The sequence below is a fragment of the Phalacrocorax carbo genome, chromosome 16 (genome assembly GCF_963921805.1).
Source record: "Phalacrocorax carbo chromosome 16, bPhaCar2.1, whole genome shotgun sequence".
NCBI lineage: Eukaryota > Metazoa > Chordata > Aves > Suliformes > Phalacrocoracidae > Phalacrocorax > Phalacrocorax carbo.
In genome coordinates this window covers 7,195,853-7,340,031 of record NC_087528.1, presented here as the reverse complement: position 1 = coordinate 7,340,031, position 144,179 = coordinate 7,195,853, and the positions used below count along the sequence as shown (strand labels likewise).

Genomic DNA, 144,179 nt, shown 5'->3' with positions numbered 1-144,179 from the left:
TCTGTTGTGGTTATGGGCCTTACATAGGATACAAAAGCATGGTAGAGGAAGGACCTTTGGATCATCCCATATTTCAGGTGATTACCTCAACTTCAAGGCTGTTCCTAGCTCCCTGCTTTGCTCCCTACCCTCTCCTTTTGCAGGCACGCACCTCTTCTGAAGCCTTAACTTCCTTTTCTTGCAGACAAGCTGCTTTGTCGAAGTCTGAGAAAGTTTCATAGCAGAATAAAAACGTTTCCTGGGCAAACCTGATAATATAAGAAAAGCAAAACCCGTTTGCTTTTTGGTGCAGGCACCCTCTGTACTTGAGTACCAGACAATCCAGGATTGGGTGCAGCTGAGGTGAAGGGAAGCATTTATCTGCATCACTGGTTCATTTTTGTAGATTCCTTCTGCAGTGGTTGAAAAGGTTGAAAGCAGAGATTCCTTCCTTCATGTCAGGTCCCAAATCAGTGGGGAAAACACTCAAGCTCAGAGACAGAAAGGTCAGGCCCAGCATTTCACAACAGGTTCTGGCTGAAACAAAACCAAGACATCCTCACCTTGGCCATGTCCATCTTCCCACTTGGAGCCGGACTTTTCTTCTTTTTTTAGCTACAGTGTGAACTCTCCTGGGGCGGGATGGTGGGGTATTTTGAATCGTAGCTGTTGCTGTGCTGCCTAAAATGAACAGTACAAGAATAGCCTGCTCCCCAAAATATAAGTGGTCTTTGAGTTCCAAGTCTTATAAAAGCTCTTTTGCCTGTGGAGCACATGCCAGATGGAAAGTGCCCCTCTGATTTCCTCCAAACACGCATGCAGCTGTTACTGCTTCCCCCTTTTTTTCCTAATGAAATTTTTAGACCTCACCTGTTGACACATGCATTATAGGGTTGGGGTTTTTTTGTGTGTGCGTGGTTTTTTTTTTTCTCCCTTGTTCTCCTAAAGGAAAATGACTTGATGTTTTGGAGAAATGATACAGGGCAGAAGCTGTGAAAATACCTTTGACATACTTTTAAGGGTGGGAAATTTCAGATACCGGCAAGCCTTTGTGCCCACAATACAGTGCCTGGCTGGAAAGAGTCTTTGTTTATAGCTTGTTTTATTTTGTGAGACAGAAGCTGGAAACTGCCCAGGTCTTAGGGGGAATACCAAGCATTGAGCTTGGACAGAAATAGATCTGCAGCTTAGGACACACTGAAACAAATGGAAGACAAAGTGATGACCCAGATCCAAGTTATTAAGGGTAAATACATATTGACAAGATTGAGGATTAGGTAGAAGGTACTTACACAGTGAAGGAACTACACCTCGTACACTGAGTAAAGTTTACGCTGCAATCTGGGGCTTTCTCAGAGTAGCTGATTCTTCATTAAAAAGAAGATAAGCAGCTCAAAGGAGAGAAAACCTGCTTCTCTCTCCCAGCACCTGCTGTATTGTGAATGCAACGTGAGCAGTGCACCGAAACATCACGGTAAATCTGGCAGGAAGGTGTCTGTGCTGCTCCGGTGCGACAGCCAGGATTGTCCCACGTCAGGATCGGGCTCATGGCAATGTCATAGCTACATATGCCTCCTCCCTTGCAGGAGTCTTCATTACTCAGTTCACCTTGAAGTGCCCCTTTCACTGTGACGCCCAGCCCCGTCTGCTCATAGGCTTAACAGACCCTTCAGCATCTGGTGATGATGCTATTAGGAATGACCCAGGAAAGAGGGAAAATAGAGGTTCCTAAAATAGGGGTTGAAGGACGACAAAAGATTTGCATTACCATTTTAAGAACACGAGCCCTATGTGAACGTGGTAACAGAAAAAAACAGGGTTAGGAAGCGGGTGGAAAGTTATTCTCAAAGGAGAAGATAATTGTAGCTGAGCTAATCTTTCACATCTCTTAGCTGGCTGGTATCTCTAGCTGAATGCAAAGACTGAGCATTTAGCAAATAATATTACTTACTTTAGCTGCTGGTTGATGCTCATCATTTTCTTTTAATGGGTTGTACAGACCCTCTAGTAATATCAGACGTGTGATACAGCATGCACTGAGCATGTGCTCTGCTCCCCTGTTGCACCTGGACTATTAGGTGTGCTTTTATTAGGATATCGGCACAGCTTGCTATCATGGCACGTGACAGTCATGACTCATAAAGCAGATGTCAACAAAAACCCGATTCCTGCAACTGTTAAATAAAGTATCGTTTCCTTGCAGAAAGCCATATTGGGGAATATTTTTGAGGGGACACTGAACATATATTATTTGCTTAGGTAAAGCCTAGTCATTTGGAAATGGTGTCAGATAAGAGCTAGGAAACCTCAACTCTTTCTCAGCTGGATTAGCTGACAATATCCTAGGTCAAGAAGCACGCTGGTTTAGAGAAAGCTTCATGGCATTGTTAGGGCTATATTTAAAACTGTTTAAATGCTTAAGGATGCAGATAGATCCTTAGGTGCTCCTGAAAACCCCAACAGGCATCCCTGGGAGAGGTGTACAGGTATCTCAGTGTTTTGTTTGCCTGGTGGGTCTGGGGAAAAGGAAAGAATTAGGAAAACTCTTCACCTTGTGTCCTGCTACCCTGATTTTGTTCCAGTGTCCAGCAACACAGGAAGACCAAAGATTATTCATTCTGGAGCAGAAACAGACCATTTGACCCAAAGTGAAAAAAATCTTTCAGACTGAAGCGTTGTTTTATTTATGTTGTAGTATTTTTTTATGGAGAGATTTAGTTTTAGTAATATTGAAACAAAACTTGAAATTTTACTGGAGTGAAAAGTTGCCTAGAGTAGAGATGAATTTCAAACATATTTTGTTGCGGTACTCTCTGCTTTTTCCCTGTCAATATTTTCCATCAGCATTTAAACTTCCTTTACAAAATCTGAGGTCTTATCCCACCAGTTTCTCCCACATGCTCCTCAGTACATTAGATCTTAGTTTTAAGTTCTCATTGCTGTTTTCGTGATACTGACCTATTGTTATTCTGCAGACCAACAGGCCTCTAGAAAAAGGGGGCCGAGGTCCTCAAGATGATTTTCCAAAAATGGATTTGTAGCAAAATGACCCCACCTGACTTACTTTGCTGAGATGAATTCACAGATAACACTGCTTCTCCAAACTCTTTTTTCCTTAGTTAGTATTCGCTTGCATTTTCTCTTTATTCATCAAACATCCTTCAGAATTTGGCCTATGACTTTTAAGGTCTTCATGCTTTAAATTGCTGGATAGATATAGCCTGGGGGCATCTGGCACCTGAAATTTGATTTATTAGCTGTCCCCCAAAGGTTCGCCTCCATTTGCAAGTAGCTCTGTGCCCGGAGATGAAGTGTTCTGGAGCTTGCAACACTACGGGACACGGAGCTATTTTCATACCCACAAACAGAGGGTATTTTCACAGAAGAGTGGGCAGGAAGTTATTGTTGCAGCTTACCTTGAATAGACAAAGGGGAAATCACCAGCAATCCCAGTGCAAGCTCCTGCTCCTCCAACATCCAACGATCGCAGGAGCTTCTGGGGCTTAAAACAAACACGTAGGTCCGCTCTATTGTTCCTTAGCTTTCTATAGCCCTTGCTTGTTTAAAAAATGATTTGGAAAGCCTGCTAGCACAGAGCCAGGCTTTGTGTTCTTCTTTGTGTGTGTATTTCAAACTTGACTCCATTCAAGTCGTGAGGATTTAAAAAAAAAATAAAAATCCATCATTTTCTGGCTTGGGGGGGCGGGGTTATTGTTGTTGTTGTTTCAGTTTATAGTCAGCTTCCTGTATTTACTTTTCAGCCTGCTCTCGTGGTGTGCTGACTTCTGGTGTTTACTGGTTTTAACAGCTGCAAACCTCCAGGTCTCAAACCTGCAAACCAGGAAGGTCTTACCAGCTCTTCCTGCACATTTCGGAAGGGCACCCTCACGCCCCCTTCCGCCGCGGAGCTGCGAGGGGGGGAAGCATGCAAAACAGGTTAGAAACCCCCTGCTCCCCCTTTCCCTGCTGGTGTTGATTAAGTCCGTAAAAGTATATTGCAAATAGTGGGTTCACCAGCTTCCTGGAAAAAGACTCAAAGTCCTTTCAGACAGCCAACTGCCACGGACAGGTGAAACTAGAGATGTTCTGATAGAGTGAGAGAGTCAGGTTTATTGTATACAACATCTGCTTGATAACTGCCTGATGAGTTCAATGCTGAAGCATATTCTGCTAAAGTGAATTGTAAAGGGCTATCCCAAGCACTGGCACATCCCAGACATCCTTCTGATACAGCCTGCAGATAGCAGAATCTGCCTAACGTGAACTCATTCATGTGAAGGGGCTTTTAGACGCACTTTTCCTTTCCTTCTGTAAAAACGAAGCTGATGTCATAGTGTCTTTCATGAGCACATTGGCAGATACGTGCGGGCGACCTCGCTCTGACAAGCACGAAAGGCAAGACAGATTTCCCCTGCGAGACAGCATTCCCAAGTGCCACCAGGAGCCCTGAGCAGAGGCAGGTGCGGTGTACGCACAGCCCGACACCTTCCCGCGTCCAGCTGCAGCACTCCTCACGTGCAACTTACTCCTTGATCAGGACTGCGAGGTGGGTGCCGATGCTACCGCATGTTTAAAGCTGGACCCAAAAGGCATTTGTTTCCTGTGCTGCTCTGGATGAGCAGTAGTTTTGCCAGCCTGGGTTATTTAAAGGATGTAAAGCAACTCTGACTCCTATTACAAAATCAGGAAAAAAATAAAAAAGAGCAGTTTGCATTGTCTCTGCTTGGATGCCTCTTTCGCTGGGGAAGCAGCACCACCTACCACCTACTCCCACCCTCCAGCTGACAGCCAGGGGGGTTATTAACTTGCTTGGCAAAGCTGGGGGCTGATATTACCATACTTGGCTCACATCCTCCTGGTAGCACTTTTTTTACAGTTAAAGTTATTCTTTCTGAAACGTAAGCAAACTCCTTTAGCATTTTTGAAAGAGGTGACCAAACACAGGGGATAAGATTTTCAGAAAAAAAAACAAACCTAAAATCTAGACTAGATTTATATTTCCATCATTTAAAATGATGTCAGCATAGGCAAAGGGATAACCTACTCCCCTTCACTTGAACCAGTGTAAGAATGTTTTTACCAGTAGAGCTTGTTCCAGTTTACAAAAGCAAAATAAGAGATATTGCTAACTATAAAGGATTTTTATTGGCTTTTCTGGGGCTGGGGGGATAAGCCATGCTCGTGCCCTGCAGGATCATGCTCACAAAGCGCTAAAGCTTAAGAGGCCTGAGGCAATAGGGCACCATAAGTTACTGAAATGTCATTAGGTGCCAACAAAAGTTTCATTTTCCTAATTTCCTTGTATTTACCAAAGGGTGTGAATAACCAGCAAAAGCAGTGTTAAAGCGCCGCGTCTCTAGAAGACATGAGAGATGAGTGTCATCAAACAAAACCAGGAAAGAAAGAGAGGAAGGGCAGCATTGCAAAGGACAGGAAGGTGGATATTAAAAACAAGGAAAGCGTAAGAAGGATGGACACATCAGACTGAAATAGCACGTGTGAGAAAACTCTCCCAGCAGCAGCTACGTACTGTCTTACAATAAAAGATGGGGGCAGGAGGAAGGGGGGGAGTGGAAAACCAGCATGAGACCCTTCGTTTAGTCCCCATGCAGAACCAGCTCGGAAGGAAAAAAATTGAATCTTTTTGCTATAAAATCCTGAAATTCAAAGTTGTTTTGCAGCAGAACTGAGACAGAAAAGGGGCAGAGAGAAAGTTATTCTAAGAAATCATGGTTTGTTATCTCCTACGCCCGCAGGTATTCTGGGGTCTGAAGATTCTGTGCCTCAGAGGCTTTTCTTCTTTTGCTGCTGACAGCAAGGAATTTAGAAAATACACAAGATGCCACATTAGTTAAGGTTTTGTTTTATCTTTTTGGCTGTGTTTTTGTTTCTTTTTTAACTGTTTTATCAAAAGGGGCAGGGGAGGGGAATCAGGTGACTCAAATGCTTGCCTTTGGTTTCTTATCAGAATTGCATAATTAAGCTATATCCTTATTACTAAAACATTTCAGGGCTGGACCCTATGTGTTCTGGGCAGTTATGCTTTGCAAAGAATTAAACTGCTGATTTTGCAGGATGAAATTAAAATGCTAACTGCAGCGCAAGTATGAAGATGTGAGAGAGAGATTTCGATTTTTCTGAGTAGAAGTCAAAATGTAAATAGCTCTATAGAAATTCTCTGAAGTGTGTAAATATACCCATTGAAAGATTTCTCTTTCCCTTTGAGATCTAGGTTTGGATTAATTTTAAGGTTTATCAGGGCAATGGCGTTCAGATTCTTTCTCCTTTTTAATTGCTTTGATTACTATTTTTTTAATCATTCACTCATAAATCGACCGATCTGGGACCATTATACATTGTACTTTGGCTCAGGACCATAGAAAACAATGGCTTAAATCCCATACATGCTTTGGCACCCACTCAATAACTAGTACATTCATTTATGCTAAATTTACTTCTGTTTTCAATATTTCCAGTGTGCCCTAACCCTTTTGACCTACAATCTGCTGTAAATCCCGTTTACTACTCACTGACACGTGACTTTATAAATCATGCACAGGGCACTGAGATGATCCTATAACTGAACCCGGTATTTAGACTACAATTGAAAGGTCATAATTCTGGGCATGTTTAAAAGGCAGAGCTTGCAATAGCAGTTAGCACAAGATTCAATCTTTGACCTTAAAAGCAAAAGGAAACCAAGGTTCCTGCACACACACCACACCCCCACACCCCCCATTTTGTTTAAAATAGTGCATTCAGCAGACAGATGAAGCAATTTGAATTATTCATTCCTCAGAACCCACATCTTGGAAATATCTGGCACCAGCAAATGCTGCAATGCTCTGACACTCAGAGGAGCCCGCGGGTGTATAGATTCAGCTGCTCCCTGAATCCTTTCCCAGGGGAGGGAGAGGCTCCACACATTTTCATACCATATTTTGTTCACTGGAAACCTCAGATATTTTGCTACAACTGGAGCAGAACTGCAAATCTGAGGCACTCTATCCATGAGGCGAGGTCTCCTTGCAACTGCAACCATGGAGCTGCTCATCAAAGTGTCTTAGAGATTTGGGGTAAAATAGGCGAGTTCAGCTTCCCATTAGAATCAATGGAAAGGTCCTTGTTAGCTGCCTCGTATCCATTCACACGTCAAAGCCTATCCTAAAGATTATTCCTATTACCTTATTGGATAGGACTCATTTTGCTGTCTGTCCATAAGGCAGCTAACGGTAGTCAGGTCAGGGGTAAATTCGAAGTGCCTGTTTTTCTTTGTGGACTCTAAAAGGAGACTAGGAGAAGACTCAGGTGAAGATATTTCACATGCAGATGCCTACAGTTAGGGAAGATGAGCCCACCTTTTACATCTGAGGCACATCCAGTAATGTCAAGTGAATACTGCTATTGATCGGTGCTCAGCACCCTTCTATAGGCTTTCGCTGTGTGGACTTAGTCCTAGGGACTTCAGCTGGTGCTGGATCTGACCACAGCAAGCCAGTTGCTTGATTTTTGCAGGTCTGAACTTGCGATTTCATCCAGTCTGTGTTTTCTCTGCTCATCTGGTGGCTTAACCCATCACTCGCAACTCGCTGAGAGAGGTTGGTCACTTGCAGAAACTGGTTTGTTATCAGTGCAGGAATATGACATTTTGTATGTGTGTGTGAAAAACTGTTCTAGAGAAACCTCATCTGTGAGCAGAAAGAGTGTGCAATTCTGTGAGTAAAAAATATTGGCGCTGCTCTTCCCATCAACCACTTAGCAAGGCTGTTATTTACCGCTTGCCTTGCCTAGTACCCAATAAAAATTTGACTTTCTTTTCATGCCCGCAGTTTTGGCAGCACTTACATCCACTCACCAGGGGAAGTAGGCTACAGTGTTGTAGGTAAATAAAAAGGGAACCCAATCCGGTTGCAAAAATAATGGCTATAAAAACAAAACAAAAATACAAACCTCTAAAAATTCAGAGCTTTTCTCTTGGCAACTTTTGAAATAACAGACTACTGCTCATAACGTTGCATAACATTAGAGAACATTACTCACTACCAAGTGATGTAATGTGACATCTGGTATTTGGAAACTTCAACTATACACTAACTATATGTTGCCTTGACTTGTTAAAGTAGTTGCAAGATACTCTGTGCATGGAAAGCACGTGTGGCAACGCAGCCAATGCACGGCTCTCATGAGGACTGTATACCTTCTGCTGGCACAGGCTTTTGTCATCTTTTCTTGCCTGATTTCATCCAATTTCCAGTTACAGTCGTCATGCAGATGCATCTCTGCCAAAAGCCACAGCCGTTAGAGGCGAACGGCAGCACGTCAGATGATCAGTGCAGGGCATAGCCCTAGGGTGGAGGCTTCTGACACGCACTCCTATCAGCAGGCAATCCTTTTCATGGATGGGAATTGCAGCATGTAGAAATAATTCATGTATTCTTCATCTACATTACCAGTTTTATGGATAGAAACACTATTATAAGGCATATCGTAAAGTTTTGACAAATGCTTTACACGGTGTCCCCACCGGGCAGTGCCTGGCCATGTATCTTTCCCCGATTGTTCATCCTAAAGGATACAATGACCATGTTGACACTAGGCCATACAATTTAATTACTTTTTAATTTAATTATAATTTAAGAGCTACCTTCAAGTCCAGAGACACTCTCCTTCTGCAAACCTGCAAGTTTAGCATCCAGTCTACAGGCTGCTCACGAGACAGACCTGTGTACAGAAGCTGGGGTCAAAGAAAAGATATAATGGAAATATAGCTGGGACTTTCCAAAGTGTTCACACTAGGCTAAGCATTCCCACTGAAAGCACTAGAACAGCAATGAAACCTGAGCTGGCTTTGCAGAAATAGGAGATGTGTGTTCTTGCAGCACTCGCTCCCTGCCCCGCTGCCCCAGTCTGCACCATCCCTCCCGCTCCTCCATCGCTTTGACTGATTCCCCCTATGAAACATGAGCCGAGGATCTCCCATCTTCTATTTTTATTCCAGATCTGGATCACTCTGAGTTTCCAGAAGGCTTTAAGTCCCAGGCTGTGTTACAAATACCTTTCGCACTCTCTTCTCACCTCTCCCCTCCCACTCAAATAATTTTTATCATCTCTCTTGCTTAGAGAGAGAGATATATCCTGTTTCTGCATTGACCCCCGAGCGAGCGCAGCTGGCCCAGCTCCTCCAGGGCCTGCGGTACGGTGTGAATTGCTGAGGGTCCAGCTGACCGCTGCAGACCTTTTACCTCTGCTTGTGTTTGTTGGTTTGTCACTCCGGCACTGCTGGTAACACCCTGCTAACAACTGCACAGCATGAACTTAGGAAAACTCTGCCTTTAATGTTTTGCCTGTCCTTCACCTGTCTCCTTAAAGACTGGGAGGAAGAGGAAAAGAAAAGCCAGGAAGAAAAATTCCTGTTAAAATTCACTTACACCCTTCTGCTTGTTTAACAAAGCACCTGCTGAAAGGCACAAACCCAGACACAACCTGCTTCCATTCAGCCAAAACCAGGTACTGTGGGACAAAGTTTTAGGAGAATAAGGCTGGCATTAGTGCAGGTTTAAAAGGCTCCTCCCCACGTGCCTGAATTTCACCTGGTATTAGCGTGATAGTTTTAGTGGTATATCTGAAGGGAACGTGGCCCAAATGTAGGGTGACAAAGTTGTCCTTGTTGCCCTTTCCTATTGGCAACAGCTGTTACCAAAAATCCTGAGGCCGTGGCATTTCATAACATGCCATTGAATTTAGCGACCGTCAGATCGTAACTTTCACCAGTTTCTTGAAGCATTCAAAGCTTGCATGGTTTTATTTGTTTCTAATATTTCCGTATTCATTCCTTCTCTCTGTTGGATAGCGCCTGGCAGCTCCAGAAAGATAATTTGCAAACGTGACAAAAAAGCCATGTATGTTCACACATGCTTTAATATAAAACCAATAATAAATTATTTCAGGTTATAAGGGACTCCTTTTTTTTCTCAGAAAGTAATTACTTGAAAATAAAAAGTATCTTAGTAGTATCTGTGTCAAGAGACATGTCAACAAACCGGGTCCTTTCTTTCATCAACAGATTATGGCACGGTTTAACATGCTCTTTAATAGATGTTAATTAATATGGAGGCTTTGTGTTTTCATTAGTTATAAATAGCTTAAGTGGGTGGTAGGCAACTGGTTCCTCCTTGCCACATAACTGTTATGTTTAAACTGCTGCACAGTCAGTATCGAGTGTATGATTCATAGGAAGCACCACAGTGAAGACTTGTAATAGGGTAGATAAAAAACAAACAAGCAAACTACTGAGAGCTAAAATGCCTAGCAGGTCACCTGCTTTATTTCCCCCACTGACAGTGCTGGATCGTTCCCTGTGATATTGCCGCCTGGAAATTACTGCCTAATATACTTCATTAAAAAGAAACATTTCCAGGGATCAATCCAAGTGTTTATCTTAAATACTTACTGCAGAAGTTTAAAAAAAAAAAAAAAAAACCCCAGTGGAAAGTTCATAGCACTGCACATCAGGATACTGCAAAGGGCAGCGAGCTCTGAGATGCACCCGTTTGCCATGTCTTTCCCCTCCGTTTTTTTTAATATTATATTTTATTTGAAATAGTTCATTTTGATTACGAGCTTTCTCTGAACATCCATCTCTATATAATCCACCTCCATGGGATTGTAGAAGCAGTTTACAATTGGAGATAACAGTGCCATCCAGTTCAGGGTTTTTCCTAGGGTAAATCCATATGGATTTAAATTGGAATTGATTTCATGCTTACAGGGTGGGTTTTTTCTGCCCCTTCCATCTAGATCTAAGGCTGTGTATAATTCGTTCTTGATCTCTGACTCACCTGTAAAGGAAAAGAGAATGAGGCCAGCACTCTTGCAGGAAAAGGGTACTGAATTTTCTTTGCTTAATTTGCACTACTAAATACACAGAATATTCAGATTATTTACTACCCATCTATTATTTCTAATGAAAATGGAGGATAAAGAGGCTGCTTTATCTGCAGGATGCAAACTGATAAAAAAGAAGAAAGTATTATTGCAAATACCTGTTTGTGTCCTCGAGATGCGGCCACTGTAATTAATGGGAAATGTTTTGTTAATGAAGGCATTTTGAAGAAAAGAAACCCAACGTCTTAAAACTCTGTTCTGTTTTCCCTGTTCTAATAAGAATGAACTGTCCAGCACATTGCACTTCACGCCCATCCTATTCGCCACGGGTGTGCACACACACATTGCTGCTCCTGTGTAGGAGCGCCGAGTTCTCACGGCAGTGATGTGTACCTGCTCGCAGCCGCAAGCAGCACCAAGGAGCGGTTAACTGCAAGTGAGGCAGAATCACGGGGTCCACCACCTCCAGGCAGCTCCCAGATAGCTGAAACTGTGCCAGCAAAAATGCTGGGACCGGAGTTATGCGAAAAATTAATCCATGCAGTCACACTTAGTCGGAGGGGGAAGGTACGGCAGGTGAGAGAGAAGGAAAGCTTTCATTGGCAGCTGTTGAACCTACAATTATTCTTAAAGTCACCATCTGGGGGCAAGGGAGGGTGAACTTTAGCACTTTGCCTAAAGAAATCCAAGAAAAAAATGTTCCCAGGCCGCCCCCTTGAACTGCCAGATCAGCTCCCCAGAGGTGTTTACACGCTTTGTGGAGGCTTGTGAGGGCTGGACACCCTGAGCCTCCTCGTGCGGTGAAGTGTAGAGGTCAGCGGAGGAGAAGGGTGCAGTGCATGGAGCATGAGGCGGGAGTTATAAGAAAGGAGCTTGGAAACAAAGAGGGGAAGCAGAAATCCAGAGCTCTGACAGTCACTTGGACTGAGGCTGGGAAGTCATACATAATCCTTTCGAAGACTAGCCTTCCAAAGAAGCCATTGTTTGAGTCCTGGCATGATTTGTGCCTGTACTTGAAATGAAAGAGTTTCTCTAATCATTTGAGGTCATGGGACTGTGATTTAATTACTGTGAATTCCACTGCTAAACAGTATTGAAGTACCAAGGGGGAGAAGATAGCACAGCTGACAGCGTGCTGTCTTAAACCTCTCTGTGTCCATACGTACCTGCGTTCTTGCAAAGAGTTTGAGAAGATTTTTCTTCCTCAAAACACAGGTTCATACTGAGACAGTCACTGAAAGTGGAAACCAAACCAGCTCTTTGGGAAAACATTTTTAAGGAATGCTGCCAACTAGTATCTACTGGCCCTTGCTTAGTAGGTGATTTTTTTTGACATGCACTAAAAGGGTGTTTTAATTAACATTTAAAAAAAAAAAAAAAACAAACCAGAGGAAAGAATGATTTTTCATCTTTTAGAAGGTCGAAAGGTGTTCAGATATCATAGAAATGGATATAGTGTGAGAGCCTAAAGAGACAGAGAGGCATGTCAAAACACTTAGATACCGTATCCCCTTAGAGTAGCTATTTTCTTTCTGTTATCGTGTTAAATAGAGGTATCATAGAAATTAATCTCCTGTTCAGACATGCTCAAAAGATAAGGCAGAGGTGGTGGCAGGTACTTCTTGTTCAAAGTGTCTTTGCTACTTCTGGCCAAAGTAACAGGGGTGCTTAAAACACATAGTTGTATGATTATTTTGTAATGTGTTACCCTGTGGCAGCCAGCCCTGCAAATGGATGTCATCACTTTTTATGAAGACGTGGCACTCACGAGCGTGAAAGGTTAATGAGATTGTTCTTCAGCCAGGCACAGTGCAGGGCATCTCTCGTCTTCTCTCTTGCAAGTGATAAAAGGAGAAAGCTTGCAATGGGAAAACCTTTTAAACTCCAGCTCGTGTACTTCTCCGTAGCAGAGTCCATCAGTCATGCTGAACTTCACTGGGAGCTCCCTAATGTACTTCACTTGAACTTTTAAACTGCTCGAGTCAGCTTTTGTTCAAGCTGGGACCCCCAGATCAAACTGGTTTTATATGAAAGAGGTTGGTTTACCACAGGGAATGTCATGAGTTTTACTGAACTTTCTTCAGAGCCAGCCTGCACATAAAGAAATAGCCAGTTTTACTGTGCACAAAAAAAAAGCCTTACAACAAATTCTGAGTGTGCCTGCGCCGATGTAACCCGGACACGTGTGCTCCCATTTGTGGGGTGGACAGGCACCGCCCAGCCAAACAGCTCAACACAAAACAGGAAAAATATGTAAAAAGTAAAAATTCCTCTCATCCTGTTCCAGTAATCAAAAAGGCATAGTAAAGCTCTCCCAGATATGAAAACTAAAATTGATTTATTATATTCAAGCTTGCCTTGGGTGCAAGGTGGTAATAATAACAAGGTAATGCTAATAAGTGCGCATTTTTCTTTTAAGTGGTTGTGGGAGATGCTCTAAGCTGAACGATGAGCCTGTGTAAGTAAAAATTGATCCCAGCTCCCAAACTCTAACAAAGAACCTGCACACCTACAGGAAAGAATTTTTATAAAGCTGAATATATGACAAGAGACTTTCAACGGCTCGAATGCTCTTATAAGTGCTGAAAATAGATAATTTTCCAAATATATTTCCCCATCCAAGGCAGTGCATCTGTTTAAACAGCTTGCAAATAAAATGTTAAGTTTGCAGGTACCTATGACCGAAGGCGATTCAAAGGTTAGGAGACAAGAATAGCTGGGCTGTAATCCTACAGATGCCTGGTGGCTTCACCTGTGGAGCTACTTACATTTCTCCAGGGGAACATTTTAAACCTGTCCTTCCTATCCTAGCTGATCCTTTCCTATCTCCTTTTCCACCTCATATCAGCACCAGTAGCCATTTCAGCCGTGCCAGTTAAGCTGCCCAAAACAGATCTGAGAAATGATCCAGGAGAAGGAGGAGAGCAAGTCTCAGGCTGCGAGCGTGGATCTCACAGGATATATTCAGATCCAGCTGAATCGAAAGAACTGTATGGGGACTAATTCTGAACAGGTGGCAACAAATGAGGCTGGAAACCTCTCAAAATGCCATCAGAATAATAATGTGCCCTGGTTGGGCCGTCAGAATATAAATTATTCTCACCTCTGGAGTGCCTTGTGGGGTTAGTATGTAATATATTCAGGTTTTCCAAGTAGTCAGAGCCTAGGGAAGGAAGGGAGCTGTAGAAGTACAAAATATCAGCATTACAATAAATTGCAGAGGGGAAGCACACTGTCATTTCCATGTAAAAACAAATTGGAACTGTATGCTGACTGCCTGGTGGGTGGCGAGAGCAGCATTGATGCTGTGATCTACAGCCTCCTGGAAAATAAATATCTGCATGATTAGACTTCACGTTTCTCCACAGCGCTGAACAATTAGGCAGGGTGGAGGCTGGTTTCAAACAGGCATAAATCTTTCTTCCCTCTGCTTGAATCTCACGCTGATAGGAATAAGTTTTCTTACCGGCCTCTGATGGTAAGAAACAAGGATCTAGATAAAGTTGTTTATTCCAGTCAGGTATTGGCATGATGTGAGAAAGCGCACTGGGAGACCAGATGTTCAGAAGTTGGCCACTGCCAGCATTCGCTCAGGAGCAGGAAAAATGGTTTTCCCTCCTTTTCCCTGGCCTCGCTTTGCCTGTTGTTATTTCCTATGAGGACCTCGACTTTTTCCTTCATAAGTTGGTGAACATATCAGAGCAAAGCATGGTTTCTCCTCTTCTGCACCGTCTGTTTCCAGAGCAGTTTTTGAACACTATCAACACACAAATGATAAATATTCCTCGGGATTCAGGAAAGCATTCAACTGAATATAATGAATAGGATATAAGCACAGGCTTAGTAATCTGTTTGGCCACACCAGTAACCACCAATCTCATGTAGGACAGTGTTGACAGCTCAGCTATTAGGTAACTTGTATCTTCTATATATCAGAAAAACCACCTGGCACTTGCAATCCCCTGGACACCAGTTTAGCAGGAACGGGCAATTAAGTTTCTTTAAGTCCCTATGGGTGGTTTGAGCGTAGTTGGCAGCCTGGGTCGGTGGAAACTTGCTTGCAGCTAGCTAGTCTCTCCCCAGGTGCACCAAATTCATCTCCTTCATCATGGGGAGATTCACTCACAAAACAGGAGGACAACATTTGTAGGTGACTTTGTTCTTCTGGGGTTTGTCTGGAGGGTTTTTTCCCAATTAACAATATTTCAGTAGAAGCTAGACAGGGGAGAAAACCACAATACAAAAATGTTCTTTGATCTTGATCAAATGTTTACTCTATTAAATAAGTAGTTTTTAAAAAAATGAGCAGAGCTGTGCAGTCTCATCTGTCTGCAAAGTGTTTGTAGTCTACAAGCACAATAGGAGATAATCAAATGTCTACATAATCTTCCCTTTTAACCTTTCGATAAGGAAGTTTTTCCAGCCCGACTGTGCCTGAAGCAATTAATAACGGCGCATCTCAGCAGATAGGATACCTTCTGAGGGCAGCCCATTGTACGCGGCATAAAAAATATTAGAAAGCACTTCATTAACCAATCTGAAATGAAAGCATTCAATCTTAATCCTGTCATCAGGGTTGCCTAATTAAAGGAATGAGCAGATTTATGAAGCTGCTATTTTTAACAAAGCCCCGGCACATTCAGTGCCTTGGCCTCTCGGCGCGGCGGAAGTGATGTCAGTGGTTGCCTGAGCGAACATGAATTATGTTTACAATATCCCAGGAGAACTTTTGTATTTTTCAACTCCCACAGAAAACTATCATATTTAGCTTCAAATAGAAAACCTCAGGCAGGGCTCCAAGTGATTTACACAAGCTGAAGCTGCAGCTTTATTTTTCTTTCATATTTCATCTTACAATATCTTTTCCTGATTTTTCTGTTGCCAAAAAATCCCCATCTTTTGCAAGTCCAGTTTAAGGCAGTGGGATACATTTTCTTCCTGAACAGAGTGGAACAAATTTTAGGGGTTCCTATAAAGCCATCAGACACATAACCTACATTTGCTGTGGGGTCAGCGGTGACAGCATTTGGTCAAATGGGATTAGGAACGTGACAGTGTGTGTGCTGGGACACCCGTAAGCATATAGAAAGTGAATTTAGATAACAACAGATGGGAAATCTGCAGAGAGAGCAGTCCCTTCTTGGCCCCTTGGCACTGCTGGCACCGTCTCTGCCTCTCCCACCTCTTAGAGCCACCGCACTTTTTGAGAAGCTTCCTTGTAAACAACCTGTTTGTACAATGAGGGATCTCCAGGAGCATCTGCGAAACAGCCCTAGCCCCTTCCTTCCACCCTCTGTTTGAAATTGCCACCTTTAGTGATGCTTTTGGGGGAGAAGTGGCGGAGGGAAAGGTTCAAGTTTCAAAATGCTGCTGTCCTCCAACGAGTGATAGGAACAGTCTCGATTTCAAAGGGCAAAGAAAACCCCCTGAAAAATCAGACAAGAAAAACAAACAAACAAAAAGACCCCAAGGAAAGAAACCATTAATACAATTTACAGAGAACAAAAATTCAAGCCCAAAGTACTTTCAGTGTTTTGTTCTTAACATGTATTGATGAAAACCTTTTAGCATTATCCCTATATTTAGCATCGCAATAAATGTTCTGCATCCCCACACTGCATTCACTGCTCATTTAAAAGCCTAATAGCTTAATTTATGACAGGTTTTCTTTCTAATGCCACTGTTTTCATTCTCATGAATTATAGATCCAGCTTTATATACAGTGTTGGTATCAGACAAAAACTAATAACTTCTCTTTATGAAGAGAAATTAAGGTAGGAAACTGCACTGTGACAAAGGACAAACTTATTGATTAGGGGGAGGGGAAAAAAAGTCCTTTCTGGACTACTTCTGGTCTTGGCTGGCAACAAGTCCTGAAACTCTGTCAGACTCTGCCTTACTCATACTGGAGGAAAGGAACCACTGACTTCAGCAGGAATTTGATTTCTCTCTTACAGCAGACCAAAGAGCAGGATAAACGAGCAGCTATCACAGTACTTAGTGAGCCAAATCCCCATTCTCTTGTCTCGCGGGGGTGACCCCTCACTGGACTGTAATTTGTCATGAACTCTCCCAAACTAAATACTCCTTTGCAAATTCTGACCTGGACACTATCCACACCCGTGTTTCAACATGTTTTACTACTATTGACCAGCATTTCACTGCTGTATCTGGACTCCTCCTTCCAGGGGACCCTATTAGCAAGAAGTAACATTCCTTTTCTTGAATTCCTTCCCTCCTACAACAGTGTATGTTGCTGGAAGTGGGCAGATTTTTACACATTGTAAACTAATGCAACAGGAGTCTCGCACCCAAAATACAGAGGAAGAATAAACTAAATTAATTTTTGCTCTTAAGTTTGGAGGGGAAACATGCTGCCAATTATCTAAATGTCTTTACTTGTCTTATGTCTCTGTGCTTCCATGGGACATTTCACTTAAAAATGAAATCTGTGAATGGCATGCGTTTCTTGCTTTGCTATATACATTTGTACCCTCTTGTTTTCTCCTTTTACGCAGGGAATCTTGCCAAATGGTGCCTTTTCTCTTCCATATCCCCTACCTCCATATCCTTCTTTTCACATTAGCTGACAGTCTGTTATGTCCATATCCTGGCAATTTCTTTTACAAGATCTTCATTCCAGAAGGAAGGAATGCAAAGGCCAGATAGTCAAACATACCTTTGCAAATACTTTAAGCTCCTTTTCCTCTTGTCAAACCATCCTAAAATAAATGTATTTCACACCTAAAGTTCAATAAACTTTTACAAGGCAACGCTTTAATGAAAAAGTATAAATCACAGTGGAGATAAGAATGCAAACAATAAAGGTGTATGTACAATTGAACTGCAGGGGTGTGAAGGTCTGGAAGATGTGACCAAGATACTGTTTTCTAATTGTTTCCTCACACAAAAACCAGCATCTTCGTCAAACCCTGAGCAACTCACAGGAATATAGTTTGTCCCAGTGCTTGCTTCTGACGTGAGTAACTTTGCCATACTGACCTCCTGCCTAAATCCACTCAACATGGGCTGGAAAGTTTTATATTTTTTCTTGCTATTTAGTTCTGCCCATTAGGGGAGCAGAATTACCCCCACTGAATGACAAAAAATACAATGAAGAGAGAAAAAAAGGAGGAAGTGAATGCAGCTTTGAAAACCAAAATATATATATAAAAAAAAAAGCAGCAAATTAATGCTCAAGAGCATAGTTTTGTGTTGAAACTCATAAAATCCAGGAGGCCAACGGCAGACTTCTGTCCAGGAGCTATCGCGGAATACGGGCGCACACATGCAGAGCCTTAGAGACAGAGCCAGTGCCGGGGAGGGTGGGTTGAAGAAGCCGTCTGGAATAAATATGCAGGTTCCTACAAGTCAAGGAACTCGGGGAACACGGCAATGCCGTCGCTGCTCCCAGTCCCTGGTTTGTTCTGGAGGGCAGCAGTAGCAGTCCCAGAATAAACAAATCAATCTTACCGAGAGTTTTCCATGAGACTCCGTCATCCAACGTTGCTGAATATTGGTTTACACCAGCCCATACTGTGTCTGTGGAAAGAGTAAATTGATGAGGAATGGAGTGAATTTGATACTGAATATCCCTTTTTTGTTAGCGCTGTATAGAGCTGCATAGCATCCAAACAGCTACACCACATCTCCGAGCAAGATTCCTCAAATTACTTTATGTGGATCAATGTGGTTAGTTATTTCTTTCTCAGTAGCAAATATTGTGAGGTTGTTCCTGTTTCAGTGGCAAATTGCATTTGTCAAGTAAGCGTTATCTTCTGAAGAGCGGTGGGTGATTTATCTTTACAAGGAACGTGCTGCGACTTGCACAGGCATTTCAGTGTTACTGGGACGCCAGGTGAGCTACCTGCAGGAGCTGACGGAGAGGTCTGGAGCTGCTGCAGTTCATTTCTCTCCAACACACGCTGATGATACTGACATGCTGCTATTAGTTTTGTGGGACATTGGACAGTGGCAAATATTGACCAATTCCTGATGCTTAAAATGGAATTTTTCAGAGGTGGAAATGCCCACAGGCTTTCGCCGGTTCCTTATAAGTGAAGAAGAAAGCTAAAAACTGTATTTCTGGAAGAGGCAGAAGCATTTGGTCTATCCAGAACCTTTTCATGGAAACTGAAGATGTGCTCGAAGGCAGCCCCTGCGGCTCGATGGAGGCAGCTGTTGAAATGACAGTCCCTTCCCCAGCTGGCTGGGAAAGCCACCTCGACAAGCACAGCGCTCGCCCCTCGGCTGCCTCCCCAGGGGCCTCAGCTGGGCCCATGGCACCTTCTCAGCTTGGACCCAGCTGCGTCCACCCACCAGCCCTGTCCGAGGAGCTGCTTGTCACTAGTTTGGCAGCATGTGCCTACAGGAGACAATGAATGGCTAGAGAACAAATAAACTGACAATGTCGGAGATATTATTGGATGAGGAAACTGATACTTGAGATGAGCTAAATTTAATTACGATTGTTTAAAATTCTTTCTATGTCTTTTCTATATTTCCTCCTCTGGTTCTCCATCACCACCCGTGTTCCTAGGGCTTTCAAATTGCCACACTGGGATGAGCTTGGCAGCAGAAGCTGCCTGGGAATCGCCAATGCTGGAAGCCCTCAGATCCCCAGAAGCCCATCATGAATCCAGGCATGGTTCCATTGGAAACCAGCCTTTGATTCACCCAAAGCCTGACATAGCCAAGATACATCAGATGAAACAATTTTGGGTTCTGCGGAAAAAGAATGACTTCCAAAAATATTCAAACCAGCTCTAACCACTACATCTTCAACAGTGATGAGCTGATACCTCTTAATCAACCCCAAGAATAGCTAGATTAGATATTTTGCTCCATTTTGAACAAATTATATTATCCTGAAACAAATACTTGAGGGCAGTTAAATTAGTCTTTACAAATGTATAAACTAATTCGGGTTAATTCTCAGTTAATTAGCTCAGAAAATTAGGCGCAGGCATTTCGCAAGAAATGCATCCAACAAAATCAGGAAGACAAGACACTTCTGATATTTTTAAGGTAAAAGAATAACAAAACTAAGTAGGCTATTAAAGAACTTCTAGATTAATTTTGCTCATCATCCAAAGAATGGCAAGATGAAAGAGATACAAAGTCCCCCATTTCTCCTGGAAAACAAAATCTTAATGATTATTTACTGTCCTTGGGGCTGGAGCTCTCAGTAATATCAGCTGTAGTAAGCACTGATGTATGTGTGACTGACTGTTTTGGGGGAGTAAAAGAAAGACAGAGTGAAGGAGATTTTCAGGATTATTTTGGAAAAAGAAAATTACTCTCCAAACTCCAGTTTGACAGGAACTTCCATGGGTTTGGAGATGATTGTCTTGAAACCTGTCCTCTCTTAAGGAAACAATAACATGTTAATTACACTCTTGGTCCAGCTTTCTCTACCTCTTTTCATATGGAAGCAATGGGCATGTCCATTCTGAAGGTCACACCAAAGTGCCCCAGAGCAAGGTAAGCTCCTTCACCACTGGCACATGTCTACATCATCAAAAGGAGGCATCCTGTCCTGCACCCACTGCTCTTGGGAAGTGCATCATCTGGGAGACCACGGGCTTCACCCAGATAAGTGGCATTAAAATCCAGCTGCTGCAGGGAACGGTGGTACTGGTTCAGTAGATGGCACTACCCCCTCTGAGTCAGTGCCAACACTCGTGTGAAGTTAGGGAGCTTTGTGCTGTAGCATCTGGCATCCTTCAGCTGTCACATTAACGAGGTTCTCCTTACTTATGAAATAGCACATCATTAAAGATCCCATGGCATGTTTCGCAAGACTATACTCAGCAATATTGGTGCACTGAGCAAACTTCATTACCTTCTGCCTCCCGAAATCTCTGTTTCCATTAGAGGAGGTTATTTCCTTCTTGTCAGATGTGACTGGTAGTTGTCTTTAATAGATTCAACCTTCCACACTACAAGCTGTCTGCATTTCAGTGGGAGGGTGTAGCTGAAATTGTATGTTTTTGTGGAATAATTGGATGGTTTTCAGGAGGGCAGTGTATCAATGTCAATCAGTTTTACTATGTTTCTCAAGCTGCTTTGTACATGATACATGAACCTTGGTTCACTTGCGTTGGATGGAAATTCATGGGTGGTGATAAGAGCAGAGACCTCATTAGCAGGAACTGAGCACAAAGATCTGAGCTAGTTGCAGTGTCATTATGTTATAACTGTGTGAATTATCCGTGAAAGACTCAAATCAGTCCTAAAGTATGTTTGGAGACATCTCCCCAGGAGGCAAAAGCGGCAAGGTCAAGGTAAATGGTTAGATTAGGAGAGGTAGTATACTCCCTGTATATATGTGCAGGGAGAATAAACTCAAACTGGAACAGAGAAGACGTACTATAACAGCAGGATTACTCTTATAAAATTACATTAAAGACATACACCTATTTATCCTTGAAATGATGGCTCTGAAGTAAGAACTGCATAAATACAGCTGGAGATAAGAAAACTAACTGCTTAAGTGAAAGGAAACATTAGGAGAAGAACAAATGACATTAAAATGATGATGGGTGTAATTAGGCTGGATATCAGATAACTTCCAGTAACCTGAGCAGGAAAAGTCTGGAACAACCTTCCACTGGAAGCACTGGGAGCAAAGAGACTAATAGTTTTTAAGAGGGAACTTAATCAGCTTATAAAATGGTTTATATGATGTAGCTGCAGAATACAAACCCTCTTTCAACCTGTTTTTGTGGTCGTACTCCAACAAATAACTAAGATTAGCTTCCTAAGTACATTACCACACCGCTCATGCCCTCTTGCTATGTCTCCATCTGCTTATTGCTGGAACCTGTGATTTCGTCTGGCGCGTGTGGTATGCTTTGTGCTGCGTGGTACCTCTAATCCCGTTTCTCTTTGAATCACACTTGACGCTGGTTTGTGTAATGCACTACTGATGTGGAAAAGAATGAATGCACATCTTACACAAAAGCAAAGGAAGACTCCTGTTTCAGGAATGCGCTGGCAGTAATCCACCAAACAAAGATTTAACTTAAAACCACAAGAATGGACATAAATGGTGAATGGTTGTCCTCCTGAAAGAGCCCAGGAATGCCACCGGGCCTCCAGTCGGTGCTCACCCCAGACAATGCCCGCTCCCCAGCTCAGCGACATGTGTGAATCTACACAAGGCACCAGCCTCTGCTCTAAACGGACAACTTGTGTGAAGCACAGGTCTTTACTCCCCACCTTTCCAGCCCCGCAAAAGCCTCTCAGTCCCCACACTGATATGTATTACTGCCTCCGGTGCAATGGTTGGTGATAACTGGCATATGGGTGGGCAGGCGTTTGCTTCTCTGAATATTGACACGAGATTGATGAGTGAACGGACATATCGATATCTCTGCGCCGGCCTGTTCTAGGGGGTCCTCCCCCACTTTTGAGCGTGTCTCAAGGGTATCACACAGGGCTGACATCCCCAGCTAAATTCTGTTGTTCAAAATAGTGACATTCCCAATGTTTTATGAAACCTATTGTTAAAAAAAACACTTAGGTTGCCTATTTTCAAGTTTATGGAAATAGTGAAGGTAAATTTAATGTTAGGTTCAGCCTGAGAGAAGATGTGACAAGTCAGAAAATAAAACTAAGTGTCTGTGTCCTCTGTATCGCACAGCCTGAAGCGTCCCACTTCCAGCAGTATTTCCTGCTGTTTTTCCAGAAGGCACTGGTGATTTTTTAAAATTTGTTTTCTTAAAACATTCATAATAATTCGTTCCGCTTCAGATGCAGGAAGGATGATGTTTCAACTCCTGCTAAAATTCAGCCAGCGGAGCAGCGGTGAAAGCATTTATCCTCTATATTCCCGTCTGTGGGTAGGCTTTTTTTTTGGATCCACAGAGACTAAACTCGACGTTGCTTTTTGTTTTTACTGTGGGAACTCATAGGCCATGAATCAATGGAACTACAGTCTAACTTTATGATCTCCTGGGGAGTATGAAATGCTTTTGTCTCTGCGATCAACCCCCTTTTCTTTGTCAGCAAAGCAGTCTAATTGCTGGAGACTGTATCGTGTTCAAACAGTGCTGTGCAGGATGCAAATGGGCAGTGCGGTAGCGGTGGGAATATAACCCCACCTGCAAACAGATCTCATCGTGGACTACACATAAATTGAATCGTCAAAAAATGAGCATTTTTACAGGGAATAAGATCCAAATATTAAGTGGTTAATAGGAAAACATGCTCACATTTGTTTGGATTTGGGTTAGTATAGATTTTGTAACTCCAATTGAATGATGTTGACCATATGGCAAATTACTGTTGTTTCTAGGGTGCTTAAACAGTGTGATCAGTTCAAAGAAACTTTGCGGCACACCTCACCGAGCAATCACCAGTGCTGGTGCAGCTGGAGGGAAAGGACGTGGCAAAGCGAGAACAGAAACTTGGGAAATGAGTTCCTGGCTTTATCCACCATTATGAAGTGTTTTGTGAAGTGTCGCTTAAGTTATCCGTGCCTTTGTTTTCTCCACTTTAAAAGCAGGCTTATAACATTGACCTCACACTGTATGAACTAATTCTTACTGATAAAATACTTTGCAGTATTCTGTTGATGGGCACTGGAGGAGTGCCCAGGGATGATACCTGCTGTTGTGGCTCCTCTGGTGTGTTTGGAACTGAATAAGGACAACTTCATTTCAGGTGTCTGCCTCTAGCAAGTGAATCTTGAGCAACATTCTTGACATGAATCAGGAAAGAAAAGTAATCTGTTGGTCATGGGAGGTACCCTGTCTTAGACTTTTTCTTAGTGTGAACTGTCTGAGATTTAACTTTAACTTTTCCCAGAGCACAAAGAGGAAAACCCTTGCTAAGAGTGAGATGCCCCTGGAAATTTTCAGATGTGTGACATATTGTGTTTGGAATGTGGTTCTTAGTCCTACAGCACCGCTTCTTTCACCATAGCCTCGTGGAGCCCCAGAGCCAGAGATAAACAGGAATATTAACTCAGAAGCAGGGATTCATTATTGGCAGCTATGAGCGTGACGACTAATTCAAAATTATTTTAGTGGTGTTAGTTAATGTTTCAAACGCATCAAGATTTGAAATCAAATAAATCAAATCATCATAGATTAAAGAATTCAGACAGCATTTTGGACACAGCCAGGCAGGCATCCATAGCCTTTTCCCCCCAAGTTTCTCTCTAGTAGTAACAGGCTTTGGGGGCAGCTCGGGGGAACGGACCACTAGTGTATCTCCTAGCCTGAGAGCCCTCAGTACTTTTCACGTCTCAAAGACCAGGCTCTTCTATCGCCCACATCAATGGAGTACCTTGGCAAAACTAAGCTTTCATACAGTTTTCTTCATTTTTAAATCTCTTTGATCTGACACCGCCCTTGTAAGGTTGCTTGGAGGCAGATGATTAGCTTGGTGCCAACCCTGCGTCTGGCACTGAGTTCTATATAAAATACTACCTCTGCCCATTAAGATCTCAATTAAAGCTCTGGCCCTGCAGGATGCAGGGTGCCCTGGGAGATTCCCATTTTCTTTCTATTCCTTCAGCTAAAATGTTGGAAAAAACCATAACATTTCTTAAGCTGAGGGCCCCCAAAAGTTTATCTAAAAGCACATTAAAAAATTAGTTTTATTAAGCATGAAGGTTGCAAATGATGAAGCCATGAGAAAATGTAACAAACTTGCCTTACACTTCCAAGATAAATTGATATCAGATCTGATGGAAAGTTTTTAAATATTCCCCAGGTTTTATGTCATTCTCAGTATCCTGACTGAAATCTCCAACATCTGTGTAATTATGCGTACGAATATGAGTTTAATCTGCATTAAGAAAAACAAAAAGCCTAGCTCAGAGTGGATGCAAAGTACAGAGGTAGGAAGCATTATATGATTCTCTCTAGTTTTTTCTACTGTGCTTTCTGTCTGCTTTCTGTAGGGGAATCCATTCAAATGACCTAAATCTGACCAGTGTCGATTGTAACCCCTTTCACAATCGTGAGGAATTTCCACTTGGAGATGTTGCTGGCTCCAGGCAACGACAATCCATGACCCATATAGAGGATGTGCCAATGGTCAGCTTCTGTATGTACCGCTCCCAGCCTCTGCTCTGGCTGGGCACGAGGACCAGATCTCTGTTTTTATCTTTTGGTTCTTACACAGCTGTTGGAGGGGAACTCACCCAACCGCTGTAAGTGACTCAGGAAATATATTGCAAATCTGTTCCATTCTGGCCATGCTCCAGTGCGAAACACGGCTGTATTGGCCAGCAGCAACGGGTGGAAATCCACACAGGGACATTCTTCACATTCTGGGGCACGTGCTGCTTACTGGAAAAAAAAAAACAACAACCAAAACCAAAAACTTTCCACTGCAAACAGCCACTGAAAGGCTTTCCCTCTCTGACTGTCCCGGAGCCACCAGAACTAGTGTTGGGGATATTGTGGTGCCAGGTGCCAGCCCCTGTGACTAGCAGAAGGACAAGCCCACTCTCAGAAAGGAGAAGTTGGTTTGCTCTTGCCCAGCTTGAATATGTCGTTGGAGAAGCTTTGCAAATACTTACAAAAAAGCAGTCAGGTTGTGTTCATACCCCTAAACTGTTCCCTGTAAGGTCAGACCAGTGCCTTGTCCCAGAGGGAGCCCATAGCAGGCATCAGCACGAGAGCGTGGGACAGGTCGATGCGCTCATTGCCATCCTTTCTCTGCACACTCCCCAGCCCCCAACATTTAACAGATCCAGTGCTTGCCAGAGCCGCTGGTAATATAGTTTTATTTTTAAATATTAATAAACGCAGAGCTGCTTATCCACAGGTAGTGAAGAGGAGGATGTGAGCAGCACAGGGTGATTGTAATACGTGACTTGATAGCAGAGGAAAACATGGCTGAAAGGCTGCTCAGGAAGAGCTTTGTGTTTTAATTGCTGAAGAGAGCTTTAATTGCCGTTTTCAACCTCTTGCAGAGAAGGCAGAGCCAGACTCTACTCAGAGGAGCACCATAAAGGACAAGCAGCAGCACAGACAGGTTGCGGCAAGGGAAATTCTAGATACAAGGGAAAAAAATTCACCATGACATTGAACAGGTGCCTAGAGAGGATGTGAAATCCCTACCCATAAAAATATTCAAAACTCAATTATACGAGGCCCTGAGCAACACGGTCTAGCTTTGAAGTTCACTCTGCTTTGAGCAAGGGGTTCCTTCCAAGCAGAATTACGCTTTGACCTTATGAGCCCACACCCTTGATCTCTGAGTTTACAAAGCTATAATCTTGCTATATTCAAAACCATTTTCCCTAACTCTAGAGATAGCCTTGGTGTGTGCTGTCTGCATTCTCAAAAAGACCATTTTCTTTTGCATCAGTCTGTGCATCCTGAATGAATGCACTGCCCACCTTATTCTTACATGCTATTAATCTCCTCTGTAGTTTTACTCTCTGCCACCCTGATGTAATTTAATAATCGTTTTGTTGTTAGTTGCCTGTCACCAGCACATCTGTCACCAATACTTCCCTAGAATTCCCACTGCACTTGTATAATTTGTAGTTCTCTAGTCCCGTTGCTGTACCTCTCTCACCTGTGTGTTAACTATACATGTATTATATACCACGTTTCTTTTATCCTCCGTGTGTACCTACAGATGCAGAAAATGTTCTCAAAGCACCTTTTTCTTTTTAATCAGTGAAAACAGAGAGACATGGTCAAATTCCCTAGCATGAGTACAAATTCGTTCACTATTTTTTAGGAGATGGTCAGAGTTTGTCACAGTGAAAACATTTTTAATCAGCAACTTTTGGCGACCTGTTTTAAAAGTTTCAGGCAGTAATCTTTTCTGTTCTCTCTTGGCCTAAATAGCTAAACAAATATTTGCATGTCTGAGTGTCATCAGCTTCTCCGAGTCTCCTTTATCACACTACAACCAATCGGTGCCAAACTGCGAATGTATACTGAAGAACTGTTGATGTTGCAACTGAAGTTGTTGGCTCACCGGTCCTATATGGAACTTGGGAAGCAGTCAGGACGAGACTGAGCAGCACGTGTTGCTTCAGCAGCCAGAAGCGGTGGCAGGCACAGCAGCCGTGTTGGGAAAAACCGCGCAAAACGCTGCTGAGCTGCGAGTGCAAACCTGCCCAACCCCACGCAGGTCCTGAAGGCTCGTGGGGCTCCTTCCGAGCTCCTGATGTCGCCCACGATTGTCTTTTGGTTCAAATCAGGGGCAGAAGGAGTCAACACTTTGAATGATCAGTTTGAAAATTGGGCTGCTGGCGGGAGCTATAAACAAATGCACATGACTCCCAAAACCCATGCATGCCACCAGTCCGCTGAGTTCAAACCCAGACGATGAGTTCACGCCAGAAAGACTATCCCCCCACCACCTCCTTCTCGTGGGCTCCTTGCAGCAGCAGCCTAACCAGTTTGGCGAGAAGCAATGACATTTCTCATATTTTCACCCACTGCTGGCATAAAAGCCAAAGTAAAACCATTTTAACTTCATCCCAATCTTACGCCCCATTTGCAGCTTTGCTAGCACTTCCAGAATCCCTGTGTGCTAGAGGAGTGCTACGATTTCTGCTCCACAGATGAAGAATAGAGACACGAAGGGACAGATTTTCAGAAATTCTCAGCATGCACTGAAGGGACCAAAAGAGGACAACTCTTAGATAGGCAGCCAGCTTTCTTCTTCTTCTTTTTTTTTTTTTTCTTCTTCTTTTTAATGCTGAGCACTCAGCAGTTCTCGGCAGCCGCATCTTTCAGATGCTTAAGTGGGCCTTGGACTTTTATTTTAAGAAAAAAAAGCTGGCTGTTAAATGACTTGCCCAAGCTCACACAGGGTGTCTGTGGCAGAGCCAGCAATCGAACCCAGATCTCCTAAGTCTCAGGCCAGCCTTAACCACAAGACCATTCTTCCTCTCACAAAGATGATCCCCATCCCATAGGAAAAATATTCTAACAGGATTTTAAAAAAAAAATCCTATAAAAATACTTAAACCTGAACAAATATGTAATAATTGCTATTCAGAATCCATGCAGGGTCTAATTAAATCCATATTCCGTAACCTTAATTTAAAACAATCCCAATATTATTTTTAGGTTTTGGATGTGGATTTATTGCTTCTATCAGCAGCATGTTTGGCACCCGATACCATACAAAACTCTGTGTATTTCATCAAAGTGCTGGCAAGAACCTTTATTTTCTGGACAGCTGCTGTAGCCTCGCAGCAAAGGAGAACTAGCAGCTTCATTTCCCCTACATGGTGGTTCAGATTAAAAAACATCCCTGTTGCTTATGCTTATGTTACTGTACCATTAGAAAACAGGGTGGTTGTGTTACTGATAATGTAAGCAAGTCCTTTCTGATTTGTACTCCAAGCCACAGTTTGGGATTAAGCTTTAATTCCGGAGATACGAGTTATATAATAAAGCAGAATACGACTCCCCAAGCGATGCACTTGCTGACCTTCCCGTCCAGCAAGCAGAGGGCTGCGGCGCTGCGCTCAGAAATCCGACCCGAGCAAATTCTTTCATCTCCTTAGGCCTAATTTCATTTTGCCTCTTGATTTCTAATGTGACGTGTGCGTGATGTGCAAGAGTTTGCAGAAGCCCCAGAAGTTGAGTCAAGCTGTAGGTGTTGTTTTCACATGTGAAAGAGACAGTAAATGATGTTCTCTTCATAGTAATTGAAATAAAGGCACGTGGCAACACATATCTTCTGATTTTTTCTCTTTTTATTCATTGTTTCATGCTTCTGTAATTCCAGGATCGGTTAGAGGAACTAACCACAATAATACCGTTTTTTACAAGATTTCTAACTTAATTTTGGTCAGGGACAAGAAACTCAAATATTTCTGGTAAACTAGAACAATGCTGCCTCTGCGAACTGAACTTGAAGGCTGTGCCCTGAAGAATTGCAAAGCATCTCTATTTGTCCTTGTTTCTCAAAACCTTTCATCTTTGTTTATAGAAAAGGGTTAAAAGAAACAGCAGAAAAAAGCGAAGACTTCAAAATTAGTCAGGCCAACCGCAAAGCCAGGACATTTCTCACACTCTTACCCTGCATCTTGGTACCTGCTAGACTAGTGTCTCCTTTTTCATTACCCCACGAACAACGAACACTCCACTTCAACCCTCAGTCACTGCCTTGGCCCTGAGCCTTCAGAGCAGATGTGGCGGACGCCACTACAAAAATAGCAAGTAAAGAGCAATGGCAAAGACCAGGCTGGACAGGAAGAGAAGGGGAGCCCTGAGCTTGCCATGGAACTGTCAGACAACCCTGGTAAAGGCGATCCCTCTTTTGGGTTCACTCTGCGTCCTTCAGACGCGGGACTGTGCATGCAAACCCTCTGAACTCGCTTTGCTGTTGCTGTTAAACGACAACGGTCAGTGCTTAACTTGCCGTACCTCCTTCTGGCAGCTTCAAAGTTTGCCTCTGAGCGTTGCAACTTCGTGTACTTCACAGGCTCAGGAATACAATCTGGGACAGCAAACCCGTTTGCTGCTGGATTAATGCAATGCACAAAAGACATGTCCTGCCTCTTCTGCAGATTTTTCCTGCTATGCCAGTGGTGCGCTGTGACCCCGAAGAGAGGATGCGCCTGGGAGAGCCGCAATGGTAAAAACCCTCTGATTCGATACCGCTTGCGTTCAGGTCAGCGGCAGCCCACGTTGGACCCTGACTCCAAACTGGCACTTAGGCAGATGAACGAGGTTAGACCTGTGCTTTCAGGGTGCTCCAAAACTGAACTGACACAAGTACATACTCCTGAAATTGGGCACGAAGTGTGGTTTGGGCTTTGCCAGTGAGTTGTAGTCATATGGAGAAAGAGAGCACTGTAAAAACAGGAGCCGTTGTCTGTCATTACCTCTTTATCTTGCTATGATATATATGTCCAGCCCTGCTTCACTTTGCAAACCACTGTGGCTGGAAGCATCCATCATACTATCAATTCAGTTGGATTAATTATGCTCAATCAAAATGTTTCAAAAGAGGACAGAAATATCTGCAGCAGTTAATCCTGTCCATTCAGGATGTCAGGACATTGGCATTTTACACTTCAGTTCAATTACAAGACAAATCTGCTAATGGGACGTAATCTTTCAGAGTAAACAAGGAAGCAAAGCACTAATATTCTGGCAATTGATTTATGCAGGGTAAATGGTGCAGAGCAAAAGCTTCAGGAAGCCACATGAGTGAGAACAACCATGACCTTGCCTGGTGCTGCTTTCCCTTCCCTTCTTCCACAGGAAAATAAAAATCATTATGTGAAGTCTCTCTTTAATTGATCTGCATCCAGGAGTCGACTCTTGGCCGAAAGGACTTGTTATACCTGGCGGGGTCCTCTCCTCTCCCTTCTCTCTCTGACCCCCTCTTCGCTTCCAAGGGGAAGCAGGATAAGAAAGGAAACCAGTGAATCAAAAGCTTTTGCTGCAAAGGGTGAGATTCCAGAGTCGTATGAGCCTGTCCTGCAGATGAGGAGGCTGGAGAGTCATGTAGCAGCTCACCCGCATTTGGCACTGAGCGAGCACGGGGCTGGGGGTACTGATGAGAGACCCCCACCTCTCCCCTTTGATCCTCCCCCTTCAGCTCAGCTCTCTGTAGAAGGCACAGGTGAAGTCACCAGAAGTGAGTCCTCTGCAGAGGAATGAGTTGTGAGCTCTGAGCATTTCTTTGACTAAACAAACCTTTAAAGGTTTAATTAAAAGCGATTTCGAGTGATGCAATTGCCTTCCCACACAAACTAAAATTTCCCAGGCGACCTGATCGAACTATTGCTGTGTAATTCCATGCACACGCACACATCCACGCACACACACATATACACACCCCACACCCCCTGTTATCCCTGGCACATTTTTAGAACAGAGGCAAGAGAAATAAATGTGAAGCCTTTGCAGCTTCTGCCCATTCCTAGGTTACTTACAGTAGTGCAGCTTTGTAACTCTGCAGAGTCACTAATACCCTCCAACAGCCATTTGGACATCATGTTTTCATTAAGCATTTATAGCAAACCAACTGCAATTAAAGATTTATAAATCCTATTGCATTACGGCACAACCCGGAGCAAGAATTGCCCCTGAGGACAACAACACTGGGATCAGTTATCAGTGGAAAGGGCATGTACCGCATCTTCAGGGTTTTGTCCAAGTGATTTTGGTTTTGATGGAAGCATTTGGTTCGGAACATAGCATTTATTGAAGGAGGAAGAGCCTGAAAATTAGAATACACCAAGAACTGCAACTCGGTTCAGAGAGACCTCTCAAACTCATTTTCACCCCTGGCTTAGTTCTTTCAGCACAAGCAGGTATTCAGCACAAAATCTGCCATGTGATAGGCATAAATGTACTTCAGGCAACTCACCTGAGCTCTCAAAGGAAGGTTGGTGCAATGAGCTGAACCCTGGTTTCCCAAGATTAACCTCCTCCCAAAAACAGTGCACCCATCCAGAAAGCGGCACGGCATAGCTGGATGCCAGAGAGACGTGCTGCCAGGTTACCTTCAAACATTCATCTTAAGAAATTGAAGTGGTTATTTTGTTCTGGGGGAACCTTATACCTTGGCCCAGCAATTGTTGAACTCATTCATCCACCTCCATCTCTGATTAGCAAATTTCACTGGTCAGGATGTTGAAAGCAAGGAAAGAGTTATGGAAATCTGAAATTATACTGTGAAATGATGACATTGTTGGGATCAAAAAGGACATTTTTATAATTGAGTACATCCAGACTTTTACAGCACATTTGGAACTGAAGTCATGTATAAATACTCTTTCTCAGAGTACCCATGGGATTGATTTTTTCCCAAGGATTTGAAGACTTTACAAGGTACTTTAAGGAAAACAGTGTTTGCCCTTTCCGTTAAAAGTTGGACCATATCACCCAGATTCAGTCCAGCTTGATCTCTGCTCGTTTGGAATGAGGAGGGAGGGGTTTACCGGTTTGTTTTCTAAGACTTTACCAACCATTACACTATGAATGCTTAAAATTACACCTTGAAATTCCGATTCAGTCATCAAAGAAGCGGGCAGACTTCAAAACAGTGCAGCAGTTCACTGCCTTCAGTAAAGTCAATGGTTCAGCATGACCACTTTTTGGCTTGGAGAGAAGTTGCAATCAATTAGCAGGCATATTTTTTTTTCCTAATTTTTAAGACTTGGAGCATTTTTTTCACCTTTCAGGAAGACACATGCACACGCAAGCTGTGCAGCACACCCACAACTGCTCTGGCTTCGAGAGGCTGGTTAATTATTTCCGGAACGGTTACAGAAATGTGTGGGTTGCAGCCTGATGTTTTCTGTGCATTTGTCCACATAGCAGATGAACTACTGCACACTTGGCACAAAGCTCTGGCTCTCCCGCCGACAGGCTCGAGGGGGTTGCAGAGTGGGCTTTGCCAGAGCAGAACTGCCGGCAGGAGGGGCAGTGGGAGCCAGCACAAAGCGGCTGATCTGGGACGTGGCTCTTAGCTTCGTGAGAAAGTGCTCCTGTGGATCTCATGCAAAGCAGCTGCCCCCTCTCCATGAATATTAAGTTCTCTGGGCACGAAAAAAACTCCTCCTTCTCCTCCAAACTGGGATTTTTCAAGGGTTTCATAGGCTAGCCCAAGGTTGGGAGGGGGTGAACAGCTCAGACCCAGCTTAACAACACACTCTCCAGACCATAAAATCCACACTTTGCCTGTCAAAACTCAGCACCAAATATTTCACTTCTGTTTGTACCTAGGCTAGATCTCCCCAGGGACCAGTGATAACATTTTGACTTGTGACAGATGCTTCCTTCATAAGGATATTTTCCAGGCTGACTTTTCCCTAGCCACCTCATAAAAATAGTCTCTTTTTATTTGAAATGAGTTATTTTAGTTGTTGGAGGGGTGGTGGTGGTGTTGGCATCCTTTAAAATTTGTCTTTTGATTAAAAATGAAAAATAGAATTCTAAAGTAATTAACGTGTGTGTTATTGGATGTACACTGATGATTACATTATAGGACTGGCTATCAAAGGATTACAGTTAAGAGGTTTAATATTCTCCAGCTGATCCTGTAGCAAATTAATCTGGTCTGACCTTTACTGTTCTTTGTTATGTCACCATAGTATCATTGCAGCGTATCATCCCTTACCCCCTTTCAGTAAAGTTAAAAAAGTAGGGAATTTCAAAAACATATCTTTTAGAGGAACTACTAACAAGCAAAGCTTAGCTTGTTCATCCTAACTGATCAGTTGAGAAAAGTAGATCTGAATTGCAGACTGTTGCTCTGCTGCAAACCTTAGATTCTTGTTACAACAGCAATGAACTGTGAAGAAATCCATTGCCTCTGTAAGGATTAGGTTCAGTCGTAGATAAAATGGGAGCTGCTTGGCGCCACATACGTATTGTATTAAGTGTCCCATCCGTAGAAACGAAGGAACATATGAGGCCCATAGCCCGCATGTAGCTGTCTCGTGTTCAAATCCATCATGTTTAATCCCCCGGTGTCCACACGAAGCCCACACAATTAAGCGTTTACGTATGACAATGCAGTCTCACAGCCCTGAGGTCATACCGAGCACAGTGGATTAAAAACATGCTACCTCGGTATAACGGTGTCAGACATCATAGATAATAAAAGCTGCATAACGACAGATTTCTGAGCTTTTTCTCTGACTAAGCAGAGGACAAAAGACTAAGCCAATTAAATAACTGACATCTGCTTTTATACACTTTTGCTCATCTCCATGTAAAGCAATCTTAATAGGTATTTTTTTACTAGTCAGAAGAACAGGTTTGACACTGATCAGGCCTATCCAGATTAATTTTCCTGTTGGAAGTGTTAAAATGCTCTGGTGCTAGCAGTCAAACATACGATTGAACACATGATTACAAGAACACATACTCCAGGGCTATGTAAAACCGGGAGAACCTCCAGCAAACGCTCATGGAAACAGAGCCCAAGCCAGCTTTGCAAAATGCAAATGCCTTGCTGATAAGCCACAGGTGCACAAAACACAACTGGCCCAAAGGAGACGCAGAAGGAGTGAATATTCTGCCCCGCTTCACTCCCTCCATAGGATATTTTGTCTCTCTCTACTTTTCTGGGCAGTCCCTCTCCAGCTTTGGAGTCTGGGTGTAGAATGGCTGATTCTTGACTGAGGTTTTTTGCACCCTTAGTCACTTAATGCCAGACCAGTGTTATCCTACCCAGTCCCTGGAGAATAGTCTCTATTCTAACGCCATTTCTCACATTCCCATCTAGCTGTTCTACCAGAGCAGCTCCAGCATCTCCCTGCACATGCTGCCAGCGCTCCTCTGCTTCAATTTTCCTTCTCTGTCTGAATTTGGATTGCCTGTTTGGTAGAAAGGGCACAGCTCCACCATCTCAGAGCAAACTGCTAGCCTAAATTCCTTGTTCCTAAGGAAGAAGATATTCATGTTTCCTAGGAAACATGTTCAATATAAACATAATGGCATATTTGAGGAAATAAGGCTCCTCTTCCATCACAGAAAAAAACTAGCAACGTTCATCGAGCCTCTCCCTGTAGCCTCTTCCTGGAAAGGGAATTAGACCTTCATTGTTCCCTTCAATCTGCTAAACCCCTGATTTGAAATTATTGCAGGGTTACCTGCTGCAGAAAGCACCTTCCTCATGACTCCAAAGAGCTGCGGCACCACCCAAGCCTCATGATGAATGATTGCTAAGAGGAAGGTAGCCAAAATAATTATGTGATCTAGTAGCCTGCTGAATATTCTTCTTGTGAAGGCATCATACTCTGATTTACCTTAAACCAAGCCTGGCGGAGTGCTGTGGAATACAGGGCAGCCTTCTTTTCCCTTTACCTTAGCATCTAGAAGTTGGGTATCAGGTCTCAGCTAATCATCCAGGCAGCCTCTTTGGTCACCTGAAAGTTAAAAGGCATCTTTAGAGAGAGATTTGTACCAGCAACCTGAATTAATCATCCCTCTGTCCCCTAGCTCACTCCACATGGAGCCTGGGACACCACCTTAGACACAATGTCCAGCTCTTAGATGTTTAATGTTATGTCACACAGATGCCTATATAGATGTCCTTCAAGAAAGCCGCATTTAGGGCCTCAGCACTCACAGACGCATGTTTATACCCCCAAATTATATGAATTTCCCTTTTTCTCCTTTGCTTTCCTTTCATCTCTCTCTGTTCTGTTCGCATGGCAGTTGTCACTGGCCATTAAATTGAAGTATTTGCTTTGCAAAATGGAACAAGTGTAGAATTCCCAGCATCCATTTCAGCATGGCATGAAAACACGCAAGCTGGCGTGTAATTCTCTGAAGGGTATGACTGTATTATATGTGAATCACAAGAGTTGGAAAGACACACCCAATGTAAGATGCTCCAGTTATGCAATAGTGTTTAAGAAACCAGGCATTTCTTCAGATTCTACTCTCAATTTGCCAAAAGGAGTTGATTGCCCAAATCCATCTGTTGCCAGGAAATGTATGATGTTCGGCTCTGCTTTCATATGGCAACATGAAAACACTAATAAATAGGATTTATTCTGACTGATGCCATTTCAAGAAGTATTTCTACACAATCGTAGGCACCTATAAATTAAGTTGTGTGCCCATAAATTAATCAAAAATTTGCCAGTGTGTCTCTCAGCATTCCATTTGGTTGATAGTAAGGATAATAAATTCACTTTATAAATGCCCTGATAGTGCTATTGTTAGCATTGTGCTCTTTTCTCTTGTATAAATTCCTGGTTTGGGTTACGGAGAACACTGAAAAATTTTAATTGTTTGAACTGAAATATTATGTGGTGGAGTGTAGGTTTCAGAAAATGTTTCATTGATTTTTTCCCCCTCAAGCTAAAACAATTCACCTGTTTTCCCATTTTAAAAAAAAAAAAAAAGAGAGAGAGAAGCGAAAAAGAAACGTGATCAGTTTTAATATTAGGAGACTTTGAGGCGGGGTTGGGATCTGGCTGCGGGAGGAGATCTGTGCTTTCTGCCCTTTGTGTGGCAGCATGTTTTCACATGCACATGATGCACGTGTGTATATATATAAGCTGTATGTCAGAAAATGGTAGTGCCATCTTTTTGACATGGAAATTGCAAAAAATATTCCCTCTCACCCCTTTCTCTGCACCCCCCTAAGGCAGGAGACCTTAGGGTTGTATTTTGCAAAGCACGCTACGCTGCTGGACACGTATCAAACATTTTTAGCTCGCTGTTGGTTTACTGCAAGCTGAAGGAACTCTCCAAGTCCCCAGATACACTGGGCTGCAGACAGCATTTACTGACATGTCAAACTCCAGCTTGTGGAACCGAGTGGAAAGTCAGCTCTTGGACTTGTCAATAAGAATGATGCATTAAAACTCAGTGTACAAATATTAGCTTGAGTAATGCTTTAGGACTACTTTATTAAAGAAAAAGAGTATTAAGGACACAATTTTCTAGTCTGAGCCCTTTTCCCACATAAACTAGGATACTAGCAAACACTATCATTTATTTACAATCTACTTTTAGCAGTCTGTTAGATTTTCCCAGATATATGTTTCATTTAACTGAGTGAACAGTTAATGAACTCCTAATATATATTCTAATACTTCTAATATGTACCTTTATATCTAAGCAATACAAAGAGGTACCTCTCTGTGCTCACGGAGCGGTGGTAACGATGCAGTCAGGAGCCCTGGCATTTATATCGTCTAAAACAAAACAATGATGTCAGTATGAAACATAGCAACTTTACATCAGGCTCCGAGAAGGCACTGAAAATTTGTTTCCCCTCTCCATTATGGGTTTGTGGAAGCAAATCATCCAAATCCTTCTATTTTACCTTCCTGGAAAAATGTTGTTTTTCATTCCTCATCAGAAATTCATGATTGCTGGTTCATATGTATTTGCATGTATTTTAAAAATTATATTCAAGGGGACCAAATATATGAGTTGTCTTTTGCATAAAATAACATAACTCATAGCCCAGATTCCTTAATCTTTTCTGTGAGCAAATGAGCACATAGGTAGGCAAAGGAAAGCATGCACGCTACGCAAATTCACGTCCTAGCTAGAGCTTCATTGCAGCATTAGCAAATAAATGTTTTGGGGACTAGTGACACCGTCTTGGCTACCTAGAGCACAGATTTCTGCTATCCACCTCGAATTTATGTTGATTTAGGTGTGACCCTATCAGGGAAAAAAGGAAAATTATTTCAAGTAGAGCTCTGTTAAAATATATACTAGTAGTATAAATCTTGGTTGGTTCTTCCCCGTGTTTAGCAATATTAGCAGCAGGCAGCAGTGTTGATGGCTTTGGACCAATGACAGAAAATGTGGTTTATAAACACAGTCTTTCCCACTTCTCCCCAGGTATAAAAGTACATTGAAGAGATTAAGCCCCGAATTCTGGACTGTTTCGGTCCTCCAAGCGATCTGCAGGAGATTTTTTATGTGCACGGTGCACCTCTGCAGAATAACCCACACAGGACGGCCTGCTGCTTACAGGCATAACTGCGGCAGGGTAGCATTAGGTAGTATGATTTATTTTTTAAAATTTTTATTGTAATAAATCCAGATCACAGCTAGGGTCTCTGAATATTCAGCAGAACACTGTATATCCCCCCAAAGCCTATACTTCAGGTAGAAAAAGATAGGCAAAGGATATGTTACAGTTTAGAGGTGACGGATAGGTTTAAAAAAGAAAGTCATGACTTATTTCAGCAATGGTAGAAGTCAAGTTCAGATCCAGAAAACAAAAGTGTAGATTTGTCCTAAATGGCCTGACACAAATTATCCTCTTTTCTATGCTCTTTTGTATTCCTCTTTGCAGATAATGCTTTTCAGTCTGTGCTGAGGATACAGTAAGATTCACTGTCCAGAAGAAAATCAGGGTCTTTGCAGTAGCCCGAGGGAGCAGGCCTCTCGGTATCTAAATCTGGCACTGGTTAAGCTACAAAATGGGAGCCACGACAGAGTCTTCCACAAAGCAACAACATTTTCTGAACCAAATTCTTATTTAGTTCATTAGCCTACATGTCCCTTCTCCAAAACTTTGTAGTTTCTGGGAGAACTGCTCCCTAACATACATCTCACTCCTCACAGAGCGCAGCCGAGCTCCGTGATGCTCAGGTCCCAGAAGAACCAGAGGTACATAAAAATTGTGGTGGGAAAGAAAAGTCTGGTTTAATATCTTTTATCAAAAAAAAAAAAAAAAAAAGTAATGAAAACTTTGCCTGTTGTGGAATTATTCTGCGAAAGGCTGAAAACTAGACCCAGGCTGTCAACCATCGTAAGGAGTAGTGATGCTCACCGTTACCAGTGCTCATTCACACCAGCTGATGATTTAGTCTTTGGTCACCTGAGCGCTACCTACACTCAGAAAAGTTAATTAAGAATAGCAGAGTCTCTCCTGCAAACAGTGGTGGCTCTGTTCTTCAGTTCTTTTAGTAAATACTTTATTTCTGAAACTAGAGCTCCTGAACTGATTTGTGTTACAAGAGTAACTTTCCTTTATAATTAATTGATTGATTACTTAGTTAATTACTTAGTGATGTGATCGCTCAGGTGTATTATGGCATCTGGTAGGGCTGATAATGATCTCTGACTAAGTGTATCATTTGTACCCCCTGCTACCCCTGCCCAAAACATGGGGGTGTGGGTTTGTTTGGATGTGAAGGAGACCAGGGACAGAGGGAGAACTTTCCCACACCTCAGTCTGATCCTTCTTCTCATCACAAATTTTGCATTTTGAAATATTTTGGTAGGTTTTACTTATGATTCAGAAAAAGAAAGCATACTGTGATGTAGAAAGGGTATAACGTGCCCATTTGCTGTGGCTTTTGAGTACAGGTTTTGCAGTATTTCCCTCCCTTCCCTCTGGCTCCACCAAGACTGCAGCTTGTCCTGCTTCAGGGAAGGACAGACACAGTCTCCACATTGTCTATGAGCTAACAAGAAACTTCCTCAGAAAATAATTACGATTGACCCACACAGCCAGTGTGTCGTCTTCTCCCCAGGCCCCTGAATATTCATAATTTAAATTTCTTAAAAAAAACCCTTCTACTTTCAGATTTATTGTGTTTCTGTGGCTAAAATTACCCTGAGTAGGACGCCTAGTTACAGGGCCTGACATTGCCAGGTGCTGACAGTACTGGAGATGCTGCTCAATTACCGTGATTCATTTTCTCTTGCTTTTGCACAACGTGGGAGCAGTCTCATCATCCCGTAGCAAGCTGCTCGTAGCCCTCCCAGGTCACAGGAACCTGCTGCATCATCTGTGCCATGCTCAGAAAAAATTCTGGTTTTCTTATCCTACCACCCAATGTGTGGTGGTTTGTTTGTTGTTTGGTTTTATTTTTTTGGGGGGGGACGGGACAAAAAGACATTTAGGTGTCTGGGGATGGTATTTTACTGGCTGTCTCAAAATGCTGTAAACGCATGGATTGACGCTTAAAATGTTCCATGAATAGCTGTGTTATGGCTAGGAGACATTTGTTCATACTGTTGAGATACTATTATGTACTAAATATTTTATATAATCAACTGGAGTTTTAGTGCAACATTTTTAGAAAAACTATGGGTATTAAGGTTATTTTCCCGTAAAATGATTTGCATTTATTTTGCTTCTAGCTAGCATTTCCATAAGAAAACATAATTATAACAAACAGGTCATTAAAGTTTCAGTATGGATGTTTGAATAAGATTAATTCTGTCTGGCCAGCGCAGTTCCTGATGATTCATGTCAGATTATCATCAGAACATGCCCATCTTTAAGCAAGAATTTGCAAAGATAGTGTTTTGAGTTGAGTGCTTAATCTTCGCAACCAAATAAAAGTTTTTTGTAGCAAATATCAACTACAATTAATTAATATAACCAGATTCAAATGTCCATCCTTAAAAAAATGGGTTTTTAAAAATTTCCATTAAAACCTGGAAGGCACTCGGCTCCATTTCATTTCATAAAAGCCATCTTAATGGATTTTCCTTCAGAGGTCTATCTTTTGCCCTGTGCAATGCGTTTCAATTAAGCATCATCTTTGTTTTTGCAAAGTCTGGCTCATGATTTTAAAAAAAATCCTACCGTAACATATCCCATTTTCCAAACACTTATTTTACAGCTAATTTTTAATGAATTATAACAAATCCCTGAACCTTCAGGAGTTTGAAGCCAGCGTCAAGTTTTTCGGGGCAGGCTTCCCTCTAGTTTTTAACGTTTTCCGTTCACCTTTAACTAATCTCAACCCAGGATTATAAAACAGAAGTACATGGAAAAAGTATCTGGTGAAAAAGTAAGGAAGTCGTGCTTGAGCACCAAGCAGGTTTGTTTCACGGCTGACCAGCTCTCACTTTCACATAGGAGATGTAATACAAACTACTTGTATCTTCTTTCTTCCTAGCTGTAACTGACCTGCGCTAACCTGGCTACTCGATACCGTTGGTTTTACCTTTCCAACACAATAGACACAGAAATCCTTTTCCCCCCGCTTTTTTCTTCCCTCTCCTCCTATTCAACTTCAGCACCATTTGGGAGAATGGAAAAAGTAATTGATTTTCCCTAATGATGTCTCAGCGAGCAGATCAGGTTAACTGTGGACAGCAGCTGCAGTTTAATTTGTGAGTGTGCGATTGAAAATTATACACTCATTGGATTACTGCACCTGACCATGAGGCTGGCACGCTGCCTGCTGGGTCTTAAAAAAAATAAGACTCTCAAAAAAGTCTAGAGGACTTCTAGTATCTGTGCGGATGTATAGAAGGAATATAAAACAGCAGAAAGGAGATCCATCCTTATTTGTTCAGAAAACTTATGGAAGTTAGAAATTTTCTTAAGGAAGTCCAGAAAAGTTGCAGTTGAGTTACTTTAAATGTCATTATTGCATTTGGTTGTGTTAAACCCATCCTTGTTGTTGTGGAATTGTCTCCAGAATCAGAAAGTGAAACAGAAACACTAAGGAAAAAGCATAAATTTGAAGGTAGAGCATACTGGTTAAAAATCTAAAGTGCCAGGAAAATATTAAAGTATTACGACTTTAAGCATTTAGAAACAGATTCTTAATTTTTTTTTTTAAAAAAAGGCTATTTCAATCTGATAAGAATTTGAATCTATATTTTTATTCTAAAGCTGACAGTGTATGTTAATATTGTTGAGGTTTGGTTTTGGCTTTTTTTTTTCTAATACTTCACATGTTTAAACTTGAGTCATTTCACTTCCAGAATATGCTTAGTTTCTCTTAGAAAACAACAAAAAGCATATTTTAGGTGTCCCTAAAATAGACAAGAGAAGCCAGTGTTTGGCCCATTAGATTTTTCCATTTGAAATCACTAATATTTTGCAATCTGGATGAAGCTGTGGATATTTGTACTCTGAAATGTCAGCCAGCATCTTACAATTTCACATACTTGTCATCATTTTACAGACTTCAGGTTCATATTACAAATTGGCAGTAAAAATTTTCAGGTCATCTAAGTATTCCGTTTTTCTCTCTCCCTTAACTGAACTCTTACATTTCAAAGAAAATCAAGAGGTAAATCGTAGTTCCAGGCAAATATATCACCTAGATATTGCAAGGGCAGCTGTCCTGCAAGCCCTAGGGCAGGCTGGGCTCTCGCCCATCAGACACAGCTATATAACACCAAGGGCAGTAGAAAACTTGAGTTACAGAAAAAAGGCACCTACAAACTGCAAATATGATGCCTAGATGAAAGGATATAGGGGTGAGTCATGGTCTAAATTCTGGAATAAAGAGTAGCTAATAAGCTAGTTCAGAAAAATGTGGGAGGAAAAACCTATACATGACTATCATGAAATAATCTATCTGAACAAAAAATTCCACCTCATCTCCAAGAACTGGAAGTTGCCCCAAACGCCGTGCTTTCTCTGCCTTTGGTAAATCCTTTGCTTTCAATGAAAATGCACTTTCTTGCATGTCGGAGGGAATTCCCGTGCTACGTCAGACCAGCGGTCTAACAGCACTAGCACTCTGCAGAGCAAGACAAGCTTGCACTTGAGCTCCCCTGGCAAATGTGTGAAGCACAAATGTACAAAGCACAGCTGCACTCGTGCCCTCTACATATTTCAAAAGGGTTTTTCTTCTAGGAAACGTGACCATTTGTCACGTTCCTACACTGAAAGCACTTTAAATCAAACAGCGCTGCAAACTACAGCCTTACAAACAACTACTTTCATTTACTCTTTTCTTTCTGCAGCCCGTCTGGGAGGGCGGGAGGGAGAAAACTCGCCATCTTCTAAGTCATCGCAACAGGAGAGAGGGGAAGGCTCATGCATTCACCTATTCTGCTCTTCTGGCAGAGTAAGTTTGTTTTCCTTTGCATATACGTTGCCCAAGCCAATCTAAATCTTTCTCTGTTGAAATACTGATTCGTTTGCTGCTTTGGGCTCTGAAAGTGAGAGATTTATCACTTGCAATTTTGTATTTTCCTGGATTAAAGGGAATAGATGGACACTCGAGCCACTGTTGACATTCCTGGCATGTATAGATAGCACAGGCAGTTTACTTTTACAAGCCAAAAACATAAAGAACAACCTTTTGTAAGCATTTGCTTTTATTGTGACATCTCAGCTGTGCAGCTGTGCAGTAATCTTCATGCCAAGGAGATGAAATCATCAACTTGTTTGGATTCTTGCTTTTATCATAGCAGAGCTGCTATCATAATGGAAGGCCTAACTTCTTGCTAGGTTAATTGGTTTTAATTTGTCCTTTGTAGGAATCTTTTGACTTGACTGTCAGATGGCATTTATATAACGCTGATCCTCTTCAAAGCACTTCCCAAGATCAGTGGTCTTGGAAAACACTTGCAAACTTGGCATTGCGGTTCTTCCCTTTGTAGTGCACAAAGGGTTTGGTGGCCTGATTTCGCGGGTCTAGGAGTCACACCTGAAAACTCAGCCAGACGTGACTCATCCCAGATTACCACAGGGAGGAAATATCACAGAAGGGGTTAGAAAAAGTAGGAGTGACGAGGTCCCCATTTGGACTCAGGCCTGAGAGCTAATTCCCCGGCATCGTACAGTTCAGCTCCCCCTCTGCCTGCCCACGCCACCAGGGAATAGTGTATATTTAAATAGAGGAAAAAAACTCCATAGAATTAATGCTTTAAAAGGGATCCTCAGATTCAGGTATTCAGGATTAAACGCAGCATTTTTCTGCATTTACCAAAAAGTTTACCCAGCAGCAGACAAAACACCAAGACAGACAGGAACATAAAGATGGGTTTTCACTGGAGAGGGACAATGTTAGAGTTAGGCTCTAATTAGCAACGTTAGCAACGTTAGAGTTAGGCTAAGACTAGCTAGACTAAGATGATAGTTTCCTTAACAGCATTTAGGGTCATGAAAGTCACTTCTGAACTTGGGACTTTGGTAGATTTTGTAATTTGGTAGCCTCTCTCGCATTTTTACCTTTTGGAAGTGCTCTCTGCCTTCCCTGTTTGCATCCTGTTCATCTCAAGTAACTCAGCAGTGGAGATGTTGCCTCAAGGACTACTAAACTTAAGCAAGGTGGAAAAGGTTGACCACAAAAAATGAAGGAAAACCATTCAGCATCTCAACATCAGTGCAGCAAAGCAGGCTACCTTTACTGATAGATCTCAGATGTTATGTTTCTGCCCCAGATTGTTTGTGTACATTTTGATGGACACTGAAGGAGGAGTAGGTACCTTCATAGTCATAAAACTGAGAGCAGGGAGATCCAGACTTATACTAAGGGGTTTACAGTCAGATTTTGTCTCTGCATCTTAAACTATTTCTAGGTTTTGAGAGAATCAGTTTCCATCTCCCATACATATTGTATTGTTGTAAGAAGGTTAGCTTAGATATTTCTATCAATATGAAATAAGGTATAACACAGGAATTTTTTTTATATACTGGACTCTTTTGTGGCACCAGGAGTCCAATGTACAAGAACTGTAATTCTAAGGCAAACTGTGTCACCAAGGCAGTCAATGTAATCCCTGAGGGCTTAGTATGTTTATATCTCTCCGCTAAGGCTGCAGATCTTCCTTGTAGCAAGTAGAAGACAAATATTCCCAGAGAGGGAGAGGTGTGTGGCTTAGCGTGGCTGAACAAACACTTTGCTGAGGGCCAGAAGGCACTAAGGAAAGGAGTGTATGAAGGCAGACAATTCAGAGAAGATGTTGGGAGAAAACCATTCACAAAAACTTACAGGAACCTCATGAAAATATGGATCTTTGCCTCTGGGAATTCTGTGCAAAATTTATTCTTCCTTGCACTACAAATATTTCTCGCTATGTAAAAATTAATGAATGAAGGTAATGTGAGTGCACTGGGACAGCAAAACTCTCCGCAAAATGTGTTTAGAAATGTTAAAGTAACTGTCCAACTACTGCAAGAACACTGGTGACTGAACCAGGAATGGGTGTCCTGGACACAGAGCATCCCTCTGTTCCCACTTTTAAACCAGTGGAAATGGAGTCTACATGCTTTCTTCTACTGTCATTATTGCTTAGAAAGGGCCCCTTTGCACCAGCTGTCTTAGTTTTTGAGAGCCTCTATCACACGGTTTCCAAACCATGACTTTCTGCATTATATTTCCTGCAAACTGTTCCTACCCGTTCCTAGCTCAATTGTATTGAACTTGAGCAGACTGGTACTGTTTCAGAAGAGTTTGCAGACAACAAATAGCAGCATTTGTTAAATACATGACTGCCAGATTCTACGTGGAAGAGCAATAAAATGCAAAGTACATAACTCAGCTCCACATAGCATGGTCTGGCTGCTTGCCCTTTTGCCTCTGAATTGCCTTTTGAATCCCTGCCCTGCCCAATACAAGTGAAATTATTCTAATTATACAATTTGAAAGAGTCCCTAGTGACATGCTGGATACTGATCATTTCCTAGTTCACTGCAAAACAATTTCGCATATAATACAGATTACACAAAGGGTCATGAGCTCATAGAAACTCTGAAACTGTCTTGAAAGCTTTGTATTCTCTCCGAGTCTAGGTCACTTTTGGGTACGGATTAAAGAAAGATGATGAACCTTCTGTTATTTTCAAAGTAAGCTTCTATATGTTTTATTCTTCTTAATATCAGACTTGAATCCTCTGAAGAAGTAGAAATAGATCTGCTCTCTTCCTTATTCCATTTTCAGATGCATGATGAATTAACCAGGTTGTGCCTGTCAGCTCTGTTATTAAGGGGGACTAAAATCAAGCCCCAGAACCCAAACAACATGCTAACCAAAGGAAGTTCAGAGTTAGATCCAGACTTTCTACCTGTTCTCCCTTTTGAATGACCCAAATCCAAATTTTAAGGACCAGCAGAAGAGTCGCAGTCTCTACTCAGGAGTTAAAATACAGATCTAGAGATCTGGCTGTTCTTCAAGAATCTTTTTGTCCAGAGTTGTGCGACAAAGACTGTTTTGATCACCACTGAGGTATAAATTAGCCATCTGAACTGGCACAGGAAGATGGATATAGGACCTTCAGTCCCCGCAGGTGACCCAGCCCAGCAGCCTCAGGCAGTGACAGTCTTTTACAGCAACATTGTCCTAACCTGCAAGAGCTGAAATAGTGGAAGGTTTTATTCTCATTGACTGTCTAACGCTGTGAGATTTGTTGCGTCCCTGAACATGTGCTCATAGCTACAATTTGGTATAATTGAGGTCATAAAACTATACAGCCTGTTATATAAAATGACGGTTTTTAGTCATAATGATATCTCATAGGTTAAAACGGGGACAAAAGCGTGCACTTTGCAAACCTGTCAAACTTTTTTCCAGGGCTGTTTATTATTTGCTGTCTCGAAGGTTAAATTTTTATCAAAATCTTGAAAATGGAAAATTGTTAGCAAGGCCTACCTACTAGCAGCACTGGGCTTCCTGTCACAGAAAATCCCCATGCTGGATCGCCAGCCTGGTGTGTTGGCCTGTGATACTGAGCTTACAGGATTTGACTTTACACCGGTCATCAGTGGCACCAAAAATATGAAGTGAGAAAGAACTACAGTCAAAAGAAGTAAAGGTCTCCTTCTCTCCTCTCTCTCCTCTTTTCCTATTCCAAGGCTGACATATTTCCAAGAGTTAAAAACAAAAGATACGCTCTGCTGTTGTAATGACCTCACCTGCAAAACACTACGCCAGCACAGATTTTTCATGCATATGTAATACGCAGTTATCCAGCGCTGGTTTTCATATTATTTTTCCCAGTAGTTTAGTCAGCCAAAAAATAGCCATGCACCAAGCAACGTGATGGTAGTGGGGAAACAAGAAAAGACTGCCTTTGGTGCCAGGGGTAGTGACCTTGATTAACCAATAAACCAACCTAAATTTTTACAGAAGGCTACACATGGACACAAATGCGGTGTTTGTGGGTTTTTTTAATAGTCTTTTTCCAGCTTCTTTATTCCCTTCTGTTTGTTTACTGTTTTGTTACTTGGCTGGTTTTTTTCCAATTCCAATGTAGCAATGGAACTACAAGGAGAAATACAGGAACCTAGCACAGGGTAACTCTTTTCACTATCTGTAGGATACGCTGGCTCCCACGTTTTGAGCAGAACTTGATGCTTTGGAAAGCCATAAGTCAGGCTGAATAAAATTTAACTTCTTGCTGTAAAAAAATACTAGCTGAATAGATCAAAGGAAAGGCACCGTCCCATTTAGGGACAAAACTCAAACCTCAGACGTTTCTGATAGGACCAAGGGCTTCACCTGTGATATTTTAAATCCCAACAGAACCAGGTGGACATACTTTAAACTGTCTTCCAAGGAGGTGTATATCTTAAAGGGGCATCAAACAGTTCAGGTGAGGCATGGATGAATCAATGGAGCAAGCTCCCCAGCCTAGGGGGTCCCTTGCCCTATATCCAGTCCCCACTGATGGGATATACCAGTCAATGGTATTTCCATGCTGGCCCCACAGCACTGTGAGAGCAGTGGGGAGGGCAGAGCCTTTTAGCACCATGGCTGTGCCTAAGGCAGCCCCTCTCTGTGCCCTCATGCCTCGTGCTGGGCATCTGCAACCACCAGAACCTATTCTTTTTTTCCTCAAACAAAAAAATCTTCTCTCTCACATTTTGTGCTTCAAAAGGTAACTGGAAGGAGTACCTCCGTCAAGGCTGGGTGGTCCCTGCTCCTGCAGTTACCCTTTTGAAATAAAGCGCATGAGCTACCCTGTGGACCTGCTGTCAGGGAACCTGAAAGAGGTGGGTTATCAACCTAATGGCTAAAGGGTGACCCTGCGCCTGAGAGGAGCCAAATTTGTGCCAGAGCTCGGCTGCAGACCTATTGCTTTATCTCAGACCAAGATGGTCCGGTTGTTCCACCACAGAGCGCCCAGCTGCCCGGTTTGGGATGTTGCTGTTGGCCCTTTCTGATCTTGGGTAAATAGCGCCGCTGCTCATTTTCTTTCCAATTGCAATTACAAACAGTTTGGAGAGAACGATGTCTTGCCATCTATTGCACAGCTCTTTGAAAAAAGAAGTCCCATGCTCAAAGTTAGCCTTTTAGATCTTCTGGAGAAGAATTAAAAGCAAAAATAACTTCAGATCACAAAATCCGTAATCGCAGCGCTTACACAGACAGCTTAAATCTTCCCCAGGCCCTCGAATCCATCGCGCTCCAGCCTACAACTGCTAGCAAGGTTGCGCAGGGGACTGAGAAATTTTTTTCTAAATTAAAGTTGGACTGGTTGTTTTGGTGAACTTGTCTCTTTTATAATAAATATTTTCCCCCTAAAATTATGGAATTGTCTGTTTCATTTCAAACTGTTTCTTCACCCCAGGATTCAGAAAAAGCAATGTTTTTTTAATGTGGAAATTTCTTGCACAGGTCCTTCTGTCCTTTGAGCCAAATCCCATTTGATGATTCTTAAAGATTTATTTATTGATACTTTTTTGGCCCACCTGATTAGTTACACAACTACATATCACAGACGGGATGTAACCACCAGTTTAAAAACCATTTTGAAAAGCGACTCAAAGCAGCCAAAGAAGCTTTATCAGTATCACGCTGATTTATTTAGCACATACAGTGATTTACTACAGCATTTGGTTTATGCTTGAAGAATTTTTTTTTTCATATTTTTTGGTCTCTTTTGAAAAGTTGACACATGTAACCACTATTGTTTTCTATTCTAATCTTTTCAAATTTTTAGGGTTTAAATCATCTCTAATAAATAAAAAATTTCAGTTGAAACAGGAGAAGGAAACTTTTTTTCTTTCCAACTACTCCTGACCATATGGCACGTTAACGGTGGGGCTTTTTGTTGTTTTCTGCTTCTGTTTGTTTTGTAATTAAGAAGCTACTCCAATGAGAGAAAAAAAATATATATCTTGCCAATCTTGGATCCCTTATTACTTATAGAGCCAAACTTCTTTGAAGTTTCTGACAAATCCTATTAATTTTTTTCCCATTACACGCTAAGGATCCAATTCTTAGCTCAAGCTGGAAGTGCTGAAATGGCAGAAGTAGCCGGCCTTGTAACTCCCATGAGATTTCCAGTAAAATTTTGGCAGCCTGGAAGGCTAAACTCTGGATATTTTGGCAAGGTATCTAAATTAATCTTTTCATACCTATGTCATTCATCAGTGTGGATGGACCAGCTATTAAGCTTTAACATTCAAGAAGGCATTGCCCAGAGCATTTTTTGTGTTGTAGCATTCCTTCGTTATTGCTGTGGTGCCGGCCCTGCCGCGTGCTGCAGAAAGGGTGAACAAAGAGATGCTCCTTTGCCTGGGAGAACTTACATTTTAACGGCATTCTTTATTATAGGTCCTCTTATTTCCACAAACCTTTCTGTAAGCGAGGCAAGTGGGGTCAGTCCTAGTTTAAAGATGGGAAATCGAAGCTCACAAGTGTAAATGATTTGTCAAAAACAACGGCAAAATCAAAATGAAAACGCAGGCTCGTGACGTCCCCTCTAGTGCCAAAACCACCAGAGCAACATTCTCTCCCCTTTGCAAGGAAAAAGCTGCTGGTTCACATCTCCTGGGGCAGATTTTCAAAGGCAGTGACTATTGGGATTTTAGAAAATAAGCAGTTGAGGGGGAGTTTGGTACCTAGGCATGGAGCAGCCACACGTTTTTCCAAACAAGTCCTCCTGCATCTTGAAAGCCTGACCTTTCTCCTAGGCATAGTCTGTACTGTGAAGATTTTAGAGCCCTCTCAGAGATCCAGTTGTCATTTTTACCCTGTTGCTAAAATGTTTTTGGTGCCAGGCACGGATTCAGCAGTTTGCAGGGAAAGACTGTTCCAAGCTCTTCAAGTGCAGTTCTAGTCATTTTTCCAATTGATAAATACACCACGGATGATTCCCATCGCTTCCATTTCCAAAGACATAAACAAGCTACAGACCATTCTGGGTTTGAATCACAACCAGAGTAGCAAAGTCCTGAAATCCAACACATTATCTCATGTTAAATACTCTCCTGTTCTATATGATTAATATGCTTTCTACTTAATTGAAGTGTGACACACAAAGCAAAAAATGTTAATTGAATTTTATAGCTCATGAAAGTTGCCAGGTTCTTGGGAGATAATTTTGCTGAGGGGATAACTTATCTTTTTGAGCTTTATTTCTTTTTGGTTTTGGAAGCATTGAAGGAGCATTAGCTTGGAAAGACAACACATTTATTTATTGGCTTTGGTTTCTTGCAGCTAATGGCTATTTTATTTTTCAGAAAACATGCCTAGCTTGGCTTTTAACTACAGTTTGTGTAAAAATCTCATAAAAGAAAAAAAACCTGATCACCAAACTGCTGAACTTGAGCCTTATCTCAGATTTCATCTCAGTTTGAAATGAGGTCTGACTCCTGACCTGTGTGAGTTGAACATCCCATCACCTGCCAGGCTTCTCTTCTGAAATACAACTTCTGTGTGTCCTAGTAACATACACTGCATCTAATGTTACAGTGGTCCCTTCTAGGAAAGACAGCTCTGAACTTGCACTTTGCTATACTTGACCAATTAAGACAGAAAAAGAGCTGAGTATAGCGACTGTGATAGTAGGGACCATTACAAACCCTTATGCATTGATTTTGGTTGTTTAGAAGGTTTCTTTTTTTTTTACATGCTAAGTATTGGTCATCATATACAAATGAAGACATTTGTAAGGTAATTGCTTCTTCTGCAAGTCCATGCAATATATTTTAAATTTAGTAGCACTAGAACTGTGATCCTCAGCAAGCACATTATGCTGATGCAGAGACAGAAATTCTGCTCCAGAAATATGTGTGCTCTCCAGCATATTAAAGGCACTTATTTGGCAAAACCTTTGCCAGTGACGCCTGGAAGGTCACATCTCAAAGGCCTCTGCCTAATGTTGTCTGTGTCACCAGCCTGAACCTCAGCTGTCAGAAAAAACTTTCTAAGTATTTAGCAAAAAAGGGAATTTGATGCTTTGAAGACAGGCAACTCTACTTATTTCCTCCTTACCAGTGGGGGAGGTAGTCCATGCCCCAGCCTAGCCTATCCTGTACATTGGCGAGAGAAGTCTGAAATGTATATAGATATATGTATGTCCTCTATAACAATATCAGTAATTGCTCACAAGCTCTTGAGAAATGGCACTTCTTGATTTGTGGTAGATTGGTTAAATCTGGGTCCACCACCAAGGAAGCAAACCAAACATGGCACTGATAATAAAGTTCATCACTTCTCATCTAGTGAATACCTGTTTCCATGTGCAGGAAAAAACAGAAGTCCGAAATAAACCCACATACTGTCTTATTGGCAGGTTTATTAGAGGAGCTATTAGCATTCTTATTAATGGATCTGCTAGATTTTCTTACTAGTGGAGTTCCCAGACCTGCAGCAACCCGAGGCCTGTTGTGCTTCTTGTCATGCTTTTAGCCTTAGTGTTCACCGGAGGCAAAGTCAAGGTCAATTTAATTAAATAAAGCCAGTAGTCAATTTGGAATAGATCTTCTAATACAGAATATGGGAGGAAAAAAGAGAAAATTAAAAAGAAAATTAGATTAAAAGATAATAAAATATTTTCAGCTATTCTGTGAAATTTCTCCAGTTTCCCCACACTCCACCACATGCACAAGGTTCTATTGTGGAGGTAAATCCTGGACCATTTTTCATAATGCACAAACCAACACCTGAAATGATGTTTGTCAGCTCAACAGAAGTCCTAGCACCGCTGCCACCTGAAAAAAGTGCATTAATGACCCATGAGGTCTCTGCTACAGAACCAAACACTTCTTGTGTTTGCTTCTTTAGTGATAAAGCAACCAGCTGGCAGATGACTGCATATCAAAGCACAGTGAAGTACAGTCTGTGGTTTTAAACTACATTATCCTCATCCCCATTATGAAGAAATATAGCTCCTTATAATCCCCATTACACTCCTGCATAATTGTGAACAATCTGCTGCAGTCTCTAGAGAGAAACCCTTGACTCTCAGACTGCTTCTAACTGGTATTTTAAAAGCATTGCATTAAAGCCCTCATATGTTCCTTGTATTTTATGCAGTAATCACTCTAGTATGCTTAAACAAGAAATCCACTCATTTTCAACACAGAACATTTGTTTATCGATTTTTTGCTACACATTTGTTGATGTTACAAACTGTGTCTTCCACAGGAGAAAGAGGAACAAGCAAAGGAACAAGAACACATACAGTCTGAGTGGAGAATTGCTAATTCCGATTGGGAATGGGAATGGAGCAGGCAGAAAACAAAACCTTATGTAGAAGCATGACCTACAGCACAGACCAGTATATTTCCAAATATTTAATCAGCAGAACTCTGCATATGATTTCATGAAAAGATTTGATAAGGAACCTCATGCTATTGAACACAAGTTTCAGAGCGCTACTGCGGGGTCCTCATATGTGACTCTCATTTTTGAACTGATGAATAATGTTGACGATGTGCTCGATAACCTGCCTCCACTGAACGATGTACCATGCAAGTACGGAATGTACGATACTAATTAGCTGCTTTGCCCATCTACTTAAAATGTGTTGCACATGCCAGCAAATGTAAAGACACAATTAGGGCATATTTAGTTAAAAGGCAAAGGAAGATGAAGTACAACTATTATTAGCCAGAACAAAAATCTTCATGATCTTCACCCATATCGAGCTCTAATTAAGTTTTCAAAATGTGCAAATCAGCTTAGCTGATTATTTAAGGTTTGGAAAACGGTCTTAGGTTAGAAAGTACGACACTAAGAATTTTGATGGCATGGGTGACTGTGGTTTTACGACTGCCGTTACTATTAGCTGTGTGTTGTCTGCACGCATACTATAAAAAACTCATAAGCCAAGTGTGAAAGTAATTAGCATTAGGAAGTTGTGTTAACAGGAATTAGAAATGTAGTCACAGGAGATCTTCATTACAGATGAACAGTATTAAATGTCAATTGTATCAGATGTTTTGCGTTGTTGTGTGTCTTTCTACTTAAATGTAGGAAGTAAATAAAATTCAGCTCATTGTCAGCTCAGTTTAATGACAAAAACAAGTTTGAGGGGAAAAAAGGAAGAAGCGTTTTCCCTTGTTGAGCATTTGCCATTCCATATCTAGAAATATTGCACTTTTTGGTGCTTGAGATTGTCTGGGATTATAAAATGCTTAAAGAGTTAGTGCCAGAGAAGATAAGAAGAAACTTTCTTCCAGGGAATTTGAAGCATTGGTCACTGTGGTAAATGTTTTATTTTCAGGTTAGAGGTAATTCCCCACCATCTGAAACAGAAGGTCTTTTATAAGAGCATTGCCCCTGACACAAAGTATTGCTTTGCAACAGCCTGACAACTTGTTTTCTTTCAGACTTACATAGGGAACTAATTAAAATAGAGTTGCTTCATTTCCATTGCAGAGGGTTTCAGCTTATGTCTAAAGGCTGACTGAAACGTCATGTTACGATAATCATTGCTCCAGCTCCCAATTAGTCCAGTTGCTCCCAGGACCAGAATGTGCATATGAAAATTTGTCCACCTGCACTCCTCGACTAAGGATGCCCTGTGTATATCTGGGAGGGCTGTCAGAGGGGAAGTGATACCCAAACATGGCACTAGTAGATTTGGGTGCGAGACCTTGCTGGGCTCCATCTGATGCTCCACACGGCAGCTTTGTGTAGCTCAATGTCTGTTTGGGGTCTGCCGTCCCTGTGAGTGGCATCAGTGGCTGGGCTCCCATGAGGAAGAACCAGGTATGTTGATATGTAAATAAGTAAACTGAACACATGGCGGTAAAACAGAGACTACCATTTACCCTGTCAGTAACAGTATTGCTGATTACCCTTACAGCAAATTCATGCTTATGATAATAATATTTCAATTTTTTTATTTAAATAAAGTTTAGCTTTATTAGTAGTTCACTTCTCTTCCCCCTTCTCCTCCTGAAGTTTAATTCCTACTTGTTTTGTACGTAGCAAAGTAGTTTCTTTCCCACACCCCTCTGAATCTGAGTAGGTTTCAGCAAAGCAAGACAGAGAAGCAATTGAGAGCTAATGACTAGTGCAGTCCGATATCAGACTCCAGATAGGCAGGGTTGATGCTTGTTAAATGTGTCTGCGAGTTCTAGAAAGCTAATTAAAGCTAAGCATATTCTTCTCATCTTACAGATACTCTGTGTCTGTGGGATATAAGATACCAAAAGAGACTTCTGTTTCCCTGATCCTTTAACTGTGTGTTAAAGCAATGACCCCTAAACGACGTTTCAGCTTTCTCAAGGCGTTGCTAGGTGCTAATTAGCCTCAGGGCCTTATAAAAAGGGGAGAAAGTGCAGCAAAGGTTTTCTATGGACATTGGTTTCTTGCCCACTTTTTAGAAATAAGCCCCACAGGAGTCTGTCGTTAGAGGTTGCTGTGACGTTTATTCGCGGGTTGTGGTTGTTCCAGGGATGGGCTCTGCACTTATTAACACGAGTATATGTTGCTTTAGCAAACTCATTTTCCTCACTCTATAGCTGGGGCTGTCTATAACATCTCCAAAGTAGAGGGGAAGACAGAGCAATATTTATACGTCCCAGGTCTTTGTTAGCTCGGTTCAACTAAGGAAAGCTTCCATCCTGGACCAGGCTCTTTCTGATCACTGGTTTATTATATCCCTCTAAAACAACAATAAAGCAGAGCAAATAACCCAGTCTCAGGTGAAATGGCACAGAGCTGAATCAAGCCACAGGTCCTAATGTCCCAGCCTCGATTAAATTCCCAAAGTCCTAACGGGTGGAGGAGTGTGAAATGTCCTCAGCTCCCTGATAGCCTCAACTCTATGTGCTCAAACACTCAGGCACTTTCTAATAAAGGGTTTTGGAAAACTGGATGCGGATTTGGCCTACCCAGATACCCACTTTTTAAATTTTTTTTTTTTTTTTTTTTTTACTGTTCCATTTACTGTGAAGGAAGGAAGTGGTGAGAAAGTCAAGTTACGTGCCCAGCCACAGAGTCCCAGCAGTTTACAATATTCCCATACTCCCAAGGACAGTCATATTTTTGGCAAGCTGATGTTAGCGGCAGGCTCACCTAAAAGTGCTTATGGCTGCTGTCAAACCCTTCATAACATGGCAGAGCACATCTTGTTTGTGGATATCCTAGCCTTTTTTTATTCAATTTCCGACTGTTAAATTACCCCGTGCACTCTTGTAACTATGTAATCACCGTCAATTCCTTCATTGTTTGGGGTGATTGAATCCAAAGGTTTGGGGCTTTTTTGGGTCATGTGTGCCAGACCTCAAAGTGACCTTAACAATCCCTTGTTTCTCTTCCTCTTTCATGTACTTACTTTCCAGGATCAATCTCTTTCCAAAAATAATATTAATTTTGGCCCCATACCCTACTCCATTTCACTCTGGTATATGTCTGGAGCAGTAAGGATAAGAACAAAGCTCTCTGTCTTTGAAACACTTCTCTTTCAACCAGAGTTGGGTCCTTTACTTTAAATCCGCTGTATTTCTAAGGGGAAAGAGGGAGGGTTTTGCAGTAAGGGACTCTGTGCCCAGTGCTAGTGACTCGCGCAGCATCCGTCAGGACTATTTGCTGGACTTGTTCCCGTCCCGTTTTGATACTGTTCAAACATGAAGGGGAATTCATAACCTAGGGGCACTAATGCACGATCACGTTGTTCCAACTTACGCTTGCCCAATGCAGTCTGCATGAAAAAAAAATCACTAAACAGGTAAAGTGCAGAATAATGCACAGATATTGGAGTATCCAGGGACAGAAGTGGCAGGACAGGCTGATCCGGGAATGCTGTGCTCTGTTTTGATGGCTGTAGCAAGAACCAGTAGCTGGAAGCTACTGATTATAAAATTATAACAAGAAATTAGATGAACATGTTTAACAGCAGAGTGACATAATCCTTGGAAAGAAATTACTGCAGGAGTCAGTGGACCCTTTTACCACTTCACAGCAAGGCTGGATGCCTTTCTAGAAGATATACCGGGCTAAAAGCCTGAATTTCAGTGGGCGGTGACCTGTGGGAAGGAGGCAAGACAGAGGCTATGTGACACATCACCTCTCATCTTAAACTTTCATGAATCAGTGAAAACCAGAATTATTCCTTCTGATTGCACAAACTTCAAGCCATGACAGAGTTTTATGGACCTGTGAAGACTGCAGGGTAGGTGTAATGCAATCATGATATTTGCTCCCAGTGAAAGGGCACGAGAACCCACTGAGCAACGTGTGCACTCAGGGAACCGGCTCTGTCACTAGCCCTGCAAAGGAGAAGGTGCTGCTCTGTATTTCATTCAGCATCGCTGAGAAAGTTGTGCCTTCTTCCCTGCCCCCCCATGCAGTCAAATGGGAAAGGATGTAGGCTATAAACCCCCCTGGGTAAGTGGGGGAACTCCGGCAATCAGCCCCTTTGCCCCACCACCAAACCCTCAAAAGCTTGCAGAGCTCTGGACACATCCCCGCTCCCCGGGGTGGACAGGTCACCGTCACAGCATCAGCAGCCCAGGATGGAGAAAGCTGCTGTCATTTGTCAACATCACCATTTTTGTTGATTTAATAACAGGAACTGATATGAGTGCTGAGATTCCAGCAGATAAATGCGGGATAGGGTGGGCAGCTTAGCAGGAGCAAAGGGCTGCAGAGGCGTCTGTTCCATTTGCAAATTGCAGGGCAGGGCAGGAAGGGTGAAATGGAGAAGTGTTAATGCTCCATTAGCTTATCTGATGGGTGGAATTAGGACAGTTGGGTTTGAGGGTTGGGTTTTTTTTTCATGGTTCCTATTGACAAACATTGCTTTTCTTGCTCTTCCTCTCATGGGGAAGAGTTAATTGCCTTTCCTCCTTCCCTCCCTCTCCACCCAAGCACTGGACAGTGCAGACGGTCCAGCCAGCTGCTGATGCTTTGCAGGAGCCAGCGTGGGCACCTGCCCCAGTGCTTCCCAGGCTTCTCAAGCACATATCAGCTCAGCTTCACATCCTGAGTTTTGGGGAGAAATCGCACTTTCCCCATTTGCAGGCTCAGAGTGAGGGTAATTATCCCCATTACCTCAGCAGGCCTGACCTATTTTCACTGCCTGTGGTTCTCTGCTTTCTGGGAGCAATGACACTGGTGTACAGTAAAGAAAGGGCCCTATCTGAGCCAAGTACTATTTATTTAGAAGAAAGATTTTTATTTAGAAGAAAGACTTTTAAGAGAAAACAGATTTTAGGGGCAGTAAATCACTCTGTATCTCCCTACCTAGAGCTTACTTATCCCCTGATGTTAGATAGACGCATTTGAGGTTTTTTAGACCTTTTTAGAGACTTTTTGTGGACAGCCCTGGGCTGCTGACTACCCCTCCGATCCAAGGGGGACCGGTCCTGTGATGCCTTACACCCAACTGTGGCTCAGCAGCTGTTTCAGTTTGGCAGGGACCTTGAAATTAGGCCATACCCTTGTAATTGAGTCCTCAGCATTTGCTGAGAGATCGTTTATTGTGTTGTCCTGCTCGTTCCCTTCCCATTCAGACAGGAAAGTCTTATACAATAACTTCACCTCGTGGAAAAGGTCATGTACAAAGTTCACAAAACACTGTCTCTGTATTCCTTTGTTTATTGCTCAGTATCCCTATGCCCATCCCATAAGCCACAAAACAGGGGAAGATATTTAAAAACAGTCTCCATTTTGGCACATTCCCCATAATTTGGCAGTATTTGGGTTGAGGCTTTTGGTTTACATTTATCCGAGTTTCAGAAAAATCAGGACAAAGCTCAGCTGGAGTTTCACAGTTTTGCTGAGTTTCACAGAGAACCCCCATGCAGAATTGCCGCAGGTTTTATAGGTCTCCATCCAGCCCATAAATCAGTTGAGGTCAACTTGAAACTCAGCCCAGGTATGCCATGACACCCCAGCAGCCCCGGGACTGATCCAGACAGCTGCACAGAGGCTTGCACAGACATCGCCTGTGCTCGGTTCCTGCTCTGCCATTGACTTTCTGCATGTCCCATCCCTTTTGCCTTAAATGGTCCATTGCCCCCAAACTTGCCTGCTTTCCCAGCATGCCATTACACAGCCCACGTGCGCTAACAGCACCATCCTCACGTCAGCGATGTCCCGTGGTAGCAACAGGCAGAGCTGTTATCGCTCACTACAAACTGTTCTTTCCTCTCTACGTGGTTGTTGGTTTTTTTTTTGAGTGTCAGATGTGGAAAACCGAACAGGATGATCACTCAGCATGTACCTTGTCTCTGCTGCCTGCTGGAAAGTCACAGCAAAAATGAAAAACGAGAAAGGGAAGAATTTAGAAAACACTGAATTGCTCAAAAGGCAACGGGGCAAATTAAGTGCTGTGGTTTTGCTGGTCTCGATAGAGTTGTACCAAGAAACGACTACTCAGATGTTCCACTGATTTGTCAGCAGGCAATTGGCAAAAATCTTTTAGCACTTTTACTTAACAAGTGGTCATTTTTTCTTCCCACAAAACTCCTGTGGGTATGACGAGGCATTCCCCAAAGAGCACTAATGATCTCATCCTAGCTGACCCTACAAAGAAACCTTTAGCCCAGGCATGAATGCTGAACAGCGAGTGCTCACTTATCACGGCACAATTGCTAGTTGATGCTCCATTTGGTCTTGCATCAGTTTACCCACAAGGGTTTCCATGGAAATTAATATACAGTGCATACCTGTTATATCATGCCCGATCTGCTGTTTTTCCATGGGGTGTACCACATGCCAGCCCCATAAATCCTTGAAAAGCCTTGGATCTATAGGGTAGTAATTACCCAGTGTCGGTGGAGCAAATCCAAAACATACTCTGGATCTGTGGAGCTGTAATTACGCTATAGACTGCATGACTAAATGACTGCTGCCGGACGTTTTCCCAGTCACAAGGTGTAACGTAACCCTTGCAGCCACTGGATGTTTTCCTACATTAAAAGCCTTTGCAAGGATTTTAGGGGTTGAAAGTAATTCGGCTGCTGTAAACCTAGATTCAGATTTTAGGCCAGATTTATTGGCAGCAGGACTCTCAATAGGCAACTTTCCCACCACAGGAGACCTCGGTACCTTTGGTGACAGGGTAAGGACCCGTCCCCAGGACACACCTGCGCATGGGGTCAGTCAGTGTCTGCGTGCCTGTGTCTGGGCCGTGTACTGGGAGATGCTGTTCTCCATGACCTGAGCCTCTTTCTCCTGCTACGTGACCCTGTCTGTAAGACACGGGCTGGTCCGTGGATTAGGCACCCAGAAACCATGTGTCTGGTGTGAGGCTTCACGGGAGGGCGAGGGGAGTGGGGAGAGCCAGCAGCCCAGCTCCTGGTGAAGACAGTCCACAGCGGGGTTCTTTGCTCAGCTCCTTCCCTGTGCTCTGCTCAAAACAGCTTTCCGGTCCTTATATGCAGCAATATCTAACAGCCACCAGCATCACTCGAGGGGGATCCACCTCGAGGAGTGGTGTGAGATCCCAGAACCACATGCAACGTGTCTGAGTGCACATGCACAGCATTGCTGGCAAAGCTGTGAGAGCCCTATGATAATTTTCTTTATTATAAATTCAGCCATGATCACAATTTTCCAAATTTGGAGGGGCCACAAAAGACATAAAGGGGAAGATTTAGACGTTAAAGTGACCGGGAGAAAATAGATCAGTAGGGTACAGAGGTGTGAGAGAAAAAGAGTAACATTAAAGGGAAAATCCAGGGTTCAAGGGTAGGATACTGATGGCCCAGAAGGCAGATAAAAGGATGTAACCACATGTTCACACCCAGTGCATTACTTTAATTTTCACCTTGCCTCCATAAAACCTCTGTTTTCAGCCACCACCCATCAGAAATACGACCGAATTAGCTATATTGTGTTGAGGGCATGGTATTTTCAGGAGTAGAAAAACTTTCCTCTGAAATTAAGTCCTCCAAGAACTGTTTTGGAGAGCAAGTCAGATCACATTCAGAGGAAGACACATGATGTATTCATTGCCCACTTGTATCAGTTGGATCTGCAAGTCCTGCCATTATGCCAATTAATTATGTCTTCCAGTGTTTACCCACGTTTATGCCGCAGGGACTTGAAGGTTATGCAACACATGCTTGGGGCAATATAATTTCATACCCTTCTGAAACCTCAGAAGGCATAGCAAGATCCCTGGAGCAGGCTGCTCCGTGAAGTACTTGTGAGAATAATGAAAATTCATTTGCTTTGCCCGGTAGCTTTAGTTTTCATTCCAAGCATGATTTTATGAGGGAGTCTGGAATTTCTCGTAACTGTGGTACAATAATTTCTAAGAGTTGCTGAGGCATTTTACAAATGTTTACAGCTGGGGAGTGCGCGATAAAAAGGGATGGAAGGTAGATATAATTGAAATGAAGTTTGCTTAATGCCACTAATTCATCAAAGAATAATTGTGCTAGTTAAAAGTTTACCCATAAGAAGTGCCCGTAGCACGAATAGAGCAGTGAGCGGTGGCTGGTGACCCGACAGCTGTTAGCATTTTGCAGTCGCTGTCAAGATCTTTCAAACAAACCTCAAGCAGGCAGATGGAATCACACGCATCTGGACATCATCATAAGACAATCTACCTGCACATCCAGTTACAGTGGATGGTGGCAGGCCGTATCACCAAGACAAGGTAAGGAGGTGAGAAACAACACCAGCAAGATTATTAACTTGCATAATATATCTGTTTTTTCCTATGATCACCTCCAGCAAGCTCTCCATGGTCTCACTCTCTTGTGCTCTCTTGATGCAGTGGGCTGAGAGACAACCCCAAGCTGCAAGTGGTCCACATGGTTTTGCATGTCACTTTGTGGAAGGTTGCCTCCAGAATATGCCTATGTGTGTGCAAATATATATATACACACACACTTTTATTTCAAAGAGCTGTTATTTACCTTCATCTCTTCAGCTTCTGAGTGGTGAGCTGGAACAAACTTTACAGAAAACCCATTTCCATCCTTTAATTTTTAAGGACAAGTATTGTAGCTTCCAGAGGGACTTTCATGGCAAGCAAAGTTGTTTTCTCCTTGAGAGACTGATAAAGCGAAATGTATCTCTTGCAGCTGCCTTAGTCATTCTCCTGAAGGCACGCTCACCTCGCTCCCCCAGCAGCAGAAGAGACCCGGCGCTCTCCTCCTGGCACTGCTCACGTCTGCACTTGAACTGAGCTCATCGGGTAGGAGACCGTACTGGGCTTCTGTTATAAAGGGGATCAATGCCTTAGCTGCACAGAGAAGGAACTGAATCACAATAGAGGTTACTGAAGAGAGGACTTTTGAAAACATTTTCTGTTTCTAATTTTGGTAAGGAAATAAGCAATTACTGTCTTTAAAAATTAAATGTCATGAAATTTCAAACTCCATTTGTTTCTGATAAATAACTTGCAACTTGTGACAGAGGTTGCTGGAAATCTCCCCTAATAGCAGTGCCATGTTGGCCAAGAAGTGTTTGATCTGTGCTCTAGCCTTTTCTTCATGTGGATTGGACTGGCCTGCAGTCAGATAAAAAAATCATCTGGTTAGTTTAGTTTAAAAAAAAAAAATAAATTGAGCCAGTCAGTCCCCACTTTACAGCCGCTATACCCAATCTATACAGAGAAGTAGTTAAAACTAGGCATAGGCCAGCCCTAAAACACCACTTGCCAACTTACTTGAACTTTATGGAGGAAGTCTGAAATCTTGATCTATGGGTCTTCAAGCTTTGGCTGAGGTCCAGCTCTACCTACTACCCAAGAAAGTTTGGTGGGACGGCATGTACTCTGTTGGATGTGCAGCCGTGAGGCTGACAAGCAGTGTTTACACGCATTGGCATCTGAGTCACCTCCACACTTCAGTAGGTCATAATTTCTCATGTAAAACATGTTCAGTAGGTTGGGTTTAAATGGCCGTACAGATATCTGGGCAACAGCCCGTCTTTAGATTTTGTCTTAGGTTTATTTGGTTCTAATCCATTCTTACATGAACTTTCTGCCATGTAATGTGATCTGCACTTACAGTACTTGGTTGAGTTAGAGGAATACCCTGACCCCATTGAACAGGTGAACATCGAACACTCCAGCTCAGATTTTTAGTTAAAGAGCCTAGTGATGCGACCAGTCCTTTTCAAAAGGACTTCTAGGTCTAAATCCCAGTTGTTTGAATGAACTCACTGGCTTCAAAGCCAAGCAGAAATTCCTCCAGCTTCACCTGTGCTGTGAGCTCAAAAGCTTGTGAATAGTTTCTTCCTTAGAAGTTGTAAGTCTCGTTAAATGAATTCTTCAGCGATTGCCCTGAAAGTCTGGAATAGTCTTTCATGCTATAGTGTTCAAGTTTGGAGAATGACATGAAATCTGCAAGGCTTGAAGAGAGGGCAAGGAAAGGTCTTCCCTGACGTGCCACACTGCCATGGACTGGAATTTCCTTGGCCGTTAATCCTCATTGGGAAACGTGTTGCCTTTACATTGCCATGGTTGTATCAGCGACAGCAGAAGCAAAGGCAGCGTCACCAACCATGGTGGGACAGGACACCCAGACAAACAGGGCAGCTTGGGCTTTAGCTTGTGGTTGTGATGGAGCACAGCTCATCTATCATCGCCACTACAGCCCGCCCGAGGCAGCAGGAATTAATTGCAAAGCTTGAGAAGAAAAGTCAATAGCAGAACTGAAATATTCCCATCGGTTTCTCTTGAATTAGATCTCCCAGACAACGTCTCCTGATTGTAAAATATGATGCCAGGTGAGATAATATCACTAATTAGAGGGACACTGCGCCCAGTCTTCTGCCAACTCTTGTGAAGCTCCATGAGGTCATGCATGAATAGGCTCCAAGGAAAAAGGCAAAGTGTCAATAAGGATGACTTTCTTCAATAGATTCACCTGTGATAGGCACATTCCACTGACTCAGTGCAGAATGAGTAGGTGCTGGAATTTTCACATCCATGTAAAAATAATGTAGTACAGAAAAATCCAGCAAATGCTTTTTTTTTCCCCCACAGATTGTATTTAAAATTAGAGATAAGCAATAGGAAATCTGAGCAAGAAAACAAATACCCAGTATCTGTGGATATTTACTGTCATCCCAGGATGCTCTGCTCATGAGGTAATACTTCATATTTTGGTGGGAAAAAAAAACACACACACAAAATTACTTCCAGTCGGTTCTGAGGTAGGCCCTAAGTGACTAAAATCCCTGTCCTTTGAAACAAATCCAGATCATATTAGTTGTGCAGGCTGTGTTCTGATTCAGCATGGAATTTGTTTTTCCCATCATGTGAGAGAGAAAATGTCCAGTCCAAAAAGGGAGATGTCAGCCCGTACGCAAATTCGCTCATCAGAGAGAAATGATGCCGCAAACACGCAAAGCAGAGGAGCGGGCTTAGCAACATGGTAACTTTCTGTATTGCCTTGTGGACAAAACCGTCTTTGAAGGATTAATAACAAACTAAAAGCTCACTGGAAATATCTCCCTTGTTTGTTTTGGCTTCCAGAGCATCTCTAAGTGTAATTACTAGCAGTTGAGGAACGGAGAGGATGAAAAAAATCTTGTGGTTACTGCAGAGGGCGGTGGCTCAAGAGACCTAGGTTGATTTCTAACCTCTGTCACGGTCCAGTGTCACGCAGGAAAAAGAGACTTTAATTCATCTGCAGCTCAGCTCCTTTCCTACGGCAGGGATGAAGCTGCCCTTTGCCTGCCCAGCAGCACAGACAGCTACTCCTTACACTAAGATGCCTTACAGACCCAGCCCTTGGTGGCCTGCTGATGCTAATGTAATGCAGCCAGCGATAATAACGTATCCTTTGAGGGTCCCCAGTGCTTATATATAAGCCTCTCTGAATAGCACCATACTGCTTCAGGTGGGGAAAATCCACAGTTCCCGTGTGCAGATGCACAGCCTTTAAAACCAGTGGATATGAATGGATTTGTGCTTCTGCAGGAATGAATGTCTTTATTAAGATACATGTTTGCTGGGCAGTGTCAAAGCTTTCCTTCGAAACATACTGATTAAAGTTTAATTTTATTCCTGATTATAGGCAGCTTCGTTTGCAAACCAGCCCTCATCCAAGTTTGCACACATACTGCCTGGAAATGAACATTACTCTCCAACTGCATAAGCAGCTTTGGATAAGAAATGATGGTTTCAGGGAGATTAGGAACATAAGAAAGATCTCCAGGCTATAAGAGGAAGTTAAAAGCAAGTGCCATCACGAGTTCAGGAAGAAATGCTGCCACCTGTGAGGGTCTTAGTTTTCCAAATCACTTGGAAGGGTTGGAAAAAGCTGCTGGGAAAAGGATGGATGAATTAAGGTGATGAATTTAGACATGGTGAGCATGAAGACAGCCCATATACATGTGCGTGTATATATGTGTGTGTGTATATATGTATATACAAATAAGTTGTCAGCAGGAAGATGCCCAGCAAAGCCAGGATGCAAATATTTGCCCTGGTATCTAGTACCCTGTTCATGCAGATTGTATCTCCTCTGGGTGCTCTTCGAAGGTACATGCCTATTCTTCCAGATAAAGGTATTTAAATACAACATATTAGAGTTTGTTCTTAAAAACATATGTTCGTCCCCCCCTCAGAGTGGGAGGAGGAGGACAGTGTGAATATCCGATGAATATTTCACCCTCGCTGTTGTGACAGCTTTGATTTGTGAAACAGCTTGGAATAAAATGCTGGTAATTTTTCACGGAGAAAATAGTGGCCATAGTTTTTGTGTGCCGCAGAGAGAACAGCAGAGAATTGAAATGCCTGGACACACCGTTATGCGCGTGCCAAAATCCCGGATGGATATAACAGTTTGCGTTTTTAACCCAGAAAAGTAACATTACAATCGTCCCTAATTAAGTAGATCCTTCTTGTTTATTGTTTTCAAATATCTGCAGCTCTGCTCATCAATTTTTCACATTATTCCTTGGCTGTTTTCTCACGTGCAGTCTCTCTTCTGATTTGATGTAATGCTCTCTAGAGATTTCTTTCATAAATTTTTACTATTTCCTCAGAGGTGTTGTTTGTTTGGGTTTTTTTTTTGTAATTCCAAATGACAGTTGTTACTGCGGTGTGGTGTAGCGAGAGGAGAAAGCCAGCCAGTGGAAACTCCTTTAACTGAATGACATGGAAAAACCCCTCTGGCTCCCTGTCAGCCAAAGAAGGTCGACTGCTGTCAGAGCTACAACTCTGTCAATGGATCCTAAATTCAGTATTTAATATTGATCTCCAGCTTCATAAACACCATATTGGCACTGGTGACATCAGCATGATGAAATACAACCAGGGCATATAAAAATGACTTCACACTGCCAGCTATGCCCACAGCTACCACTGGAACCAAACCGGAAAGGTCCTTTCGTAAGTTGAATTAGTTATTAATAATAATGTTTTGTTAGAGGAGCTCTGTAGGCCGGATGAGTATTGCTTGCTATCCAGCTGTCTAGGGAGCCCAGGCGTGATGCTGAGGTGAGACTGAGAGGAGCAAAGCTGGACTGCCTCCATAGTTGGGGCAGGGAGATATTTGAAATCAGTGTTTTGGGCATTTAAAGCAGATATGTGCTCACCTCAGCTCCCTGGCTGTGGAGAGGGGGCTTGCTGGGCCTGCCCTATACCACCCCGTGGCTCAGCCAATGGACCAAAGATGATGTTCAGCTTCAGAGGCAATTTTTGGAGATTCATCTTTCTGTGATCTGTCATAGCCCAACACTAAGCACAGGGTCCCAAACAGCAGCATTTGTACCCCGCTGTTGCACACACGGACAGTCGGACGTAGACATGCCCAAGGTGCTGGGCACATCCCCTGCAGCGTAACGGGCCGGGGGTCTGCTGCCATCGCTGCCTCTGTTGGTGCTGAGCCTGGGGACATCCTTTCTGAATTTAATTAAAATCTAGAAGCAGCCCCATTAATCATACAAGGACCACTGGAACGCTTTGCAGAAGAGAGTGTTCTATGTGACTATGGTGGTATTTAGGGAAATGGTTATGAGCTGACAAAAATTCACATGGTAACTATTTTTTAATAAAACGAAGGGGGAAGGAAGAGAACGATTCAGATTTTCCCTTGAAAATTTTACAAAATTACTTTTCACATACCTCAATTATCTCCACCTTCATTTTATATATGAAAATCTGTGCCTACAGAATGAGTCAATAAAAGCCAATAAAATGAGAACAGTATGAGACAGATCTTTGGATTGTATAAATAAAGCATGGCTGAGGTGACATCATTGGGGCAACAGTGATTTATACCAGCTGAGGATCTGGCCCATAAACTGGGAATAACTCTTTCTGTGCTGTGATTTATGTTCTCCAGTTATTGACTGCTTAGGAATAAGCCCTCTGTTATAAACAATCTGGGAAGCGAAGAAGGCAATTGTGTCTTAATGAGCCCATGGTTCAAAGCAATGCCCTGTTACATTGACCCTTCTATAGATCAGAAAGGCTCCTTGATTTAATTACCTTACAGAACCCCAGACTAGACAGCTCCAAAACTCATTTATGCCCTGATCTTTTTTTTTTTATTTTTTTTTGGTGCACTTTATAGTGATTTACAATTCAGCCAAGGGACTCTTCGGGCAACCGGTGAGAATTGTTTAGAGGGGTTTGGAGTTTGTATGCAATTACATTTTTCCTTCAGAAAAAAAAAAGAAGCCCATTTTGGGACTGTAAAGGTCTTGTCTCCTTTCCCAAGCCCAAAGAATAAGCAGTTCTGCCTTTTAAGTCTAAGGGACCAAGAACTTCAAGAAGAGAATAAGGGGATTTTAAATTAGAGGCAATACACCGCACAAGTCTGAAACACTCCCATTTGAAAGTTCACAATTCAGTCTTGCACGCAGTTTTCAGCAGATCTTACAGGATTGTTCCACCAGAATTATCTCATCTTCAAGATCATTTTATTTCCTTTCAAATCCGTGGTATAAAACAGTGGAAATAGTATAGTGTTCCCTTCCATTCACAAATGAGTGTTCTCTTCTGTCTCAGGATGCCTCACAGTCTCTAATTAGATAAGGCTCAAAACACCCCAAAAATTAAACACCCAAATATTACATCATAATTTCTCCTGGAGCAATACTGCACTGCAACCAAACGTGCAGCAAACAGATTTGGCTCCTCTCTAATGCTTCCTCGGGGCCACAGACCATGGGATTTCATCTCGCCGCTGGCAGGGAGATTCTCAGGGTCACCACAGCCCCAAACCGAGTGTCACCTAACCCAGCAATGACTGCCGTCAGCTGTGGGGTCACACAGCCCCCTGTGCCCAGAGGTGGCTCATGGCCACTGAACCGGCATGGAAGTTGTCTTTGTGCTATCAAAAGCCTTGGTAAATATTCAGTAAACACCAGTCTTTATGTCAAGCTTTTGAAAAAAATCTCCTCCTTAAGCTTTTCCTTCATCTCTGTGGATTCAGACTTTTGTGTTACAGTTGCAAAAAGTCCCTGCATGATTTAAAAGCTGAAGTCCCCTTGCATTTTCATAATTTACCATTGGTTTCCAGAGGCATTGACTGAAAGACACAATTCCCACTCACCTTTCTTCAGAACTTCTGCACGTCACCTACCCTGATTTGCGATCTGCTTTCGGCCTTTGCCCTAATTCTTTCTCTCCTAATACCTGTCCCTCGGCATTTTCCATCTCTTTCCTTTCTCTGACCACAGAGTGCTGGAGTTTCAGTCTTTAGTGTCATGGTCTGACCTTGGCACAACCACCAGTGCCTGTCTCAGTCTCAAGGGGCTGAGAAGTAAGAGCCTGATACAGAAATAAGCCAGGTCCTTTTGCTCAGGACATGAGGCAGTACCTGTGCTCAGCAAAGCACAGTGCCAGGTGTCATATTTATATACTGTCATTAATTAGTTCCTGACATTAATTAGCACTAATGTTCAAAATGTAGCAGAATTTTAAATAGAAAACATCCCATATATTGGCTTATTTATATGCTGTGAAAATATTTTTTTGTTTAATCTCAAGTCCCTTAGCAGAAATTTATACTCCCTCTGGAATGAAGTCTCTTGGACAAAGTTATAGTATATATTAAGAGAGGAACTTTAACCCATGCTGTAAACCACATATTAATATTTAATAAGCCCCTGCTTTCTTTCAACACAAATAGAATATTATTGCTCTCAGGGCTGAAATATGTTTAAATGGAACAATGATTTATATTTTTCCAAAACAAACAGTCTTTAAGTGAAGTTCTTTTGAAATTATTTGAGAGAGATTTTTGTGAATTGGATGAGTGCCTAAAAATAATGTTGCAGACTGTAAGATCTGACAATAACAATAACTACACATAATTCAGCCTAAGCACCCTACCTTTCTTTGGGTGTCAGGACTCCCTTTCTCTCCTTGATGTCTAGGGCATTTTAATGTATTCTAGTTGAACATGTAAATCTACAATCACAAGGTCCTCTGGAAAATATAGTCTTGTGTTCTTAGGACTGGAAAAGGACATAGGGAACTTGTTTCTCCCTATTAAAATAATAATAAGTGTCTCTACTAATAGGAGAGAGGAAGAAAAAAAATAATAATGTGACAATTGTAATGATCCTACTCTGTCATAAAACAAATATGTTAATAGTGAAATACAATCATCAAACTGTAGAGCCGCTCTGACATCTGGACTGAATTACAGGCACTCGAAGGCGAGCCCATGCAGCGCTGTGCTGATGCTGCCGTGCCCCGGAGCTGCGGCAGGTGGATGCGCAGCCCCACACAGAGCAAGCTCACGCCGCTTTAATGCTCCTCCAACTTGGCAGCTGGTCCCCTCTTAAACTGGGGTTGCTGCTGAATCAGCCCTTAGCAAGATCTGTAACCAACATGGATGCCCCCAACAGTAAAACAGGTTTCCCCAGGGAGATTTTCAGCCTGCAGTTAAAAGAAAGGACTGACTTCTGGGTGCCCTTGTACATGCATTGCTCCACTGAATCATAGAATCATTAAAGTTGGAAAAGGCCTCTAGGATCAGCAAGTATAACCACCAACCCAACACCCCCAGGCCTCCTAAACCATGTCCTGAAGTACTGCATCTACACTTTTTTTGAACACCCCCAGGGATGCTGACTCCCCCACCTCTCCAGGCAGCCTGTGCCTGACTGCTCTGTCAGTAAAGACATTTTTCCTATTATCCAACCTAAACCTCCCCTGATACAGCTTGAGGCCGTTCCCTCTCGTCCTGTCACTGGTGACTTGGGAGCAGAGACCAACCTCCCCCTCAGTCCAGCCCCTCTCAGGCAGTTACAGGGAGCGATAAGGTCTCCCCTCAGCCCCCTCTTCTCCAGGCTAAACCCCCCCAGCCCCCTCAGCCGCCCCCCAGCACACTTGTGCTCCAGACCCTGCCCCAGCCCCGCTGCCCTTCTCTGGACACGCTCCAGCCCCTCAAGGCCCTTCTTGTCCCGAGGGGCCCAAACCTGAGCCCAGCATTCGAGGTGGGGCCTCCCCAGGGCCGAGCACAGGGGCCCCATCCCTGCCCGGCCCCTGCTGGCCACACCAGTGCTGACACAAGCCCGGGGGCTGGTGGCCTCCTTGGCCACCCGGGCACTGCTGGCTCATGCCCAGCCGGCTGTCAGCCAGCACCCCCAGGGCCTTCTCCCCCGGGCACTTCCCAGCCCCTCTGTCCCAGGCCTGGGGCGTTGCCTGGGGTTGGTGTGACCCAAGGGCAGGACCCGGCACTTGGCCTTGTTAAACCTCACACAATTGGCCTCAGCCCATCAATCCAGCCTGGCCAGGTCCCTCTGCAGAGCCTTCCTGCCCTCCAGCAGATCGACACTCCCGCCCAGCTTGGTGTCATCTGCAAACTTACTGAGGGTGCCTCGATCCCCTCATCCGGATCATTGATAAAGATATTAAAAAAGACTGGCCCCAAAACTGAGCCCTGGGGAACCCCACTCATGACTGGCCACCAGCTGGATTCAGCTCCGTTCACCACAACTCTCCGGGCTCGGCCAGCCAGCCAGTTTTTACCCAGTGAAGAGCACACCCGTCCAAGCCATGAGCTGCCAGCTTCTCTGGGAGGATGCTGTGGACAGAGTCCAAGGCTTTGCTGAAGTCCAGGTAGACGACATCCACAGCCTTTCCCTCATGCCCTAGGCAGGTCACCCTGCCATAGAAGGTCACCTGGTCATAGGAGGAGATCAGGCTGCTCAGGCAGGACCTGCCTTTCATGAACCCATGCTGGCTGGGCCTGATCCCTGGTTGTCCCTCACATGTCTGGTGAGCTCCCTCAAGATGAACCACTCCATAACCTTCCCTGGTACCAATGGCAGGCTGACTGGCCTGTAGTTCCCCAGATCTTCCAGCCCTTCTTGTAGATGGGCATCACATCAGCAAGCCTCCAGTCATATGGGCTCCCCTGTTAACCAGGACTGCTGATAAATGATGGAGAGTGTCTTGGCGAGCTCCTCCGCTAGCTCCCTCATTGCTCTCGGGTAGATCCCATCCAGCCCCACAGACTTGTGAGCGTCCAGGTGGAGCAGCAGGTCATAAACTGCTTCCTCCTGTGTTATGGGGGGGTTATTCTGTGATCTGATACTGCCTTCCAGCTCAGGGGCTAAATACCCTGGGGATAATTGGTCTGACTGTTAAAGACTGAGGCAAAGAAGGCATTAAGTACCTCAGCCTTTTCCTCATCCTCAGTGGCAAAGTTCCCCCGCACATTCAATAAAGGATGGAGATTCTCTTTGACTCTCTTTTTGTTGTTAATGTATTTGTAAAAACATCTTTTGTTGTCCCTTAAACAGTGGCCAGGTTGAGTTCTAGCCAGGCTTTTGCCTTTCTAATTTTCTCTCTGCGTGACCTAATGAGATCCCTGTACTCTTGTTGAGTTGTCTGGCCCTTCTTCCAAAAGTGGTAAACTCTCCTTTTTTTCCTAAGTGTCAGCAGAAGCTCCCTGTTCAGCCCAGCTGGTCATCTTCCCCGCCAGTTTGTCTTGCGGCACTTGGAGACAGCCTGCTCCTGCCCCTGCAAGGCTTCCTTCTTGAAGGATGCCCAGCCTTCCTGGACTCCTTTGCCCTTCAGGACTGTGTCCCAAGTGACTCTCCCAACCAATACCCTGAACAGGCCAAAGTCTGCCCTCCAGAAGTCCATGGTAGTGGTTCTGCTGACGCCGCTCCTTATTTTGCCAAGAATTGAGAACGCCATCATATCACGGTTGCTAAGCCCAAGACAGCCTCTGACCGCCACGTCTCCCACCAGTCCTCCTCCATTTGTGAACAGGAGGTCAAGCGAGGCACCTCCCCTGGTGGGCTCACTTAACCAGCTGTGTGAGGAAGTTATCGTCCACACACTCCAGGAACCTCCTAGACTCTTTACTATCATCTGCTGTGTTTTATTTCCAGCAGACATCTAGTAAGTTGAAGTCCCCCATGAGAACAAGGGCTAGCAATTGTGAGCCTTCTGCCAGCCCCTTGCAGAATGCTTCATGTACCTCTTCATCCTGGTTGGGTGGTCTGTAACAGACCCCAGCAGGATAGCTGCCTGGATGACATTCAATCTATGCAGCTACACTGCCTCACCGAGCTGAGGGTCTGGCACCTGGTGAACCATTAGCAACACAGCCCCCAGAGGATAAAATACAAAAGGAAAATAGCTCTGTGTGGAAAGAAAAATGACACCAATAACAATGTAATGAAGCCCTCCTGTGTATCAAATGGCTGAAATGGCTGCAAGCAAATCCTGTGCGTTATCTGGCAAAATATGATTAGAATTATGCCTGTAAGCTCCTTAAGGGGACAGACATAGTGCATATGGAAGTTACATATACTTCAGGGTTTCCCATCTCTCTGCAGCCAGATTTGCAGCTTTCTTTAGGGGTTACTGGAATGGGGTATCCTGGGGTTTGCACCTCTCCTGGCTGGGTGCTGCAGTGCTGCCCTGCCGCACCTCACCAGGCAGGCAGGGTGAGTGTCCCACCGCTTCCCACCTGACGCTAAGGCTGGGTGCCACACCGGCACGACTGTAAAGGCCAATCTGCTCTGCTCTTTTATACTACAAATGGGACGAGAGGAACAAAAATTGTGGTGACGTACGCTATTGACAATGCGTCCGGGCTTTTGACTAATTGTAAATCAACGTGGCACAGTGGTGTTTCAGAAAGTGAGATTGGTTTCGGTGTTATTTCAGTAATCTGGTGCTTTTTTAAACATTTACCAAGCCCTACTGCATAAAGCTAGAGACAGCAAGGGGAGAAAGCACCTCTTGCAGGACATCCCTTCCCCTCGATTTTTTGCTTGATATTTTTAAGTGCTCTCCTTAGCCCAGTTTTCAGTGCTCCCAAGTGATGGGGACTCCTATCCAGGCAGCAGCTGAGCAGCCCTGTTTATTTATAAGAATCAACCAGAGCCACACAAAAGGTTATGGCTACAGGCCAAATGTCTTTGACATCATAGCCTGTCATTAATGGCATAAATCCTCTGTGATTTCATTTCCCAGTCAGCTAACCAGCATCTATCACAGATTATTTTAAAGGAAAAAATGTCTAAACATTTACCTTCAAACCCCAAACAGATCATATCATTCTATTTTGCCTTCCCAATATTAAATATATTCTCTTGCATATGGCATTTTTATTACAGGTTGCGACCAGTCACAGAGCTTGTTTCAGAAAGAGATATGTACAAAGAGAGGGTTTCTTATTGTTCCCTAAGGGGAAAAACAAAAACGGCATTTCATTTAACAAAACCTTTCCTAACCACAATACTTTGCTGTTTTTAATGTATTTTTGTTCCCCTGCTTGTGCACCAGATCTCTATCGGGTCATTCATTTTGAGGGGGAGAAAAAAAATAAAAAGGTTGCTCTCTGTGCTACAGCTTCTTAAATCTGAGAACGTTTAACGTGGACAGGCCAGAACAGTTTTACTTCAGACCATGCCTGTCCCTTCTTTTCCATAAAACGATGTGGTTATGTGTAAAATATTAGCAAGTGACTCAGAGCATGAAAGGAGCGTGTATTGCCTGAGTATTTTAATTTAAAACACCTTGGTATTTTAAGTCATACTGACCTCGGTGTATTTGCTGGTGGACAATACACTGCTTGATAATAAGCCTCGATACTTCATCAGTCATTGCTGGTTACATTAGATTGGGCCTAAAACGCACAAGAAACGTTTTCCAAACCAGGGCTGGTGCTAAGCCTGCAGGGGTAAACTGGGAATTCTTCGCTTGTATGCAAAAGCAGATAGTCAGAGAGACAGTTTTGATCTCACTTTTTTGCAGGTAAATCTGAAATCGCTGAAATGAGTCCAGATTACACCATCTGAGAGCAAAAGAACCTGATGGGGTTGCCGCCAGAAGAAAACGCCCCTAATGTAATGTACAGCACCCACTTATCAGCCCTCATCTCCAAAGTGCCCTGTAAGGAGAAGTTAATTATATGCAATTACAGATGAATTCTGAGATCTGAATGAACTCAAAGGAAGAAAACTTAGGATCAGATCAAGTCCGTTTCACATCTGCTGCACAAAGGGCAGAATTACACAGGCAATTTGGTACGTGGCGGTAGCAGTTAGGCTGAGGCAGTGCGCGTGAGCCTCCTGATGCCAGTGCAAACTCCTGGACGCTGTATTTTTTCAGTCCCTGATGCCTGTATGTCCCAGGGGAAGGGAGCATCGCAAGGAGCAGCACGCCGAGGGGCAGGGCAGTGCAGCCAGGAGGGCGCACCAGCCTGAGAAGGTACACCTGGCATTTCCCAATGCAAAAAATAATACATAATGGCGCACAAGCAAGACTGGCTGAGCAAACGCAGTCTCCCCACCCTCTCTGGCCACCCTGCAGTGTTCAGAAGAAAAAGGACAGAACTGGAGTTGGACGCCTCAGCATGAACCCGAAGTTCCCATTTGAGCCATCATTCTTGCCTTTATCCCACATTAACCCTGTACCCAAAAGCCCTCACCACCACCGAATAATAACAAAAGGACCTCACGCATACCTTAGCAAATATAAATTAGATGTTTCCTTTTTTTGAGCTGCCTGGGATCTCAGGAGGCACCCACAAGCAAACGCTACCCAGACGTGCAGACAGCACAGATGTGTCAGAGCACTCATGTGAGAGCCAAAGTTAAAATATGCCTGCAAAGCACCAGTAGCTCCATTCTTATGACTAACGCATCCCAAAGGTGCCATAACATGCACTAATGCAATGAATTCTGGGGCGCTGGAAGGAGTACAGTGAGAGGAGGAGCTGGAGGGGAGAGTTTCTTAGGAAAGCCAGCAAGTTATTTTTCCACAATTTGTCATGCTACTTTTACACTGCACGTTAGCCTTTTCCTCCAACTGCAGAGATGAAAAGTCACACAACTCCAGCATGAATTAAGTCAGCCAAGAAAAAGAAACGCAGCTTGGTCTGCTCCCCAGGGCATATATTATGCCTATTTGTTAATATTTTTTGATAGGGGGAGGAGACAAACTTCAAGGAAGGAATGTGGTCATCTCCTGTCCGAAACAAAATCTACCGTGTTGGAACGGACTGAATGTGTTGCGTTAGGAAGACGCGTTAAGGGCAGTAATATATTTGGGGGGTAATGCTTACATTTTTTGGCATGAATAATACAATGCGGTGCTGCCCTTGTGAAGAGCAGTCACGCGATGGACCTTACAGTACCGGTGGAGAGAATAACCAGCACAGCTGCACCCTGGCAGAAGAACAAGGTGTGTGCCTGAGCAGAGCAGGAGGTCAGCAGCGAAAGGCAGATCCCAACCGCCTTTGCAGAAGCTCCCAGGCTTTACGCGCTCCCATGGATGACGAGCCGGGTGTCAGCAAAATTCCATGAGCCTTTAGAGTAGGTAAAGTTACCTGTAAACATGCTGGGAAGCTTCCTCCTGAACAGCCGTCAGCGACAACCATCATCTGAAGCAATTTTTCCAGGGACATAGAAATATCCGTGGAAGGAAACCTGCAAGATTTGAGGTGTGTGGCATGAGGCTTAGAAGCAAAACATAATTAATTATATTTCAAATACATGCAGATAATTTACACAGGTGACAAAATCTCCAAGTCTGAAAACCCAGAATATGAAAGACTGCAACTGCTTAATCATTTACTGTAATAGCAGTATTGTCATTAAAAAGGCCCCACGATGCGATTCTTGCAGCAGATGAAAAGGAGGGACAATACATGCAAATGCTACTCACATTTTCTTTTCCTGCTCTCCCAGCGGTTTAATTTATATCTGATGAGACTACAGTTTTAAGAAGGAGAATGGCACATTAGTCTCGCTGGTAATACCGCTCAGGATGAAAGCACTCTCATTATTTGCACTGAAAGATCCAGATTTGCTTAAACAAGAACTGTCACAACATGCTGAGGTCCAGGGATTCCTAGGGGAGCTAGTCTGACATATTTGAAGCTGATTTGCATTAATTTATGAATATTACATAGTCTGTTTGTCCAATGGTTCTAAAGATGTTTAGTCAATGCATACCTTGAGTTAATTCAGTAGAAAAACTGTCAGATAATATGCCAAGGGACAGGCACAGCAATTCTGGCAACCCCTCCTCATTAAACACTGAGCATAAAGAACTGCAGAAGGATTTAATCGCAGGAGTTAATGAGCTATAAATATTGAAAATTCCAAGAAGCTCCATCTACATTAAAATATTGCAACTATAAAGGTAAATAACAAATCCGCAAGGGTGCTTGAGATCAAAGCCTGGTGAAGAGCATCACTGGGATGAGAGAGAAAAGAAGGGGGAAAGGATGAGAGAAGGGCAGAAATAAACTCCCGAGCCTGCTGGGAGATAGCTTTGGAAAACTTGAGATAATGACTCTAACACAGCTCCAGTACTGGCTCTAATTAGGATAAGTCAGGGCTTCCCTAATTGCTTTTAATCCCCTTGGCTTCTGTGAAAACAGGGTGACCATGCACAAGGCGCGCAGCCTTGTGCCGGAGCGTGCAGCACGTGGAGGAGAGCACCGTGTCGGAGATGCGCCGCCGTCTCACCCCGCTGGTCCTCTCAGAGGCACTTTTCCGTACGGGATCAGGTTTGCCGGCTGGCCAGGTAAAGAGGGGAGGAGGGAGGCCAAGGACACCAGGTTCTGGAAGAGCGCTTGTCTCTATCAGCACAGCCTTTGCAAAGCAAGATGCAGCTGGCATTATCCCTCCCTCAATTGAGTTAATTCCTTTCCTTTTCCAGGAGTTGCTGTTACAATCACCCAACCCCCCTGCAGATAGGTGTCCTTCGGGTGGAGCTACTGAGCTTGCTCTAAAGAGCAGGTGGAGTATTTTTGCACTCTGTTTGCTTTGAAATGCAGTGTGTGCGTTTGAGCTGCTCCATACCTTTAGTCACTTTATTTTCCTTTAAAGCCTCTTTTTTTTCTTCTTCAATTAGCTGCTGTGCTTCTTATTAGAGGGTAGACATCTCTTGCCAAACTCTAGCAGAAGGGAGACTAGAATTCCCTTTGCTCCCATCTGTAGATCACAGAGGTATCCCGAGTCAACTGCAGACAGCCAAAGCTCTCTTGCCTAAGGTGTAAACAGAGAAAAATAACAACTTTTGATCTGCTTGTACCTTTCCAGTGAAAGTGAAGTCAGTGCAAGTATCAACACGGGAAAAAGAAAAAAAAATTATTTGCTGGTCTGTCTTGAATTCTCTGTGTGCGTGCAAGGGACTCGCGCATAAATACAGGGTTCCTGGGAGCTAACAGCCGCTGCACCGCTTCAGAATATCAGAAGACTTCAAAATAAAGCTAAAGGGATATTATTTTTCTGAGTAACCTCTCTACCCCAGGGTGAGATTCATCCCTGTTCATAAAGACCCTGTGCTATTGAACTATAGAAATCTACCCTTTCCTTTTAACAGCCTATTATATATCAATTAAATGAAACTCTGATAATGATTTCAGTAGAAGCAGTATCTTTGAGTTTATTAGTCTTGGGCTATAATAGCAGCCAGGTTTTTCTCAAAGCACAATAAACAAGAAATTTCTTAGGTAGTGACCTCACAGTGCTTTGGTTTGGTCTTTATTCACACGTGATCGTCAGTGTCTGCAGGCTGGAGCGGCGGGTTCCCAAGGCAGCGGTAGGAGGCTTGGGCAGCCCAGCGGCTCCGTCCCTGCTGCTTGCGGACTCCAAGCCAGGATGAAACACAGGCATAGCCATGAAGCACCTTGCATGCCATGTAATGCAAAATAATTAATGAGTTCATTTGCATATCAAATATAGTTTATGCACAGCAAGACATTTTGCCTGTAGAAAAAAATAAAAAGAGTTAATAAAATATCAGTCCCGGAAGGCAAGAGCCTATGGCTTCCTACCTGCTGCAGCAGGGGAGGCCTCCCCAAGGAGCCAACGTCCTTCCTGCAGCAGGAGGGAGCAGGGTTTCCCCAGGGTACCCTCCCCTCAGCTGCCTGGTTAGGAGGCATAACCAGAGCAAGGCCAAGCCTGGGCACACAAGACCTAATACTTGGGTTTGACCCTGGTTCCCAAGTTACCCTAAAATCTGCTGTAGGTGGAAGGTGCAAAGAGGAGGGTATCCAACATGGGCAGGAGATCTATGCCACAGCTCATGACTTCCTCTTGCACAGCTTCCCAACCAGAGTCATTCAGTCATTTGTAAGAGTTTCAATGTAGATTTTTTTTTAATACATTCCAGTATCTGTGGGTTGAAATCCAAGCCAGTAAGGAAGGAAAAGGCAAGAGCAGTAATTTTTTTTTTTTTTAAGAAAAATATAAGATGTATATATTGCTGAAACAGGTATGTTTGTAGCCCCTTCCTGTCCTGTCCATCCAAAATTATAAAATGTATTTGTTTGCATATAACAACCTGGATTTGCACACTCAGTAAAGCTGTATTATGTGCTGGATTAAAGACTGTACTTTAGAGAAAACTTTGGAAGGAGAAAAATAATTATATTTTCAAGACTCGTATTTCATTTTTATATTCTTGAACTTCCTTCACTTTTTCTGTCCTGTCGCCAGACGTTGGCAAACCAGCAGAAACATCTCCATGATCTGCAGGAGAGGACAAAGCAAAGGCAATGCATCAAGCTAAAAAGAAAGGAAGGCTTCAGGTGGCTGTGAGGGTTATAAAATGATGTTAACTCCTTACCAAATAAATTCTACCCCAGGCACATGATAAATGGAAGGATTTAGCTATGGATTTTGGCTCCATCTGGAGAACTGCCAAAAGCACGGAGCAGCCTGCTGCGGGTCTTGGTACGGCACAGTAGCCGGCGTTACCCTGTCTGCCCCTGACGCTCATGCTGGATGTGATGCGAATGGTTCCTGTGATGCTGCTGGTGTTCCCCTGGCAGCGTGTGCTCCCAGGACAGCGCTCCTTCCCCTTCTCCTAACAGAAGCAGCACAGGGTTGCCATGAGCAGCGACATACTGCTCACCTCTCAGCGGCCGTTGTTTCCATGTAGCTGCTCAATTCACAGAGGCCTGTTCCTGTTCCCTCACCTGGAACTTTGCAATTTTCATCTCAAACTCCACCAAGTGACTCCACAATCATTCAGCTGATTTCACTCATCCTCTAATTTCTGTGAAATGCCATTGCAGTTGGTGCAGGTGGTGGTCAGAGCTTGGCTTTGCTTGGTGGCTGGGGAGTGCTGCAGGAGTCCTACTGGTGTTTGGCTTCCCCCGTGAGGATGCATGGCTTTTGTGTTTGCAACATCAACAATCCTGTTTGGACTTCCATCACAGCTTCTGAGCCACAAACAGGTCTAAAAATTGCCAGTTTGTTGAAATTAGGCTGGACGAGTTATCTGAATGCAAGGGGAACAGCCGAATCTTGCACACCAAAGAGCAAATGGAGAGAGAAGCAAAAATCAGTCTGTAAATTTTCCCTCCTAGTCTATCTCACACAGGTTTACCAAAGTACGACTCCTTACGCTGCTGCCCTGAGGGCTGCAGGAAGCTGTGGGGACCCTGTACGTGCGCTGACCCCCCCCCCCGCAAAGCTGAGCCCCCCCCGCAAAGAGCTGACAAGTCTGCGACACCGGGACAAACGAGCTAATCGAGACAAGGTAGGCGCTGAATCCCAGAGCGCATGTCTCATCCAAAACCTTCACTGCATGGTAATCTGCAACTGCCAAGATATCAGAACCATGAAATAGCCTCCCCTGAAGGCACAAGTTTAATTCAAACATTTTTAAAGAATAACCATTTCTTTAAATACCGTTATACATTTTTGCACATCTAGAAACCGGCAGTCTTCAGCATGAGCTTGGCATGTCGAAAGAATCAGCAAGCGCTGCTGGTTTGACAAGAAAACTGGGAAAACAGGTAACAGTTGGTTCATGCATGTTTCTCTAATGCACGATCCTGCGCTGTCTGCCGAGGGCACACCCCCAGCGAGCAGCAGGCAGTACGGCCCGTATCCTGCTGCTGCTGGCATGCCAACACCCACGCTGTCATGTCTCCTGTGGCATTTTACTCATGCCATCTACATTCAGGTAGCATATGCTTGTGTTCTGCAGCGCATGCTTGATGCCTGCTGAATGCATCCAGCTAGTACGGGAAGAAGAGTTTAGCTACTACCTTGCTAGCTACCAAAATACGCCGCCTGTGCTTTGTTGCTATATTTATGCTGACTCCACTCGACCAGACGAGTGGGCCAGCAAGAGAAGGGAAAGGCACTGACAGGAGAGGGTGCTAACGATTTAGGCAGCGGGAGCAGGCCAGGCAGAATATGCAGATAGTGGCCCCGACCCTCTGCCCCTGCAGCCATCTTCAAAGCCAGGGTCAGATCAGTGAGCGGCTCTCAGAGAGGATGCTTTTCAGTAGGGAGAATAAGCAGATCCAGGCTGTGACAGCTAATCTGTATGCCTAAATCCAGCCCTGTAATTATTATAAGCTTTCCAGGAGACCATTAGATTGGAAAAGCAAATTTGAATTTATAAATGGAGTCCTTCTAGATAGGGTCAGGGCTCCATCTGAGGCATCATTTAATAGCATTACAGACCGATAAAAAGTTTGAAAAATCAGCAGAGGGGTCAAAACTGCATTGAAATGCTTCACTGCCATCCTCAGCCATTGCAGCGTGTTTGATTCCGGTTAGATCAGCAGTTTTGAGCTGAGTCACAGTTGTGCAGCCTCAATATCTGCCCTGGAGGCCACACACAAACAGCAGGAAAGGAACTTTCCAACCCAGACAAATAAGGGCATTGAGTCTCTTTTCGGTTCCTCGAGGCTTGTTCCCATTACGCTTCCCCGTCCCGTTACAGAAAAACCCAGCTCTGCACTTGTGACGTCAGGCTCAGGGCTCCAGACAAATGAGGCATGTATGAAGATTACAGCGAGCGTGTTTGGAGTGGAGCTGAGCTGAGGAGCATCGTTTCAATAAGGCGATGTTCCAGGCAGACATGAAACATGAGGATTTGAAGATGAGTTTCCTGCTTAATTTTTTAATCCCTTTCCAAATCTTTCAATGTGCTTGCTTTTGCTCTGGTTTTATCCTTCCCCCACCCACCCCTTCCCCTGCTTTGTAGCTTATGCAGACTTTGAGCTTTTTTTTTCCATTTCCTACAACCTGTAGCTAATGATCTGGAGCTCTGCAGTTCCAGGTATGACCTTAAGAAAGTCCCTCGGTCCCTCTGGGGCAGGTCTTCCTTCGGTGCAAGTTGCCTTACACCACGTGGTGTTTGTGTTCTCATCTGGGAAATAATGGTGGCATCACCTTTCCTCCTGCCTTTTGTCAGGGGAGAGAACGACCTGTCTCTTCCTAAAGTGCTCCAGACAATGACTGTGCTCAGACAGCCATAAACACAGCTCTGTCATAACCTCCAGACCCATCTCCCCAGTTCATTTACATACATGCTGCACACACCAGTTCATTCTCCATTTTTTTTATTTAGAAATAATAAAATAAGACATAATATATAAAAATCTGTACAATCCACAATTTGTGCAGTACATTAGGAAGACTTTGATACAAAAAGGCTGCAAACAGGAAAATAGTAATGGACAACTGTCAGATGCCTTGATTGTTCACCTTACAATAGCTGCAGGCCAAAAGTCATTACAAAATCAGTTTCTCCTTGGCTGTGGGATGGCAACTATGCAGCACCCTTCTACTGTACAATGGTCGTGAGCAGCCATAATTTAAAGACATTACAGTACTTCTCAGTTTTACCTTGTAATCCATTATGACAAAGAAGACCTAAGAGAACAAATAAAACATCTGGACCCTTTGTCTTTTCCAAGAAGAGCAAGTGCTAAACTAACAACACAGAAGTTTGTCATGGCTGGGAGAAAGTATCATTAAACGCAGCTAATAAGTAATGATTTCTACCCTTGCTACTTAACCAAGGACAACTCGCACGGAAGCGACAGAGGAAAGAAGAGATCCATCCCCACCTGCCTCGGAAATGCTTTTTGTCACTGTACGCAGTACTATGTTTTAGACAATGTGTCTCATTCAAGTATTTTCAGGGAAGGGCAGAAATAACATATTCCCCCCCAGACCCTAAGCGAAATACAGTATAAACCTTCTGTGCGAGCCAGTTCAGCCAACTTTATCCATGATAAAGAAGCCGAACCAACGCCTGTTGGAGCCTGCGGGTAGAGCTCAGTCAGTTTGAAGGGCCCCTAATGGAGCATCAGCTTGGCCCAGGATCGTCGGGAACTGAAGAACCGCTGTCTGTCTCTGTGTAGTCCTTAAAAATAACCACGTTTTTAAAAATGACTAACCCACTTTGCTGCTGTAGAACTGTGCTACAATAGTCTGTCCTATACTGGGCTTACCACGGCGCGTTGAGAAATAAAGAAACGATGGGCAAGGGGGAAGGGTACCATGGAGAGTACATTGCAGGTCTCTTTCTAGCAGCTTCCCGGAGCCAGAGGCTGAGTGCAATTCTGCAATGTAAGATTCAACTGGCAAAGACAAAGGGTTATTAAAAAAAAAGGAAAGGAATGCAGCAGAGAGTGTAATGGATTACCTCAATGCACATCCTCAACAAGACTAGCACTCGGAAAGCTGGTAACTTTTAAAAATGCCAGTAACTAGAACACGTTTTCAAATTAAAAGTCCATGCTTAAAAATAAATAAAGAGAAGTTCATAGCATTAGGAATCCTATAAGGCTTGCAAGTATTTGCTAAAAATCATGCTAACCGGTAGCATCTAGGTACTAGCTAGCCGAGACTGCTGAGCAGAATTTATACTTTTTGTGGCCTTTTCTTTTTTCTTCTCCTTGTCCTCCTTTACAGACTTCTATTTACATTTGGCTTTAAATATGAAAATACTTGATAAACTTTATAAAATGTACATTTTAAAAATATTTCTGAAAAACTGACTTGAAAAACAAAACAAAACAAAACAAAAAAAAAACCCCAAACCCCAAACCTCTGCACCAGAAATGTTAAGGGGGAGGGGATATTTTTTTCTTCTCCGAATTCCTTTTGCTTTTAAGAAACTGGCTGAATCCTGCATTTCCCCGTCCCCCGTCTCTCATCCCTCCCTCAAACATCTCAAGTATCATTTAGCGGGCGCACTCTGCACCTGGGGGATGCTGACCTGGAGAAGAGGTCCCCTTTCTCCGGCTCAGCCTCCCTTTTCCATCTCTTCCCCATTGCGTTTCATGCACCCTCTGTTCCACTGAATACTCTTTGGTTTCGTTATTTTCCTTGTACAAGAATATCACAATAGCAGCACTAGCAGCACTCAGTTGTCTTCACTACTGTTGACCCAGAAACTGCGATCAAATTGCCTTTATATGTTCAGCCTTTCCTTTCTTTTACGTCCCCCCATCCCAGTAACAGCCTTAGTACTTGCACTTAAATCATCTGCCCTCTCTAGTAGCCAAGTCTATGTTTACAATGTCGAATTTCCACAGTTTTGAACCCGCCCACTGTAGATACCATCTTATCAGAAAACATTTCATTGCAGGCATTTCTTTCAGGCAGGGCTGGAAGGGGCCAGAGGCCTTCACAGATATCTGTTTGCAGAAGACATTAGACCTAGAACAAGCTGTTTTTTAATGGCATACAGTGATCCAATACTGCAAGAGTTGACTAGGATTGTCGTCCCCACCACCACCCCTCGCCACCTGCTCCTCGGGGAGCGGGCGTGAAGTGCGGGTTTGCCGTCTCCTTGATCTTAGAGGCACAGAGAATTTAAAGCCTTCTGGGTGAAGGAGCCAAAATACCGCTAGAGCCAGAGCTTCACAGAAGGTCACAAAATCTGCTCAGAGCTCGGTGACGTCTCATCCACTGACCACTCAGTCGGTGTTTGCCAGGGAGAAGCAGCAGGGGATGGACCTCGCTTTGCAGCCTCATCCTCCCCAAATAACGCCTCTCCAAATGAGCTGGAAAATACGCTTTTTCTGATACCCTTGCCCTGCTGAAAAAGAAGCATTTTTTACAAAATGCTACAATCCCTGTGCCGCTCCCAAGTGCTGTGTTGTAAAAGTTTTCTCTTTTCCTCTCCCTTACCCTCTCCCTTCCTCTTCAAAACCTCTTCCCGGGGATTTATCTATCGCTCGGCCCATCTGTGCCTAAGCGCCTGCTCCAGCAGCATTAGCCTCTAGCATCGATCAGCAGCTTCGCGTGTCTCTGGCATAGGTTAACGGGTAACACAACAGCAGCCAAGGGGCTCGGGTCAGACGCCTGCAGCACGTCGGGGATGGCTCAGTTTTCAGGAGGCTGGGTCAGCGCTGAGGTCTAGCGCGGGTTTGGGAATGTGTGCGCTAACACTTGACCTTCTGCTGCAGCCCGGCCCGGCCCGCGGCCGGGGAGGACAGATGTTCACTTGTTTGCTTTCCCCCAACTGCGTTTCTCCTTACAAGAAAGGACGGGAATTTATTTCCCCACAGAAGGGAAGGGGAGGAGTCAGCTTTTAGAATAAGGTGCAAAATAAAGGTCTTAAAGAAAAGGAAAAAAAAAAAAAATCAAAACCAAAAAAAAGTGTCTGAGGTTTGAAATTTTTTTTGTTTAAAGCAGCCTGTTCCTTTTTTATTTTCTTTTTTTTTTTTCTTTTTTATTTTTAAAATAAACTCCGCTGTGCAAAACTCTGCATTTTCTTTGGTATCCATTTAGGTAGTTTTAACTTAGTACTTTTTCTTTGTACATATATTTTTTATTTTACTTTTCCTTTAGACAGAGAATTAAATTCTCGCCCCAAAAATCATAATTTTGCTGGAGGCTACTGATTGGCCTGATATTACCTAATGCCCCTTATGTAACTGGAAAGAGAGAAATTGATTCTAGCTATCAAACTACTGGCCTCAAAAGGAGTTTAGACTTTCTGGCAACATCGGCCTCTCTGAAGTGATCATGAGCTTTTCAACTCAAAAAGTTCAACACTGACTTTTTTTTTTTTTAAATTACACAAGAGAAAATAAAAACTACACTGCAACAAAAATAACCATTTGTGTTCATGTAGTTAGCAGCAGCTTTTTAAAAAATAATTATAATAATAATAATAAGGCAGATTCTTGCCTTTGTTATGCCATTAAAAACATTCTTGTTCCCTAGAGAGAAGCATTCTGGAAAAAGTTGAAAAAAAATAATAATAACCCAACCAAAGCTTGCCTGCAAGTTCAAGTTTTGTAAAAAAATATATACATAATTTATTCTACAACATATGTGCCTTCTGTTCATACTTAGACATGTTTAGTGCTTTGTGTTTAGAGTTCATTTTCTGTTGTCCCTCCTCTGAGGACAGCCCTAAAACCAGCCTGGGTTTCTCAGGTCTGCTTGCCTTCACACCACTCTTCAACAGTACCGTTGTCTGAAAACTGTTCTGGGCCAACTTCTCAGGTCAACGTGCCTCTGACCGATAGGTTTGGTTTTTTTCCTTTCAACCAAAAGAGAGAGGAAGAGTTTGTCAGTCATATTTCCGACTCCCGCCGTAGTGGCCGTGGCTCTAGAGGCACCCCTGCTTGGTTGTGGTGGTCCATGTCCGGGTGGGTGTCTGTGCTCATGCTCTCAGGCACCCCAGTGTCAATCTCATCCTCCTCTTTGCTGGTGAGGGCCACTTCGTTCTCGTAGCAAAAGGAGTTTGCGTTAGAGAGAATGTATTTCTTTTCCGCTAAGTCTCTGGCACTACAGATGGGTGTGTTGGGCACTTCATATGTTTTGTGGAACCTCGAGTAGTCCACTTTGTAGTAGTTCTTCTCTTCAAAGAGTACGGGCTCGTAGCGGTGGCCCCAGAGGATTTCGTTTGCCAGATATGAGCTACGGCACTGGGTAGTCATGGCAGTAGCTTCCACCATGCCCTCTAATATTACTACAATTTCAAAGTCAGCATTGTCCATGTCTTGTTTGCTCAAGTCATACAAAGGACTGTCTTCATCTATTTCATGTACTATTGTAATCGGGGAGACCAGGAATATGCGGTCTATCCCACTGTCAAACCCTACATTGATGTCTATTTGATCCAAGGGGATGTACTCCCCTTCCGACGTGATCCTCGATTTGAGGAGCTGTGCTCGCACATGTGCCTCCACCAAGTGGCTTTTCCTCAGGTTTCCAACACGCCACATCAGGCACAGTTTTCCATCTCTCATGGCCACCACGGCATTGTGGCTGAAGACTAGAGTTTCATTTCTCTTTTTTGGCTTAGCCATCTTTGCCATGACAGCACCAATGATGAAGGCATCAATGATGCAGCCTACTATAGATTGGAAAACCACCATGAAAACTGCGATGGGGCACTCGTCTGTGACACACCTGAAGCCATAGCCGATCGTGGTCTGGGTCTCAATGGAGAACAGAAAGGCTGCAGTGAAGCTGCTCACTTGAGAGACACAAGGTTTGTTATTTTCTTGATTCTCCAGATCGCCATGCAACAGCGCAATCAACCAAAACACACAGCCAAAAAAAAGCCAGGAGAGGATGAAAGTCAGGCAGAAGATAACTAGCATCCACCTCCAGCGGATGTCCACGCAAGTGGTGAAGATGTCTGCCAGGTATCGCTGTCCCTTCTCACCCACGTTAATAAACTGGACGTTGCAGTGGCCATCTTTTTTGACAAAGCGGCTCCTGCATTGCTGTCTGGTATGTACCTTACTCTTTCCATTCCCAAAGCCGTTGGCAACGGCCATGGTTGCCAGCTTCATGCCGTCCTCTTCCGAAGACACGATGCTGTAGCGGTTGGTTCGCACGCTGCCCATCACTACTGCTGTGGACTGAGGTGCTTCTGCTTTAGAAAACAGTCTAAGTTTCTGCAAAACCCTTTGGAGAAACAGTTTTGAAAGTTCTAGAGGAACACACACACACAGAAAAACTGGGGAGAGGCCGGAGTCCCCAAAAGCCCTTGGATCAACCAAGGACAGTCTTCTGGCATGCAGAGTTAGCTTAACAAGTAACCGTCATAGAGAGGGCATGGTCTGCAAGAGAAAGAGAAACGTCTTATTAGATCTTGGAGGAAAAGGATAAGGAATCAAACCTGCAAGAATCAAATAAAACGACCACTGTGGACCTGTGGGAAGTTCCCTTATTCTTAATGACAGCATTTTCCAGGACGCACAAGTTCTGAGCGCAGTTGTGGATTGACAGAAGTGACTTCATTACCACAAAGAAGGCATCGCTCCTCCTGCATGAAAGCCCTGAAGTGACCATGGCACACAAGTCCCTAAGCAATGTTCACTTTAAAGCTGGACATGCAAAGAATCTATCTACTATTTACAACCGTGCTGTCTGTTTATTTTGAAACAAACAAGTAGCTTTAACATCCATCTGTTCAAATATAAAACTGCTTCGGTATTTTAGTGACATACAGCATCTCCTGGATTGTTTTACCTACAACCAACAAGGGAGCACGTAAAAGGGAAGACAACGTGTCCTGAGAAAAGCAATAAACTTGGAAAATGCAAATGTCAGTAATTTCCATGAAATGACATCACATATAGCTTTTTTTTTTTTTTTAAATTAAGCTAAAAAAGGAGTTGTGTATGCCCTGCAAACGGCAGGAATAAAGGCTGCAGTAGTTCCTCCTTAACTCCATAAATTCATTGGGATCTGTGCAGTTTTTACATTCACGTTAGGCTTAAGTTGTACAAAGCAAACTAAACCTTGTAACGACCCTCATCTGCTCCTGCTAATGCAACTAGCAAAAGGCTACGATGGATTAGGACTGGCAAGGCATCTTCGCAATGCCTTTGGTGGCAAGTACCAGCACCTTCGCCTCGGAAGCCTGAGGCAGCCAGTTCCACCTCCAACAGGCAACGGTTCTGAGTGTCCCATGGGTCTTAAATGTCAGCAATTAAGACTCAGCAGAGAGGCTACAAAGTCTCCTTCCTGAGGGTAGAAGCCACCAAACTTGTTTCAGGGAGGTCTGGCTTAGACCCAGGTTTAGCTTTTAACAAGTGCGTCATCCATTAAGTCATGTACTGTATATCAGGAAATGTAATTGAAATACTGCAGAGGAGAAGAGATGCATTAATGCAACTGTTCCATCCACACATGCACCCCATGGAGGAAATAAAACTAAAACCAAGCCACGAGGACTGCCTGCTGTCCATTTGTCATAGGAGAGGAGACTCAGTACCGTTTACAGTAGCGGGGGATTAAATCACGATGCTCTTTGTAAATCAGTATTATCACAACTCATCCGAGTTTGTCCCAAAACCCAACCAAACTTCAGCTACTGAGGAGCACGACCTCCACCCACAAAGCGGCTTCAGTACTCTGCAGCTCTTCCTCCGATTCATATCGGACAACAGCTGTAGATAAGAGTTGATCTCCCTTCCCAAGAGCAGCCCCTAAAGTCCTGCAGAGGTGTTCCAAAAACTCAAAAACTTGAGAGATTTCAAACAGTTTCTCAGCCCTCCCACATCCTTCAACCACACTGCAAGGGCTTTAGGTCAGCAAACACTTGTTAGGAAAAGAGCAGGTGACAACCAGGAAACAACATCCTGCTCGCCGTTGCACGAAGGCTGGTTTTCCCTCTACAGTCTCTTTAGGGTTTACTTTTACCTTCTCTTTTTTCCTCGCTTCTGTTTGTTGTGCAAGAATGCGTCCCAACGCCTACTTGCCAGATTAGTCATCTGTGACTTCAGCGGCGTACAAGACATTTTGGCAGCTTCTGATAGGTTCGGTAATGCTCGGGTTTGAGTACGGCTCTCAGCAACGTAGGCTTACGGGATGGTGTAGCTGCTCTCTTACTTCTCTGGCTATCTTGCCTATACTGTGTAAGGGTTCGCCCTTTCTCCCTCACACCTTCTTAATCATGGGGTTTCCAATTCCTGTCAGGATATCATTCTCAAAAATACAAAAAAATTCTTTTAATGTCTACTGGAATTATTTTTTTTGGCTGAAAGATACTTTCATTACAAACCTGACCACAGGGGGAAAGTGAAAATACTGTTAATACAGTTCACACAAAAAACTTCATGAAAAAACATTGCACTGGTCTGCAAATCGATCACTTTTATAAACCACATCCTGCAATCACGGTCATGTTCAACTTCCACATTCAAAGTCTGTTTTGCTCCAAGCTGGTGGAAATACACAGCCTAGGAAACACTTTATTTTGAAGCCTTTCTTTTTTTCTTTTTCCCGCATTGTCTCTTGGATTTTAGAGGAAAACTCGCAGTGGCGGGAAAGATAAGCTGTAAAGTCTCAAGTGTCCGAATGTGCAGCACCCCCCATGAAAGTCTTGACCCGAGGACATTTGTTTGAATTCCACAAATCACTGAAATCCTAACGCCAGCTTCCTGCGGCGAGCTGGCTGCATTTAGAAGTTTGGGACCTGAATTAGGTGTCATACATTGTCATATTCCTACTCTGAATGGCTGAGCACCTTCCACCTACTGCACCTCGCACAGCCTTGCGCCTTCGCTCTGCCCTTGGGAGCGATCCTGCACCAATTTGGCTCTAACGATGGGGGTGTGCCTGGGGGCACCCTCTGCTACCTTTATGGCCTGCTTGAAGTTTATACAACAAAGCTCTGGCATCCTCCACCGCAGCATAACTGCCTTCTTTCACAGCACATTGCCTCTCTTCCTTGTGAGTGCTTGGTGCGGGGAGGATGCCGGGATGGGAGCGCGGCCAGCGCCGTGCGCAGGGACCGGCCAGTGCAACACAGCGGGTCTGATCTTGCTCCCGCTCGCGGCGGCGCAGGCCCTGTAAAAGACCCGGTAGATCCACCGGCTGCCTGATCGCACACCTGACCGGTGGTCACCCTGACTTTCACAGCGAGTTTTAGCAGAGGTTCCCCCAAAAATCCCAGAAACAATCAAACTAGCATGAAAATCTAATGGTACTTCTTATTTTGCTAATCCACCTGCTGCCTAAAGGCAAAACAAGTTTTTGCTGCCCCGCACCCCGTTATGAGCTGTTGGTGGCAGCGAAGATGCCAAGGTAGCGTGGGGCCAGCCCCGCAATCCTCACCAGACAAAAGAAGCCACCCCAGTACCCCCCAACCAACCCAAATCTTTGTTTAATTGGGCCCAACACACTGCAGCCAGATCCACACACACACAGAGCTGTAAATCCAATCATCACTAGGTGTGCTGTTATTATTAATTCAGACTGCCTTTCCTCCTGGAAGCGGATACAGGACTAGAGCAACGCAGCTTGTAATTACCAGCACTGGCACCGACACAGCATTACTGGGAAGGGATGAGATTGGATAGGAGAGCCCGAGGGTTGCTCTGCTGCAAGGAGATGCTCGGAGGAGCAGAGAAAAACGGGGCTGCGCTGTGTCTGCAGCATTTCTGAACCAACATCTGTGCAAATGCCGCGATGAGAAGCCCAAACCCCCACCTTCCCCTTAGCAAGTACCCCCTTCAAGGTCTCCCCCCAGGAAAGACATTCACACCGCACGTCTGAACTCCGCGACGAACAGCTCGAAGGGAATTTGCGCAGGAGGTTTAACACTGAGCAAAAACTCTGAAGTGCAGAAGGAGCGGGGCGGGGGGAGAGAGGAGCACTAATGAGGACTCGGAGCAGTTATTCCCAGGCTGACGGCGCACAGCCCTGCGGAGCCAGCCGGGCACACGCTATTACCAAGAGCGCACCAGCACTACCTTAGCCAAGCGCCTTCCCCTGCTGCCTTCGGAATAAACAGAACAAAGGAGCTACTCGCACCAGCGAAGCCTGGTTCCCACAGTCCCCGCGCCCTCGATGCTGGGCACAGCCACCCCCAAAACCTTCCTCCAGACCCCTGCGTTACTTAAAAGTCATTCCCCAGGGCTCCCCACTGATTTGGGTAGGACTCAAGTTACACAAAGCGGTGAGCTGCCTTCAGGAGAAGAGTCTGTCCTTTGCGATCAGGCATCGGCGGGGAGGGAAGAGGTTAAAAAAAAAAAAAAAGAGCAGATGATGTAGGGAAATGGGTGCGAAGAAATCGGAGAAAGGAAAGGACAAGTGGTGTTTGCATCTGCTGTCCTGCAAAGCAGCCGAGTTCAGGATATTTCTAGCCGATGACAAAATAACTACAAGTGAAACAGCCATCACCAGGGGGTGTACTTGGTGCACCGGCTGCGAGGATGGAAAAGCAAACAAGTGTAAAGGTAAGGCTGAAACACAGAAACAAGTGCCGGCTGCCTTCGGGCTGCAGAGGTGGCAGCGGCTGGGGGAGCCCGGGGGTGCGGGTCCCGGCTCGGCCCCGGCCCCGGCCCCTGCGGGTCCCGCCTGCCCCGGCCCCGGGAGGATGACAAAGCAGGCACCGAACCCCGCAAATAAATCTGCCGCTCCTTATCAGTATTTTTTCCTTTAACTGTCATGAACTAGGCTGAAACAATACAGTCTCTTCACAAGCTCCCCAGCTGCAATGGGTTAGTGGTTTGGTTTTTTATTTTTTCCTATTTTTTTGGCAGGAGGGTTAAAAATAAAAGAAAATCCGCCGTTTGCATAATGCCAATGAATGAAGTTACAGGTTCATTTCACACCCCTCTAAAACATTCCGGGCACTCCTTTCAAAAACACGCATCTGATCGCTAAGACTCGATACTTTTGACCTCTCTCTTGCACAGGAAACAACAGGCGAGAAGAATGGGAAGGGATGGAGCGGTGCTACTTCTGCGACGCGGAGTTGTCATGCAAACTTCCAGCCCTTCCCCAGAATAAAATATCTCGGGCGGGGGGAGCAGCTGGTGCATGGAAAGTTATGAACATAAACAGATGCTGCAAGCAGATGCTCGAGTGTTCCCAGCATACCTATCTAATTATTTTAGGCACTGAGAATAGCTCGTGGATGGTGCATGAGAAATGCAGGAGTTCCCCCTCCGAACGGCTGTGCCGAGGCGTGCGCCGCAGTCGCCGACACGGAAAGCTTTAGCCCGGGAGCGTCGCGACACGGTGCGCGCCCCGGGGACGGGTACCGGCGCCTCGCCCTGCGCGGCACCGGGGGGGCCCTCGGGGGCGGCCGGGGGGGCGTCCCGAGGAGATGCAGAGAGAAGGCGCTCCTTACCTGCCGGCGGCCTGAAAGGAGGTGCTTATAGAGTTAAAAGGGTGTAAGATCCAGCAGCTGGGGGGACGCAGCAGGCCAACCCCGGTGCCCGCCGGCCGCCGCACCGCTTGCAACTGAGCCACTCAATGAGCCGCTGCCCCTTTTTTGCGGGCTGCCATGTGATGTTTAATAGCGGCTCCGCCGTCCCCGCCCTCGCCGCCGCCCCGCACCAATGGGAGGCGGGAGGCCGGGCCGCGCCGAGCCGAGCCCGGCCGAGCCGAGGGCGGTGGGGCCGGGTGCGGGGGTGTCCCGGCGGGACGGGGCGGGGGGTCCCGGGGGAAGCCGCGGGAGCCGGTGTGCGGGGGGTGCGGGGCGGCCCCGGGCACTGCGGGGAGGCCTCGCCGGGCGCCCCAAGGCGGGCAGCGCTGCGGGCTCCCCGCGCCCCCTCTTGCGCCCGCTCCCCACGGCGCCCCCCGGCTGTGCCCGCGGGCACCCGCACCTGCCGCGGGTGGGTGTCCCGTGTCCCCGCACCGAGAAGGGCTTTTGCAAGGCTTCCCTGGGCACTTGGGAAGGTCCCGATGGGAGCTGCATGCCTACTCGCTCCAGCTTTCCTGACCCGGGCTGGTGTCCGAGGCCCCGTGCGGTAAGCCAAAATACCAGAGAGAGAAGAGTTTTGTTCCTCTGGTTCCTTTCTTTATTTCAGTGGAGGGAAATGCTGAGATGTGGGGGTAGCTTGTCACAGTCGCCCGACCCTAACGCGCACTAGAAGCAAGTCAAGCATAACCAAGCACAGCTATTAATCTTAACATCCTCCTCTTTCACTAAAACCGAACGTCCCTTCCAAAACAAGAGCTTTGATCCCTGAACTGAGATCTTTCGGAGCAAGGCTGGACACAAGAGAAGTACACCCTTTGGCTGCAGTACGTAGGATCTGTTTCTTTGTTTCACAGATCACCTGTGGCAGCTCGATCCGCAGGTGGCTGGCCATTGTTGAAATATGCAGAAATCTAGACGATTTTTAATAGCTTGTCCTCCCTACAGTGGACGTGGCCTAAGACAAAGAAAACAAGGGTGAAACGTCTGGCTGCGAGCCTTGCAGGAACAAAAACAGCCCTGTAAGCACACTCCGAAGTTTGCCAAACTCCGGCTCTGATGGACAGTGCAGGGGTGTTAGTTTCCGAGGCAGGTGTCCGCTGCTGCCGCCCTCTCCTGCTGCCCTCAGAAAGCCGAGGTCCCGAGTGCCAACAGCTGAAACCCACCAGGGAGCCCTGTGCGGTGCGCTGGAAAACAAAGAGCGAAGGTGGCTGCTGAATGCAACGGTTACCGGCCACGCGAGGCTTTAGAGATTGGCACGAGCACCTTGCGTTGCACCCAGGACTGCAGCGGTAGCCTCTGCAACACTCAGAAAATGGGCGCTGGGGATGCTTCTGGGACAAAGACTGTTAATCAGCAGTCAGGTCTTCTGCCTGGAGCTGCTGAGGGATAAACTGGTCCAAGCGGGTCGGCCACTCTCCTCCGGGGAGCTTCCTTACAATGCCCAGAAGAGGCTCTAAGCGTGATCCCTACTTGCCGCAGCAATGCCAGTGCCTGCAGTCACTCGTAGCTGCTTAAACTCTCCTCCTCCTCCCCATTTGTTTCCTAAGTTTACAACTCTGACATTAGATGTCTGTAAGCACTCAGTGAAAATGCATTGCCCAAATGCTTTCTCATGGACTAGAGGCTTTAGGAACACATTCCTCATAGAGCTGCTGCACAGTTTGCACTGGCTGCCATTACTGTCACTTACAGTATTTGCCGAGTTCCCCATACTCCGAATGAGGAAGCACCGCATTGTTGCAGTAACAAATACAATGGGCAAATGCAACTGGTTTTAAAAGTCCCCAGTGTTGTGTGTGCAGGATACGCAAAATCTACATGATGGGGAGAGGGGAAGAAAAGATCAGTGCTTGTGTATATTGAGCAATCTGGCATGTTGGGCAATCATACTGTTTATCCTGGCTGTCTGTAAATTTTTAAGTGCAAGAGAAGTCCTATAACACAGGTAAGTTTCTTATGAATGGTGAATCTGGAAAAAAAAAAAAAACTGTAAGAGGGAATGGCTGCAATTCTTTTATTCATTCAGTGAGACAAAGATAATTAAATCCACAGGATTTGCAAGCCATAGGTACAAATACTACACAATTCATGTACCTGCATCAGAGAAAAGAAGCCCCCTCATTCCTCTGAGTGTATGTCTGCTTCCTATGAACAGCTAAGACAGCAACAATTTGACCCACCTTGAAGAAATAGGTGCTCCTCTACATGTAAGTGGAATAAAGTAGATCTGTGACCCACTAATGCTGAGGTGCCCTGCTGAGAATACACGCAGTTTGCTGGGGGGTGGGTTTGACAAATCTCTGCACAATATCCACAAGATGTTACAGACTGCAGCCTGACCTTGCAGACTCTTACTCAGCCTTTACTCATGCGAACCGACTGATAAAGACTACAGACCTACTAGGCCCAGAGACCCCAGATCCGCCGATATGAGTAAGGCTTATTCACAGCAGCACAGACTTGCAGGTCAAGCCACTAGGAATTTCGTACTGAGGAGGGATACAGCATATACATCACGACTATTTTACAGCTTTTTTAAAGTCGGAACAGCTCTGCCCAGAAAGCTCTTCTCAGAATGAAGCATCAATTCTAATCTGATAATGAGAACCGTAACAAAGCAGTCTCTCATCTGAATGGGCTTCAGCAACAGAACTACTTCCAAACCCCCAAACAGGGAAGTTGAAGTTACAAGAAAAGTTTCTAAAAAACCCTTTCCTGTTGCAACAAGCCAGGACAAAGAGGGTGAGTGACAGCTGAAGACTTAACCCTCAAGAGTGAGCAAGGGTTTGTTTTCCTTCTCTCAATTAATGGTTTTCTCATTTGAGGTAGTCTAGCTCCAGGAGTCTCTTACTGCCTCCCTGCAGAGCCTCCTGGCTGAAATACTGGGAGAGCTATGTGAAATGGTCATAGTCTGAGGAGTTTTCAAAACCAGAATCTGCAGAAGAAACGGTATCAAGGGGTAAGAAGGGCCCTGGGAAGGCAGAACATTCCTATTTCATACCAATGTAGGTGTAAAAGGAGCCAGCAACAACATAGGGTGCTTTTTCTTAGATAAATCTCAGCGAGGCCATATCAGTGAAAGAAGGGGTTTTTCTCCCCACATTTTCTGTTTTCTGGTATCATTTTCACTTTGCCCATCACATCCACCCCGTCCCTCAGTCTTGCAGAGATCTGCAGATGCCCTGTGGAAGCAAATCTGAGAGTTGTATTGCAGGCATAGTCCTTGCCAGCTGGGACCAGAGGCTTTAGCCCCCGTCTTACTGCATGGGAGATGTTATTAAATTGCTTTTTCTGTCTTGGCGGTGAAATGACCTAATTATCAGATTGCATTAGGCTTCATCTCTTGAAGTGGCCAAATCTGCTTTGGTTCTCAAGGATTTTATTGCCAGCAGAAAATAGCTTAATTGTATTGTACTCACAAAGAAAACATGGTCTGGTAGAATCAAAGCAGTTGGTTTCCACAAGATGAGAAGAAATACCATAAATAACACGTTGGTCTTTTTTTTTTTTTTTTTGGTCTCACCATTTCCATGCATGTAAACTGGCATAAGTTAGCCTTTCTTCTCTAACCGTTAAGTCAACTGGAAAAAATTCATCAGGAAAAGGTGGTTTCCCAATCACAGTAAACCCCTGGGGTTTAGACATTAACTGGATCTTTATAGGTCTAATGCTGGGATCTCCAAGGGAAAATGGAGCCACACTGGTAACAGAAGGAATGGGTAAATCCAATGAACCTTCCACAGAGAGACGGTTACATGTTTGATAAGACTTGAGAGAGCAAATAAATATATTTTGTACTTTGCAAGCAAATAGGCTATACAGATGTGCAGCCGGTGACACAGTTATATTGGATGATAATAATGTGTTTGTTCATAGAAGGGATGAAATATGACATAGGAAATGGAATTGTTTTATATATCTGAGAATAGTGGAACTCACACACCATTCACATTTTTTTCTCTCTTTCTTTCCCTCATACTTTGTGTCCAAAATCTTTACTTAAGAGTTCAGGCTGGCTTATTTAGTCTTATTCTAAAGTCAAATCACCAGCCAGTGACTATATTTTTTTAAAAATTAACTATATACTTTCAGTCTTTGCTACTGCAGATGGCGGATGAGAGAAGCAAGGTGAAGAAATCTCGAAACAATGAATTACAAGCAGCAATCCATCGCTAACAGTAACTGTATATAACTAGCAATGCAACACCAACCCAAGAAGTTCTGCCAAAGAAAACTTATTTCCAACACCGTATCCATGTGGCTCGATTCTCACTAAATGAAGATGCCTAATTTAAAGGAACTTTAACTTCCAGCTAAACTTTCAGACCCAATGAAGTATGACAAATACCTGTTGGTAAAAAGTGAGCTGTCTCAGCTCTCAACACATGCTTACCTCTGCAGGAAACGTTAATCTGTTGTTTGACGTACACCTTGCACATGCTTTATTTTCTAGAAGCCTTGCTGTAGCAAGACAGTTGTACTGCCATTTGATGATCTATTTTCACGATTTAGGATTGTGGTTAATCGTTCAGAAATGCAATAACCTCAAGGTACATCTAGCATTGTTTGTGACTTGGCAATATTCTATGTTTTCCCTTGTTCATCCATCAGTCACTGTGGCAATTTCCCCTCCGAGGCGGCAGTGGGGAACGTATGTTTGGATTAACGAGAAAGACATTAGTGTAAGTGATAAAACTGTCCAAGCAATTACATATTAATAAGGCTAATATTTTCCTATTAATCTCAAAGTTATCTAATGATCTTCCATCATTCCCATTCTTTGGATATCTCAAGGGAAAGGGAGTTAATGGTTAATAAAACTTGCCAGGGTGGTGAGAACATGCCCATGGAGCTGACATCGGGATCTTGACAATTCCTGGAAGGAAAAGGGTTAAGAGCCAGCAACTTACACATACAAAACTGTGTGACCACACTTTCATTCTCTTCCCTACAGCTTCAGTTGCTAGTGTTACTGGCCTGCCAGGTTTTCTAAAATCAGGATAGGCTCACGCTCAGCTGAACAGAACAGGGTAAGAGTATCTTTGTATTTCTCTGGCTTGCAAACTTTTGGTTATGTAAATATTGTATGTAAGCAGGAGGGCTCTCAAGGGAGTAGATATGATTCATAGGTTTTAGAGTGAGTACCCAACTGTGGGCTGTCACTAGTCAAGTCACCTACTTGCTCAGAAGCCCATGCGGTGCTCAGCCAGCTTTCAAACGTCCATCTGCAGAGTCCGCTGTGCTCATGGCCAGTGGCTGGGTCCCACCCCGCAGGCCGGAATGAAACCTCAACCTCCTGCCTTGGGGGTTGTCGGAGTTTGATGAGTTGATCCTTATAAATGGTGGTTAGCTGAGGTGTGAGGGTGGGGAGAGCTGCAAGGGGTAAAGATGTGTTTCTGGCCTGCTTCTCTGCCCCTGCAGCATCTTACCACCACCGTTTCTGTGTGTTCTGTGCAGGATGAGGAAGGGGCAATGATTACAGCGCAGTGTTTCCTCTAATTTCACCACGGATGTAAGAGGAGGGATGAAGCAGAGATCTGCCCGGCCTTTGTCACCGTGCGTGTGCCGCCAGAGGCAGAAACGTGGAAAATTTCCAGCGGGAAGGGGAGCGGCAAGAAAGAATAAAAAGCCAATTGCAGTAGAAAGATCTAGAAACCTTTCATCTTTTCTAAGCAAAATTAATGCCAAGTGCATGCCTTTTCTGCACCCCTCCTGCTGACCCATTTGTGTTGCACGACTTGGTTCACCAAAGTGATTCAGGTTGGGCAGCTTCACTTTCTTAGGTGACGTTTGGCAGTTCCTGAGAGAAAGATGATGTGAAATATGTGGGCACATGATGAAAACTACTTCCAACAGCAGAAGACTATACCCAGAAGTGACTCAGAGAACCTCTGTTAAAACCCTACGTGTTTTTCCTGCGTTGCAATGTGCTGAATGCCATTTATCATCACTGAACTTATTACCTATCAGTGTATCCCTCCCTCTAGTGAAAACTGCATTTATAAACTCAGAAGTGTCTGATTTGTGTTAACACCGCATAAACTACTGCTCTCCTTACTTTCTCACACTTTTTATTGTAATATATTAGCTTAGATGCAAATGTCCTCAGTGTTCTCTATCAGTTTCTACCAGAACATAGGAATTTGCCCGGACTCCATGGCCACAACATAAATGACAATATCAGAGTTTATTTTCTCTCCTGGAAAGCAAATAAACTTTGCTAAAAACAGAGAGTTAGATCATTGGCCACTGTGGAAGGAAAAACACAGTAGAAAACAAGCTTAAGCTTCCAGAAGGAGCCAGCACTGTGCTTATTTACATCAAATGTGAACTTCCATCGTGATGGCAGCGGTGCAGACCACGCCCTGACAGGAGGCTGGTGGCTGTCGGTGCATTTGTGCTGGCTCTTTCAAAGCCCTGTCAGCTCTGACGGAACGCAGCAGTTCCTGTACCGGGTCTGCACGTGCACCAGGAGGGTCCTTGAGCTGCTGGTGCTGGCGTGGAGCAGTCCCACCTTCACTGGGAGAGCCTGGGGACCTTCCACAGCCATCACAGCATCTCTTCTCCCCCGTGCCTGCACTTCCCCGGTCAGGAAGCCAAGGAGAGCCTGGCCAGGAGACACGCCATCCAGGCAATCAGAGGAGTAGATCGCTGGCACAAAATGGCAGTTCAGCCCCGCTCGTAACTCCTACGTGGCTGGGAAGGAGGTAGACAAATTAGATTAGCTGGCATCTTTCTAAATTTCCCTCAAAACTAAAATTGAACAGATGAGTAAAACCAAACCAAGCTCAAATTGTTGGTTGAACTTCCTGATATTGTTTCTAACTGATTAGTTGGACCAGCCCTCCAAGGCCTGCCCACTGAAACACCTCTGTCATTTGAAAAATCTTTCGTCAGAGAGGAAATAATCTCCAGCAAGTAAATGCCACAGCTTCCTTTCTTCTGCTATCATGATCTTGTTCTGCTTATTTGCTTTTCTGATGCCATTTTGTGCCTCCAGGCTAAATTCTGCCTTTCATTTATATGCAGCCGTGCAGGGGAAGAAGGACTCCTCACCCACCCTTGGGCATCCTGCATTAAAATCTGGGCCAAACTGCATGTCCTGTGCTCTGGTTTGGCCTGATCAAGAAGTGTAGAGAGGGAAAGCATGGCCACAGAAGGAGGTTCTCCCCTGTTTTACACTAGGAAATGTGGCACCTCAGAAGGCATGAGCCATGCGATTCTTTGTAATCTCCCTAATACTTCAAAAGTTGGCTTTGATCCTCTGATATTATTTGAGCTAATGCCCAAACCCTATTAAGCAACCTTGTGACAGAGACTGGAGGGGAAAGGATCACGCCATTTCCCATCAAGTATTAAAAGATCAGTATAGAAAGTCGTAAAATGGTGAAGTTGATGCAGCCCGTAGTGACTGCGAGAGCCGCTGACGTCATGGTCCGATGACGACATCACAGGTCGCAGGACCCGGTGCTTTCCCAGGGCTGTCCTTGCTCTTCACACATGCCAATGGGTGCTGCAGATTGCCTGGGAGGGGGCAGGGCTCGCTGCCTGCGGGCTGGGCTGGCACAAGGTAGCATTTTCGGCAGTTTGTCGTTGGTGTAAAGCGATTTGCAGGAGCGTGCTGCCAGTCCGTAGCTCACGAGGAAGACAGGATGACTACAAGAAGTCCACATTCCTCCTGAGACGCCTCAGACCAGAAAACCACCTTTATTCGGAGCAGCACTGCGATACATGTTTCACTTTAATCTAAGCACACACTTGGGAGCCAAATGCCTGCTGAGGCCATCGGTGACATGCTCGGGCAGAGGGAACATTCAGCACCCAGGTTCTGACTATCTTAATTTGACAAAGGCCAGAGATCACATGTAGAGGCGATCAGTGGCAAAGAGTAAAGAGTGAGAGAGCAAGCGAGAGAGACAAAGAGAATGAACAGAGGCTCGTCATGTCGTTTGTTACAGTACTGGAAGGTGCTTGTGCTCTCTGACAGCAAAGGTGACATAAAAAACCTTTGCAGAACAGACCAGACCAGAGCACAACGGGCTGGCTTTGTACATATTTCCTGATGGGGTGACTCCAGTGCTTAGGATCGAGTGCCAACAATGCCAATCATTGATGAGTCTTCTGTTAAAAAAACAAAACAACACACCAAATCCAAACAAAAACCCAATCCTCCAGGTTTACAGAAGTTAGGAATCACCGGCCACCTCATGTTCCCTTAATCGCCGCCCGTGACGCTGGTCACCAGACCCACCAGTGAAGCCAGGATGGGCGCACAGTTAAGGTGAGCATATTTGAAAGCACCAGCGAATGCTGCAGAGAGCTGTTTGCTGTGCATTATTCACACTTTTCAAGCTCTGGCAAATTGCTTTTCCTCTGACCATACTTCACTGTAATTTTTTCAAGCTGAACTGGTTTGGATAGAATAAAAGCCTGTTCTGAATCTTCATTAGAAATTTCAATTGACTTTGAATCTTTTTCGAAGGTCCAGAAAGAAACAGAGGACTTTCAAGCATCTTTATGCTTTTGGTGTCTGGAAGTGGCTTCTCTCACAGGAGAGAAGAGAAAAGAAGCAGATCTACTTGAGCAATTTAATCTGTATAAGGTAATTTACCGCAAGGCAACACTTCAGTACTCACTGCTTTTATTTTCCAGCACACAAGTATCCTTGACCTCGCTCTTCTCTAGCCTCAGTCATGTTTCGGCTGTCTCCTGTAAGAAGAAGCCTCCCCAAGGAGCAAATCTACAAGTCACAGTCCTGACTTCCTTTGCTCAGAAAAGGACCCAGAAGACTGGATCAGCGGTATGTATCTCCTCACTTTATATGGTTAGGCTGTTCCAGCGCTTTCATCATCTCAAGTAAAATTAGCACTATAGTAATTACCCTGGGCCAAATATGCAGCTGGTGAAAGTGCACATATTTCAGAGGGATGAAACTTGAGATGGAATTGGCAGGCACCGTCCCCTTTTATTAAGGCTAACGTAAGGAAAGTGATGGGAGCTATTTCCGTCAACGTGCAGGCACACACTCGCACGCTCTGCTGTGATTTTCCCTGCTAGAGCTTCGCACCCAACTTCCCGAGGGTTGCTAACGCCTGCGTAAGGTCTTCCAAATCACCCCTCCACACCTTTGCTGCAGACCATATGAAAGGAGCTCGGTGGGTTTTGGTCTTCAGAACTATCACCCATAGGTTTGCTGGAGGGTGTTGGGAAACGGCTTGTGGCTGGTGGTGTGTAAAGGTGTGCAGGGCTGATGTTTCCTGTGATTGTGAAGAACTAGTTTTTGATGGATTTACCTGGTACTTTTCCAAAAAGAGGGATAAAATGGGAGGAAAGAGAAAGAAGGCCCAGTGAGGCAAAGCGTTAAGGGCCCTCTGACAGAGCGGTTGCCAGCTCAGGGGTGGCACTCTGCTGTACCCTCACACATGAAACAAGTGACAAGAGAAAAGTGGACTTTTTTTGCCTATGGAAAAAGTGATAACTGAAGAGAAGGGGTTGTAATCAGTATATGCAGTGAGTAATCCCAAGAACTACAATAAAGTACTTACCAAATTTTGTTTCCCGACTCACACCCTACCACAGGTCACTCTGGAAACTGTCCCTTTGAAATTGGTGGGGTCACATTTACTTACCATGAGTAAGGCCCTTGACCTGGGCGGGCGAGGAAGGGTGCCCTTTGGGTACACTCACCAGGGTCTTTTTTGATTTCCACTTGGAGATCTGAAATGAGACCTACCCATTTATGCGTAATTCCTCTTTTTCACGCCCGGTTTAGGGCATGGCTATCACAACGAAGGATTTATCAGTCAAAATCTGAAAACCTGCAGCACAACCGAAGGGCAGCTCTCTCAGGACGGCGTGCTAGTGACACCCAGCATGGGCACGTCCCCGAGCCACAGCACGGAGCAGTGGCACGGGGGAGGCTTTGGGACTCTCCCCTCTCTACTGCCGTTTCGTACAACAGTCACATATAGGCCGTCCGCTCATTTTGGCACCTGGACGAAGCAGAAATCGTGCTGAACGAACATCAGACCAAAAATAGTCCCTTCCCCTGTCAGGCAAGTCTGAGAGACACCCTGTGATCAAAGATGGGGAAACACGAGGAACAAATACGATGCCCAGTAGTCGCAGCAGACCAGCTGCCTGACAGTTGTGGAGCTTCCTACACACGCCGCTGCGAAGGAGAGCCCGAAGAAAGGATGTGAAGAAGGATGATGATATAGATGGTTCAGCAGATGTTTAACTGGAGCTACTCCCATGCGTGAGAGAACGCACGAAGCTGTTTAATGGAAAATGTGCGTTCAGAAGTGGACATGGCACTGAATATGAGATAATTATTAAGGCATTTCTATTTTGGAGCCCTTCTGTGTGTAGTTTTACACAACAAACGTTAGCGTTGCCTTTCTACACGCACACACGTTCCCTGGTCCAAGCAAACAAGCAGCTTTTTGCTTCTTGTCACTGATACCTCTTGAAGTAAGTATCTTTGGCCACAAATAGATCATTGCCCTATTTGAAAAGTTCCTAGTGGAGCGTAGCCAGTTTTGACCGGCTATATATACCTAGGCTGGCAAATCAAGCAGCCTCTCAGCTTTTGCTGCTATATATAAAGAGGAACGATATAGAATGAATCAGCTGGGCAGAGCACGTGTCAAATCAATTTGCGTATCAAAATCATTTTCTTTTTGAGTTTGATTTATTCTGCTGAGCTTGAGAAGGCAGCTATAGGAAGCCCGCAGCTCTGGCCCCAGGTTTGCCCAGGGTAGCCAGGCAATACCAGGAATTTGCTGACAACAGGTTCTGCGCTTATGCCGTGGGTGTAACAGCGCCTTTCCCGTACCCTTTGGCGCGGCCGGCGGCCGGGCGCGGCGTTAGGACCGTGCAGCCCTGCAGCGCTGCCCCCCGAAGGAGGGCCGGGAGCAGAGGTGGGGGCGAAGCGGAGGGGTGCGTTTGAATTTCTGGCGCCCTTCCCCTGACAGATGCTCTTGGGAGGGCTCTGCTGCGCGCCGTGCGAGCGAGAGCCGCGCAAGGCAGCGGGGCCGGGGGGGGGCAGCGCCCGGGGGGGGCCCGCCCGGCGCGGGGGGCGGCGCGGCCGCTCCGAGGCTGCCACCAGGTGGCGCCCGAGGGCCCGCGGCGGCGGGAGGCGCGGGGCGGGACCGGGAGCAGCGGGGCCGGGGCGGCGGGCGGAGCGGGACGGGGGGCGGCGGGAGGAGCGGGGCCGGGGGCGGCGGGCGGAGCGGGGCCGGGGGCGGCGGGAGGCGCGGGGCGGGACCGGGAGCAGCGGGCCCGGGCGCGGCGGGAGGCGCGGGGCGGGACCGGGAGCAGCGGGAGGAGCGGGGCCGGGGGCGGCGGGAGGAGCGGGGCCGGGGGCGGCGGGAGGAGCGGGGCCGGGGGCGGCGGGAGGCGCGGGGCGGGACCGGGAGCGGCGGGAGGAGCGGGGCCGGGGGCGGGCGGCGGGCGGAGCGGGGCCGGGGGCGGCGGGCGGAGCGGGACCGGGGGCGGGCGGCGGGCGGAGCGGGACCGGGGGCGGCCGGCGGAGCGGGGCCGGGGGCGGGCGGCGGGCGGAGCGGGACCGGGGGCGGCGGGCGGAGCGGGGCCGGGGGCGGGCGGCGGGCGGAGCGGGACCGGGGGCGGGCGGCGGGCGGAGCGGGACGGGGGGCGGCGGGCGGAGCGGGACCGGGCGCGGCGGGCGGAGCGGGACGGGGGGCGGCGGGCGGAGCGGGACGGGGGCGGCGGCAGGAGGGCCGGGAACGGGGCCCGTTGGTCCGAGCGCCGGCGAGGTGAGGGTTAATGCCCGGGGAACGCGGAGCCCCGCTGCTGTTGCGGGTGGCCGGAGCACCCGCGGGTGGGTTTGTGCTGGGCCAGAAGGATACGGGGGGCACGCCCGGGTTAGGGAATTCTCGGGCGTGCGTGACAGCCCTGGGTAAGCGTGTGCGGTGGAGCAGGAAGCAAACCTCCGCTGACAGGTGGCAATATCACAGCTTCAGAAAATCCTAGCTTTTTAGGGAGCAACACGAGCCCAAAGGGGCTTCACACCGTTTTTGCGTGATGTTTATCCGATTCCCCCATCCCCTCCTCACCCACCAGGACTGACCCCCAAGAAAAGCGTTAAATTCTGGAAGTGGCTCCCGTGAAACCATCGGTCCACACTTTTCAGCCCAGACTAAAACTACAACTTGCTCCTTGTTTCATTCTTCTTTCGCTTCCGTCACGCTCCCCCTTGTCTGCTTGGAAGTGAATTTGGTGTCAGACGCTTCCCTGAGTGGGCCCCTCAGGCCCACCACAGGGACACCAACTCCTGTTTGCAGGTTCCCTGCTCAAAACCCGCATAGGTTTAAGAGCTAAAAAAAGCTTACAAGCAATGTTTTTCTTCCCACACAAATGCTTCTGATACCCTGAAAGTACCTGTTATTTCCTGAAGTGAGTGTAGCTGTGTGACCGTAATGCTTCAGGTTAGGCAGGCAGCTGAAGTCAGACCTCCTGCACCGCGTGTAAGAAACAAGGGATAAACAAAGGGATATTATGTCCCACATCTGAAAATCAGCTTCACAGAAAATATGCACTAAATGATACATGATAATGGGGAAGGAAATGCCAGCTGCCTTAATGAACGGTGGTAGGCAAATCTGGAAAAGTAAATTATATAATAATCTCTTATTATATTCCCTTTGACATAAACTAATCTTGACCCAGAACAATAGTGCTACTTTCCAAGAGAAAATAACTGAGATGCAGCTATAATCATGATACGGGAGTCCAATGCAAAGTGGTTTGTATTTTCTCTTTGTTGTTAAAATTTTGCTTCATCTGGTAAATTTTGTGGCGAAGACGGGAACAGGGTGAGCAACTTCCAGCTGAGGCAGAAAGAAACGCCAGTGGCTGCCTCTTGGTGGCTGGGAAGGAGCTGCTGAACTGCAACTCAACGTGCGGGCTTTCTGAAGACCCAAGGAGCACGTGCAATGCTCTGGAAGAGCGGGAGGGTACCTGTGTTTCGCTCCAGCTCCCAACGCACGCAACAGCCCGGGGTGCAGCTGGGCGCTTCTGGGCTGGTGGGCGCTTTCGTCCATTCATCAGGGATGACTCAAGGGTTAGGGCTGTGTCTCTGCTGCGAGGATGCTTCTGTTGGGTTTCCGAGACGGTTGCTCTGCTTTTGTGTTGCTCAGCTCTGTGACGGGGATGAATAAAAAAAGCCAAATGGAAATCCTTGGGAAACACCCTCGTCTAGAAAGAGCAGATGGGTGAGGAAGATTCTCCCTCCTGCTTGCCCAATGCCGCTGCACACCAGTGTACCGCAAGAGTCTTTTCTAGGCAAGGAGGATGTAAGAGCTGGTTCTGCCAAGAGTGCAGTCGGGCCCCACCTAAAGGGTAGTTACGGAGGGAGTCTGCGCATTTTGTGTGCTTGTGTATCTCTGCTACACCTCTGCCCGTTCCTCTCTTACCCGCCTGGCACTATCGAAGATCCTTCGCCAGGTGAGGAGGTTGCAGGCTAAGTACGCCCGCTCTGGATGCCACTGCCACGCGGAGGCGGGTGGGTGCGTGCATGCCTGTGAGCGGGGCTTTGCTTGGCTCATTCCTCCAAACAAGCGGAGTTCATGCTAAGAAGCTTTCACAAAACGTATTTATAACTTTGTGGGTTTGCTTGTGATCTGGCATCTTCTGAAGTCAAAAGACTACTCTGCGCCTTATAAATCTTTCCATGACCTCTTAGTGCATAAGATATGGAAACTTAGAGCTGTGGCTGAAGGGAAAGCAAAAGTAAAATGCTCTTTCACGAGGTATGTGGTAGAGGCATGTTCTTTATTTCTGTGACTTTATTCATAAAAATGCTATGCATGCTTTACGAGACATTATTCTACATAGTTTTTATTCTGTGATAAATGACATTAAAATATCAAACAGAGAAACCCGGAAAAAGCCAGACTGGTTGAGACGAGTGGTTCAACGAGTATCCTGTCTCCAGCACTGGCTGGTATCAGATGCTGTAGATAAAAGTAGAAGAAACTGTATAGTAGCCTGTTACGAATTAACATGCCCAGGAGAGAAGTTTCTTCCTGACCCTCATCAGTTAGAGGCTGACTTACATGCCAAAGCACACACTACGATACAAGCTCACGTTTACATCTATCTATACCAAGAGGCATGTGACAAAATGCTAAATCAGACTCCTGGTACTTTCACTTACAGGAAAGTCATTCCAAGGAAAGAATTTTCTTTGCCGCAAGAGGCTCACGCAGTACATAACTGGGAGAGGCAGCTGAGATTCACAGCTTAAAAAGGGAAACTACTTTTACAAACAGCACCTGAAATCTGCACCTTTTGAAGGTATTTTGGGGATTTTGATTCCATATCTCAGAAGTATCTCATCTCTCTGAGTAGCTTTACCTACGTAATTAAGCAAACACACGTGTGTAAGCACTTGTAAAGCGACCGGTTAAGCAGATTTCATGTTAAGACATTCCCTTTTTCTGAAAAATCATAGGATCACAGAAAAACAGGGCTGGAAAGTTCAAGGCAAGGTTGACCATTCTGTATTGCTTCTGACAGACGTGTTTTCCCACAGGCTCCCGAAAGCCACCACCACAGAGATGACACACCCCGCAGATCTGTCGGTGCTTCACCGCCTTTACCACAGCGTTTCCTAATTCACTTCAAACTCTTGGGCTTCGGTTTAAGCCCATGATTTCCTGTCCTACCCACCAGTCACAGGCAATAGATTACCCTCTCTCCTGAATTGCAATTTTTGTGTTTGAGAACTGTTTCTTTGTTTCCTAACCCCTTTCTGGACTGAAGCACCTTCTGTTATTTCCCTACTTCCTCACTGACATGTTTTCTAGATCTTCGAATTCTCTTCAAATTGTTCCATGGCAGTCCCAAAGTGCGGTTCCCAACATCGAATAAAGAACCTCTGGCCAAGGTCTTGCAAAGTCAGGGGAGCGTGGAAGGATCACTTCACATGTCTCGAAGGTTATATTCTATTTTATACAGTCCGATGGTGTTCTTTCCAACACCACATAAGTACTGAGACCCTTATACATTTTCCTACATTCCTTTCCATTTTTTTATACTATTTCCCAATGCCTGCCAGTGCTCAAATCCAGGATACAGTAAGATGTTTTCTACTGCAATTACAGATGGATCTGGTGATGATTCAGCATATAAAACAGGCTAATTAATGAGCTTCGGACTAACCACCTCCCCACAGGCTTGTTAATATGCTTGGTTTTCCCCTTTACCCTTTAGGTAAAGGGATCCAGTCTATCCAAAGGCAAGTGCTAGCAAAAGAGAAATGCAAGATACATTAAAATCACACGGCTATACTACTATACGGAATAAATTTCAGGAAAAAAAGATTCAGCATGCTATTTTTCTTCATTAAATATGATGAGCTCATAAAAACTTCTAATTAGTCAGGATGATGTGAACAACTCGTCAGACCTAATTTTAGCAGCCTAAAGTTAGCCAGCATTTCCACAACAGTCATCTCATCTCCTTTAACAATAAATGGAGACGGATGAACATTTCCAGGATAAACACATCCTATTGCCTTCAGCTCTCTAAAAAGCCAGAGTAAGATGGGATGAACTTGTCTGTGAAGACAGAAGAGCAGTTCTAGTAACCACAGAGAGCCTCAACCAGTAGGCAACAATTTCTTGATGGCTGAGGTCAGGTGAGATAAATACCATTTTAGGCAATGACAAATTCAGATATAATTATTTTTACGTTAGCGTGACAATTAAACACAATGCAAATTAACCGTAATCATCAGGGGAAAAAAAGCGTGATGAGAAATTATGGAATAATTCCAGAAACGTGCAGAACATGGGACTTCCATGTCACAGACAACTTCAAAACATTTACAATTTCCTTCTTCCCAAATTGAGCTGACAGCTGAGCATGTTGAATTTTTCTGTGAAGGACCATTTTTACACAGTCATTTCAGATTAATAAAAGTATTTTGTTTTGACAAAATCACGCGGTTTGGTCTCCAGATTGATCTTTGACTTTTTAAAGAGGTATAATATACTACAAAGGAAAGCAAGGCTGACATTCTGAAATGAAAGACATTTTGATTTAAAATATTGCACCGCTCACTCTAAAACCATGATCTTCTCTCTGAGGCTCAACCTGATTTTGCTGATTTTTATTTCAAACTTGAGGCCTCCTTTTGATTTCTGAACATTGCAAAGGAGCCAGCTTGGCCAGCCCTCCTTGCCGTCAGAGCCACGTAACAGAACCTTCATGCAGCCCCAAGCCAGCTGACATACCGCATATCTCAGGCTGCTGAGGGAGTGGCACTTCTGGGAATGGCTCACTACTAGGAAATGAGAAAAGCTCTCCAGGATCCCACTGTGGATCCCACAGGACTAGGCAGGCTGTAAGCAGGTTTCCAAAACTACCCAGTAATACAGGGTTCAGTTATTCTTGCCAGTTCACTCCCTCCTACAAAGCCCCATAGGTTCACTAGTGCAACCCCAGGGCGGGGGTTGGATCTGAACCGGTAGAGAGGTGCCATTGGCACCAAAGCACAATTTTTGTTGCGATGGTCGGGAGTTTCCCAGCCTCCCAGAGGGACTGGGGCCTGGCTTGCCAAATAAATTAGGCAGCTTTGAAAAAGCTGACCTAGAGGGCACGCTACATCGTTTTTGTTCCCTGCCCAGATCATTATCTCTCTCAGGGTATGTCCAACATTGGCCCCTGCAGGGTAATAAACTTTACAGTAAGTTTGCTCAAGTACAGTAGCCGTCGAGTCAACCCAAATGTAAGCTGCTTCCTTGTGCCAGTGCTAATCTGTTACTGATACCCACGCTAACCAGTATGAAGCTCCTTCTAGCAGCTCGGCAGTGTATTACAATGTGGGCATGCTGTCAGCGAGGTTTATAATACAAATACTTGTGCATATGAGTTCATTGTTTATATTCTAAAAGCTATGCTGGGAGAATCTGTTGGAAGTGATTTTAATTGCAGTAAAAAGCTAGATTTGGGACTCTATTGATAGCCTACTTAAGGTCACAGCTGCTTTCTGATAAGAAACTTCTCCAGAAGGCTGATTGACAGCTGTCACCGGGTCTCCTGGGTCTTCACAGCTGGTGATGAGAGCAACTGCACTAAATGACTTTTGGTTAGTATTAAATGACTTGATCTCCAGTGCTGACGTCTCTGCTTCTTTTTCCCGTGTCTTCTCGGTTCGGTTCCATTCTTGCTCCTTCCGATCCAGTTGCATGGCACTGCAGTGAGGAGCATAAACTTCTGTGGTTTCTTCAAACTGTAAGCAATCCACCTTATAGTACTTTTTCTTTACATGTAAGACATCATTAAACCTATAGCCCCAGAGAATCTCTCTGGGGACATACGAGCTTCTTGACTGATGTGAAGTTCCTGTTGAATCACCTGTGTAGACAAATGTGACCAGGATTTCGAAGTTGTCCTTGGCCAGAGCTTTCCGGTCTAGACCGTACAAGGGGCTCTCACTATCAATTTCATGTACGACTGTCACTGGCGTAACAAGTATGATCTGGTCATTTAGCAACTTCAAGTCCTTGTATTCCATCGTCATCCTCCCTTCCTTGTCTTCCCTGTAGCGCAGAAGCTGAGCCCGTACAGAGCCCTCAACCATGTGATTTGGCCGGAAATCACCGATGCGCCACATGAGGCAAAATTTATCATCCCTTAAGCCTACTACAGCATAGTAGCTAAAACGAATGGTTTGAGCTCTTTTTCGGGCTGTGGCCATTTTAGCCAAAGCTGCTCCGATTATGAAGGTGTCAATAATGCAGCTTAATACTGACTGTAGGATAACCATGAGGATTGCAACAGAGCACTCTTCTGTAACACAGCGGTAACCATAACCGATGGTCGTTTGGGTTTCAAGGGAGAACAGGAATGCCCCTGTGAAGCTATGGACATTTGCAACACAGGGGGTTATTTCTTCGTCATTGAATAAATCTCCGTGTTGGATTGCTATCAGCCAGAAGACTAGCCCAAAAAACAACCACGAAAGAACATAGGACAATGAGAATATCACAAACATATGGCGCCACTTGATGTCCACCAGTGTGGTAAATATGTCCACTACGTAGCTCTCCCATTCCCCAAAGATGTGTTTGAAGTACACATTGCAGCTCCCATCCTTGTGGAGAAATCGCTTCTGCAATCTTTTCATCCCCATTTCAGGGCTTTCTTGACAAGCGCTTTGGTAATTGATCTTATTTCCCTGTATGTTTACAGACCTATAGCAACCACTCTGTTCAGGCATCTTTCTCATACCTGCCTCGTGGCATCAGTTTACAGAACACACTTGTGGTCCCAGGGGCTATTTGTTTTCTTTGTTCATTGGAAATCTATGAAACAAAAGAAAAAGTTTATTTTTGTTTTAATTTCCTATGCCAGAACTCTGTAACACCAAATCTAAATACATTCACTCAGTGGCCATCATGAGCAGCTCTCTGGAGAGGTGCAGACTCTGACATTCATTACACAACATAGCTCGAAAACTTAGGCCTGGAAATATGAGGTAGCTAGGAATGCAACCAGTTAGAAATGTCCATATCAGTCCTAAATTTTGGTATGTAGATGAAAACAGAAATCAAAAACCTTTGTGGTGACCCCACTGTGATTATCTCTTCTAATGTTCTGGTTAAGTAACATTCAAATAAGGATGGGCTTTCATGCACAGACACAGGAATGGCATGAACCCTCTCAAAGTTAGCCAAATAGTTGAGGTAGTTAATTATTTGTTTGTCACATGTTTGTTTGTTTGCTCTCCTCCATTTGAAGAAATGCCAAGGAAAACACGCACACTTAGACGTAAGACTTCAGTAGCATGGGCAGGCAAGTTCAGCGCTAATGTGTTTTAACCAGAAAATGTATCAACCGCACAATCATTCATCATTATTTGTGTTTCAGTATTGCCCAGAAAAACCTGGTCATGGAATTGAACTTTACTAGGCTAGGGCTACACAGACATATTTGTTCAATTTGTAGAAAACTATTTACATTTCAAATGAAAAAGAGAAACCTCTCTGAGGTCCTGGAAACCCTCACAAATCATTCCTTAAAACAAATAAAAAAAATCCGGCTGCCAAGAAGTATTTAAAGTTTTATTAATGAGTTTGAAACAAACATGCAGTATGTTAATAAAATTTGCGGGTGACACAAATTTAGGAAGTGATGTGAATTAGGAGATTCCTCTGTCAGATCAGAGAAAAAATGGATGTCTTTGCAGATTGCAACCATATGAACTTCAGCAGTACGAAGTGCTAGGCTATACGTTTAGTGACTAATAACAAGAACTTATGTTAGAAGCTGAGACCTCATCAGCGGGAATCCAATAAAAAAGGAAAGATTTAGATGAAGTAATCAGTTACAGGATGCTTATGAATTACTGGTGGATACAGCACTGAAAAAGGCAAATGCCTTTTCCTGCAGGTCTCCAGCTCATTCTGCCATATCCCAGCCACTAACACACAGAACGCTGGCAAGTCAGAAGTGACAGGGTACACAGCTAGAACAATTCTAAATTTTTGCCAGATGTCATGCTTCTAACTGATATTCCTGAAGAAAAAAAGCTAATATTTTTGAGGAAAATCTGTCATTATTCTTCCAAAAATCATAAGTTTCCAATGGAAAAATGACATTTCCCATTTTTAAGCTAGTTTCAGCTGACAAAAGTTCAGATGCAGGTTTAAAATGAAGCCAGCATATTAATGGAAAATGAATTTTTAAAAAAAGTTTCCTAGTGGTAATCTTTTTCCTCAGCTCTTCATTCACTTTGCCTGAGTATAAATGACTGCACACACTTTGAGGCAGAAGAGAGTCAGGGCCATAGAGTGTAATATATATTGGATGGACTAGATTAACAGACAGAGAACTCTTCCATCCAAGGAACAATGACAAGCATGCATAGACACTATTCCAAAAACACTTAAAAGCCAAACATAGTTTCCATTTCTTTTTTCTTTTCTTTTTTTTTTTTTTTCGGTACAGAAATGAATGTGACATATGGTGTCGTAGCCTCAGAATGTGGCCTTCATTAAAAAACACAACATTAATGTTTCCAAAAATACTTCTTGGAATACAGTCTTTGGAAACATTCATATGACTTGCTTTACTCATAGCTTTAAACAAACACTGTAGCCTAGTCTATTGAAGAGTCTTGACCTAACATTTTATAAGTCATATTTCACAACAAGCAAAAACTGGAAACTGTTATTTTTTTAAGAACCTCATAATGTGAGGTGTGAAAATGATGCAAATTGTAATCAGGAGCCAATATAATCTTAAATAAAAAACATACGTAGGCTTATACTGTTTTTCTTATTGACTGATTCAAACTAGAGTTCCTTGAAAATACTCACAAACATCCTGGAATTCTAAAAGGGACTAAACAGTTCATGAATCAAAGACTACTGAGTTGATTCCACTCTCTGCTGTTGCCATCAGTAAATCATCATATTTCAAAAATGGTGTTTTGCTGGCACCACCTTTAGATTTTGTTGGTGCTGGCAAGAATCATGGAAATCATGGACTGTCACACATGCAGCCATGTGGCAAAGTCAACTCTGATTTTACGGTAGCCTGTCACACACAGGAGACAACTTTGACTGCGAGGCATCTTGCATTAGGAACTCTGACTCTACTTAGGTTCTCTCCTAAATACAAGTTCTAGTAATATATATGCGCTCATGGATGTCTGCGATGGGTTTTTGACTGGTATAAATGAAGCCTTACAGTAAGGTGCTAGATCAGATTTTGCAAAACAATCAAAAGTACATCTGTAATAAGAAACAGAATGTGGTGCAGAGCTTCCTAATCCAGAACCGCATAATCTTGCCTGAAGCTGGGTGGAGTAAAGAAGAATCAGTGCAAAGCAACACTAACAGACGTATATTGCTCTCAGGATCTGAGTTAATCTTTCTCTGTTGTGTTGAAAATTGGGTAGCTCAGAGACTTTTGCATTGCACAGTGGAGACGTGCTCCAGATGACCTAAAATCCCAAATGTGCTTGAAAGTCTTAGGAAATAGTAACCTCAGCCACTCAAAAACATCTAAAAATGTCGCCCAATATTTTGGGTGTGCTTAAAGGTAAGCCAAATCTGAACCTTTCCAGGCTACCTCTTAAAGTCTCTTGAGTGCAACAATAATCATGCATCATAATTAATAACGCTTTTACATTGTCTGATGCTGCTCAGGACATTTAAGTCTAAAAAAACATCCTTCAATGTTCTGAAGCATGTAAGTCTGTATTTCGATCTGTATTTCATTCATGGGGACACTTTTAAACAGGCATGTGATTTTCCTATTCCAAGTGAGAGGCAGTGAGGCTGCAAAGCCAGATGTTCATCGCCTACTCTACTGAGACATGCTGCCTTTTGCAGATCAGTCTGAAGACTATTATTATTACCAAATTTTAAAATGGAGAAGACCACAGACTTACAACCAGACTTATAAACTTAAATATTAGAGCCATTTCAAAGTTCTTAGTTTTCAAAATGGAAATATTTTACACATCCCTAAGAAAGCCATATGAATTACATTAAAGGTCCTACTACCTGGTAAAGATTAACAAAGGGGATGGGGGAGGATTTAAAAACATTCTCTACTCACTAAAGCTCATGGATCGGTTGCTGCAAACGATTCTCAGATGTTGCCGGGAAGCGTTTTCACCTTCCTTTAACACTAACACACAAACCCTCGCCCTTTTTTTCTCTTGCTTTTACTTTCCGTGGAGTTTTTCCCTTTATTTCTGGGCATGTTTGTACACATCACGAGCCTCCTCTTGCATGCTGTTCTGTTGTTCAGAGGAGGAAGCGTGCTCAAATTTACAGTACTTTTGCTAGCCGTTCTTATAAATGTATTTCCTCCCCAAATAAAAACTTACCAGAGATAAAAATGGAGCAGTGAAGCTAGGCAGGATAGCAGGAAGACAGAAATAGAGAAATCTCAAAGATTTCATTAGGATAAATGGCAGAGAGGGTTCAGAAGTTCTTCTAAAGGATATATGTACCAGACTCAGAGTTCAGAAAATCAGCATATATTCTTTATCATCTAAGCCAAGGCTAGGATCTTATTGTGTTGGATACTGAAACATGCCCAGGGAGATACAGAACTGCTCTAGAGACCCTGTGTTCATGGGGACTGCATATTGACCCCCCCAAACTGGTATCTTTGAAAATTTCACCCCAGTTAGATGTGGGAGAAAGGTAAGTAAATTCCTATATTTCAAAGGTCATAAAGCAGTGCAGTGGCAGAAATAGGAACTAACCCCACACCTGCTTTACCCAGTGAGGAGCTACCACAAAGCAAACACTAGCTGAAGCAAGGCTTTTAATCATATTTACCATCTTCATCTAGTTCCTCTTGAATAGAGCAGCTGTACCAGAAGAACTTGAACTCTTGTTTTTCATCAACTCGCTCAGAACAAGAGTAACTTAATAGCCTTAAGCATCAAATTCAGCCTTTTAAAGACTTCCACTAAATGTAATTGTCAATTTAATCTTGATATTTTGAGTTTAGGGCTCAGTGTTTTATGAGGATAATCCCTATATTGCACCTTTACCTAATACCCAACGAGTTGTTGCTACACCCATTTTATGACTATATTTTCCAATTATGTAAACAAGTAGGGGTGAATTTTTGTTGAGTGACAACCTCAGTTAACAGCCTGTTTGTAAAACATTAAGCAAAACAATGTGAAGATCTTGGTTCCAGAATAATTCTCTTCTGAGATTAAATCAAAAAGAAAACAACTCAAAACCTCCAAATGAAATTGGGTACTCTCACTCTAGCCCCACACACATGGAAGTGGATCTCTCTCTCTAGTGTCAGTTTAGCAATCACCTCAGTTTCCTGCTTCATTTTGGAAAAGGTCTGAAAGGTTTCCAGTTTTAGCCATTGCTATGTAACCCTGGAAGACTTTCAGCTCAGAGACCAGAAATGTGACAAGTACAAACCTTTTTAGCTGCTTTGGAACTGACTCAAATACATGTTGCTTTAAAAAAAAAATACCACCTAGAAAATCTCAATAAATCTACTATAGAACAGCACTGAGACTCTTCCTTCCTTCCTTCCTTCCTTCCTTTCTCCTTTCCTTCCTTCCTTGCTTCCTTCCTTCCTACCACTCTTCTTCGCAAAGGGAGCTAACTTCTCCCAATACTTACAGCCAGTCTTTCTGCCAGCGCAGGGTTGGCACACATCATGACTCACCATTTGCGTATCACCACACGACTGCCCCACGGAGGTGTTTGCTAGCTCTCCGACAGATATGCCTCGGGATACACGAGACTGCGCTTGTAAATCTGCTTCCTGCTTGGCTTGTAAGTCTGATTACCCTTAGCCCACAAGACAATTATCTTTATGGTGCTAAAGCTTTCACTCACCTCCTCTGGCAGAACAAAAAAGCTCAAAGATGTTTGCAGTTCCAGAAGGTATCTGATATTCTCTAACAGGTCAGGTCTGAGAGTCTGATGAGCACAATTTTATGTTACAAGTGGTTTTTTTATATTTAATGTTCCTCATTGCAGCTCAGATCCTCACAAACGACTAAAGAACATCTCTACCTGGGGAGGGGGAATGCAAAATCCCCTAAACTGAACCCAGAGGCAGACCTATAGGGAGCGAGGACGTACGAGAGGGATTCCCATCAGAGCATGACTCAGAGCACTTTCAGATCAGTACGTGCTTTTGTGCTGACTTTACAGGAGTGGAGCACACCCCAGCCAGGAGCTTCAGTCACAGAACTTATATCCATAGTACTGCCTTTGAAGCCACTGGAGTGAAGCTTTTAAATGACTCAACTTTCCCTTTAAAATAAAACTTTCATTGTTCAGATCGCTTCAGCTTAGATGACTGAGTGCCACGGAGGTTGGTAGGGCTGCAGTTCACCAACCAGCAACGGGACTCTCTCAAATTTGTTACACACAGTTCCGCAAAGTAACACCTTACAAGTAACACCTTTCCTCTCCATCATTTTGTGTATATAGGTCTTTCAGTAGCAGAAGAAAAGATTGCAAATACAAAAATAAAACTTCAAATAGGCTAAGCTCAGAGTTGGAGAAAAGGATATTTCTTAGACTTATTCAATACCTCTGTACAGACAAAACCTAAAGTATCAGTATAAAAGTGTTTGTTTATTAAACATTTTTTAAAGTAGACAAAAATAACACAAAGCAGCAGATCTTTGCACAGATTTTAAAGTCATGCAACAGTGCTGCAATCTACACTGGAACAACTCACAGTAACAGATATATTGACATTTAATTAACCTAAGTGAAACCAGATCTCCCTAAAACAAAACCAAAAATTAAAAAAAAAAAAGAAGTTTGGACCCTTAGGTTTGAGCAGGCAGACTCTTAAAGTTGCTCCTCAATGAAGGCTGGTTACCTGTTTCAGAGCCACAAGACAGGTTAAAATTGAACCAGCCCCCTCTTACCACTCAGACAATTTCCCAAAATCTGTAGAAAGCTGAAAATGTCTATTTGAATTTATTTGCACTGTATGCACTGCTTGGTTTTAGCCAGGAACAAGCAGTGGAAACACTGAAATACCATGAGAAATGGAAAGTGCTGGCAAGTTGAAACTCTTGATTTTGGGCCTCGCTGCCATTCTTTGTCTCAGACAATTTGGCAGGGATGAAACCTAAAACTGTTGACTCTCAGGACTCTCTTCCTCTTTTTAACCCTCAGCTCTCAGCAGCTCCTGTACCAGGGTGACCGGACACAGCCTGCGCTCGACAGCACGGTACCCACATCAGCCTCCCCTAGTGCAGGTGTGGGTGGGTAGACGTGGCCCGCAGGCTGGGTGCAGCTTGTGAGCAGTCCCAGCGCACCTGCAGCAGTGCTGCTGAGCTGGGCTGGCCCAGGGCTGCCCTGATGAGCCAATGCCCTGGCCACAGCAGGGAAACAAAGCAAACGCGAGCACCTGAGCCAACCCTCAGAGGTGACCCTGCTGTGTGTCAGCGCAGCCCACACCTGCCATGGAGCAGCTGGATCCACACAGGGTCCCTGCCATCTTCTGCTCGAACACTCCTCCGCCTGGTTCTCTTCCCACCAGCTATGAGCTGTTTGCATTGCGGTATTGAGCTGATAGGACCAGAGTCTCTATTTCTGGTCAAGCCCCTGTAGCCTCAGTTCTTAAAAATGGTATACCTGGTATGCATTCTCGACCTGAAAATCTACCAGACACACAGACATGGAACAGCTGAAAAGATGTATTTTATATCCAGTCTTCTTCCTTTGGAAATCAGTAGCCAACTTATTCCTTACTTTAGCAGGCAGAATCCCCTGGGCTTTAATGCAAGTTAGCTGTGAGGCAATCGAATACAAATGTTAGTGCTAATTATCATTTCCTCCTCCCTCCTCCCCTGACACACTGGTGTCTGTGCCGACACACAGTGAAGTCTAATTTCAATAGTCCTGCAGATGTGTGCAGCGGGATTTCTCCACACATTGACCCTTATGGATTACATTTAGCCTACAGGGGCACAGAAAAATACTTCTAAGAACTTTTCCACCAGATCTTGTTGGCAGGGAACAGTAGAACAGTTTGTTGCAGCTCTTGGTAGAGATGATGTAATACAATAACAATAGGTAAGTGGCAGGTCATGAACAATGATAGAATCAGATTAGATAACACTGACCACTTTCATTTAACGGAGCCAACACCCTCAGCTCTGTTACTTGCCGCAATTCAGCGCTGTTATATCTCTTCTCAAAACACAACAGGTTATTAATAATGTAGGATTCTGGGGGCGGGCAAGAGCTGATATTCTAACAGGGTGCTTCCAGCCTCAGGGGCCATTTCCTTTACGTCACATTGTGCAGTTCTGCTTCCTGAGGCAGAAAACGTAGTCCTTTTTTTCCTGTTTTCTGGAGCACATTGTAAACCAAATACACAGGGAAGGACACTGTGATATAACAATATGGAGTCACTCTCTTTCCAGTTGTACCCTTTATTCAAGTACTTCTGTAGCATAAGAAAGGTAAGGAGATACAGGGCTGTACTTGTGGTACCGCAGCTAGGTCCTGCAGCCCTACGTACTTCGGTGCTCCCCGGTCCTGCAGCTCTTTCTGCGTGCACACACAGCAAAAACAACTGAGAGAAGAAGAGGTTATGTGGCTTTAGCCAAAGGGTTATGTGAACATCAGAGAACCCCTCATATTGCCTGTGCAAGTTTTAATCCTGCCAATTCAAAAGGCCGCAGCTTTGACAATGGAAAGCCTTGTGTTGGTGTCAATGGCGTTTGGATCAGATGCCTTGCTATTGTATTTCATATAAGGAATAGAAAGAATAAAACAGAATCTTGAGTTAACAGTATGAGGGAGCTCTGTTCAACACATGAAAGAAGTAAAATGTGAGTAGGAAGCGTGAGGATCTCTGATTTTTTTTTCCCAACCTTAGTAGAAAGTTCCCTAAAATGTAGCTTGACACCAGTTACTAACTTCCAAGGGCTATCTGGGGCAGATGGGAACACATGCAAGTTTCTACTGATCTCAACTTTGGGCTACTGATCTCAGCAGGAATTTCACTAAAATACCCAGAAGCTGTCTCATCCCACCTAATAAAAGATCTCAAATGCCAATTAAATCACCAGAGCCTTTACATTTTCAAAACTAAAGTAGTATCTAACAGTGAAAATACTATTTTGCATTACTTCTTTGAGGAAATGGAAGGAAGAAGGAAAAAAAATCAAAACATGTAACCAAAATGAATCACATACACCTATTTTTTTAGGGAATACCACAAAAAAACCTGCTCTCAGCTTTCCAGACTGATTCCCAACGCAAAGAGGCTGAGATAAGTATTCACTAAGGATCAAGTCAAACAGCGTATCAGTGCTTTTTCTTCAGGAAAAGCTCCCGAAAATTCTGTGACTAACGTTAACACATGCAGTCAGATAAACCAGGCAATCAAATACTATGCTTCAAGAAGTCAATTTATCAATCATTACTAGGGTCAAAAATGATTATTTGCTTTTCTGACCAGCTTTGTTTGACTCTCCTTTCATTTGTGAATATAGAGACAGAAGAAGTCCACCTCTGGTATGCCTAAATATGATTTTCTCTTGAGTCTGGTAGGGAGTATCCTATAGCTCCAACAACAGGAGCTGCTCAGGCAAGGCCCATAGTCCTACATGGCATCCCGAGTTCCAGGTTCTTCATCCAAACCAAAACAGGCTTTGACATTTTTTGAGCTACATATGTCACCACTTTTAAAAGCCTGTGAAATATATTAGATGGTTTCAGAGATCAGAGGTGTGATCCAAATCCTACTGAAGTCAGCAAAGAGGTTGTCTTTGATTTCTCGTTTTGGATCAGATCTAGCTGTTGGGTTTCTCAGTATCACCACAGGCAGCATCCATCATTGCTCTTCAGAATTGGCTTGGCTTGCTGGAATTACAGCAACACTTTCTAAGGAACAAGGACTTTTGTAAGTCTTCATTTGCTTTGGTTCACAGACTTTAGCAGAATGCTGACTTCCCATATTGCTACTTAACTCCACTGGGGTCTGTAGGAAATTTGGGAATGAGATGCTTCTTTCAGAGATGACTTTCAACACCTTGTGAAGCAGATGGCCGAACCTCTGTGTATACATCCTCAGAGGCCTCAGTCTCAGCGTGGCTGCATGATATCTGGAAGGGCAGGTTACTCTGAAACTCAGTGGTTGTTTTTTCAAAACTTATACTCAGCATGAGATTAGCCACTCTTTTTTTCAACTGCCATTCTCTTCCCAAGTTCGGTGGTCTAATTTACAGTATGTTGGTGTTTTGCAAGTCAGATAATTAAAATAATGTGGAACCGGAAAATCGTGTGTGTGTGTGTGTGTTTGGACCGTATATTTAAGAATTTTATTTTTACCTCAGTGTGCGGGTTGCATAACTTCCTTTTTGGTCTCTGGAAGCTGTCCCACAGCGTATTCCTGATCAACTCAGTGAGTTTCTGGATACAGTGATTAGTATTTTAAGAAATATGAAGAAGAGCAAAATTACTCTTAAAGCTTGCCTCTTCTCCCCCACCTTTAAAACATCATTAGATAAGTTACTCATTCCTCTGAAGATGGGAACATTCATCCTGAATCAGAGCTGAGTTTCATTTATGCCAGTGCCCACTCTTTAATCATGGTCCACACCAAATATTTAATGGGACAAAATTTATTCATCATTTATGACTGCATATACAAAGTTTCTCTTCTCCACTCCATCTAAAACCACGTGTAGCAGACACATTTAGTGCTTAATTCTTAAGATCCTTTTCAATATTTGCACCAATACTAACTGTGACATCCTGATGACTCATTACCCATGTCAATATCCCATTCTTTTGGATTAATCTATTACCTCTCTGTCAGTGTTTCTCAGATCTAATCTTCCTCTTTTTCATGTCTTCTCACTGTCCTGCTTCTTAGAGTTGTCTTTGGGCATACTCTGAGTTCTCAAAGGTTGTTGAGTGAAGAGAGCTTTTTTTCTTGCTGTGCTCTTGCCTTACACACTGTGCATGTGGCATTCATTGCAGCAGGCGCTGAAAATGGCTTTCACAATCCACCTCACACAGTTTAAAAAGATATTTTTCATGATGGTGAAAACCTTTAAATCTTGACCATGTTTTATTCTTTATTTCATTTCTGTTGGCTACCACTAATACTTTTAATATAATTTCCTAAATATTTTCTTCTTTATTTTTGTACCCATGTTACAACCACTGTATGTCAAACCTGCACTTGCCAAGCTGATTTGTGAGTGAATCCTAATGACTTCTCCCATGGATTCCCCAAGGAATGGACCCTTCAATCATAGGCCATGGGTTTCTTCAGCTCTGAAAGTGCTTGAGAGTAATCCCAGGCCAGGCACGTGGGATAAGGACAATCTAAGAGATAAGGCATTGGGTTTCAGTCTAAGAAGAACATTCATGCATACGCTTAACTATAAGCACATAGTAAGAATGAATGTAAACCTGCTTCAAATCTTCCTGAGACTGGAGTCAAAGAGGTAAAATACTTGTCGAAGGCTTTACAACGAACCACTGGAGGAATGCAATAAACTGGTTTCTCAGTCCCATCATAATGAATTTCTTCCATCAGCGAATCCCTCAGCTGTCTCAGAGAAAGTTAATACATTATTTTCTGTTAAAAATGACAAATTGTTTCCAAAAGTGACAGTGCTTATTTAAAAAATAAAATATTAAAAAAAGTGAATGTAGGGGGTTTTTGATAGGATTTTTGCCCTCCAGTGGTTTGCATAGAGGCTGACTATGCCTTCCTTGGTGTCCATGGTCTGTGCCTCTATGGCTGATCTTTCTGTTGAAAGTTTTCACGCAGCAGCACTACTGACTGAATGAGCTACTTATGAGAGGTTCAGCTCATTTCAAGATATTTGTCATGAACCTGTTCAGTCAGCCGTGTGTTTTTCCTGTTTTACTTCTCAAAAGCAAACACTGTGAACAAGTGAGCAGATCTTATCAAGATGATGTTAACAAAAATACATCAAATAAAAATCTGTTATATTACAAGTGTCAACACTCACAAAAACCGATATCTAAACTACAGTAGAGTCGATTATTTTTTTTTTTGCCAAAGCAATTCCCAAAGATTGTTTTGAGAAACAACTTTTCTGTTTTTCCTCATAGGTGCTATGGACCTGTGAAACAAATGTCTCTCTTGTTTATTACACATTAACTTTACAGGGGTGCTGTCACCAGAGGCAGCAGCATGCCTAAACAGAATTTCAGTCTCGGGTTTGAACTTTACTTTCACTGTCCCCCGATCCACTCCAAATTAGTTGGGAGTTAGATAAATTGATCAACAAAATTCAATTCAAGATTGATATACCCAGCCTAAGTGGGAGATGCTTTATCCTATATTCTCTCTGGGTTGTTTTTATCCATGTTTTCACTGAGTAAAACTGAGTAAAAGCATCACTTTCTCTTGCTGGACAAATCCAGAGTCACTCAAAAGTCACACAAATCCGTAAGTGATTAATTAAACCTCAAATCACTATCAAGGCCTGACAAGATCCAAATCACATGAGTTTGGATGGGTGGCATTCTTCCTCAGGAACATTTTCTATAGTGCTAAGCTGTATTCAATTCATACTGAAAAGGTCTTCAGGGAATGAAGTCTGTGAAAAACATAAAGTGGTGTTTCCCACAGAAAAAGTAAGCCACAACACTTGGGTGTCTTTGGGAGCAACTGCAATGCTGATTATGCTCCGGAGAGAAAGTACAGATTAAGGAGAGTAAAAAGTAACCTGAAAGGTTCTGGAAGGAAGCCAGAAGTACTGTAACACAGGGAAAGCAATCTGAAAACAATAATGTCACAAAACATCCCGCGGAAAGAAGCAAGGATGAATCTCCAGTCCATATGAATGCTAGATAGATGAAGTTATCTCCCAGCTACTGCCAGCACAAACATCATTTATGGAGCTTGACAGCTGCACAGCAATTAGGAGAGGAGCTTGTGTTTACTTGCGTTTAAAGGCAGAAGCAGCGAGTGGATTCCAGCAACATTATGACGCGTGTTGATAATTATGATATTATGCCATTGATTTGGTCTTCGGGTGTTTTTCAAATCAGGACTTGAGATCTCTTTGTTCTCCCGTGTAAAACTCAGCTTTGAGGTCATTCTTCGCCTTACACACCCTTGGCTGTTTATGAACATCCTCACAAAACTCAAAGCCCATTTCCCATTGAGGAAGACAAGAAACAGGTTGTGTCATTGTCTGGCTGAATTGTTCTTTAAAAGTACATAATAATTCCAAGGAGCAGAATACTTACTTGCTTGAAGTTTTATTGTTATAAAAGCCTCATATCAACAATGAAAGGATATACATGGTACCAGACACATGACTGAGGGGAATCTGCTTTTCATATTAAAGAAAAATGAATGAGAATGACATCCATCTATTTGAAAGGAAAATTGGCAGAAGACTCAATGGGATAGCCACCTACAATGAATGCTAAGGGCCATTTCTGCTATCTTGTCACCAAAATAGATGCCTCCAGACATCTATGTGTGACACAGGTCCCCCACTGACAACCCAAAGGATGCCAAGCCAAGCCTTATACGCTTTTGGCTTCAGGGTAGAGGGAGAGACTTTGGCACCCTAACCTGACATTTCCTTAAAGCTGCAGGCAACATATTCTCCTGTCCTGATCTTACGCATTGTTGCTCCTAGCTGTGGCTGCATTTTATTAGTTTAGACAGTACTCTGGGATCTTTCAGAATAAAAGGATTATTATTGCAGAAGTTGGAAAAATGTCAGCAGAAGGGATGAAATATTGCCCCATGCCCTTGCCATACTTAACAAGGAATCTTTTCTTCCAGCATTGGTTTAGGACTTAATTCTGCAAGGTCCTGTCTGTCAGCAAATGCAATCAGGTTTAAAAGCATGAATAACCATCCTAGAAATCACTGGAAACTGTTTTATTAGTGTAAAATTAAGCAAGTGCAGAAGTTCTCCAATAGACTTGGACCAGAGTACCCAGCACCCTGCAGAAATGAGCCTTTAGTTCTTAGAACCATTTATTGTGTCCAGAACAGCCATTCATTAGTGCAGAGAGGTTGAATTTCACTCACTTGGAAGATATTCTTCCTAACCCCCTGAGACACACAGACTCTTTGGTTGATTTGGAAAACAAAATGATTAATGGCATTTTACAAGTTTTTCCACTAAACAGATTTCAGTTGAAGTCTGCCACAAGCTAAAGAATTTGCAGGAATAGTGTCAATCTGATGACATAGTGGCAATAAATCCTATTGTACTGGATTACGTTTTTACCCGTTAAAATGCTTTGACCTATTGTCATCCAAGTAGAACCACATTCCACTGGCTGTTCAAAAGGTTCTGATTTCACTCTCGATTGTTACCAGGGCAACCGCACCTCAATCCAAAATTCTGCCGCACCAATCATGTAACTCAATTTGCACAGACTCATTTAGATAAAGTGAAGCACTAATTATTTATTCCCATTGAAAAAATCTAAATCAAATCTTTCTGAGACCTGAATAACAGAAACATATAGAAGTTATTTGAGGGTTACTTGGGTTTTTTACATGAGGCACCAATTGCCTCATTTATTTGGGGTATAGCTAGCTGTGGTGACAAAATGCCATTAAAAGATTAATATTCTTAGTCTATCCAAGGCAAGAGTGCACTAGAAATCTCACCACAGGCCACTCCTGGAAAGAGCTGTCACTCAGTTTTGGAAAACTAAAAGGATTTTCATTAATAGTCCAACAGCTGGTTAAGGCTGTGAGTGGAAATAGAAATGTTTGAATTTCCCCATTGAGATTTCGGCTGGAAAGTAGGCTGTGTTTTACGGCATATGCTTTCATATGTATTAAGTGAATATCATCTCAGTTGTTCAAGTTTGCCTCCATTTGAGCTATCTTTGAGCAGGAAAATGCCTGTTAGAAAAATGTGCATGTCCTCCCGTAGCTGCTGAGGACCAGCATTTCTTGGACAGCAAAATGGGCCATCTGGACATGTCAGAAATCAGGTCAGTAAAGTTACTTCAGGCCTGATCACTGCCAGGATGCAGGCTCGCAAAGAAACGACAAGGTGATGCTGGTTCTGCAACATACAACCAATGCCCTGATGTACACAAAATTAGGTGCCAATTTGAAAAGAGTTTGAGCGTGAACACTTTAAAAAGAACTGGAGATCTTTTGTGTTTGAAGTTGCAGGAATGAGGCTGCTTTAAGTTTGTACACATGGAAAATTTCCAGCTAGTTTTACTCTTTTATGCAGACGAGTCTTCACTGCACACTGCCTAGTGAATCCCTGTCCTGATTTTCCTTTGGGGTGCAGGAAAACTTGTCTGAAAAATGGTGGTTTGCTGAAATTGCATCTATTTAGTTTGTTTCCCAGACTGCTGATTTTTATCAAATGTCAATACTTAGATCTTCTCAGGCTAGTATTGCCCTACTATCCTCTACCATGTTGACAGTAAAGAGAAACCAATGCTTCTTTCCACAGGAAATTAAGGGCTGAAATGCTCTCCACTCTTCCAGTTCTCCAACCCAGTGTGTCACCACAAATAACATGTGAGTAGTTGAAGCATATTCTCCCCTGTCTGCACTCTCAAAACACGAATTTAACTGCTTTAAAAAAGAGGAACCAGTGATACTATCATGACTGCAAGCTACAAAAAATGAACAGTTCCTTGTGGAAAGCAGCACAATGGCTTATTGGGTTACAGTGTTGCTTCCTGCCAGACAGGACAGACAACTAGTCTGCTTTTACAATATGAGATGAAAAGATGAAGAATCAAATCAAGCTCTTATCCCAATTTAAAAAGCAAACAGAAAAGAAATGTGAGGTTGTTTTTGTTTGTTTGGCTTGTTTGTATTTATCATATGGCACTTTAATCGCACAATAGGTTACTGGAAACGGATGTTCTGTTACCAAACATTCCACCAAAAGCTCATGATGAGAATATTGGGCAAGAAAGGTAACTAATAAAACAAAGAAGGGCAAGGCATCAGCCAATCTAGACAGTCTTATTCACATCGGAGAATACTGAGCGAGGTGAATTAGCAGTGTCCTGTAGAAAGGCAGAAACTTTCTCAATATGAAGTGTCTTCCAGTTGATCTTTCCAAGAACTATTCAGAACCTCTTCTGACAGAATTGTTTCTCAGATTTCAACCTTTTTGTTTGGTAACACTTCCTTTGCAGAAGGTTTTTTCTTTAGAAACAGTTTCCTGAACAAATGACTGATATATCAGTCCCTGCTCTTTCTGACTCCAGAATGACAGATATAGAAATCTTGGTACGAACTTGACTGGTATTTCTGACTTTTCTTCCCTTCTGTTGAAGCGCTGAGTTGTTACAGCCACACTAATGAAACCCATCTAAAATATGGATCACTTTGACATTGCCTGAATTTAGCGAGTTTGCAGCTGTTAACTCTGATTGATCAACTGACATTTGCTAAGCAGTGCTAAACCATTTATCAACATGTACTATAATCTTGCATTTGACACTATATAGATCAATTGTCTGATCTCTAGGGAGGATGGCTGGCTTAGTAGCACCAATCTGTTACATCAGTACATTCACACCCTTTGAAAAGCAGTAATGAAACGAGTGCACCAGAACATTTGCCCCCACTTCAAAAATGTCCATCCGCATTGTAGAATGTGTCATGTAGATGCCCCAAGCCTTCCTTGCATTGTTTTAAAACATGTAAGCAAAAGGACATGAGGAGAGGAGAGGAGAGGAGATGCAAAAGTGCTGTGAGGCTAGTCAGCGAAGTCTTTGCAGATCATGAAACCTAAAGAATTTTCTCCCTTCCTTCTTTCAGTGACTAATTTCTGTTACTGTAACTAGCCAGTAGGAATGCTTTTCCCCACCAAAACCGAAGCATTCACTTCCTTTTCTCCATTTCCTATGGTCACTTGAAAAAGCACTTCCCTCTCCTTTCTGGCTCTGGCAGGAAAGCTTATAATAATACTAGAAAAAAAATGCTATCTATAGAAGAATTTCTTTTGTGATTTAAAAGCTTATAGTCTCACTCTGTATCACCAACCCCACAGGGAATGAGTCAGGGGTAATAAGAAACACCAGCTCAAAGTTCCCAGGAGACCATGCTACCAGAAGAAAGGAAGGTGATGTAATGCAAGGACATTGCAAGCTTTTTTATAGTAGTGATCATATGGACAGACCACCTCAGAGACCCTCTCTAATCTGGATCACCTCTGCCTTCTTCCCAGGCTCACAGCTCTGTTGTAGCCACTGCCATGGGAAGAGGGATTCAATCCGAAACTACAGTACAGGCGCAAGTATTTGAGGAAGTTTAAGAATACAGAAGATGGAATAGCCAGTATTATGTAACCAACCCCCTGGCAAGGGCATTGCAACCCATGCAGTGAGCAACATGACGGTTGTGTTGTCTTTGCCGTCATTCAACTTGTTCTGTCTGTTGGGTTAGTATTTCTAGACAGGTTATCTTCAGCAGGCGCACCTTGGCAGTAGGAGTGAAAACGCTAAATATACAACAAGGAAAGGAAATCCTGCCCACCAGTTTGCCTTCTATATGACCTTCCCAGAGCCTCGGCCTACTTAGAAAGTTATTACAGAGTTTTCAGTACAGTTTAAAATGTTTGTTCAGGATTTAGAAATATAGAAATAGGGGTACATCTAAGGTAGATGAACATAATTCTTCCTTTCTTACCTTTGTCTGCAGATTTTCATGGCATACTAGGGGTCAGAACCTCTGAGCAGACTCCTTACACATACACATTCGTACACAATTACATGTTCACACAGGTTCTCACACACAGCCACCCAGTTCTAACAAAATTGTGTCCATTCTTGTATTTCAGGCCTTCACTACTAGGCCCCCTCTACCACAATCGTTCCAACAAACTGGTTGCCCAGACCAGACTCATAAGGCAAGCTTTGGGGCAGAATGATCCTTCTGACTCACAGTCATTTCAGCCAACATTTCTCACAGTCTGTAACCTTCAATTTCCTCTGGTATGAGCTGAAAGTGCCTCTGCTGGTCTGCCCTCCTAACTCAAGAATTCATGCGGGCAGTTTTGCTGCACCTTAGCTTTGTTCCTCCTCTGGTAATGACAAGTTGGATAAACCCCACCAGAAATGGACAGACAGGAATGGAGGAATGGAGGAACTGCCAAACTGGATCAGACCCACTGTCTGTCTAGTCTCGTATCCTGTCTCCACCAGTGGCTAACACCAAATGCTCCAGGAGAAGGTGTAAAAGCCCTGCAATAGGCAGCTTTGGAAGAATTTCCCTCCTCTGACAAGTTCTTATCCTGATCTTCAGTAATTAGAGGCTGGCTTCAGCCCTGAAATTACACAGCTTAATATCCTTCCCAAGCATGTATTCATATAAGCACTAAAGCTCTGCCTTTTTTTAATATCCAAATGAACACGAACTCTCCTTCTGAATTTCAGAGAGAGAAACTGTTTCTAAACAACAACTAACAAGCTGTTAGGTTACAATGCAAAACACACTTCCAGTTAAACAAGATAAACAGTTTATTCCCACACAGGTTGTTTAGTTTAAAACTCTCTAAGGTAACAGAATTTCTGTTTACATGTACACACACAGAAACAAGCATAATTAAGGAAATGAGAAATGGGCTTTACCTTAATGTCTGCTGAGATCTGAAACAATCTTTGCTTCACTCCCTCCTTTCTTTTTCTCTGTCTCTCTCCCTCTCTCTTGCATGGCTGGACTGACAGGTTGGCAGAGCTGAGAACGACAGGTTGGGTTTGTTTTTTTAGGCACAACTCCTCCCCCTCTCAAAGAGAGAAAAAAATGCAAGACTGTTTGGGAAAAGTTCACAGAAAATCCCATCCTTTCAGCACATTAGAACTGACGAGAAATATGCTACATTTGGGAGCCCAGTAGTTTTCCAATTTTTTTTCTCAAAGACTCAAGGTCTACTTTGCAGTAAGTATGAAGCAACCAGAGGATTTACACCAGGAACTAATTTGACCCCAAACCTTTCCCATTTCTCTGATAACTGATCCAACAGATAATTATAGCCCCTTTAAGGCAGCCTTGACAAGAGGATTTTTGTAAAAGTGGAAAAAGCTTTTTGCATGCAGCACAAGCAACCTTGGACCTTGGACTTTATCCTTGCATCCCACCACCACTATGTATAATAAAAGCCACCAGTATATGTCTGAAGTTCTCATTTTTCTCCCAGAACCCTCTGCTGCTGCTAACCTGCCTGTACTTGCAGAAGAAAGCAGGTTATTCTAAACTCCTGTTCTACTCCATCCTCTGGCTAGGTTGCATAAAGACCAGCTCACCTCCTGTCACTGTCACCTAAAATGTGACGGCAATCCCAGAGAGCTGGGAGACATCTTTAGCAGGCCACACAGGCCACAAAAATGAGTCAGTGTAAAAAGAGGCATATGCAGTAGAGAGCAATGCTACCAGTTGTGTGCTTGCACAGGCCTTCCCAGGTGCTTCACAGGCCTTCTCACCTGACAAAATATATTCCTGGAAACTCCTGCTACTACAAAGTTTTTTAACTCAACCCATTAGAGAATGTTACACACAAGATGCAGGCAGTGATTTTACCCTAAGCCTATCATCAGGGCCTTCAGATTAGGATTGTGTTGAATCAAGTCTGCCTGCTCCTACTTCTGTGCACAGCTGCTGCCTGTGCCTGTGCCCACCTGGCCACGGAGCTTTGCTACTGCGGACCCATGGGCAGAAACTTCTGTTAACAAATGTTAAGAAAAAGGAGCCAAGAGGTTGGTGGCTGGTGATGAACTAACATTTACAATTCCACATTCCTGCAATCTGTCAAAAGAACTGTCAGGCAAGTCTCTTTTGTGCTCTAATACTTTTCCTAAGATGGCAGTTTGGGCATAAATCTGCAATTTCTATGGCCTGTTCTCTGCAGACTAGCTGTCCCTCTGTTACCCTGCTGTTTCAAGCAAACATACAGTAGACTAATGACAGTCATCTGCATAAATTTGCATCACAGACTCCTTGAACAGAATCCATATCTCCTCCGGGTCAGATCCACAGCTGGTTTATAACAATGACGTTTCACAGACTTCATTTATCTGCATCACTACGGCTGGCATTACAGTATTCAGTATGCTGATTAAGCAACAGCTCCTCAAAGCCGTAAGTATTCTAAAACTTCTGGAAAAACACCCAGTTTAGTTTAACATTATGCTGAACTAGATTAGAGGTGACATCATATACAATAATGTCCAGTTGTACCTCTTGCTAGGAAATCTAGGTAATTTCCTATACCAGGGGAGGGCCATGACCACCTATTCCAGGACCGACTTCCATCTTCCCTGTCTCCTGCAGAATGCATTTTCTGTCTCTTCTGTCAGGCAACTGTTCTCAATCGTGTTCAGCTCCCTACTTAAGATTTCCAGGGAGATAACACAAATGCTCAGAAATCTTTCCTGACAGTGGAACAAGTTAACTGAATCCAGACAAAACTGGCCAAGGCCAGCACCAAAGTTCAGTGATAATGAATCATGGCTGAACGCACCAGTGCCTGCTGAGTGCCTCTATGAAGTGAGAAACTGTTCTTAAGGTGACGGCATGGTAACAGTCTTCATGTTTCTGCCTTAATTTCTAATACAGATGGGATGGGGATAAGAATGTATTAGCATTAAGTGCATGGCAGTCGCAGCATTACAGTATCAAAGGTAGATTTACTAGCAGAGAGATCCAGCTGTAGCTTACTTTGGCACTGATATATGACAGTCTTCTCACTCCTCCATCCTTAGCATTATGAGGCTGTACATCCAGATCCTTCTAAAGATTTGCAACTTGCAGAATCCTTAAGGAGGCAGGGTAGATTCACAGGGCTTTGTTCTCTCTGCCGACCCCTGTTACCTTCCCCAAAACCAAAGAGCCAGGAACTAAAACATGCCCAGTACAAGACCCCTGCTCTACCTCTGGCATATTGACCCCACATGGGCTGGCCAGCCTGTGGGCTCCTGGAGGAGGAGAGAAGCTGAGCAGCATTTGCTGCAAGGGAGAATGTGCCAATGCCCAGACATAGCTTCCTGCTGAGAACCAGACCGATCCTGTGATGCAAGCCTGGAGTGTGACATGTGCTGGTGAGGCTAGGCTGTGTCCACCCCAGGAGGTAAGGGTCCATACAAGCCAAAAGCTGGTCCACAGTTCTTAGCAAGCAGAGTTGCTATAAGAGCTTAAAATCAGTAATAAATGCACTTCAATTAAGTACTACAGTGAGGTCAGATTTCTTGTTTTTCCTGTTTCACTAGCAAGTTTCAAGACAGTCTAATAATGAACCCTCAGAGCATTGCTCATTACAGCATCAGAAAGGTTGCAAAATTGCATACAACTTTGGTTTATTATACTCAATTAGTTACACTCCCTTTAAAAAAAAAAAGAGGAAGGAACGTGTCTCGTAATGTAGGAACTTAATCCAAAATGTCTTCATGCCAATGACAAGATTCCCATGGCTTTCAATCAACTATGGATCGATACAACTGATATAAATCTGGGATTTTCACGTATTGCTGCTGATATTAGGCTAGTGTTTCCCATTGGCTTTCAGTTGGATTCTGTACGCCCTGCTCCTCTGTCCTGCTTTGAAAACATCTGACTCAATGCATACAAACAGTCCTTTGTCTTTGCAAGCTTCTTGGGCAGGTATAGCTGAGCAGATACCAATCACACTGGAACCGTCTATGTACTGCGACGGGGGAAAGGGGAAGAAAACCCCACATTGCAATTCCCAGCTTCTAGCCATTGGGAGTGTGGGCCACTCAAGCAACCTTGCTGTGGTCACTGATCTACATCGATTACCTCAAAGCCCAGCAACAACGTGCATAATCCAGGCTGCCCTTTTTGAACTGCCTGAGTCTGTTGGTCAAAATTTCCACCCATTCAAAGTTCAAACTCTCTTTTTACTACCTATAAACTGCAGGTGCTTAAAGTCTGATAGGGAGAGAAGAGCAGCAAATGGGACAAGGTACCCGATCTTCAGTCCTTACAAATTGGTGGTCCCATGAAAATCAGCACAAAAATCCCTGCTAACTTGGAGGGCACAGATAAGCCATGTGGATGTGCCAAACCTCTCAAAGGACATTCAGGCTATTGGGGGCTACAGAAGGCCCCTAGCCCTTTTACATGTGCTATTGTGCAGGGAGAATATTTCAGTCTGGGGACTGAATAATTCACCAAGAAATCAGCTGGCCAGTGTGGAAATAATTTTAAATGAACTGAGCCCTTAGGTATTACATTAACGGGATCTCTAGGGAAGGATGTGGATTATTGCAGCTGAATAGAGTCCTTATTTATCAGATGGAAAAGGTTAATGTCATTTCCTTTCCTTTCCTCCATGGTTTTTCTTACCACATCACCATTTATGGATAGCATGAGGTGCAGACAGTGTAAGAACATGTGCTTGATTGTTTAAATGACTAGAGCTGTTACTTTAATGGGGGGGAGGGGGTAAGAAATTAAGATTTCTTCTGGTTTCCTGGGGGGAATTACAGGGCTAGGAAACATAAAACACTGAAGAAAGGAAATGGGCTTGTGGAGCACCTGGTCTTTGATTTGACATCCAAGAGTACCTAACTGAATGAAGGAATTTTTGCATTCTCATCTACTCTGTATGCATAATAAGAACCAGGATCAAACTAATCTAATATCCTTATTTCATACTTTATAAAAAAAGAGTGCATTAAGAAAGGTCATTTTTTTTACTCCTTAATGAAGTTTAAATACAGTTAAATTAAGTTCTACTAATAAAGAGTCTATGCTTTTTTTTCTAATTTGCCTCTGGAGTCTCAATAGCTGTTGACCTAAAGATAAATATCAGAGCAGTTCAGCTATCTATGATATACTTTACTAAGGATGTCAACAAGGCAATTCTAATACCAGCTATGGACACAATTTCCATGGCAATAAGACTGAAAGCAGTGAAAGCTCAGATTAAGAGATGAAAACTCTTTTTGTGGTAAAAGACTCAAGAGACCTAAGTTTATTTGCCTGTCTCTAGCACAGTATATCCTTAGGTAAGCCACTTGGGGATATCCTCCTCATGCAGTAACAAAGATGGACCTAAAACACACTGTCTGTTGTCGAAGTTGAAGAGAATGATGATAATTTCTGACCACTTGGGAACTCAAGGATGCCAGGACCTGGCTCCCTGTATGAGTCAATGGAGAAGGTGAGTATGGCATTTGTGTTAGGCTTCTGAGTACAGCCCTTTGTTCTTCTCAGTGTCTAGAGGTATTCAGATCACGCAACATAGGTGTCGTGTATTTCTCCTTGCCATGCCATAGATAATAGATGGTTTGAGCTCCTCATCACACTCTTGTTTCCAGAGCCATCAGTAGAATTTAACTCCATGCTAGGCCCCATAAGAAGATATCTGAATACAGCTGTTGGTCTCTCTGACTACACAGAACTACAAAATGTGTAATTGCTTCCTAGCTTCAAGGGCCAACTGCTTCCCACCCCCTGAATCCAAATCCATGTTGGAGAAAAACAAGCATGCACCTTTCCTGTCTCTACATCCCACTATCCATGGAAAGAAATCCAGACTGAAGAGATGACGAAGGTTAGGACCTCTGCATGTTTGCTGGATGATTCAGAGGTAACCTTTCTGCACCAGCTTCCCATCTGTGAAACTGAGTCAATAGCATTACCTTACCTCGCAGAGGTGTCTTGAGGACAAAAAAATGAATATCTGGGGGCACTGAAATGGGGATAGCTAATTCCAGCTCTGAATGAAATGAGGAGAAAGATGCCCATTGACTTATATGGGATTTAGAATGAGCTCATTAATTTTACATTAGCCACCAAATAGCCATTTGAGGATAGCAGTGAATAACTATTAATACTTGTGCAGTTAAACAATCAGCATCTAAGTTATAATGGAGTAAAGTAATGATATATTTTAGCCCACCACAATGTGGCTATTGAGTTGGCTTCATGAAGTGAGTTTTTGCAGAATATGAAAAGAAGCACGTGTAAAAGTTCAGTGCATCTGTTCTGATTTCCCCCCCCACCCCTCCCCAATAAAGAAACAGCTTTCCTGGACAACCAAGCAGCAGGATATTATAGCAAGTACTCTTTCACATAAAGCCAACCTTGACTCTGTTATAATTGCTATATAAATATAATCCCACTCATCAATTAAATGCTGGAACATTATACATGTTCATTGAGATGGAATCCATGTCAATTCAGTTTGCTAACTCAGTATTCATGTGCATTAGCCTTGGAAAAGAGAATGTGATTGCTTGAATAAATTCAGCCACTACCTCCTGAATCCCTGTATCAGTTGACATGCGTCAGTCTGACTGCAATATGGGTTCAGAAATATGTTGCCATGGAAATCCTAAATATTCAGTTCTTGGCAGGGGAATTCAAATGGGCTACCTGATAAATAAAAATAGCCCATGCCTTGCCAAGCGCATAGCTAACCCCTTGGTCTTAAGATGTTACTGAGAATCAGGAAGTAATTTTTTTTCTGAAGTACTGGAAGAAGAAAAAGTCTTAATTTTCACTACCATTTGTACTTCCAGGTTCCAGATTCCTTGGTGAGTCAGGAAATCTCTCCCAGAACTTCCCATTGCGTAAGTGCAGTCTCTCCAGTGGGGTTACATTATTTTTGAGCTGTCTGGATCCAGCCAGTTCCACAGGCCAGAGGGTAATTGTTAATGGTCTCTGACTGCTTAGGTATTGCTACTCAGCAGTAGCCCTTGCACTCAGGATGACCTACGCTTTCTGTGTCTGTGCACCACCCACATGGGGCCAGCCAGCCTCTGACCCCTTGTTTTATGGTTATTGTTCTGTGTGACTGAACATTCTTAGCAATTCAGCACGGCTCTATAACTTTGTTGTTTCCTGAGCATAGTTGCAAACTTTACAACCTAAAATACACCCATAAATAGATTTCTCTCTCAGGCAGAATCCAGCAGCTGTTCAACAACATACAACATCCCCCTGCAGCGGTTTAGCACAAGAAGTAATGGGTGTCATACCTAATTAAGCTGTAGGCAATTCAGCCTAGAGACTAATTCTTTGCTCTATGTTGGTAAAGAAGCACAACAGAACATTACTGGGGGCACCATGTACTACTGTAATATTTAAAATGTCAGTAGTTGTTACTGGGGAGGAGAAATGAAGTTCCACAGAGCATAAGGGACATTGTCCATAGACATTGAAGTGCTGGAGCGTGTCCAGAGAAGGGCGACAAAGCTGGTGAAGGGTCTGCATGAGGAACAGCTGAGGGAGCTTGGGGTGTTTAGCGTGGAGAAAAGGAGGCTGAGAGGAGACCTTATCACTGTCTACAACTAGCTGAAAGGAGGTTGTAACGAGGTGGGTGTCAGTCTCTTTTCCCAACTAGCAAGTGACAGGACAAGAGGAAATGGCCTCAAATTGCTCCAGGAGAGGTTTAAATTGGTTATTAGGAAAAATTTCTTCACCAAAGGGGTTGTCAAGCATTGGAACAGGCTGCCCAGGGAAGTGGTGGAGTCACCATCCCTGGGGGTATTTCAGAGACATGTAGATGCGGTGCTTGGGGACATGGTTTAGCGGTGGGCCTGGCAGTGTTAGGTTAAAAGTTGGACTTGATGATCTTAAAGGTCTTTTCCGACCTAAACGATTCTATGATTCCATAGTAAAGCTTTGGGGCGGGAAGACCGTTTTGAACAAGTTTTCCTCCAGAAAGCGCTCTAAAAGCACTGCGACACCACCTGCCTTGTCCCTGCCGTTAGCTGAAGGGCGGGCAGCCACGGGGCGCGGCGCGCAGGGGGAGAGGGAGCCGCGGCCGGGCCGGGCGGGGCGGGGGTGGGCGCTATCCCTTCAGCACCACGCCGTTATCCCTCCGCCTCCCGCCGCGCAGGGCGCCGCTGCCGAGCGCTGCGCCGGGGCCGGCCGCCAGGGCCGTTCACGAGCCTCCCGGCCTCCCCTCGGTGCGAGCGAGCAGCTTCGGATCTCAGCCTGCTCCCGCTCTAATCTCAGTCGTTCGGCCCGAGAGCGCTTCCCAGAGCTGGGGTCTGCCGAACGCTGACCGCTCATGCCGAGAGGGATGCGCTCATTCTTCTGCGGTGGAGAGAAAAGAAAAGAAGAAAATGCCTTTCTCTCGTCTTAGGTTTCATACGATTTTGTACTGGAAAACAAATCAACCTAAGAGGATTTTCTGAACTTGAGCTACGAACAAAAGACAAGGTGAAAGCATCTGAATTTTGAAAATGTGCCCAAGTCCCAAACCAGCAAATCCTTTGCCTGAACACTCTTTCCTTTCATCTGCACTAAAAGAGTACAGAGAAAATGGGCTTTTTTTTATTTTTATTTTTGCCTTTGAGGTAACAAAAAAGATTCTCTAAAACCTATTTTCAGTAAAATATTGCTTGTGCTTTCTCTTCTCCTCAAAAAAATGTTTCTGTACATAGAATTTTGCCAGAAGAAAACTAATCAACCGTGCGATCCATGGACCTGCTCTGCCAATCTAGATAAAACCATCATTAGGGCTAATGAAGGCTAGAACTTCATTTGTCTAAAACGTACATCTCACCATTCCTTTGACTGTTAGTAATTTCATTTTTGGCTGAGATTGTTTCATACTCCACTATTGCAAAATAATATGCCTACCAACTAAATAAACTTAGTTCATCTCATGCTTGTGCATTGCTTCAAGTTAGGTCTGGAGGGAGGAAACGGCTGCCTTCAGAACTGAGCAAATACCTGGCAATCTAATAGCCTCCTATAACTCCAAAAATATTTGGTACACTTCTTTTCAGGTGAGATATTTTCCATTAAAGACAGAGAATTTTAAGTTTCTGTTCAAAACCAGGACCTCATAAGTACCCCAGTTTTCTGTGCCATATATTTCAAACTTATTCATAGCTGGCCAGAAGAAGCATTGAAAAGAAATTCTTCTGCTTCTATTGAGAGAGGAAATTTCTAAACATTGGTGGAAAAGTTTACTTAAAGAACTGGATTTCTCTTCCTCCAATAGAGTTTGTCATTTACATTTGGCAACTTTCATGCCTTTGTGCTGAACAAAGCAAAGAATTGTGCAGAGCAGATTAAGAATTAAAAAAAATCTACATCAAGAAGGGCTGTGAAACAGGAGTAGGAAAATATTCTTGTCAGACAAACCACTCTCACATCGTGTACACATACAAGCTACACATTTCAGATACAACCGTCCAATCTTCCTGCACATTACAATGCAAAATTTTGAAGATTCATAACGTACAATACTGCAGAGCATGGATCGCACCAGTGTTGTATATTCTGTAAATTGCAGTGGCTTTCAAAAGCATGTGAAATAATCTTATCTGCAGTCACTTGTTTGTATGTTATTTATTTTGTGTTTCAAAATATAAGAACAATATAATGCTTTGCTGGCTTAGCTGTGGGAATTGATTTGGGTTATCAAATGAAGTATGGTAAAAGTCTAAGGTGCCCTTACCAAACACTTGCTCCTTGTGTTTGAACCAGAAACGCAACGGTCTTGACCAGGTGTTATCAATCATGGTCTGTGCGCTCGTTTCCAACTGCTGTAAAAAGCAAACAGATACAGTTTAGATTGCAGAATCTACCTGCCCTTCCCTAGCGTTTATTACTTGTCCCACTTTCCACCACACCAGAGTTTTCTTAGGTGCTTCATGCTTTGACTCAAATGAGGAATGCTACTATGTGACTTCTTAAAAGATCTTTTTGCAAAGCTCAGAGATCCCATGCAGCCCTGACAGCACAGCAAGAACAGAATTGCCAGCAGAGGGGGAGAGTTAGAGAGACATTGTGATTTGATCTAACATCCACTGAAGTCACTGGAAGTATTCTCACTGACCGTGTCAATAAAAAGAAGGAAGACCCTTCCACTAGAGACATTTGTGTGATATATTCTCCGATGCACGCTTTCTAGGTCCCATCCATAACACCAATATTCCTTGGTGTTTATAGTAAAGAGTGTTCATCACTTTTTCTGTGCAATACAAAAAAAAGCTCTGGAAAATGCAAGGCCACATATGGTCTCATGAATAATGATTAAGTTGAAAAAAATCCTCCTTGACCAGAATGAAAAGGCACTGAGCAGCTTTAAGCAGAGAATGCCGTATGCCAACCCTTCATGCCCCTAATAAATCTGCATTTGATCGTGCGCTGTAAGTCCTTAAGCACATTGTAGAAATGGGGCAAATCCTCTTTTGGAATTTACTGACTTAAAAAAATGAAAAGCAACATAAGTCCATTTATTTTAACATCATTAGATTCTGAAAAAGAAACCCTGATTGTATCATGGGATAGTGTTATAGTTATTTCTGTGATTGCCACTGCATTTTAACACTTGACACCGCGCATTGCTGCTAGCCAACTGAGTCTCCGGCTGCGGAGTTAGGCAGGAGATGAGAAGCAGGTTAAGAGCTGGAGTGAGGCACAAAAAGCAGTTACTGCTTTGCACTTTTTTCCTCAGGGAAGTCTAATCTATTTATTGTCAGAATAATGCCACTGAGCCTGGATGGGGCAGTGGTGCTGGAGTAGGATGCTTTTCTGCTGTTTGTATGTCTCTGAAGCATGATAAGGTGTATCCTACGATCCTATCCTATCCTTTAGTGTCACCAGAATGTTTCTGGAACTGGCTCCTAGTATTACACTAAAAAGCAAAACAAGCAAACAAAAAAACCCTCACAACAACAAACCAACCAACCATAAAACCAACCAACCAAAACAAAGCCAACCAAAACCACAAAACTAAATGGCAACCAACGAATGAACCAAAAACACTACAGGGCTCAAAGTCTTGCTGGGCTGCGATTCTTGCTGCTGGCTCTGTCACACCAGCAGAGACAAAAGTTAACTCAGGCACAAGAAGCTTGTCTGCTTTTAATACAGGCAATATCAAATTTAGCCACTTCCCATTTACCCTTTCTCCTCTGGAACAGCCCTCAAGTAAGTTCCTGATCCACTTTTTATTTTAACCACTTCAGTTCTGAAGCTGAGTTGAGGTAGCTCTACCGGCCTAAGCAATTAGTCACGACAAAGCAATGAGGATCTTCCCTGGTTCCCTTCTGATGTGTATTTGCTTTCACCAACAGGCGTAGTGTCCTTTGAGTCCTATGAGAATTCCAGTTCTCACTGGTCCACTGGCTCCTTGGCTCCTTGTCAAGCCCTTCATCTTCAAAGCACTCCATCCCCTTTTGATGCCAGCGTCTTTATTTGCATTTCGTAGCACCCAGAACAAGCTAGGCAAATACGTTTAAAGTCCAACATACGCTTTGTAGAATTGCCAGATTAGAAAAAAAAGTGCTCAGGAAATGGAGAAATCCATGGACCCTTAACAAACATTAAACTTCTGACAAAAAAAGAAGGCAAATTCATCCTCTGCTGACCTAGGTCACCTTTGAACAGACACAAGGTTCTTTATCAACTTGCCAATTCTCCCATTCTTTTAGAGAACGGGTTTGTGTTTTGTTGTGTTTTCTTTGCTTGTTTATCTCTTAATCTTAGAGTGGATTGCAAAATCTGAATTCAGCCGTTGCAGAAACAGGTTCAAAGCTTCACAACTGACTTCCCACTTACTTCACAGCCAAGATGCCAGTCTCTTGAAATTCATGCAACTTCTCATTTACTTTTTCTATCTTATGATTCAGATTTTCATAGTCACTTGGGCCTGTGTTATGACATCCGTCCAATGCAGACTAATTTATTCCACCAATACTCTCATTCATTTCAGTGTTCTTCAGTGGGAGTAAAGTGACAGAATTTAGCTATATGTGATAGATGTTTTGGAAATATCTGTTAGCCACATTATCATCTCTGCATCATCCCTTGCTTATGGTGCCAACAATCTTTAGGGCTAAATAAACTGATCAAAACACAGAATAGCAGAGTCTTTTTCCTAATCTAATAGGCTTACAAGGATCAGAGATGTGTGAACTACTCCCAGACAGATAGTTATAGTTTCTTTTAAGGAACTATGAAGATGGTGTGCCTTCACACCGCTTAGTGATCATGCTGCTTTCACATCTCATAATGTGCCTGCAAACCTTTGCTCAGATTCCTAAGTATTTACAGGCCAAATACTTTGACTGCCAATGACACTCAAAGATATTGTTAAGGAACTGCTTTACTCTGAGGGCAGCAAATACACGTTGCAAATGCCGCTGTAATATAACTCGAAAGGCAAACAGGGCAGCTGCGGTGCCTTTAGAAATCTCTCCAGCAGCACTCAATAGTTTTGGACATGCTCACCCTCACAAGCACACACAGAAGTACGGAGAGGAGGTTGCACCTGGGCCTTCTTCAAGAATATATTGGGGCTGAGATGTTGTCTGCTTAGATGGAGATCACACCTGACTGACGGGATTTACTCATGGAGTAAAATGGCATTCTGAGCAGCTGGAAACAGGAACAATTTGGTTCTTTCACTGAAGTTTGTAAAACTGATTTCCATTAAAATGTTATTGTTTCTAAAAATGTGTAATATTTATCTAATATGCAACAATACACACAATGAACAGCTACTTTTTGAATGTCTTTAAGTACTTGTTTTAACTTCCACTCGATCTTCAAATTTCCTTTGATGCATTGCTTTGGCTAAATTTCAGTTATATTGTTTTCCATGTGAATTTATGTCACAGCAAATAAAGAAAAAAAAGATTTGAGCAAGTGAATCCTTCTCTCTGCAAACCATTTTTGAGGCACCACATAGCATATGCAGGTACTTAACATTATTTTAAAACAAGTATTCACACTGCATTGGCATAGTAACCAGAACAACCGTGGTACAAGTGTCCTAGTCATCTCTGTACCGTGCAGATGGGTGCCTGCCTCACCAAGAAGCTTCCTCCTAGAATTCACAGCTTACTCAAGAACAGAGAAAAAAAATCAAGGGCGCAGGATGAGTGCAAAACAAATGGTACAGCTGGTTCATGTGAGCTTAGTGAAAGGACTGATGTAAATTCAGGCCTTCACAGTGCAGTCATGCCCCCCCGCAAGGAGGAGAGGCAGGCCTTTTCAGATTTGAGCAGTACAGAAAACAAATAGGAGGAAAACAATAGTTACAAAGATAAGGGCATTGGTGTGAAGAAAAGAGCGATGGAAAGCACTGTGTGTGTACCCATGAATATGTGAATGTCTGGACAAACTCACCCTTCATACTCTTATACTACATATATAGATACTTTTTCAATTTGTGTCAAATTAGAACGAAATTAGCTGGATGTATCTAGTGATTTAGTTTTAAAAAGTCACAATTGAACAATGCTTGCTATTGACAGGTTGTTCTGCCCTAACAAATGCATTGCAGAACACAGAAATGTGGAACTGCTTCCCCGTGTATAGGTATGGAAACAATATGAAAGGTACTTTACCTTTGCTCATGCCTCCATGAGGAAGTTATTTCAAGGGTCCTTTGTTTCTTGTGTGCCAGCAGCTGTGCAACTGTAAAGAAAAACAGGGGTTGGGTTAATAATAAAGAAAGGTACAAGCCATAGACTCCAACGACTCAAGTTAAACATTAACTCCAGTCTGTCCTTGTGAGCAAACTCAGAGGGTCTGCTATGCTAACTTCTGGCATCTTGAGAAACAGGTGACAGCCAATCTGCTGCTTGCTCAGCTACTTCCCTGCCTGCAGCTCAGACACACAGCAGAAAGCTGAAATCACCTGTGCATATCTAGGCTAGGATTTAAAAACAAGGAGGAAATTCTCCCATGTAAGAAAAAACCTTCACAATTCAAATGGTACTTCAAATATTTACACATGGGATTAGATTTGGAATTGCCCACTGATAAACAACTTTAGAATAAACAGGTTCAAGTTTATACTTCCATTCTATTTTATTTATTCAGGTTTCTTTTTCTACAGAAAGTCTTTTGTTTCTGTGTAAGCATGAGGCTAAGATAGGGACTTCCAGTCTACACAAGAAGTGCAATCTCCTTTTCTAGCATAGTCACAGAGCAGGTAGCATTACCTGTCAGCTCCTGCTAGGCAGATACCTGGAAAAAGGTGAGAACTAGGGTGGAGTGCAGCCTTCATCCCTGCTCCCTGCTCTGCTGCTTCAAGACCTTTCCGAAAATGTACTAGCTACTGCTTTTCACTTTTCATGACATTACATTCAGGCTGTTCATTTAGGCACCTGAAGATGTATTTAGGCACTTAAAGATGAATTTAGGCTGTCTGAATGTCTAGGCACGGCTCTGTACCATGCAAGGTCTGGAGCAGACCGGAATGCAATCCCTGCACAGAGACCCTGTCCATTTCTGAACCTGATATATATGAAATGAACCTGTTACAAAACCAAACCAACAGCAAACCGTAAGGTCTAAGCAGAGAAGTGAACTGGTGCAAGGTGGTATGAGGTTTCTCCAGCTCACACAGCCAGCCATCAACGGGAGTCAGTTATGCTAACTCACATTAATCTTGGCTTTGCTGAATCAATCTCACATTATCTTGTGTTTGGATACAAGAAGGCAGGCTCATTTCTTTTAACGACAGCTCTGTTCTCCAGTACTGTACTCCAGTAGCTGAGGTACTATGCTATGACTCAGTAGAGATAACTCCTAGCTGAACTGCTGAGCAGCTATACAATTTAGGGCAAAATGCCCTTTGTCTGTCTGGTCTATTTAGACTACAGGCTCTTTGAGGTAAGACCAGTCTCTGACTGGATATTTGTACAGCACCTAATACAATGGAAATCCAGTTTCAGTTTGGTAGTTCTGTAATACAAATTAATAACAATAACTAGACTTGACTGCTTGACAAAAAGCAAATAGTTTGGAAAAAGCTGTCTTAAATCTTTCTATCCCACTTCCCCAGACCAAAAAAAATCTACAAATGTTATTTCTTTTGGCAGCTGAAACCTAATCCTACCTTGGTTAACATAACAGAGAGAACAGGAAGCACTGTGAAGGAATTTTTCATTCCCTGGGACGTCTTTGATCCCCCTCCCCTCCTTTTTCCTATCAGGTAATTTTCAAATCTTGATGTTTCCAGTTAGTCTACGTATCTTCTTGTTTTGTCTACTTTAGTCAAGCGTTATTTAACTTCCATTTCATGGATGAAAAACTGGTCTGCATTTAGACTTTGCTGTTGTGTAAGCTGGAACCTGAGAGCTTCAGAATCCCAAAAGGGAATACAGATAAAATTCACAGCCCTTGCTGGTGGAAAACCAATCATTACTTTGCTTTAACACAGACAAGGTGCATTCATACATTACATAAATGCTAAACAAATCATTTAATCATTTTCTGTTGCAGCCACCACTTTTTGTCACTTAGAGTTAGTGTCTCAGTTCAACTTTCCAGCATATGGAGGAAATTTTTTCACCATTATACATCTTGATTTATGCTCATCTAAAATGTGCAAAGCTCAAAACAAATTAATGTCTGTTTAATATTTGGGGTTCTGAAGGAATGTGTTGACCCTTATTTCAGTCCCGCATGGAATGCAAGACTGCATCTCATGTGGGCAAACTTTGGACAATAAAACAAGTAATAATTAAAATATGCATGACCCTCAAAGGGCTTAATTACCACACGCTGCTGAGTGCAGCCTCATGCTTGTAGCAAAGACAAGCCTGTAGCACTACAAAGCAGGAGATGACAACACACGCAAGATAAAAATGCAAACAAGATCATCTTGGAGTAGATAATACAACATCCTCTTTGCCTGCAGATGAACGTTCCCGTCACACAAGCTGGAGCTTCAGTAGCATGTGCAAAGCACACCACTTGGAACTGAAGCAGCTGCACGTGTACCGTCTTTTTTGCCTCGGGTCTTCCTGCTTTGAACCAATCACAGTTTGCCCTGCCTGGTGACTGTAGCATGTTGCATTTCTTTTTAGCCTTGATTTGTTCAGAGAGTCCTTCTTTTTCTACTTACTATCTTCTTTACTTCAGTTGTCACTAGCATTGTCTGCACCTCCAAATTACCAGTCAAAAGCTCCTTAGAAGTCAATAGGAGCGAAGGCAATCACCTGCTGTAGGAGTTACTCTGGCTGTTCAAACAGTTCCATGACCATCTTACAGCAGCTCCTGGTCAAATACTCTTGTCAGTGCCTTGACGGGGTTAGTTGCACCAACGACAGAGCATCTGTCATCCATCAGATGGAAGATGTCATCTGTCATCTACTTCAAGGTAGGCTCAGAAAATATCTGTTCCCTAGGAGGGATTTAGCTTTTGTTTAACAAAATATCTTACAGTCCCACAACTCCACGTATTCCATCCTGTAGTAAGAATACTTAGTTCCATTGTATGGATAGCAAACTGGGGCGCAGAGACAACAAATGACTTCAATCAGTATAATTCTACTTCACTCAAAAAAAAAAATCAAGCAAAACACAATCCAACTGGAAAATTTCAATTATCTGATTTGTTTTACTTACACATACACAAATCTTGGTTTTAAGAGACTCCTATTGTGACAGTCCTCAACAGAATAGCAGGAGATGTATGTATAAATCCTCGTACCCCGTCACATACTACATAAGGCCCCATTATTTTTTTTTTCTAGACCATAATATTCCTAACATTTTCTGCTAACTATTGTGCATGTTTCCAATTTTCTGACAGAATGACTAACAGTAATCCTCCTTGGTAATAATGGAGAAACTTTGCTTGCACTGGCAAATAACGCATGATAATCAACATTGCTTTTGTCACTGATTCCTTTATTTGCAAAGCTGTCTATAATTGGAAGCCAGTGGAACAGATACCAGCTTGCTTACATGAGTATTACTACTGACTGCAGCACTGTTAAGCCTGAAAGATGTCAACAGAACTGAAATTAGACTCAAGTCTTTTGTGTCTCTCTTTTCCCCTTCTCCTTTTTCTTCTTTACCAAGAGATGGCCAACCTTGCTCCTTCCTTCTCTTCTCTGAGAAAAGTTACAATAAAAGCTACAAAAAGTGACTGCAAGGCAGGGTAAATATATAATTTCCCTCCTCTTTATGGCTTGAACTTGTGAAAATCCAGGAACACTTTTATTATTATTCCATGTTATAATAACCTGCACGTGGAGGTAGATTCTAGGCCATTATTGACTTCACTGGTCCTGAAACAAGGACATTGCTCAGAGCTCCATTTACAAAATGTATATACCACTGTTCTGCACTCTTGCTTCCAGCTATTTATAACTCTCCAGTGCCTTGGACCAAACAGCTGGGGAATGAGTTAGGGACTCAATAGCACTCTTAGGACTCAGTGGCACTATGCTTTTCTTTTCCATTTTTTCCCTTTTAAAATTGAATTCTTTTCAGCATTAGCAGAATAAGACAGGCAAAAAAAGTGTGCGCAGAATGAGACAGTACAAAAGCAGTCAATACCACCGCCTGATGGTGCTTGTTTGTCACGGTCTGCGAGTAGAGATGCTGTAGAGAGGCATGGCCTAAATAGGAGCTTGTGCCTTGAGGATCAATGTGCACTGACTATGCGCCAACCTTTAAGTGTGTGTAATGGGCTGTGCCTGGCAATGACCCACCCTTTTTTCAAGCCCTTCTGGGCTGGTTGTTGCTAAAGGGACTTATACAGGCTGGAATTGCTCTTAACTTTATGTGGGTGACTCTGCCTCATCAACCTGTGCAAGAGGCAAGGACATGTTAGGTTCCTTCCCACTTACCTAGCAGAAGGACAGAAGAAGAAATTATAGGCTGCTATCTCCATTGTTGCAGGATATAACAAGAGAAGGATGGACTTATTTTGCTGAAACAGAGGAAATTGAGTGGAGATGTGTGCCCCTTTTTTTTCCATATTAAAGAGTTCATTTGCAACCATCTTAGAAACACTTTCTCCCATTCTCAGACACAGACCTCTCCTTGGGCTTTCAAGGCTGTGAGAGAAAGGGAGATCAGAAAGTAGTTTTTTATTATTTTTAAGTGAAGTAATAAGCCTGGAAAATATAATCACTTACTTCCTTTGCTTTGCAGCATTCCTAGGATAAAAGGGCAGACCCTTCTGATGCACAGTACTACTCTCATGCAGGTCCCAGTGTTTTGTGGGAGCTTGCACATACCCTTCTGTGTTTCTGGGCTGGGCCAGAATGCCTCTCCTGGACTGGAACATAGTGTTGAGAAAGGAAATCTGGGCGCTCTGGAAGGGGTAGCACTGGAGCCTACTGTGATAGGAACCATGGCAAATAAAAAAATACAGTAAAACACCAGAAGGAGAAATGTAATTGTTTTCTGTGAATGCTTTCTGAAAGGGACCCAGACCCGTTCAGGCTGAGGAAGGCACGGCACAGCTTGCTGGTGGGCACAGGCTCTTCAGGCAGGCTGGTGTCCCTCAGGAAA

General features: G+C 43.7%; 2 protein-coding genes and 2 long non-coding RNA genes across 9 annotated transcripts; 2 read left to right on the top strand and 2 right to left on the bottom strand.

Annotated features, from left to right (window-relative positions):
• Positions 1-79,855: 79,855 nt before the first annotated feature.
• On the bottom strand, positions 79,856-90,508 carry KCNJ2 (potassium inwardly rectifying channel subfamily J member 2). The gene is made up of 2 exons (XM_064466928.1): positions 90,381-90,508; positions 79,856-85,353 (listed from the first exon to the last, which is right to left on the bottom strand). Exon 2 carries the CDS (start codon positions 85,135-85,137, stop codon positions 83,854-83,856), a length of 1,284 nt encoding a protein of 427 aa, XP_064322998.1. The 5' UTR covers positions 85,138-85,353; positions 90,381-90,508; the 3' UTR covers positions 79,856-83,853.
• A 155-nt stretch (positions 90,509-90,663) lies between these two features.
• Positions 90,664-96,555, top strand: LOC135316000 (uncharacterized). The gene is made up of 3 exons (XR_010375481.1): positions 90,664-91,002; positions 95,410-95,485; positions 95,913-96,555. It is a non-coding gene; the product is annotated as an uncharacterized LOC135316000 (long non-coding RNA).
• KCNJ16 (potassium inwardly rectifying channel subfamily J member 16) lies at positions 91,053-139,371 on the bottom strand. Of its 6 annotated transcripts, XR_010375478.1 has the most exons (6): positions 139,265-139,371; positions 135,364-135,451; positions 126,557-126,662; positions 108,717-108,790; positions 103,437-103,617; positions 102,870-102,932 (listed from the first exon to the last, which is right to left on the bottom strand). XR_010375478.1 is itself a non-coding variant. In XM_064467423.1 (4 exons), exon 4 carries the CDS (start codon positions 108,712-108,714, stop codon positions 107,425-107,427), a length of 1,290 nt encoding a protein of 429 aa, XP_064323493.1. In that variant the 5' UTR covers positions 108,715-108,790; positions 126,557-126,662; positions 135,364-135,451; positions 139,265-139,371; the 3' UTR covers positions 104,231-107,424. The 6 variants fall into 6 exon arrangements, 2 of the variants coding, with proteins under 2 accessions (XP_064323493.1, XP_064323494.1); XR_010375480.1 differs by lacking the exons at positions 102,870-102,932; positions 103,437-103,617 and adding an exon at positions 91,053-91,639; XR_010375479.1 differs by lacking the exons at positions 102,870-102,932; positions 103,437-103,617 and adding an exon at positions 96,628-97,151.
• On the top strand, positions 101,224-103,653 carry LOC135316001 (uncharacterized). The gene is made up of 2 exons (XR_010375482.1): positions 101,224-101,377; positions 102,540-103,653. It is a non-coding gene; the product is annotated as an uncharacterized LOC135316001 (long non-coding RNA).
• Positions 139,372-144,179: the final 4,808 nt, after the last annotated feature.

Coding starts and splice junctions, on each gene's coding strand:
- KCNJ16 (XM_064467423.1), bottom strand. CDS start 108,714: ATGAGAAAGATGCCTGAACAGAGTGGTTGCTATAGGTCTGTAAACATA.
- KCNJ2 (XM_064466928.1), bottom strand. CDS start 85,137: ATGGGCAGCGTGCGAACCAACCGCTACAGCATCGTGTCTTCGGAAGAG.